General features: G+C 45.3%; 1 pseudogene; it reads left to right on the forward strand.

Moving 5' to 3' along the window:
* The first annotated feature begins 76874 nt into the window (after positions 1–76874).
* LOC140472262 (cyclic AMP-responsive element-binding protein 1 pseudogene) lies at positions 76875–77674 on the forward strand (annotated as a pseudogene).
* Positions 77675–144179: the final 66505 nt, after the last annotated feature.

Genomic DNA, 144179 nt, shown 5'->3' on the forward strand with positions numbered 1-144179 from the left:
CTTACACTCACTCTTTTACACTGACCCCCTCAAACTCAGTCCATCACCGTCAACCTGACCCCCTCACATTCACACCATCACCCTGTTTCCCTCACATTCACTCCATCATCGTCTACCAGACCCCCTCACACTGACTCCATCACCGTCACCCTGACCCCCCTCACTCACTCAATCAAACTCACCCCGGCTCCCTCACCCTCACACTATCACCATCACGCTGACCCCTCACATCACTCCTTGAACATCACCGTGACACATTACACTCACTCCATCACCATCACTCTAACCCCCTCACAATAACTCCATCATCTTCACCGTGACTCCCTCACAATCACTCCATCATCTTCACTCTGATCCCCTCTCACTCAACCCATCAAACTCACCCTAAACACAGCACACGCACTCCATCACCCTCATCCTGACCCCCTCACACTCACTTCATCACCATCACAGTGACACCTCACACTCACTCCATCAAACTCACCCTGACCACCACAAACTCACTCCATCACCATCATCCTGACCCCCTCACACTCACTCCATCACCATCATCCTGACCCCCTCACACTCACTCCATCACCATCACCATGACATCTCACACTCATTCCATTACTGTCAACCAGGCCCTCTCACACTCAAACCATCACCTTCACCGTGACCCACACGCAAACTCCATCACACTCACCCTGACCCCTTCACAGTCAATTAATCACTGTCACCCTGACACCCTCACACTCACTCCACCACCATCACACTGGACCCCTCACACTCATTCCAATTACCGTCACCCTCACCCCCTCACACTCACACCGTCACCATCACCATGACACATCACACTCAAGTCATCACTGTCACACTGACCCCGTCACACTCACTCCATTTCCGTCACACTGACCCCCTCACACTCACACCCCATCACTGTCAGCCACACCCCCTCACACTCATTCCATCATTGTCACCCTAACCCCCTCACACACACACTATGATTGTCACCCAGACACCCTCACACTCACTACATCACTGTCACCCTCACCCTCTCACACTCAATCCATCACCATCTCACTGACCCACTCACACTCACTCCATCACTGTCACCCTAAACCCCTCAAATACACACCATGATTGTCACCCTGACACCCTCACACTCACTACATCACTGTCACCCTCACCCTCTCACACTCACTCCATCACCATCACACTGACCTCCACACACTCACACCATTACGGTCACACTGACCCCCTCACATTCACTCCACCACTGTCATCCTCACCCCCTCACATTCACTCCATCACTGTCACACTGACCACTCACACTCACTCCATCACTGTCACACTGACCACTCACACTCACTCCATCACCACCAATCTGACCCCCTCATATTCACTCCATCACAGTCACCCTCACTCCTTCACACTCACTCCATTATTGACACCCTGACCCCCTCACACACTCCATTAACGTCAATCTGACCCCCTCAATTTCACTCCATCGACGACTCCCTGAACCCATCACACTCACTCCATCACCCTCATCCTGACCCCATCACATTCACTCCATCACCGTGACACCTCACACTCATTCCATCACTGTCAAGCTGGCCATCTCACACTCAAGCCATCAGCCTCACCATGACACTGACACACATTCCATCACACTCACCCTGACGCCTTCACAGTCACTCCATCATCGTCACACTGACGCCTTCACACACACACACACAATCTCCGTCACACTGACCCCCTCACAATCACTCCATCAGCGTCACACTGAACCCCACAATCACTCCATCACCGTCATCCTGAACCCCTCACACGCACTCCATCCCAGTCACCCTGACCCCCTCACACTCACACCATCACCATCACCATCAACTCCACAAAATCAGCCCATCATCGTCAACCTGACCCCCTGACACACACTCCTTCCCTGTCATCCTGACCCCCTCACACTCACTCCATCAACGTCACCCTGACCCCCTCACACACACTCCATTACCATCACACTGACCCCCTCACACTCACTCCATCACTGTCACACTCACCCCCTCACACTCACTACATCACTGTCACCCTGACCCCTCAGACACACTCCATGATTGTTACCCAGACAACCTCACACTCACTCCATCACTGTCACACTGACCACTCACACTCACTCCATCACTGTCACACTGGCCACACACACTCAGTCCATCACCGCCAATCTGATCCCATCATACTCACTCCAACACAGTCACCTCACCCCCTCACACTCACTCCAACACAGTCACCTCACCCCCTCACATTCACTCCATCACCATCACACTGGTCCCCTCACTCTCAGTCCATCACTGTCACCCTGACCCCCTCACACGCTCAATCAACGTCACGCTGACCCCCTCACTGGCACTTCATCACCGTCTCCCTGAAACCATCACACTCACTCCATCACCGTCACCCTAACCCCTTTACACTCACTCCATCACCCTCATCCTGACCCCATCACATTCACTCTGTCACCATCACCGTGACACCTCACACTCATTCCATCACTGTCAACCTGGCCCACTCACACTCAAGCCATCACCCTCACCGTTACACTCACACACACTCCATCACACTCACCCTGTCGCCTTCACAGTCACTCTATCACCGTCACACTGACCCCCTCCCATACACAAACTATCTCCCTCACACTGACCCCCTCACAATCACACCATCAATGTCACACTGACCCCCTCACACGCACACAATCTCCATCACACTGACCCCCTCACATTCACTCCATCAGCGTCAAACTGAACCCCTCACAATCACTCCATCACGGTCACCCTGACACACTCACACACATTCCATCATCGTCATCCTGACCCCCTCACACTCACTCCATCAATGTCACCCTCACTCCCTCACACTCACTCCATCACTGTCACCCTGACCCCCTCACACACACTCCATGATTGTCACCCTGACACCCTCACATTTACTACATCACTGTCACACTGACCCTCTGACACTCACTCCATCATTATCACACTGACCCCCTCACACTCACTCCATCACCATCACACTGACCCCATCACACTCACTCCATCACTGTCACCCTGACCCCCTCACACACACACCTCGATTGTCATCCTGAAACACTCACACTCACTACATCACTGTCACCCTCACCCTTTCACACTCACTCCATCACCATCACACTGACTTCCACACACTCACATCATTACGGTCACACTGACCCGCTCACATTCACTCCACCACTGTCATCCTCGCTCCATCACTGTCACACTGACCACTCACACTCACTCCATCACCACCAATCTGACCCCCTCATACACATTCCATCACCGTCACACTGGCCCCCTCACACTCACTCCATCACTGTCACCCTGACCCGCTCACACATACTCCTTCAATGTCATCCTGACCCCCTCACTCTCACTCCATCACTATCACCCTGACCCCCTCACACACTCCGTCAACATCAATCTGACCCCCTCATGGTCACTCCATCACTGTCACCCTGAACCTCTCACACTCACTCCATCACCATCACCCTAACCCCTTCACACTCACTCCATCACCCTCATTCTGAACCCATCACAATTACTCCATCACCATCACCGTGACTCCTCACGCTCATTCCATCACTGTCAAGCTGGCCATCTCACACTCAAGCCATCAGCCTCACCGTGACACTCACACACACTCCATCACACACACCGTGACGCCTTCACAGTCACTCCAAAATCGTCACATTGATCCCTCACATACACACACAATCCCCGTCACACTGTCCCCCTCACAATCAAACCATTAATGTCATACTGACCCCCTCACACACACACAAGCTCCGTCATAGTAACCCCCTCACAATCGCTCCATCAGCGTTGCACTGAACGCTCCACAATCACTCCATCACCGTCACCCTGACACCCTCACACACATTCCATCACTGTCATCCTGACCCCCTCACACACACTCCATCCCAGTCACCCTGACCTCCTCACACTCACTCCATCACCATCACCCACAACTCCTCACAATCACTCCATCACCGTCAACCTGACCCCCTCACACTCACTCCATCACCGTCACACTGACCCTCTCACACTCAATCCATCACCGTCACACTCGCCCCCTCATACTCACTCCATCACAGTCACCCTGACCCGCTCACACTCAATCCATCACCGTCACTCTCACCCCCTCACACTCACTCCATCAATGTCACACTGACCCCCTCACACTCACTCCATCAACGTCACACTGACCCCCACACACTCACTCCATCACCCTCATCCTGACCCCATCTCATTCACTCCTTCAACATCACCATGACACCTCACACACATTCCATCACTGTCAACCTGTCCTCTCACACTGAAACCATCACGCTCGCTGTGACACTCACACAGACACGGTCACTCTCACCCCCTCACACTCACTCCATCACCGTCAACCTGACCCCGTCACACAAAATCCATCACTGTCATCCTGACTCCTTCACACGCACTCCATTCATGTCACTCTGACCCACTCACACTCACTCCATCAAAGCTAGCCTGACCCCCTCACAATCACTCCATCACCGTCACACTGACCCCCTCACAATCACTCCATCACCGTCACACTCACCCCCCTCACAATCACTCCATCACGGTCACACTGACCCCTCACACTCACTCCATCACCGTCACCCTGACCTCCTCATTCTCACTCCATAACTGTCACTCGGATGGTCTCACACTCACTCCATCACGTTCACCTTGACCCCCCATACACTCACAACATCACTGTAACCCAGACCACCTCACACTAAAAATATCACCGTCACCCTGACCACCTAAAACTCACTCTATCTCCGTCACCCTGACACCGTCACACACACTCCATCACCATCACCCCGACCCCCTCACACACATTCCATCTCCATCACTCGGACCCTCTCACATTCACTCCATCACCAACACCCTCACCCCACTTACACTTACTCTATTGCTGCCAACCTGAACCACTCACAGTCATTCCATCACCGTCACTCTGACCCCCTCACACTCACTCCATCAGCGTCACCCTCACCACGTCACAATCACTACATCACTGTCACACTGACCCCTCACTCTCACTCCATCACGGTCACACTGACCCCCCCACACTCACTCCATCGTCGACACCCTGACCAGCTCACACTTACTCCATCACTGTCAACCTGATCATCTCACACACACTCCATCACTGTCATTCTGACCCCCTCACACGCACTCCATTCATGTCACCCTGACCCCCTCACACTCACTCCATCACCGTCACCCTCACCCCCTCACACTCACTCCATCACCGTCACTCTGACCCCCTCACACTCACTCCATCACCGTCACCCTGATCACCTTTCAATCACTACATCACCGTCACTCTCACCCCCTCACACTCACTCCATCACTGTCATACTGACCCCCCTCACACTCAATCCATCACCGTCAATCTGACCCACCCACACACACTCATCACTGTAACCCTGATACCCTCACACTTATTCCATCACTATCACACTGACCCCCTCACAATCCCTCCATCAGCGTCACCTTGACCAACTCACACACACTCCAGACCGTCACTCTCAACCCCTCACACTCACACCATCACTGTCACCCTGACCCCCCCAACAATCTCAACATCACTGTCATCCTGACCCCCTCACACGCAATCCATTCATGTCACCCTGACCTCCTCACTCTCATTCCATACCGTCACCCTTACCCTCTCACAATCTCTCCATCAACATCACCCTGACCCCCTCACAATCACTCTATCACTGTCACACTGACCCCCTCACACTCACTCCATCACCGTCACACTGACCCCCTCATACTCACTCCATCACCGACACCCTGACCCCCTCACACTCACTATATCAGCTTCAACCTGCCTCGCTCACACTCACTCCATCCCTGTCACCCTGACCCCCTCACACACACTCCATCACCTTTACCATCACCACCTCACACTCACAACATCACCGTCAATCTTACACCCTCACACTCACTCCATCACTGTCACACTGACCCCTTCACACTCACACCATCACTGTAACCCTGAACCCTCATACTCACTCCATCGCCGTCACACTGACACCTCCCTCACTCTCAATCCATGACCGTCACACTGGCCCCCTTACAATCACTCCATCATGGTCACACTGACCACCTCACACTCACTCCATCACCACCACTCTCACCCCTTCACACTCACTCCATCACCCTCATCCTGACCCCATCTCATTCACTCCTTCAACATCACCATGACACCTCACACACATTCCATCACTGCCACTTCCTCTCACACTCAATCCATCACGCTCACTGTGACACTCACACAGACACCATCACTCTCACCTCCTCACACTCACTCCATCAACGTCACACTGACCCCCTCACACTCATTCCATCACCGTCACCTTAAACTCTTCACACTCACTCCATCACCCTCATCCTGACCCCATCTCATTCACTCCATCACCGTCACCCTGTCCCCCTCACACTCACTCCATCACCGTCAACCTGACTACCTCACACTCACTCCATCACTGTCACACTGACCCCCTCACACTCACACCATCACTGAAACCCTGACCAACTCAGAGCACACCATCGCCGTCACCCTGAAATCCTTACACTCACTCCATCACAGTCACACTTGCCCCCTCACAATCACTCCATCACGGTCACAATGCCCCCCTCACACTCACTCCATCACCGCCATACTGACCCACTCACAGTCACTCCATCAGCGTGACCCTGACCAATTTGCAATCACTCCAGCACCATCACTCTCACCCCCTCACACTCACTCCATCAACGTCACACTGACACCCTCACACTCACTCCATCACCGTCACCTTAACCCCTTCACACTCACTCCATTACCCTCATCCTGACCCCATCTCATTCACTCCTTCAACATCACCATGACACCTCACACACATTCCATCATTGTCAACCTGTCCTCTCACACTCAAACCATCACGCTCGCTGTGACACTCACACAGACACCATCACACTCACCCTGACCCCCTCACACTTACTTCATCACCGTCACACTGACCCCCTCACACTCACTCTATCACCGTCAACCTGACCCCGTCACACACAATCCATCACTGACGTCCTGACTCCATTACACGCACTCCATTCATGTCACCCTGAACCCACTCACACTCACTCCATCACCATCACCCTCACCCCTTACACTCACTCTGTCATCCTCACTCTGATTCCCTCACACTCACTTCATCAAAGCTACCCTGACTCCCTCACAATCACTCCATCACCGTCACACTGACCCCCTCACAATCACTCTATCACCATCACCCTCAGCCCCTCACCATCACTCCATCACCGTCACACTCACCCCCCTCACAATCACTCCATCACTGTCACACTGACCCCTCACACTCACTCCATCACCGTCACCCTGACCTCCTCATTTTCACTCCATCACCGTCACCCTGACCCCCTCTCCCTCACTCCATAACTGTCACTCTGATGGTCTCACACTCACTCCATCACGTTCACCTTGACCCCCAACACACTCACACCATCACTGTAACCCAGACCACCTCACACTAACAATATCACCGTCACCCTGACCACCTAAAACTCACTCCATCTCCGTCACCCTGATCCCCTCACACACACTCCATCACCGTCACCCTGACCACTTCACACTCACTCCATCACCGTCAGGCTGACACGCTCACACACACTCCATCACCATCACCCCGACCCCCTCACACGCATTCTATCTCCATCACCCGGATCCTCTCACTTTCACTCCATCACCAACACCCTCACCCCACTTACACTCAAACTATCGCCATCAACCTGAACCACTCACAGTCACTCCATCACTGTCACCCTGGCCCACTCACACTCACTCCATCATCGTCACACTGACCCCCTCACAGTCACTCTATCACCGTCATTCTGACCCCCTCACATTCACTCCATCAGCGTCATCCTCTCCACCTCACAATCACTACATCACCGGCACTCTCACCCCCTCACACTCACTCCATTGTGGTCACACTGACCCCCCCCCCACACTCACTCCATCACCGACACCCTGACCACCTCACACTTACTCCATCACTGTTAACCTGACCATCTCACACACACTCGTTCCAATACCATCACCCTGTCCCCCTCACACTCACTCCATCACCGTCAACCTGACTACCTCACACTCACTCCATCACCGTCACACTGACCCCCCACACTCACACGATCACTGTAACCCTGACTCATACCATCACCACACCGTGACCCCCACACACTTCGTCCATCACTGTTACCTTGACCCCCTCACACACACTTCATCACTGTCACCTTGATCCACTCATACTCACTCCATCACTGTCACTCTGACCAAGTCATACTCACTACATCACCGTCTCCCTGACCACCTCACAATCACTCTATCACCATCAACCTCACCCCCTCGCACTCACTCCATCACATTCACACTGGCCCACCTCACAATCACTCCATCACGGACACACTGACCCCCTCACACTCGTTCCAATACCGTCACCCTGTCCCCCTCACACTCACTCCATCACCGTCAACCTGACTACCTCACACTCACTCCATCACCGTCACACTGACCCCCCCCACACTCACACCATCACTGTGACCCTGACTCATACCATCACCATCACCCTGACACCCTCACACTCACTCCATCACCGTCAAACTGACCCCCTCACAATCACTCCATCTGCGTGACCATGACCAACTCCCAATCACTCCATCACCGTCACTCTCACCCCCTCACATTCACTACATCAATGTCACACTGACCCTCTCACACTCACTCCATCAATGTCAACCTGATGCCCTCACACTCACTCCATAATTGTCATCCTGACCACCTCACATGCACTCCATTCTTGTCACTCTGACCCCCTCACACTCACTCCATCACCGTCACCCTGACCCCCTCACACTCACTACATCACCGTCACACTGACCCCACTCACAATCACTCCATCACCGTCACACTGACCCTCTCACAATCACTCCATCTGCGTGACCATGACCAACTCCCAATCCCTCCATCACCGTCACTCTCACCCCCTCACACTCACTACATCAATGTCACACTGACCCCGTCACACTCACTCCATCACTGTCACCCTGACGCTCTCACACTCACTCCATAACTGTCATCCTGACCCCCTCACACTCACTACATCACCGTCACACTGACCCCCCTCACAATCACTCCATCACCATCACACTGACCCCGTCACACTCACTCCATCACCGTCAACCTGACCCCCTCACACTCACTCCATCGCCTTCAACCTGGCCCCCTCACACTCAATCCATCACCATCACACTGACCCCCCTCACAATCACTCATTCACCATCACACTGGCCCCGTCACACTCACTCCATCACCGTCAACCTGACCCATTCGCACTCACTCCATCGCCATCAACCTGCCCCCCTCACACTTACTCCATCACCGTCACCCTGACCCCCTCACAATCTCCTCATCACCGTCACCCTGTCCCCCTCACAATCACTCTTTCACTGTCACCCTCACCCCCTCACACTCACTCCATCACCGTCACACTGACCCCCTCACACACACTCCATCACCTTCACCCTCACCCCCTCACACTCAGACCATCACCGTCACACTGACCCCCCCACACTCACACCATCACTGTAACCCTGACCCCCTCAGACTCACACCATCGCCGTCACCCTGAAACCCTCACAATCACTCCATTACCGTCACTCTCACCCCCTCACACTCACTAGATTAACATCACACTGACCCCCTCACATTCACTCCATCACCATCACCCTGACCCTCTCACATTCACTCCATCACTGTCATCCTGACCACCTCACAGGCACTCCATTCATGTCACCCTGACCCCCTCACACTCACTCCATCACCGTCAACCTCACCCCCTCACACTCACACCATCACCGTCACTCTGACCCCTTCACAATCACTCCATCACCGTCTCCCTGACCCCCACACATTCACTCCATCACTGTAAACCTAACCCCTCACACTCACAGCATCACCGTCACCCTGACGCCCTCACACTCACTCCATCACCGGTACACTGAAACCCTCACACTCATTCCATGACCGACACCGTCACCCCCTCACACTCACACCGACACCATCATAATAACACATCACACTCACTTCATCGTTGTCACTCTGACCTCCCTCACACTCACTCCATCACCGTCACACTGAACCCCTCACACTCAGTCCATCAACGACACCCTGACTCCCTCACACTCATGATATCACCGTGAATCTGCCCCCTCACACTCACTCCATCACTGTCTCCCTGATCCCCTCACAATCACTCTAACACCGTCACCCTCACCCCCTCGCACTCACTCCATCACCGTCACACTGAACCCCCTCACAATCACTTCAGCAACGTCACACTGACCCCCCCACACTCACTCCATCACCGTCACCCTCAGCCCCTCACACTCACTCCATCACCATCACTCTAACCCCCTCACAATCTCTCCATCACCATCACCCTGACTCCCTCACAATCACTCCATCACCTTCATCCTCACGCCCTCACACTCACACAATCACCGTCACTCTTACATCCTCACAATAACTCCATCACCGTCACACTGACCCCTCACACTGACAACATCACTGTAACACTGACCCCCTCAGACACACACCATTGTCGTCACCCTGAAACACTCAACACTCACTCCATCACTGTCACACTGACACCCTCACTCTCACTCCATCACCGTCACACTGGCCCCTCTCACACTCACTCCATAAACATCAACCTGACCCCCTCACACTCATTCCATCACTGTCACTCTCACCCCCTCACACTCACTCCATCACCGTCACACTGACCCCCCTCACACTCACTCCATCACCGTCACCCTGACCCCCTTACAATCTCTTCATCACCGTCACCCTGACCCCCTCACAATCACTCTTTCACTCTCACCCTCAGCCCCTCACACTCACTCCATCACCATCACTCTGACCCCCTCACACACACTCCATCACTGTCATCCTGACTCCTTCACACGCACTCCATTCATGTCACCCTGATCCCCTCACACTCACTCCATCACCGTCACCCTCACACCCTCACACTCACTCCATTAACGTCACCCTGACCCCCTCACTGTCACTCCATCACCGTCTCCCTGACCCCCTCACATTTACTCCATCACCGTCTGCCTGATCCTCTCATACTCACTCCATCACTGTCACCCTGAAACCCTCAGACTCACTCCATCACCGTCTCCCTAACCCCTTCACTGTCACTCCATCACCGTCACCCTGCCCGCCTCACACACACTCCATCAATGTCACCTTGACACCCTCACAGTCATGCCCGAAACGTCGGTTCTCCTGTTCCTTGGATGCTGTCTGAACTGCTGCGCTTTTCCATCAATACATTTTGAGTTCTGATCTCCAGCATCTGCAGTCCTCACTTTCTCCCCTCACAGTCACTCCATCACCGTCACCCTGACCCCCTCACCCTCACTCCATCACTGTCACGCTGTGCCTCACACTCACTCCATCACTGTCAGCCTGAAACCTTCACACTCACTCCATCACTGTCAGCCTGAAACCTTCACACTCTCACCATCGCTGTCACACTGACCCCCTCACATTTACTCCATCACCGTCTGCCTGATCCTCTCATACTCACTCCATCACTGTCACCCTGACCCCCTAAAACACACACCATCACCGTCACCTGGACCCCCTCACTCTCACTCCATCACCGTCACACTGACCACCCCACACTCACTCAATCACCGTCACTCTGACCCTCTCACACTCACTCAATAAACGTCAACCTGACCCCCTCACACTCACTCCATCACCGTCACCCTGACCCCCTCACACTCACTCCATCACCGTCACACTGACCCCCTCACACTCACTCCATCACAGTCACACTGACCCCTCACACTCACTCCATCACCATTACCCTCACCCACTCACACTCACTCCATCACAGTCACACTGGCCCCCTCACACTCTCTCCATCACCGTCACCCGGACCCCTTCACTCTCACTCTATCACCGATACACTCACAACCTTACAATAACTCTATCACCGCCAACCTGACCCCATCACACTCACTCCATGGAAGTCACACTGGCACACTCACAGTCACTCCATCACCGTCACCCTGGCCCCCTCACACTCACTCAATCAACGTCTTACTGATCCTCTCACACTCACTCCATCAGCTTCACCCTCACCACGTCACAAAAACTACATCCCCGTCACTCTCACCTCCTCACACATACTCCATCACCGTCACACTGAACCTCCTCACACTCACTCCATCACTGTCAGCCTGACCCCCTCACACACACTGCATCACTGTCATTTTGACCACCTAACACGCTCTCCATTCATGACAAGCTGACCCCCTCACACTCACTCCATCGCTGTCACGCTGCCCCTCACGCTCACTCCATCACTGTCAGCCTGACATCCTCACACTCACTCTGTAACTGTGACACTGAGCCCTCACACACACTCCATCACCATCACCCCGACCCCCTCAAACACCCTCCAAAACCGTCACCCGGACCCCCTCACTCTCACTCCATTACCATCACACTGACCACCCCACACTCACTCAATCGCCATCACACTGACCACGTCACACTCACTCCATCACCATCACTCTGACCCTCTCACACTCACTTCATAAATGTCATCCTGACCCCCTCACACTCACTCCATCACCGTCACACTGACCCCCTCACACTCACTCCATCACAGTCACACTGACCCCCTCACACTCACTCCATCACCATCACCCTCACCCCCATCGCACTCACTCCATCACAGTCACACTGACCCCCTCACAATCACTCCATCACCGTCACACTGACCCCCTCACACTCTCTCCATCACCATCACCCGGACCCCTTCACTCTCACTCCATCACCAATACCCTCACCCCCTTACAATCACTCTATCACCGCCAACCTGACCCCATCACACTCACTCCATGGAAGTCACACTGGCGCACTCACAGTCACTCCATCACCGTCTCCCTGGCCCCCTCACACTCACTCAATCAAAGTCACCCTGATCCCCTCACACTCACTCCATCAGCTTCACCCTCACCACGTCACAATCACTACATCACCGTCACTCTCACCTCCTCACACATACTCCATCACCATCACACTGACCCTCCTCACACTCACTCCATCACTGTCAACCTGACCCCCTCACTCACACTGCATCACTGTCATTTTGACCACCTAACTCTTACTCCATTCATGTCAAGCTGACCCCCTCACACTCACTCCATCACCGACACCCTGACCCCCTCTCAATCACTCCATCACTGTCACCCTGACCCCCTCACACTCACTCCGTCACCGTCAGCCTGACACCCTCACACTCACTCCATCACTGTCACCCTGACCCCCTCACATTCAATCCATCACCGTCAGCCTCACACCCACACACACACTCCCACCATCACCAAAACATTGACCACGTCACACTCACTCCATCACCATCACTCTGACCCTCTCACACTCACTCAATAAAGGTCATCCTGACCCCCTCACACACACTCCATAACTGTCATCCTGACCACCTCACACGCACTCCATTCATGTCACACTGATCCTTCACACTCACTCCATCACGGTGTCCCTGACCCCCCCTCAATCAATCTATCACCGTCACCCTCACCCCCTCACACTCACTCCATCACAGTCAGACTGACCCCCTCACAATCACTCCATCACGGTCACACTGACCCCCTCACACTCACTCCATCACCCTCAACCTGACCCCCTCACACTCACTCCATCACTGTCACACTGACCCCCTCACAATCACTCCATCACCGTCACACTGACCCCCTCACACTCACTCCATCACCGTCAACCTGACCACCTCACACTCACTCCATCACTGTCACACTGACTCCCTCACACTCACACCATCATTGTAACCCTGATACACTCACACTCACACCATCACTGTCACGCTGACAGCATCACACTCACTCCATCAATGTCGAAGTGAACCCCTCACACTCACTCCATTACCGTCACCCTCATCCCCTCACACTCACACCTTCAGCATCACCATGACACATCACACCCACTTCATTGCTGTCACACTCACCCCCTCACACTCACTCCATCACCAACACCCTGGCACCCTCAAAATCACTCCATCACCATCACTCTGGCCCCCTCACACTCACTCCATCACCGTCGCACTGACCCCCTCACACTCACTCCATCACCATCACACTGACCCGTTCATACTCACAGCATCACTGTCTCCCTGACCGCCTCACACTCACTCCATCAACAACAGCCTGACATCCTCACACACGCTCCATCAACTTCACCTAGACCCCCTCACACTCACTCTATCATCGTCACCCTGACCCCCTCACACTCACTCCGTCACCGTCATCCTAATCCCCTCACACTCACTCCATCACTGTCACACTCACCCGCTCACACTCACTCCATCACCACAACCCTGACCCCCTCACACTCACACCATCAACGTCACCCTGACCCCCTCACACTCAACTCCATCACTGTCACCCAGACCCCTCACATTCACTCCATCATCGTCACCCTGACCCCCTGACACAAACTCCATCACTGTCAACCTGACCAACTCAAACTTCATCCATTACTGTAACCTTGACCCCCTCACAATCACTCCATAACCGTCACCCTTAACCCTTCACATACACTCTTTCACTGTCATCCTGTCTCCCTCACACTCACGCCATCACTGACTCCATCACATACACTCCATCACCGTTACCCTGACCCCCTAACAGTCACTCCATGACTGTAACCCTGATCAGGCCCTGATCATCTCACAATCACTCCATCACCGTAACCCTGACCCCCACACAGTTACTCCATCACTGTCACCCTCACCCCCTCACACTCACTCCATCAATGGCACACAGACCCCTCTCTCACTCACTCCATCACCGTCACCCTCACCCCCTCACACTCACTCCAACACCGTCACACTGACCTCTTCACACTCACATCATCACTATAATCCTGACCCACTCACACTCACTCCATCACCATCAACCTGATCCCCTCACTCTCACTCCATCACCGTCAACCTTACCCCCTCACACACACTCCGTCACTGTCATCCTGACTCCTTCACACGCACTCCATTCACGTCACCCTGACCCCCCACACTCACTACATCACCGTCACCCTCATCCCCTCACACTCACTCTATCACCATCGCTCTGACCCACTCACACTCACTCCATCAACGCCACCCTGACCACTTCACAATCACTCCATCACCGGCACTCTGATCCCCGCACAATCACTCTATCACCTTCACGCACACCCCCTCACACTCACTCCATCACTGTCACACTGACCCCACTCACAATCACTCCAATCCCGTCACACTGAACCGCTCAAACTCACTCCATCACCATCACCCTCACCCCCTCACTCTCACTCCATCACCGTCACCCTTCCCCCCTTACACTCACTCCATCACTGTCACTCTGACGCCCTCACACTCACTCCATCACCTTCACCTTGACCCACTCACACTCACATCATCACTGTAAAACTGACCCCGTCACACTCACAACATCACCATCACCCTGACCAGCTAAAACTCTCTCCATCACCATCACCCTGACCCCTCACACACACTCGTTCACTTTCATCCTGACTCCCTCACACTCACTCCATCAACGTCACCCAGACCCCCTCAAACACACTCCATCACCGTCACCCTGACCCCCTCACACTCAATCCATCATTGTCACTCTCACCCCCTCATAATCACTCCATTAACGTCACCCTGACCCCCTCACACACACTCCATCACCGTCACCCGGACCCCCTCACTCTCACTCCATCACCGATATCCTTACCCCCTTACAATAACTCTATCACCGCCAACCTGACCCCATCACACTCACTCCATGAACGTCACACTGGCACACTCACAGTCACTCCATCACCGTCACCCTGACCCCCTCACACTCACTCCATCACCGTCACCCTGACCCCCTCACACTCACTCCATCAGCTTCACCCTCACCACGTCACAATAACTACATCACCGTCACTCTCACCTCCTCAGACATACTCCATCACCATCACACTGACCCTCCTCACACTCACTCCATCACTGTCAACCTGACCCCCTCACACACACTGCATCACTGTCACACTGACCCCCTCTCAATCACTCCATCACTGTCACCCTGACCCCCTCACACTCACTCCGTCACTGTCAGCCTGACCCCCTCACACTCTCTCCGTCACCGTCATCCTGACCCCCTCTCAATCACTCCATCACTGTCACCCTGACCCCTTCACACTCACTCCGTCACCGTCAGCCTGACACCCTCACACTCACTCCATCACTGTCACACTGACTACTCACACACACTCCACCACCGTCACCCGGACCCCCTCACTCTCACTCCATCACCGATATCCTTACCCCCTTACAATAACTCTATCACCGCCAACCTGACCCCATCACACTCACTCCATGAACGTCACACTGGCACACTCACAGTCACTCCATCACCGTCACCCTGACCCCCTCACACTCACTCCATCACCGTCACCCTGACCCCCTCACACTCACTCCATCAGCTTCACCCTCACCACGTCACAATAACTACATCACCGTCACTCTCACCTCCTCAGACATACTCCATCACCATCACACTGACCCTCCTCACACTCACTCCATCACTGTCAACCTGACCCCCTCACACACACTGCATCACTGTCACACTGACCCCCTCTCAATCACTCCATCACTGTCACCCTGACCCCCTCACACTCACTCCGTCACTGTCAGCCTGACCCCCTCACACTCTCTCCGTCACCGTCATCCTGACCCCCTCTCAATCACTCCATCACTGTCACCCTGACCCCTTCACACTCACTCCGTCACCGTCAGCCTGACACCCTCACACTCACTCCATCACTGTCACACTGACTACTCACACACACTCCATCACCATCACCTGGACCCCCTCACTCTCACTCCATCACTGACAACCTCACACCTTTACACTGAAACTATCGCCGCCAACCTGACCCCACTCACACTCACTCCATCACCGTCACTCTGACCCACTCACACTCACTCCATCACCATCACCCTGGCACCCTCACACTCACTGCATCACTGTCATTCTGACCCCCTCATGCGCAATCCATTCATGTCACCCTGACCCCCTCACACACACTCCATCACCGTCACCCTCACCTGCTCACACTCACTCCATCACTTTCACCATGACCCCCACACACTCACTCCATCAGCGTCAATCTCACCACCTCACAATCACTACATCACCGTCAGTCTCACCCCCTCACACGCACTCCATCACCATCACACTGACCCCCCCCACACTCACTCCATTACCATCACCCTGACCCCCTCACACTCACTGAATCACTGTCATTCTGACTCCCTCATGCGCAATCCATTCATGTCACCCTCACCCCCTCACACACACTCCAACACCGTCACCCTCACCCACTCACACTCACTCCATCACTGTCACCATGACCCCCACACACTCACTCCATCACCGTCACCCTAACCCCCTCACACTCACTCCATCACCGTCAGACTGTCACCCTCACAGTCATTCCATCACCTTCACACTGACCCCCTCACAAACACACCAACACAATCACCCCGACTCCCTCACACTCAATCCATCACTTTCACCCTGATCCCCTCAATTTCACTCCATCACCTTCACACTGATCCGCTCACACTCACTCCATCACTGCACCCTGACACCCACACACTCCCTCCCTCACCCTCACACTGACAACCTCACACTCGTTAAATCACAGTCACACTGACCCCTTCACAATCACTTCATCACCGTCACACTGACCCCCTCACACTCACTTCATCACCGTCAACCTGAACCCCTCACACTCACTCCATCACCGTCAAACTGACCCCCTCACAATCACTCCATCACCGTCACACTGACCCCCTCACACTCACTCCATCACCATCAACCTGATCCCTCACTCTCACTCCATCACCGTCAACCTCACCCCCTCACATACACTCCATCACTGTCATCCTGACTCCTTCACACGCACTCCATTCAAATCACCCTGACCCCCCACACTCACTACATCACCGTCACCCTCATCCCCTCACACTCACTCTATCACCATCGCTCTGACCCATGCACACTCACTCCATCAACGCCACCTTGACCCCTTCACAATCACTCCATCACCGGCACTCTGACCCCCGCACAATCACTCTATCACCTTCACGCACACCCCCTCACACTCACTCCATCACTGTCACACTGACCCCACTCACAATCACTCTAATCCCGTCACACTGAACCCCTCAAACTCACTCCATCACCATCACCCTCACCCCCTCACTCTCACTCCATCACCGTCACCCTTCCCCCCTTACACTCACTCCATCACTGTCACTCTGACGCCCTCACACTCACTCCATCATCTTCACCTTGACCCACTCACACTCACATCATCACTGAAAAACTGACCCCGTCACACTCACAACATCACCATCACCCTGACCAGCTAAAACTCTCACCATCACCATCACCCTGACCCCTCACACACACTCGTTCACTTTCATCCTGACTCCCTCACACTCACTCCATCAACGTCACCCAGACCCCCTCAAACACACTCCATCACCGTCATCCTTTCCCCCTCACACTCACTCCATCATTGTCACTCTCACCCCCTCATAATCACTCCATTAACGTCACCCTGACCCCCTCACACACACTCCATCACCGTCACCCGGACCCCCTCACTCTCACTCCATCCCCGATATCCTTACCCCCTTACAATAACTCTATCACCGCCAACCTGACCCCATCACACTCACTCCATGAACGTCACACTGGCACACTCACAGTCACTCCATCACCGTCAACCTGGCCCCCTCACACTCACTCAATCAGCTTCACCCTCACCACGTCACAAAAACTACATCACCGTCACTCTCACCTCCTCACACATACTCCATCACCATCACACTGACCCTCCTCACACTCACTCCATCACTGTCATCCTGACACCCTCTCAATCACTCCATCACTGTCACCCTGACCCCCTCACACTCACTCCGTCACCGTCATCCTGACACCCTCTCAATCACTCCATCACTGTCACCCTGACCCCCTCACACTCACTCCGTCACCGTCAGCCTGACACCCTCACACTCACTCCATCACTGTCACACTGACCCCCCCACACTCACTCCATCACCATCACCCTGACCCCCTCACACTCACTGCATCACTGTCATTCTGACACCCTCATGTGCAATCCATTCATGTCACCCTGACCCCCTCACACACACTCCATCACCGTCACCCTCACCCCCTCACACTCACTCCATCACTGTCACCATGACCCCCACACACTCACTCCATCACTGTCACCCTAACCCACTCACACTCACTCCATCACCGTCAGACTGTCACCCTCCCAGTCATTCCATCACCTTCACACTGACCCCCTCACAAACACACCAACACAATCACCCTGACTCCCTCACACTCACTCCATCACTTTCACCCGATCCCCTCAATCTCACTCCATCACCTTCACACTGATCCGCTCACTCTCACTCCATCACTGCACCCTGACACCCACACACTCCCTCCCTCACCCTCACACTGACAACCTCACACTCGTTAAATCACAGTCACACTGACCCCCTCACATTCAATCCATCACCGTCACACTGACCCCCTCACACTCACTCCATCACCGACAACCTGACCTCCTCACACTCACTCCATCACCGTCAACCTGACCCCCTCACAATCACTCCATCACCGTCACACTGACCCCCTCACACTCACTCCATCACCATCAACCTGATCCCCTCACTCTCACTCCATCACCGTCAACCTCACCCCCTCACACAAACTCCATCACTGTCATCCTGACTCCTTCACACGCACTCCATTCAAATCACCCTGACCCCCCACACTCACTACATCGCCGTCACCCTCATCCCCTCACACTCACTCTATCACCATCGCTCTGACCCACTCACACTCACTCCATCAACGCCACCTTGACCCCTTCACAATCACTCCATCACCGGCACTCTGACCCCCGCATAATCACTCTATCACCTTCACCCACACCCCCTCACACTCACTCCATCACTGTCACACTGACACCACTCACAATCACTCCAATCCCGTCACACTGAACCGCTCAAACTCACTCCATCACCATCACCCTCACCCCCTCACTCTCACTCCATCACCGTCACCCTTCCCCCCTTACACTCACTCCATCACTGTCACTCTGACGCCCTCACACTCACTCCATCACCTTCACCTTGACCCACTCACACTCACATCATCACTGTAAAACTGACCTCGTCACACTCACAACATCAACATCACCCTGACCAGCTAAAACTCTCTCCATCACCATCACCCTGACCCCTCACACACACTCGTTCACTTTCATCCTGACTCCCTCACACTCACTCCATCAACGTCACCCTGACCCCCTCAAGCACACTCCATCACCGTCACCCTGACCCCCTCACACTCAATCCATCATTGTCACTCTCACCCCCTCATAATCACTCCATTAACGTCACCCTGACCCCCTCACACACACTCCATCTCCGTCACCCGGACCCCCTCACTCTCACTCCATCACCGATATCCTTACCCACTTACAATAACTCTATCACCACCAACCTGACCCCATCACACTCACTCCATGAACGTCACACTGGCACACTCACAGTCACTCCATCACTGTCACCCTGGCCCCCTCACACTCACTCAATCAACGTCACACTGATCCCCTCACACTCACTCCATCAGCTTCACCCTCACCACGTCACAATAACTACATCACCGTCTCTCTCACCTCCTCACACATACTCCATCACCATCACACTGACCCCCCTCACACTCACTCCATCACTGTCAACCTGACCCCCTCAAACACAATGCATCACTGTCACACTGACCCCCTCTCAATCACTCCATCACTGTCACCCTGACCCCCTCACACTCACTCCGTCACCGTCAGCCTGACACCCTCACACTCACTCCATCACTGTCACACTGACTACTCACACACACTCCATCACCATCACCTGGACACACACTCTCACTCCATCACTGACAACCTCACACCCTTACACTGAAACTGTCGCCGCCAACCTGACCCCCCTCACACTCACTCCATCACCGTCACTCTGACCCACTCACACTCATTCCATCACCGTCACTCTCAATACCTCACAATCACTACATCACCGTCAGTCTCACCCCCTCACACGCACTCCATCACCGTCACACTGACCCCCCACACTCACTCCATCACCATCACCCTGACCCCCTCACACTCACTGCATCACTGTCATTCTGAACCCCTCATGCGCAATCCATTCATGTCACCCTGACCCCCTCACACACACTCCATCACCGTCACCCTCACCCCCTCACACTCACTCCATCACTGTCACCATGACCCCCACACACTCACTCCATCACTGTCACCCTAACCCCCTCACACTCACTCCATCACCGTCAGACTGTCACCCTCACAGTCATTCCATCACTTTCACACTGACTCCCTCACAAACACACCAACACAATCACCCGGACTCCCTCACACTCACTCCATCACTTTCACCCTGATCCCCTCAATCTCACTCCATCACCTTCACACTGATCCCCTCAGACTCACTCCATCACCGTCAACCTGACCCCCTCACACTCACTCCATCACTGTCACACTGACCCCCTCACAATCACTCCATCACCGTCACACTGACCCCCTCACACTCACTCCATCACCGTCAACCTGACCACCTCACACTCACTCCATCGCTGTCACACTGACCCCCTCACACCCACACCATCATTGTAACCCTGATACCCTCACACTCACACCATCACTGTCACGCTGACAGCCTCACACTCACTCCATCAACGTCGAAGTGAACCCCTCACACTCACTCCATTACCATCACCCTCATCCCCTTACACTCACACCTTCAGCATCACCATGACACATCACAACCACTTCATTGCTGTCACACTCACCCCCTCACACTCACTCCATCACCAACACCCTGGCACCCTCAAAATCTGTCCATCACCATCACTCTGGCCCCCTCACACTCACTCCATCACCGTCACACTGACCCCCTCACACTCACTCCATCACCATCACACTGACCCGTTCATACTCACAGCATCACTATCTCCCTGACCGCCTCACACTCACTCCATCAACAACAGCCTGACATCCTCACACACGCTCCATCAACTTCACCTAGACCCCCTCACACTCACTCTATCACCGTCACCCTGACCCCCTCACACTCACTCCGTCACCATCATCCTAATCCCCTCACACTCACTCCATCACTGTCACACTCACCCGCTCACACTCACTCCATCACCACAACCCTCACCGCCTCACACTCACACCATCAACGTCACCCTGACCCCCTCACACTCAACTCCATCACTGTCACCCAGACCCCTCACATTCACTCCATCATCGTCACCCTGACCCCCTGACACAAACTCCATCACTGTCAACCTGACCAACTCAAACTTCATCCATAACTGTAACCTTGACCCCCTCACAATCACTCCATAACCGTCACCCTTAACCCTTCACATACACTCTTTCACTGTCATCCTGTCTCCCTCACACTCACGCCATCACTGACTCCATCACATACACTCCATCACCGTTACCCTGACCCCCTAACAGTCACTCCATGACTGTAACCCTGATCAGGCCCTGATCATCTCACAATCACTCCATCACCGTAACCCTGACCCCCACACAGTTACTCCATCACTGTCACCCTCACCCCCTCACACTCACTCCATCAATGGCACACAGACCCCTCTCTCACTCACTCCATCACCGTCACCCTCACCCCCTCACACTCACTCCAACACCGTCACACTGACCTCTTCACACTCACATCATCACTATAATCCTGACCCACTCACACTCACTCCATCACCATCAACCTGATCCCCTCACTCTCACTCCATCACCGTCAACCTTACCCCCTCACACACACTCCGTCACTGTCATCCTGACTCCTTCACACGCACTCCATTCACGTCACCCTGACCCCCCACACTCACTACATCACCGTCACCCTCATCCCCTCACACTCACTCTATCACCATCGCTCTGACCCACTCACACTCACTCCATCAACGCCACCCTGACCCCTTCACAATCACTCCATCACCGGCACTCTGATCCCCGCACAATCACTCTATCACCTTCACGCACACCCCCTCACACTCACTCCATCACTGTCACACTGACCCCACTCACAATCACTCCAATCCCGTCACACTGAACCGCTCAAACTCACTCCATCACCATCACCCTCACCCCCTCACTCTCACTCCATCACCGTCACCCTTCCCCCCTTACACTCACTCCATCACTGTCACTCTGACGCCCTCACACTCACTCCATCACCTTCACCTTGACCCACTCACACTCACATCATCACTGTAAAACTGACCCCGTCACACTCACAACATCACCATCACCCTGACCAGCTAAAACTCTCTCCATCACCATCACCCTGACCCCTCACACACACTCGTTCACTTTCATCCTGACTCCCTCACACTCACTCCATCAACGTCACCCAGACCCCCTCAAACACACTCCATCACCGTCACCCTGACCCCCTCACACTCAATCCATCATTGTCACTCTCACCCCCTCATAATCACTCCATTAACGTCACCCTGACCCCCTCACACACACTCCATCACCGTCACCCGGACCCCCTCACTCTCACTCCATCACCGATATCCTTACCCCCTTACAATAACTCTATCACCGCCAACCTGACCCCATCACACTCACTCCATGAACGTCACACTGGCACACTCACAGTCACTCCATCACTGTCACCCTGACCCCCTCACACTCACTCCATCACCGTCACCCTGACCCCCTCACACTCACTCCATCAGCTTCACCCTCACCACGTCACAATAACTACATCACCGTCACTCTCACCTCCTCAGACATACTCCATCACCATCACACTGACCCTCCTCACACTCACTCCATCACTGTCAACCTGACCCCCTCACACACACTGCATCACTGTCACACTGACCACCTCTCAATCACTCCATCACTGTCACCCGGACCCCCTCACACTCACTCCGTCACTGTCAGCCTGACCCCCTCACACTCTCTCCGTCACCGTCATCCTGACCCCCTCTCAATCACTCCATCACTGTCACCCTGACCCCTTCACACTCACTCCGTCACCGTCAGCCTGACACCCTCACACTCACTCCATCACTGTCACACTGACTACTCACACACACTCCATCACCATCACCTGGACCCCCTCACTCTCACTCCATCACTGACAACCTCACACCCTTACACTGAAACTATCGCCGCCAACCTGACCCCCCTCACACTCACTCCATCAGCGTCACTCTCACCACCTCACAATCACTACATCACCGTCAGTCTCACCCCCTTCACACGCACTCCATCACCGTCACACTGACCCCCCCACACTCACTCCATCACCATCACCCTGACCCCCTCACACTCACTGCATCACTGTCATTCTGACCCCCTCATGCGCAATCCATTCATGTCACCCAGACCCCCTCACACACACTCCATCACCGTCACCCTCACCCCCTCACACACACTCCATCACCGTCACCCTCACCCCCTCACAATCACTCCATCACCGTCACCCTGACCCCCTCACACACACTCCATCACCGTCCCCCTCACCCCCTCACACTCACTCCATCACTGTCACCATGACCCCCACACACTCACTCAATCACTGTCACCCTAACCCCCTCACACTCACTCCATCACCGTCAGACTGTCACCCTCACAGTCATTCCATCACCTTCACACTGACCCCCTCACAAACACACCAACACATTCACCCCGACTCCCTCACACTCACTCCATCACCATCACACTGACCCGTTCATACTCACAGCATCACTGTCTCCCTGACCGCCTCACACTCACTCCATCAACAACAGCCTGACATCCTCACACACGCTCCATCAACTTCACCTAGACCCCCTCACACTCACTCTATCACCGTCACCATGACCCCCTCACACTCACTCCATCACTGTCATCCTAATCCCCTCACACTCACTCCATCACTGTCACACTCACCCGCTCACACTCACTCCATCACCACAACCCTCACCCCCTCACACTCACACCATCAACGTCACCCTGACCCCCTCACACTCAACTCCATCACTGTCACCCAGACCCCTCACATTCACTCCATCATCGTCACCCTGACCCCCTGACACAAGCTCCATCACTGTCAACCTGACCAACTCAAACGTCATCCATTACTGTAACCTTGACCCCCTCACAATCACTCCATAACCGTCACCCTTAACCCTTCACATACACTCTTTCAATGTCATCCTATCTCCCTCACACTCACGCCATCACTGACTCCATCATATACACTCCATCACCGTTACCCTGACCCCCTAACAGTCACTCCATGACTGTAACCCTGATCATCTCACAATCACTCCATCACCGTAACCCTGACCCCCACACAATTACTCCATCACTGTCACCCTCACCCCCTCACACTCACTCCATCAATGGCACACAGACCCCCCTCTCACTCACTCCATCACCGTCACCCTCACCCCCTCACACTCACTCCAACACCGTCACACTGACCTCTTCACACTCACATCATCACTATAATCCTGACCCACTCACACTCACTCCATCACCATCAACCTGATCCCCTCACTCTCACTCCATCACCGTCAACCTCACCCCCTCACACACACTCCGTCACTGTCATCCTGACTCCTTCACACACACTCCATTCATGTCACCCTGACCCCCCACACTCACTACATCACCGTCACCCTCATCCCCTCACACTCACTCTATCACCATCGCTCTGACCCACTCACACTCACTCCATCAACGCCACCCTGACCCCTTCACAATCACTCCATCACCGTCACTCTGACCCACTCACACTCACTCCATCAGCGTCACTCTCACCACCTCACAATCACTACATCACCGTCAGTCTCACCCCCTCATACGCACTCCATCACCGTCACACTAACCCCCCCACACTCACTCCATCACCATCACCCTGACCCCCTCACACTCACTGCATCACTGTCATTCTGACCCCTTCATGCGCACTCCATTCATGTCACCCTGACCCCCTCACACACACTCCATCACCGTCACCCTCACCCCCTCACACTCACTCCATCACTGTCACCATGACCCCCACACACTCACTCAATCACCGTCACCCTAACCCCCTCACACTCACTCCATCACCGTCAGACTGTCACCCTCACAGTCATTCCATCACCTTCACGCTGACCCCCTCACAAACACACCAACACAATCACCCCGACCCCCTCACACTCACTCCCTCACATTCACCCTGATCCCCTCAATCTCACTCCATCACCGTCACACTGATCCCCTCACACTCAATCCATCACTGTCACCCTGACACCCTCACACTCACTCCATCACCGCCCCCTGACACCCACACACTCCCTCCCTCACCCTCACACTGACAACCTCACACTCGTTAAATCACAGTCACCCTGAACACGTCACACTCACTCCATCTCCGTCACCCTGACCACCTCACAGTCACTCCATCACAGACAAACTGACACCCTCACACTCACTCCATCACCATCACCCTGAACCACTCACACTCACTCCATCACCCTCTCCGTGAACCCCTCACACTCACTCCCTCGCAGTCACACTGATCCATTCACACTCCCTCCATCACTGTCATCCTGACTCCCTCACACTCACTCCATCACAGTCACAGTGACTCCCTCTCACTCACTCCATCACAGTCACATTGACCCATTCACACTCACACCAACCCCATCAATGAATCCTTCACACTCACTCAATCACATTCACCCTGAACCCCCACACTCACCCCATCACCGTCCTCCTGACACCCTCACACTCACTCCATCACCCTCACCCTGAACGCCTCACACTCGCTCAATCACATTCACCCTGAACCCCTCACTCACACTCTATTACCGTCATCCTGATCCCCTCTCACTCACTCCTTCACTATCACACTGACCCCCTCACACTCCCTTCATCACCGTCACCCTGACCCCCTCACATTCACTCCATCACTCTCACCCTGAGCAACTCACGCTCATTCCATCATCTTCACCCTGACCCCCTCACACCTACTCCAACACCGTCATTGTGTTTCTGCTTTCACCAGAATTATAATAACAACAAATACCAATAAATAGCCATGTTCACAGTAGGAATAGCTGTCATTGATACATTCTGAGTCAGAACTATGTCAGAGTGAAACGTAGAAAATGTAGAAACCTACATTTGACTCATAATTTCTTCAGTCACTTTCTCTCTCACGTGAAGAAGCAGCCATAGAGGGGGGCAATAAAGGTAATGTTGTGGCTCAATGGACTTTCTGATATGGCTGACCCTGAATTAAATTAGATCGCAAGAAACACTGTTTTGTTTGTTTAATTTTAAATTTGCTGCAACCTCACAATGTTCATTGTAATAATCGGAAGTGAATTAGATTTATCTCATTGGAATGATAAACGTTGTATTCAAATTTGCTCTGACTTCATTTCAGCTTAAGGAAAATACTGCTTAGAAAAACAGAGGGTTCAATTGCAGAAGAAAACCCACCAGTTTGGTGCTCGTTGCTTTGCCAGATTTCACCAAGTATTAAATAGGACAAACACCATAATGTTTGGTCCATCCTTAACGCATATGATTAAAGCAGGAAGTAGATCTCCAAGCAACTGATCATTTCCTATTCATTATGTAATATCTTCCCTTCTCAATAAGAAAAATCCACTCAGTTACATTTACAATGGTTTCAGTGGAATATTATGCCAAATCTTCCAAAATCCAGAGTTTTTGTAACCGCATCATATTCAGCTGCACGCGTTCATGAAATGTCATTACATTTTAAGTCAACCAACTTAGGCATTGTTTCCCTGCAACTTCCGACCGGCTACATCCCACCCCAACACCTTTATCTAGCCACACGCTGTCTCTCTCCTTGTGAAATTTATTCCTTGTATGTCACCAAATGTGACTTTCCAAATATTTTGAAAAACAGATTATTGGATTGACAGCGATTCTGCTCTCATCATTTCCTTGTCCTTCAAAGGTTTTATCAAATGCTTTGAATGCCTGACATCGAGATATTTATTTACTTGAAAGAGGGAATTTTCCACCTATCTACTCTGTCCAAACATTTCATAACCTGAAAAAGCCCCATTAAATCTTCCTTAATACAGGGATAACTGTTGTAAATTTTCCAAGGCAACAAGTGAATAAAATGTCATCCGCAGTTCACCCCGTCAGCATCGTCTCTAATGGCTTTACCCCCCAGTAATCACCGCCATTACCCTCTCCGATAGAATCACAGTATCCTAAAGTGCAGAAAGGTCATTTTAGCCAATTGAGCCGGTGTCGACTTTTGAAAGAGCATCTCACCAAGACCTTGTTCTCCTCCCTATTCCCGCATATTTCACCTGAAAGAAGGGGCAGCCCTCCCCCTTACGATTTCAAATAAACCTGAAGGTCTATAACCTGGCATTCTCTGACTTCTGACCTTGTCCCCACGTAACCCATGGTTAATTCACTCTTAATGTGCTTCATTCACTCCCTGGACATGAGATGGCAATTTAACTTTGCCAATCACCCTAACCCTTTGACCGAACTGCAGTGCGAATTACTGAGTCAATGTTCTGTCATAGTGAGCAAATGCTGTCTCATTTTATTAATGGCTTTATACCCTGGTAACTCAGCCTCATCAATGCAAATCAACCGAAATTCAATGTATCGAAACACTGCCCTCTACTGTACGATTTCATTCATGTTGAGGGAAGTGTTTCTGCACTCATATTTGAATGCTTTTACCCTGTTTATTCCGCACCTTCGTGCTTCCGGTAAACACTTCAATCTGGAGCAAGTCTGTCAAATGTTTATCATTCCAACACAGTCACAAAATGCAGCTTACAGAAGTCACATGTTTGCACGTTCACTGACGCTCTGCATCCCTGAGAGCTGTAGCCCTTCCTCACCTTGATCCAGGCAGCAATGTCCTTCCTGCGACATGTCCCATCGAGAATGGAAGGACAAATATCAATACCCGCACTTGGGAATGGAGCGACAGTTTTAAAACGTTTACACTGTCCCCAGCGGCGAATTGAGCCCTGGGACAGATGGGGACACTAACCATTATACTACCGAGGACAAGACTGTCAAAGGAGGCCCTTCAGCTAATTGTGGCCACAGTTGTCAAAAACAACTGCTTAATGAACTGAATCCTATTTCACTATGTTTATCGCACAGCCTTATATGTTTTGGCATCACAAATTCACATCTTAATATTTATTCATGTCAATAGGGTTTCTGCCTTACTGAACAATACAGACAACATATTCCAAATTCCAACCGCCCCACCCCCCACCCCCTGCGCTGGCTGATAAATCTTTTCTACACATCTTCTCAAACTATTCAGCCTTTCTCCTTAAATCTCTGCCCTCTGCATATCGATCCCTCCATCAATGGGAAACTCGTTCAGTCAACCCTGTCCATACCCGAACTCATTCATGTCTTCTCTACATCTCCTTTGCTCTGCGACAAACACTCCACTCCGTCCTGTCTTTCTTCCTAACTGAAACTCCTCCGCCCAAACAATATCGCAGTAAATATCTCCTGCAATTTTCTCAGTGTGATCACATCCCTGCTGTAATGTGACTTGCAAAACTGCACACAACGCTCTTGCTTGAGCCTAATGAGTGATTGTTTTAAAATTTCTGGATCAGTATGAGGGCGATCCTGGTTAAGCAGAATTTCTTACCCATTCCTAATTGCCCAGAGGGCAGTTGAGCCTCAACCATATTGCTATGAGACTGAAGTCACATGCAACCCAGACCAAGTAAAGATAGCAAATTCCATCCCGAAATGACATCAGTGAAACAGATTTATTTTCAACAATTGTCAATGGATATATAGTAGTCATTCGATTCTTCCTTGCAGATATTTATTGAATCCAAATTTGACGATCATGGTACGGTGGGACTCCAAGCCCGAGTACCCAGACTATTACCTCGGTCTCTGGATTATCAATCCTATGAAATTATCACAAGACCAACGCAGAATGCCACAAAGCTGATCTTTTCCAATAAAATGTATTTTCACCGAAACTGCCCTGGGTCTTTTCCATGAGCCTGACGCTCCAATTGTCTCTGGCCTATGTCAGTAAAAGCCGCTGCATGGGGATTGATTTCACAACCGCGGTATCCAAATGGATCAATTTGTTTGGAGGTCCCGATGGTGGGATTGGGGCACGTTCACCCAACAACAGTCACCGCAGCAGCAGCACAGACAGAACAGTATGAATGTGAAAGAGAGTGATAGATTGGGCATTGCCTCAGAGAAATGGGGGAGGGACGGAAAGGAGGTTTAATGATCGTGGGAAGGAGAGAAATCTCCGACAACGGCTGTGTTTGAATCCTGATATATGAAACGCAGAGATGTGAGAGAGCGGAATTTGAAGGTAAAACAATTAATTTCTCAGCATGTCTCACAAAAAGGACAACGGAGAGAACACTTAGTGCCGTGATTTGGTTTCAAATCGAGGTTGCTGTGCTCACAATGCAAAATAACGACAACCACGATCACAGCAATCACGGAACAGGATGCTGGCAAGCAGCAATAAATAAACTCGCAGAGGAAATGTTCGGAAGAACAGCAAATGTATAATATCAGTACCCAGCGAACAGTGACAGATATGTGGGAACTGAGAATGAGCTGAATCTTTCAGTTCGATGTCCTCAGAAGCTGTGGAGATCCCTTGAATAAGAATGTTCAAAACTGAGATTGATAGATTTTGACAAAACATCAAAGATTCGGGAGACAGTACAGGATATTGTTGAGATGTATGCTCTAATAGCATTTTAGCTTAACATCGGTGACTTCACCAGCTTCCTCAAGTTGTAACCAGTGTTGCAGGTAATCACACATAATCCCAGTTCCCATTTTCGGAAGCAGAGAAACTGCAGCACAGCCGCCCAGATCCAAACGGAAATGTGGATGGGAATGAGTCGCGGAGTTACTCTCTGGCTGCAGTGATGCAACAGTTGAGTGTGCAGTCGTTTTATGATGGTACAGAGACGCAAGAAATTCCTAGGTTGTGTGTGGTCCTGTTCAAGGGAATGGTTGACCCCGTTTATACTCTCATAGCGATCTACAGTGCATCTTGCTAAGACAGTCGAGTGGCACAACTGGAGCGTGTTGAGCACTTAACTTTGCAGTGGTGGGTTTCAAAGATGATTTTGCTATTTGGATCTGTGTTACCGACACTGGCGGTGGCAGCTACATTTGCTTGCATCAGCTCAGTATCAGTTTCTTCCATACAGTCAACACTTCAACCTGGAAAAGGTGGTGTTAGGGTGATATTTTAAACTTGTCATCTTTGGCGACTGGGACACAGAAACGGTGATGTTTAAGTTCGACGAATAAAACCTGGAATGCAAGCCTGACCTCAGGAACAGAGATAATAACTTTAATTTCCTGCAATCCCATTCATTCATATCCCTTATGCAGGGGAGTCTACAATCTTCACCCAGTCCTGCCTAGGAGACACTCCAGGACCAGAAAAACATCAGCTGACCCTTAATTCAGGAATCTCCACCGTGTGGGAAAGCAGTCTGGTCAGCCCGTCCAGTCCACACAGTCCATCCAAAGCGCATCCCAACAGTCCCCACGGTATTCCCTGTCCCATAAGCCTGCATTTCCCATTGTTCATCCCTGTAACTGGCACATCTTTGGTCAGAGGGAGAAATAAAAACGCAAACACACAGAAAATGTGCAGACTGCCCACAGACAGACACCCGAGGCTGGGATCGTACCCGAGTGTGTGGTGCAGCCAGACAGCAATGAACAAGGGGCAAAAAATAAATTTGTCCTGACCAGTGATACTCACACCCTGTGGGTGAATGAGAAACAAAGAAAACACATTCACAACATGGAAAACGGAATTTGTATCTGTGTGGACACAATTTGAAAGGATCGTTCACCCTGGGTTGTAAAAACGACACCGATACGACAGAGAAAGCAGGGCAATGTGGGAACTGCAGGAAGAGATTCAATTAACCACAGATATGGAAACGTTTTAAATCAGTAACACTGGGGAGAGACCGTTCACCAGTCCCGTGTGTGGGAAGGGATCACTGAGCAAAACAACCTCCGGAGACTCCAGCAGGATTACATATCCCATCAGGTGTTCGGTTATGCTGTCAATGCGGTTGTTAATCCCAACCAGCTGCCTGCTCCATCGCGTCAATCATAGATTCATACAGCATGAAAACAGGCCCGTCAGTCCAACCAATCCCACTTTCCCATTCATGTTTGGAATCAATTGTCCATTAAATGTGGCAAACGTACCCTCATCAATCACTTCCTCAGCAAGTTAATTGCACACGTAAAATACCTTCCCTAAAAAAATGCCTCACATGACTTTTTTTTAAAAACAATCTCTCTCTTTTCATCTTAAACATATCCCTTATCGCCTTGAAATCCCCATCCTGGGAAAAGGCAGCTATCGTTAACTAACTTGCCTCTCAATAATTCATAAACTTCTGTCAGGTCGCCGCTCAAACCCGTAACCTAGAGGGAAAACAGTCTCAACTAGAAGAAAGTGAGAACTGCAGATGAGAGATCAGAGTCGAGAGTGTTGTGCTGGGAAAGCACAGCAGGTCAGGCAGCATCTGAAGAGCAGGAGAATCGACGTTTCGGGGAAGAGCCTGATGAACGACACTTGCACGAAAAAATAATGAATCTCCCGCTCCTCGGATTCTGTGTTACCTGATGTGGTTTTCCAGCACCCCAATCTCGAATCTGAAAATAGTCTCAGCCTATCCAGCCTTTCATTGTAACTCAAACCTTCAACACACAACAACATGTGTGTGTACCTTTTCTGAACCTGCTCCAGCTGAATAATATCATTCCTTCAACTGGGTGACCAGAACTGGACATAATATTCCAGAAGAGGCCTCATCAATGTCCTGCAAAGCTTCAACATAACGTCCCAACTACTTTCCACAAAGGACTGAGCAATGAAGGGAAGTATGTTAAATGCCTTTGAACCATCTTGTCTGTAGGTAATGCAAATTACAAGGAATTTTGTACCTGCACACCGAGCTTCCCTGTTCTCCAATATACGCAAAGCCATACTCTTTTTATTGTACCAAAATGCAATACCTGCCATTTATCCAGATTGAACTCCATGTTACGTTTTTAAGTCCAACGACTCATTGGATGAAGATTCTTTTGAATCTTAGATATTCTTCCTCACTGTCTACAATTCTGGCGTCGCCTGCAAACCTACGCAGCACGGCTGCTGTGAGTACCACTGTTTTCTGATATAGATCAATGATTCATATCTACTTGTAGTGGCCGTGATTTAGCAGTGTGCAGATCATACAACAGTTAGTCGTGCAATTAACCATGAGAAATAAAGCCGCAGACCACAGGGAGATATTAAACAATTGGAAATAAAAATGGTGAAAGCAATTCATTCCAGGGAACTGGGTGATAGTGAAGCAAAATTAAAACTCAAACCAGCTGCTCACGCTCCAGTTGTGGCACTCAGCTGTCTCAGCAAGATACACTGTAGCTTGCTGTTATTATAAACGGGAACACATATTCTCTGCTGCCCCGCCTTTGACGAGAAGCACTCCCAACCTCGGAATTGCTTGCGCCTCTAAACCATCATAGAAATACCGTGCATTCTCCGGTTGTGTCACTTGAGCCATCGAGTATCTCTGCAACCTCATTCCCATCTCAATTTCAAGTTGCATCTTCGCGACTGCGCCACTCAGTTCCTCTGATTCTGGGGCTAGGAACTGGGGCTATGTGGCAGCAGTGGTTACTGCCTTGTGTGGGGAAACTCTTGAAGTAGCCGATGTTAAACTGCATTGCTATTGAAGCATACATTTCAATAAAAGCTTGGTAAAAACAATGACTGCAGATGCTGGAAACTTGATTCTGGATTAGTGGTACTGGAAGAGCACAACAGTTTCAGACAGCATCCGAGGAGCAGTAAAATCGACGTTTCGGGCAAAGTCCCTTCATCAGGAATACAGCCTGAAGGGTGGAGAGATAAGTGAGAGGAGGGTGGGAGTGGGGGAAAAGTAGCATAGAGTACAATAGGTGAGTGGGGGGGGGGAGGGGATCGAGGGAATTGTGGAGTGGATTGGTGGAAAAGAAGATAGGCAGGTAGGACAAGTCAGGGCAAGTCATGGGGACATTGCTGAGCTGGAAGTTTGGAACTGGGGTGGGGTGGGGGAAGGGGAAATGAGGAAACTATTGAAGTCCACATTGATGCCCTGGGGTTGAAGCGTTCCAAGGTGGAAGATGAGGCGTTCTTCCTCCAGACGTCTGGTGGTGAGGGGGCGGCGGTGAAGGAGGCCAAGGACCTCCTTGTCTTCGGCAGAGTTGGAAGGGGAGTTGAAATGTTGGGCTACAGGGCGGTGTGGTTGATTGGTGCGGGTGTCCTGGAGATTTTCCCTAAAGTGCTCTGCTAGGAGGTGTGCAGTCTCCTCAGTGTAGAGGAGACCGCACCGGGAGCAACGGATACCATAAATGATATTGGTGGATGTGCAGGTAACAAAAGCTGCACTTTCCCCGGAGTCTTTGATGTTTTGGAGAAATCTATTTATCTCAGCCTTCAGCACATTAATGATGGAATCACCACAGCCTCTGAGGGCACCGATGTTAAATGGTCAGCCCATTCTGAGTTCCTACATATCTGCCACTGTTCGCTAAGCACTGAATTGTGCACTTGGTGCTCTTTCTAACATTTCTGTCGGCTAGTGTGTCGCCTGGTCGGGTGTCGTGATCGTATAGTGGTTAGTAATCTGCGTTGTAGCCACAGTAACCTCAGTTCGAATGCGAGTCACGGCAGTTGTTGCTCTATGTGTCCCGGTCTTTTGTGAAACACAAAGGAATCAGTTGCTTTAATGTGGTGATTTTATCTAAGGTGATTTTTTTTCCCTTCAAGCTCTGCTCGCTCACATCGCTGTGCTTCATATGTCAGAATTCAAATCCACCCGTTCTCAGAGATGTCTTCCCTCCTACGATCACTAAGCGAACTTTCCATCCCATACCCCGATTTCATTAATTTGGAGATGCTGGCGTTGGACTATGGAGTACAAAGTTAAATATCACCCAACACCAGGTTATGGTCTTACAGGATTAATTGAAGCACTAGCTTTCGGGGCGCTGCTCCTTCATATGTGTTTGTGGAGTCATTTTCTATTTCACTAAGGCACTGCAGAATCTAATACAGACTCTCACATTGATACTGATCAGTCTGTGCTGCTGCAGTCACTGTTGCAGGGTGAATGTGCCCCAATCCCACCATCGAGACCTACAGAGCATTTGATCAATTTGGTTACCACTGTTGTGAGATCAATCCTCATGTAGCAGCTTTTACCGACATGGACCAGAGATTATTGGGGGCGGGGGGTGGGGGGGGGGGGGGGGTTGTGGTCAAGTTCAGGAAAATGGCACAGGACAGAATCGGGGAAAAGCGACTTCATTGGATAAGATCAGTTTCACTGCATTTCTGCAACGGTCGAGCACTATTACCACTAACCACTGAGCTGTTAATTCAGACACTAGGGACCCGTGTTTGACTCCGACCATGCTAGGTGGTAGAATTAGGATTCAATAAATATCTGGAATTACGAATCTAATAACTCCTATATATCCTTGTTCAATTGTTGAAAATACAAAACCATTTGACGTCGTTTAGGGAATGGAACTGCCATTCTTACCTGCTCGGGCCTCCATGTGACTCCAGACTCACTACAATATGGTTGAGTCTCAACTACCCGCTGTGCAATTAAGGACAGCAATAAATACTGCCGAACCAGCGACGCCCTCATACTGTAACAGAATAGGAAAAAAAGTTCATTCGGCTCTAGCTACATTCCTGTGTGCAATTCACAGTATAGCATGGATGTGATCGCAATGGGAACGTTACAGTAGAGATTCACTGGGATACTGTCTGGGCTGAAGAGTTTCAGTTATGAGGAGAGATTGGACAGACTGGGGTAGTTTGTCACCGAGCAGAGGAGATTGGAGAAGACATGACTGAGATGTACAAAATGCTGAGGGATATGGATAGGATAGACTGAAAGAAGCGTTTCTTATTGATGGAGAGATCGAACACTGGGGCCAAGATATTTCGGAAAAAGGCAGAAAGGTTTGAGGAGATGTGCAGAAAGGGTCAGAGAGGCGGGAATCGTTCTAACCTTTAAAAAATTGAGATGTTAAATTGTGATGCCAAAACATACAAGACTATGGGCTAAACAATGGGAAACTCGATTCAGGTCGTTAAGCAGTTGTGTTGGACAAGTGCAGCCACAACAGGCTGAAGGTCCTCCTTCGATGTTGTTGTCCTCCACAGTATCGTGGTTCGTGTCCCGCCTGTCACAGGGCTGAATTCTCCGCTGAGGGCATCGTAAAGGTTTTAAACCTGTCGCGCTGTTACCCAGTGAAGGTTATTAATGCCTGGCCTTCCATTCTCGATTGGATATTTCACAGAAGGACAGTGCTATCTCAATCGGCATGGAGAAGGACTGCAGCTTAGGTGAGACAGAGTGCCAGTGAAAATGCAAACATGTAACTTCTGCAAACTGCACATTGCGTTTGTGTTGCAATGAAAACCATTATATAGAGTTGTTCCTGACTGATATGTTTATTTAAAGCAGGAATCTGAGGAAGAAACCAGAGTAAACCCATTCAGATCTGAGTGCAGAAACATTTCCAGCAGCTTTGTGTATAATGAGGTTGTACAGCGTAGAACCGCGTTTGGATGCATTGAATTCGGGTTGGTGGGCGCGGCTTGCTTTCACTCGGCGGAGTTACCAGTGTGTAAAGCCATTACACATGATACAGATAGTGTTCAATGTGATGGTACATTTGCTCAGTGGTTCGCACTGCTGCTAAGTCTGTAGGTTAGGTGGATTAGCCATGTTAAATTGCGCTGATGTGTCCATGGAGTGAATTCAGTAAATTAAGTGAATTAGCCATGGGTAACGCAGTGATAAGGTCAGCAGTCACAGGATGCCAGGTTTTATTCCAAAAGGTTTATTTGAAATCACAAGCCAGAGGCCTGCGGGGATAGAGAAGGGAGCTCGGTCTGGTTGAGACGCTGTCCCTACAGACTCGATTGGCTGAACTGTACTTTCTGCATTGTAGGGAAACTGTGATTCTCTCAGAGAGGACACTGCTGGCGTTTACTGGGGTGCTAAGACATTAGAGACGATGCTGACGGCGTTTAGTGGGGATGGAATTTTATTTATTTGTGTGTTGCAAAATTTGACACTGAACCAAGTAAAACCGAATGGACGTTTTCCGCAGGATTTGAGGTTTGGTGAGAGTAAATAAGTGGTAAATTTACTCATTCAAGTTCGCATATTTCTGAACGTCAGGTTTTCAAAACCATCGATGTAGGACAAAGAAATGATGGGAGCAGAATTTCTGTCACTCAGAGAATCCGTTTCCAAAATATTTGGAAAGGCACATTTAGAGACAAACAAGCAGTGAATTTCACCACGAGAGAGACAGCCTGTGGCCAGGTAAAAGTGTCAAAATGGTGTGTGTTGGGGGCGGGGGGAGTTAGAAAGTGCGAGGAAACAATGTCTAATTTGGATGTCTTCAGATGCAAAGAAATATCGGAAACGTATGCAGCTGAGTAAGATTCAGCAAAACAACCTCAGAGTTTTGAAAGATTTCTATTAATATTCCACATGAGCAGATTTTGTATATTGTCAAGAAAAGCTTGACAGGAAGTGACCTGTCTCTTAGAGATCGAATCCTGCTTTAATCCCATGGTTTAAAGATGGGAGGACAATCGCCATGATGTTGGGTTCATTTGATACCCAATGAAATCAGCCAAAGTAACTGAGCATCAAAACTGGCATCTTGTTTTGTAGTTCAACCTTCTGTTTTTCTCATCGGTATTTTCTTTAAGCTGAAGTAAATTCGGATCAAAATTGAATGCAACATTAAACGTTCCAATCACATAAATCCAATTCACTTTCGATCATTGCAATGAACAGATTGAAGTTGCAGCAAAATTATAAAATGAAACGAACAACACTGCATTTATGGGAATTTTATCCACTTCAGGTTCAGCCATATGAGAAAGCCCATTGAGCTAAACCATCACCTTCACTTCTCTCTCCGTATATACTTCTTCATGTGAGAGAGAAACTGTCTGAAGAAATTATGCGTCAGGACTAAATGTGCGTGTGAATGTGACGGGAATTTCATGTTTGCTGGTTCATTCTGAGACAGTTCTGACTCGGAATAAATCAAGGACAAGGTATTCCTTCCAAGGACGTGGACAAGTCCTTGGATTTTGCTGGTCTTATTATTCCGCTGAAAGCAGAAACATAATGGTGTGGATTCGATTCTGCTCAGGGAATTTCATATCCCCTCGGTGCCCCGTATGTAATCTTGATGTGGTCACATATGAGCCCCATTGCCATGGGCTGAAGTGGCTGAGAGGTGAAGGCGATGGGTTGCTCTTCCATTGCGCATGTGTGGATTTGAATCCTACTCTGGCTGTTACTTCCATCATAAGCATCTGTGGTTTCCCTTTGCGCCTCGCATCTTTAATGTACATTGGATGGAGAATCTTGCTCTTGTCCTTCATTGAACCGGAGATCTGTGATAAATCGATACCACATCAAAGTCGAAATAAAGCAATTTGATTCTGTTGTAAGTTACATTGGGATAATGAAAAGGAGTGGAACGTTTCTTTCCTCCTTTCATTCCATCTTGACTTTCTATGAATTTACATCGAATGACAGTGACACAAATAAGGAGAGATCGGGTGCAATAGTTTATCCAGTGGGATTGTGAATTTTAATGTAATACTCCACACAAAGTTCTGATCAGTATTTTAAACAGTCAATTGAATTGGAACTGCAGAAAACTTTTCAAATGAAACGAATCATTCATTCTTTCACAACCTTTTGCTGTGTGAATCATACCACGATCCATCATCCAGCGTGATCACCAAGTTGGCAAAAATATAAGATCCACCAATTTTCTTTAGTACTCACATCGTCTGCACATAGCCATCTGTGGTGTGCCCAGTGCCATTTATGACTCCAAGCCACAGCACATTTCTTGTTCATCAGTTTATGAGCCTAGTTCCTGATCTGTCTGATCAGTTTGAGAAACCTTCTCTATCACTTCAACCCATCCACTCAGAATTCTAAACTTATCAATAAAATAAGGCGTTACATCAAATGATATAGAATTGGGAGTCGGCGATTCAGCCCATTGAGTCTTCTCCGCCATTCAACGAACTCATGGCTGATCTGATAATCTTCACCGCCATTCTCCTGCCTAACCTCGATAATGCTTCATCGACTTTCTGGTTAAATATCTGTCTGGCACAGTTTGAAAATACACAACAAATCAGCCTCAACAACAGTTTCAGGAAAGAGTTCCACAGAATCACTGGGCCCTGAGCAAAGAAATTCCTCCTCATTTCTGAATTAAATAGGCAGTATCTAATTCTGAGTTCATGTCCTCTGATGCTCTCCTCATACCAGAGAGCAAACCGTCTGCCTGTATCTACCCTGTCAAGATCCCACGATATTGAATGTTTATAATTGTTATTATGTGATGATAGAGCTCCATTTTATACAGGGAAAAACGGATTGAGAGCGGCGATATAAACACTTTCACAACAAAAACATGTCAGTTGGTAGACAGTTTTGGATTGCAAACTCAACTTATTGCTCCGTGAATCCTACATCGTTTGCAAGGTACAAATGAGATGTGGAACAGAACTCTCTCCATTTTCCGAGATGGGTGTGACTTCAACAACACTTAAGGAGCTGGACACCATCCACGACAATGCAGTCACTTGATTGTACCTGATTCAATACCTGAATATTTATTCCCTTCACCGTTAAGGCACAATAGCAGCAGAGTGCATCAACTACAGGGGCACTGGAGTAGGTCACCCGAGAATTTTTGACCGAACCTTAAAATCTGAACAGCTGAACTGACTAACAGGACAAGGTTGGAACATGCAACGAAACGCCACCATTTGCAAGTTCCCCTCCAAGGCCAATAGCAGCCTGACTTTGAAAGGAATCAATTATAAACTCATTGAGCGGTGAATCCGTTTTAATAGTCAATGTTGCATCCTGCAGCCCTTTATCTTTAATCTAAAAACTTTATAAATGTTGATTAATGTAGTGACCAGATTTGTGCTCAGACCTTTAGCTATTCCCTTAACTGGTGTTTGCTAAAGTTCTACTAGCCGCAACAGTCTGTGGTCAACAACAGAAAAATCCAAAATCCCGCTCAATCAACTTATTCCCCTCAAGTTGAAAGTGGTGCTGGAGAAGCACAGCATGTCCGTCAGCATCTGAGAAAAAATCAGCGTTTCGGGCAAAAGCCCTTCATCAGGAATCATACAGGCAGCCTATGGGGTGGAGCGATAAATGGGAGGTCGTGTGTTTGGGGAGTAGGTCGCTGAGAGTGCAGTAGGTGGATAGAGGTGGGGGTTGACGGTGATATGTCAGAGAGGAAGGTGGAATGGAAAGGTGGGAATGAAAATACACAGGTGGGACAGGTCAGGAGGACGGTGCTGAGCTGGAAGGTTAGAACTGGGGTAAGATGAGGGAGTGGGAATGAGGAAACTGATGAAGTCCACATTGATGCCATGGGGTTCAAGGGTCCCAGGGAAGAAGATGAGGCATTGGGTAGTGAGGGAGTGGCGATGGGGGTGGATCAGGACCTGCATATCTTCAGGAGAGTGCGGGGCGAAGTTGAAATGTTTGGCCATAAGGCAGTGGAGTTGATTCTTGAAGGTATCCTGGAGATGATCTCTGAAGTGCTCTGTCAGAAGATATCCGGTCGACCCAATTTAGAGGTGACCGCATCTGGAACAGCAGATACAACAAATGACATCTGTGGAAGTGTAGGTGAACCTTTGATGGATGTAGAAGGCTCCACTTGAGCCTTGGACAGTAGTGAGGGATACGATGTGGGTTCAGGTTTTGCAATTCCTTCGGTGGCAGAGGAAGGTGCTAGGAGGGAATGGTGGGTCACTTGAGGGCATGGACGTGACTAGGTAGACGCGGAGGAAAAGGTCTTTGAGGAAACTTAATGGGTTTGGGAAGGGAAATATATCCCTGGTTGTCGGGTCAAATTAGAGGTAGTGAAAATGTCAGCTGATGATGTGATTTTTGCGGAGATGGGTGGGATGGAAGTTGAGGACCTTCCTCGTGTCCTTGATCTGTCCTTGTTGTGTTTGGAGATAAGGGGTTCATGGATCGACGTGCAGGACATGGATGAGATGCGTTAGAGGGCATCTTAAACCACATGGTATGGAAAGTTCCGTTCTTTAAAGAATAAGGCCACCTGCTGTGTTCTGTTGTGGAACAGGTCCTCTTGGAGCAGACGTGGCAGAGGCGGAGGAGTTGGGAACACAGGGTAACATTGATGCAGGAGGTGCGGTGGGAGGAGTTGAAATCCAAATAACTGTGAGAGACATGGGTTTCTAAACAATATCAGTAACACTGACCTCCAGGGATATTTTTCACTCCCTACCTCTATCCACTCTCCGCAAAGACCATTCCCTCCATGACTACCTAGTCAAGTCAACACCCTCCAATGACCCATGCTCCCCTCCCAGCACCTTCCTCTGTCACCACAAGAATTGTAAAACCTGCGACCACACACCCCCACCTCCACCCACTGCTCCAAAGAAGCCTTCAACATCAATCAAAGATTCACCTGCACTTCCACACTTGCCATTTATTGTATCCGCTGCTCCGAATGCAGTTTGCTCTACAGTGGGGCCACCGGACACCTTCCCGCAGACCGCTTCAGAGAACATCTCCAGGACACTGGCAACAATCAACCCCAACGCCCAGTGACCGAACACTTCAACTCCCCCCAACACCGTCCCGAGGACATGCAGGTCTTGGGCCTCCTCCACCGCCATTCCCCACCACCCGACGCCCAGAGGAAGAAGGTCTCATCTTCTGCCTCATGACACTTAATCCCATGGCATCAATGTGGATTTCACCAGTTTCCTCATTTCCCCTCACCTCCCACCTTATCCTAGTTCCAAAATTCCAGGTTGGGACCATCCTACTGACCTGTCCCACCTGTCTATCTTCCTTCCCACCTATCCACTCCAACCTCTTCTCCGAACTAACACTCTTATCCCCACCTCCATCCACCTATTGCTGTCTCAGCTAAATTCTCCCAAACCACACCCCCTCCCATTTATCTCCCCAAACTCAAGGCTCCAAGCCTGATTCCTGATGAAAGCTTTTTGCCCAAAACGTCATTTTTTTCTGCAACTCGGCTGCTGCCTGACCTGCTGTGCTTCTTCAGCACCACTCTAATCTTGACTCTGATCTCCAGCATCGACAGTACGCACGTCCGTCCAACTGATTCCCCTGTCCATTGATCTTCAGCGATCATGAATGTCCACTCCAAGATCTCTTTGTTAGTCTACAGCACACAGAATACTCATTGCTATTGTTTCTTCTCCCCAATTAACAGTCCTTGGTCTGAATTCAAACAATGCACCATTTTTCTTTTCCATCTTATCGTTACATCCCTGCAGTCTCTGATATTCTTCGTCATGGTCAACTACACGACAAATTGTTGAATCATCAGCAAATCTCTGAATCATAGCTCCTACAACTAAGTCTAAATCATTGGTCGACATCAAAAAACAGTGGAACTCCACTGGAAACACGCATACACACATGGTTCATTGCTGATTGGGGTTAACAGCTGCGATAACAGCAGAATCGACCTCCTGCTGTTATTTGTCAACTTACTGTTCACTCTGTCAGTTGTTCTCTGGAGTGATCACTTCTCACATATGGGTGTGGTGAGTGACCTGTGCGCATTGTGACTACGCAAGTGAGTTTACACCTCAGCGGGTAATTGAATCCCTTCCTGCAGTCACTCCATGGCCCTGACATCTTGGCGTTGCGAGTATCCTTTTGTCTATTTAGTTTGATAAACAGTTGAATTCTAGTCCACACAGACACGATTCCCATGTCCCCAGTTGTCCATATATTTTTATGCTTCCTTATTCTCCCACGAAAAGGTGTTTTAATTGGTCTGAAGACCATTAGTTCTTCATTCTTAATTCGCCTTGAACTGAGTCAGAGGATATTTTATGGGTGAACCACATTGCTGTGGGTCTGGAGTCACACGTTGACAGGACTCGTTATTGTCGGCAGATTTCCCTTTCGAAGGAACATGAATGAATGAGTTTTCAGCATATTAAAGTCATTGTCTCTGTTCCTGAGATTGGGTTCATTTTCCAGATTTTATTCATCGAATTTAAATAATTTAAATAACAGCAGCAGCCCAATATATCACCTCTGCACGAACATCTCCCTGCTGCATTTCTCCATTCAAAGAATGACATTGTCAATTTAGAATATCCCAGACTGAGAGAGAATACTACGCGTTCCTGTGTTAGAATGGAAGCAATGTACAAAGGATTGGAGTGGTTACTGGAGCAAGAGACTGATGTGAAGACGATGTGAGCAAAATCAGTTCTTACTGTCAAAGTGACAAAATACCACTTTGTTAAGGAAAATCTATTAGAATGCTTTCAATACATCGGCCTCTCACTTAAGGCTCCAGCAAGCTTCCTCTGAGCCAATCCTCAATGCTAGTTAATGCTGCTGCTGAATCTTAATAATATAATAAATTGAGACCAAGATGCCCTTCCACCTCACCTTTGACCAGAAGCACTCCCATTCTCAGCATTTCACACGCTTGAATAAATAGACAATGTGTTTCACTGGTGGCAGAACTAGAGGGCATAGATTTAGGTTGTGAAGAGAAAGATATAAAAGAGACCTAAGAGGTAACTTTTTCATACAGAGGCTGGTGCGTGTATGGAATAAGCTGCTAGAGGAAGTGGTGGAGGCTGGTACAATTGCAACATTTGAAAGGCATTTGGATCAGTATAGGAATAGGAAGGATTTGTTGGGATATCGGCAGGGTGCTGGCAGGTGGGACTAGATTGGGTTGGGATATTTGTTCGGCATGGACGGGTTAGACCAAAGAGTCTGTTTCCATGCTGTACATCTCTATGACTCAATGACCGCACCTTTACCAATCATGTCACTGGTGCCACAGAATAGCTTCACGTGCTCATTTCCGCCCCCACCTCCGGTTTGATATTAGCGGCTGAGACACAAAGTTTGCCTGATTCTGAAACTCGGAACAGGGTTTATGTTACTGACTGCAGCAATGGGTACCTCCTTGTGTGGGTAAGTTAATGAAGCAAAAGTTTTAAAACTCATTGTTATTGAAACATACATTGCACCAATATCTCGCACTATCCCCTGAAACTTTCTGTTTCTCGAAATCCATCAAAATCAGTCTTCAACATGCAGTCCGATGGAACCACCACAGAGTCTGAGGATAACCAATTTAAAATTCAGCCAATTCTGAATTCCCACATGTCTGCTATCCCTCGCCTAATATTCCTGTTTTGCATCTGCTCCTCTTCTTAATATATCTTCTGTCACTGTAATTATTGTTGTTTTTAAACGCGTGTCTCTGCATGACTCAGTAATGGTTTCAATGATAAAATATTCTGCATTACGGCCGCAGTAAGCTCGTACGAATCCGAGTCACTGCATTTTATTCCTTATGACTCATGCAGAGGAAACACAGAAAGAAATTGGTTGATTTTACATGAAAACATTCTCAGAGATTATGATTACTTTGCCACCAAACCCCACTCTCTCACATACATCTCTGCGAGTCATATCAGGATTCAGACTCACCCCTTCTCGGAGTCTTCCCTCCCTCCTGCACACACATACCTCCTTTTAGTTCTCCCTCCCATTTCCCTTACAATCACTTTCACATTGACCCCGTTCAGTTGGTGTTGCTGCGTGACCATGCCCAAGTCTCACTATCGGGACCTTCAAACCAGTTGATCCATTTGGATACCGCGGTTGTGAGATCAATCCTCATGTCGCAGCTTTTACTGAAATGGACCAGCGATTATTGAAACATCAGGCTCAGGAAAAGGGCACAGGGCAACATTGAGGAAAAGAAACTTTATTCAAAAAGAACACAATTTTTTTGTCGAATTGCGCATCATTTATTTTATTTGTTCATTCGGCTCAAGCGAGACCAATGTGTGCAGTTATGCAATTTACATTATAGAAGGGATGTGATAGCACTGGAGATTTGATAAATTATTGTCTGGACTGAAGAAGTGAGATTGGACAAACTAGAGTTGTTTTTCTTTGAGCAGAGGAGATTGAAGGGGGCATGATTAAGATGTAAAAAGTACTGAGGCATATGGATAGAGTAGATTGAAGTACATGTTATACTTTGATGGAGACTTCGATAACGGTTGGCCATCGATTTAAGGTCAGAGGTGGAAAGATTACAATGAATGCGTGGAAAGGCGTTTTCAAACAGTGGGTGGTTGAAATGTGGAATACAGTGTATCCAAGGATCGAGGAGGCAAAAATCCTCATAACTTTCCGAAATATTCAGATTTGAATTTGTGATGCCAAGACATACAAGACTATGGGTCAAGTTATTTTAAATGGAGTTCGGATAGTTAAATGATTGTTATTGAGCAATACAGATACTCCATTCCAAGGACGGGTTATTAACACCTGTCCTTCCATTCTCGAAGGGACATGTCACAGGAAGAACTGTTCTCTCTGAATCAACGTGGGGGAGTACTGCTGTTCTCGTGGAGACAGAGTGACACTGATAGTGCAAACACGTGACTTCTGCAAGCTGTACCTCGTGTCAGTGTTGGAATGAAAATCATTAAGTACTTTTGCTCCGTCGTGAGCTGTTTATTTATAGCGGGTAGCGCAGAAAGATATACATTCTGCCCTTTCTCCACTAGCCCCTATCACTGAATACTTGCACTCTGCACGAAACTTTCTCTCTGTACGCCATCGTCCAATCCTCCTTGACCTCCTGCACTTCCCCATGTGGCACCATTCAACTGAAATCCAAGTAGGTGTAATGCTGATCCTTTATGATGTCTCTCTTCACTGTGTAAAGTTCAGTGATTTTTCTGCCCATCACTCAATTTAGCAAACTGTATTTTCTGGTCACAATGCGATCTCGTCTAGACTGGGGAGAGAAAAACAGAGTGGGTGACAAACGTGTGTGCACCTTCGTTCTGTCTGCAAGCAAAATAAGACCGTGAGCTTCCAGGTCCCTGTCACTGCAACATCCCACTGTGTTCCCATGCTTCCATTTCAGTTTGGTCTGCTGCAGATCTCCCGCATAGCACAGCGCGATTTGGAAGAGCGGCACGTCATTTCCTGCTGAGACACCGTGCAACCTTCAATACCCAGTATCCAGTTCAATCATTTTACACCCTGTCCACCTTCTTTCACATTCCTGCCCCACCTGCACATACCATTCGTTCCAAAATCGGATCGTTTGGCTCGAAAATCTCTCCTCAGATGCACGAGACCAGCTAATTTTGTTCCGTTATTTCTGCTTTTCTTTTGATAACTTTATTCTGTTCTGATCGCCAGCCTTCAGGAAGCGTGTGTTTGCACTGGAGGGTGGTCAGAGGAGATTTACCAATGTGGTGCCTGAGCTCGACCATTCCCCCTGCGAAGATAAGCGAAAGTGAGGGCTGCAGATGCTGGAGCTCAGACTCAAGAGTGTCGAGCTGGAAAAGCACAGCACCTTAGACAGCATCTGAGGAGAAGAGAATCGATGCTTCGGGCACAAGCCACCGCCATTCCATTACCAGCCGATGCCTGGAGGAGGAAAGTCTCATATTCCACCTTATGACCCTGCAACTACACGGGAAAAATGTGTATTTTAATAACTTCCTCATTTCACCACCACCCACATTATTCCAGTGCAAAGCCTCCAACTAGGCACTGCTCTCTGTACCCGGCCATCAATCCCCCCTCTGAACTACCACCATCTCCCTCACCTTCATCCACCTATCACTTTCCCAGTTACCTGACCACCAACCCCATTCCCCTCCCTCAACCCCGACTCAAAAGTTTCATTCCTGATGAAGGGCTTATGCCCGACACACCGATTCTCCTGCTCCTCGGGTGCTGCCTGATCTGCTGTGCTTTTAAAGCACTATACTCTCGCCACTACAAAGATAGATGAACTGGACTGGGGATCTTTATCTGAGGGCGGAGAAAGCTGAGAGAGAAATTGACTAATGTGCACGGAAAGGGAATAGATATGTGTGACATTAATGAACTTCTGATGGAAAGAGTTAATAACCAGGGATATAGAAGAAAAGCTAGAGAGAGAATGTTCAGAGAAAATTTAGGAAGAATGTTTACACCCTGAGAGTGTTGTTTGTTTGGAACTCATGGTTTGAACATGTGGTAAAGCTGAGAGTCATCAAAACACTTCAGGAGTATTTAGCCGAACACTTGAGGAGCTAGAGCATGCACGGATAAGCAAGAGGTACTCGAAAGTGGAGCGAGGATAAACAGAAGTTTGATGAAAGACTTGAACACTGTAACTTTGGGTGCAGTATAAATCGAGGTTAGCACAGCTCTGCAGCACAATGAAAGATGTGTTCGTCATCTACTGCATTGTTAAGATTGCGATTCAAAGTTTGTGGGTTGAGTCCCACCAGAATCGGAGTGTAGTTCAGATTTCAGCTGAATCAATGATCGTTCTGCTGACTCATCATCAGTTCCCATCAGTTCTCGTCCCCGCTACTGACCAGAGAAGACTGCTCACCTTCTTGCTGGTGAGTTTTGAGGGAATCGTATCATTTGAAACATGATCAGCCAAGAATCGGCTGCTCATTCACAAATCCCATTGCATAAGCTCACTGTCTCTAAACACATTTCCCTCCAAAAGGTGCACAGATCTTTTCGGTTAATTCAGTGTCTTTTTCCCTTTGGGCGACAGGTTAATGTGGATGGGCTGATGCTCGAATAGTCACAGGTCTATATCAGTTCCTCCTCCTCTGCCTTAGCTTTAATTTCAGAACCACAGCAAAAGTAGAGCAGGTGGGTGGAAGGTCCCAGACGGACCAGTAGTGCAGGTTATAGGCTTGCTGCCGGTGGCTCCAGTGGAGCAACTTATTAGCGCTTGGTACTTAAGAGCGTGTAAAAATGCCGCTGTTGTAATTTCAATCCTTATCTGAAGCTGGTTTTAATGACGTTGATCAGGAATTATTGGAGCATCAGACTGAAGCGTAGTTGAAGAATAATGTCTAATAAAGCTGCATCTATTCTAAAACTCCAGTTTCTGATTTGTGGGATTGTTCTGTCTTTGGGAAAGGTATCAATTATTAAATATAAAACTGCACATATTCCCCAGGTAACTATCCATCTGTGGATCGAGAAACAGAGGTGATATTATGGCTTGATGACCTTTTTCAAATCTCTGACACTGCACTGAATAGACACATTCTTGAATAGGCTGTTAAACTCGTTTCATATCATCCTGCTTGCTGCAAACTCACACAGCTCAATTAACCGTTCGAAAGAAATTAGATTTATATCTGGTAAAGTTATGACAAGTAGTTTTGCTGCTGTGCAGAACAGAGTATTCCAGCAGGAATAAAGACGAATCTTGTCGCTGGATTTTTCGGGAGGAGGTCAGTGAGTATTAAATGGACTCAGTCCTGTTCCTTGTCATTGTGAACAAATGTTCAAGGCAACAGATGGCAAAGGTAATGATGCTTGACATCGACAGGTCCATTCCTACTCACTAGAGTCACAATTGCATTACAGATCACGTGAGCAGTGCAGATGATGATCCTTATAGCAACTGAGACAGTGCAGCAATTAATCCCACATTGTTAGTCTCACTCTGTACAATAAACCAGTTAGCCAGCGGACTGAGCTAACTGGCTTCTATTTAATGCAAAGCTAAAACAAACAGCTCAGTACATTAACAATTTGTAGTAGTTCACGTCGAACCAGCTGCTACACTTTTCAACACTATCAGCTCTTCTTCCACTTCACATGTTCAGTTGCAGATGTTATGCAATTCCTTTCTGATGAACGCTGAACAATTCGTGAGTGTGTCACCTTTATCTCCCCATCCAGGCAGCCCAGAATCCCTGTCCGTGTTAAATTCGCTCCTTGTGTGTCTGCACACGGTCTTTCAAATATGCTGGAATCATCTTCTAAACTGCTTTTTTTTCTGAAAATTCATCTCCGATTTCAAAACCTCAGAGTAAAATATACCTGCTGCAAACTTCTTTGTCGTTTCTCGCTCGTTTTGAAGCTCTAACCTCTAGTTATATACTAACCTGAACGAGATAATTTCCCTCTTACTTACCCTTACGAACCTCACATCTGCTGGAAAACCTCCATTAGGACACAACTCAGTCATTGCTGATTTGTGTCGCGTGATCTTCATCTATTCCACCATCTCATTATATCCCTTATTTTCTTTTCGTTCCTTCTTTTCTTTTCTCCCAGGAAATCTCATTTCCGTCGTCTCTAACGAGTTTGTATCAAGAGAACTCTGACCATATCCTTCCTCTTCATATTCCAACCCCCAACCCCATGTATTTCATCATGTCTTTATATCCCAGTAAATGTCGTCCTGAGAAATTATGCTGGGTCTAATTCAACTCATGGAAACTTACCACGATGCTATGCCATCTCATTACTGGTACAGGAAAGATGAGGGCTATTTCACTTACAGCTGAATCGGTTGGCTGCAGCAACATTGGGTCAAATCGCAGTCACATGGGTGACTGTTCTCATTTTTATTTCTTCTCAATGTGTGCTCAAGTATCACAGTAAGTCATCAATTAATATTGTAAGACATGCATAATGGGGCGTGTTCAATCTGAGGTTATGAGAATAGGGCAGTTTTGATTAACATAGACCAGAGGTTGTTCAAATCTCAGGCACATGAGATTGACAGAGAGCGATGTTGAGCGAAATATACTGTCTTGGCAAATGCCAGTCTTACGAAGTTGTGGGTGTAATGTATTTTTGATGGTGCTGAAATGTCTGGCTAGCACAAGGAGTCCAGAACAAGGTAACAACATAACATTTGGCCGAAACAACTAAGAACTGTGTTACATGGATACAAAAACAACTTCGAATTCGGCCAATCAGTTTCAATTATGTCCCAATCAAGTTTGAATTTGGTATTTTTACAATGTTAAAACCAATGAAACGATCTAACGTTTTGTGGGACAAATATCAGATATTTTGAACAGTTACCCAGAGCTGCAATCAGCAGCAAAGAGAGCAGATGAAAGACCAACAGATGTAGGATGTTTGCAAAATCTCCAAGAGGTGCCTATCTGGAGAAATAGATTGCATAGAAAAAAAGCATTAACACCGACCTGGAGAAAAATATCTACAGTGGAAGATACAACTAGCTGGTTTTTAAATTTGATTTTTTTTATGTTAATGGGGTCGGGGTGAGGGAAAGTTGTAGAGCAGAAAGTTTAGAGAAAGGAGTTGTAAGTAGTTGTAAGTTGATTATTCTCTGTCAAATGTTAAAAATTATAATAAAATTGTTAATTTTAACTTTAAGTAGTGATGTTTGGGATAGTTCTATGCCTGTTGAATTTTAACAGAATACAGTACGGGGTGAATCCTTTCTGTTTTGTCGGTTTACATTAGCAGAGGGGTTTACCCCGTCACGTCACACCAGTTTCTGCTGTTTCTTTGTTGTTTCACTCATTTGTGCATTTGCCTCATTAACGATTTTGAAGTTGTCCCGTCTACACAAAAGATCCGTGGTTTTGCACCATTGTACAAAAGGTGCAGTGTGTCTAAGCGACAGGGCTCTCCACAATAACATTCAACGCTGATTAAATCTATCTATCCTGTTATTGACCCATGGAAGCAGCACTGCGCACTATCCTCCAGTCTGGAAAACTATCCCTTCACAGATATTGTTACATACCGCTCTCAAGGGGCTTTTCATTCCATCGCTTTTAATTCCTCACAGAATCCGTTACAACAGGGTTCGTCAGTGAGTCATTTATTTGTGTTCAATTCCTGTGAGCAGAGGGTCACAGTTGGAGCGTACTGAGCCCATAACTCAGAGGTCAGACCATACTCTGTGTACTGTAGTCTGCTGTTCATCATTTCACTAACAGCGGGTAGATGTATCTATGCTCTGCAAATTTTCACGCCTGATTTAAGAAGCAAGATAAACAGTTCCTGGTTCCTGCATTTGTTGTCACACAGACCAAGATTGTAAATGCTGCGAACATGCACTGGTCGTGACTGTTTACTCTCCCACATCCATTTTCTCCCCAGCAGGTGGTAAGACGATGGTCTGAATCGCTTTCTTCTGTTATCTGTCACTCTGGGATGATATGAGCTGTGAAATATACTCTCTGAGCTGGGGGTAATGTGATAAAGCTTATACACACCAGGTGCAATGTGCCTGAGTGACAGGACACACTGCACTAACATCCCATGTTGATTCAGACAGCAGACCCCTCGCTGTGACTTCGAGAAGGACACAGACACAAATGACTGGGAGAGATTCTCTCTTTCCCTGCAGTTCTGCACATTTATATCAGTCCCAGGTGGCATTATTTGCACAGGGTTCCCAAAAGAATATTTGGTCCTAGATTAGATTACTTACACTGTGGAAACAGGCCCTTCGGCCCAACAAGTCCACACCGCCCCGCCGAAGCGTAACCCACCCATACCCCTACATCTACCCCTTACCTAACGCTACGGACAATTTAGCATGGCCAGTTCACCTGCCCTGCACATCTTTGGAGTGTGGGAGGAAACCGGAGCACCCGGAGGAAACCCACGCAGACACGGGGAGAATGTGCAAACTCCACACAGTCAGTCGCCTGAGGCGGGAATTGAACCCAGATCTCTGGCGCTGTGAGGCAGCAGTGCTAATCACTGTGCCACCGTGCCGCCCTGTGGTCCTCTGCATGCGCGATCTCTCTTTTCCACAGCTTTCCAGATTTTCCATAACTCCTACTACCTCTAATGCCCTCCCGCGCTCCACAGCCCCGTGTTTGATAGTGGGCTGAAAAGCGCGTTCATGTTTCTCTCCCACAACACTAATTCCCAATTGAAGATGGGTTCGTCCAGCTGCCAATAATGGGAGCCCGCTCGCAAAAGAAGTGGCTAGCACAGCCTCTGGGGAACCGGAAGTCAGAATGGAAAGGAGCTGTTATTAAAACTCAGTGTGACCTTCACTCCGAAACAACAGAAAAACCCTCTTTTTAAACAAGGAAAATCACCTGATTTCTGGATCATGCTTCTGTTGCGGTTCTGGCTTGTTGGTCTTAGGTGTGATATCGCCTCGGGTGGGTGATGTACGTGTGAGAAGTCACACTTGAGCACTGGAGCTTTGCATTTGTTTCTATTTTTGACTCAGAATGTATAATTTTGATGAGATCGAGTTCAGATCAAGGTTCTGAAGCTTAAAGATACACAACAGCAACTTCTTGGAGGTCGTTACTAGTCTGAGAAATGGACTCCTCAACTTCAAATGATGCTGATCCTGTTAATGTGGATTTTGCCGAGTGCACGTCCTGTGCGGAGTAACCTGAAAGCCGTAATCTGTCCAAAATTTTGTTTTACTCATACTATGATCTGCGTGTCCTTGATTCGTATGATCTGCCTTAAGCAATCGCAAACAAAAGTTTTAACTGTACTCAGGTTCACGTGACAATCAATCAGTCAAATAAAGTCAATCCATCGACCAACATAGACATTTCCTTAATGTCTGCATAGCCTTACTTTGCACTGTGAGATATTTTGTGATTCTGAGTGAAATCACAGTTAAACCAACAGAATGTGGCAAGATACTCACAGGTTATATTGACACAGCCGGGACACATCTGTGCCACAGAGTGTCACACAATAATAGTGAAGACCTTTAGAAATCATCCTCTGAGGTACATGCGACAAGCCAGACGAAATGCTGAACACTGTGTGAAACTGCTATGGTCAGCGCGAACAGAGCGGCCCAGCAGGAGCGTATTGGACTCAAAACCATGAAATTAATGGATTGAAAACATCCTCTATTCGTTGACAATTCCATGTTTCAGTGGCGGTACTGCCCCCTCCAGTGTTTCTCTATAATACATCTCCATTCTACGCATTAAATGTTGTTTCACTTTCTGCTTCCTTTCATTCAATGTTATCTGAAATGAATATTTCATACTGATACACGCGGGAAGTTTACACAAATGAGGAAACACACTTGTGAAGTTCTGAAAGCTCTTTACCTGTTCTCTGTCGGTGTGCTCTGATCTGATTCGCAAAATCTCTTGCCAGAGCTAAGAATAAACTGGTGAAGGTGAGACACATCAGTTGTAGAGTGCTCTATGCGCATTCCGCCCTGCAGTTATTCCCCACGCCGTATCACACAGCGGTGTTCTCCCTGTGAAATGAAAATCTGTGAATTACAATTGGATCAATTTGTTGGAGAAGGAATTGCGATACAGGGACAGCTCCGCATGATTAGGACATACATCATCAACTATGAATAAGCACAGGAATACACAAGCGTCAAGAGAGTCGCTATGGACTCGATGGGCTGAACAGCTTCTGTCGGCGCGTGAATGACGCCACACATTGATGCTGTCCCTCTTCCTGTCTCTGGGACAGAGTGGCTGATGGTGAAACAAAGTCTCATTGTTCACCCTATCTTCTGCGTTAACCTGCCTGCAGCCCCGCAGCTCAGGGACGTGGGGATGGCTCTCAGTGAGTGAGACTTTCACTCGGATTGTCTTTATCTGGGAAAGTTGGGGCTCAGATGTGAACTGCTGCCCGATTGCAGCAAAGAAGCTGATGTTAGTATTACAAAAGCCTTTCTGCAGGATTGCTGTGTGAAGATGGATTCTGAACAGCAAACAGGCTGCACAAAAATCCCCTCACATGACTTTACCTGAGGGTAGAGAGTCCGGAGTAGACGTGTGTCTGACCCATCAGCTCAACATCTTTATCGCTTCTCAGATAAATGATATTTGCAGGAAGCTCCCAATCAAACTTGCTGATTCCCAGCATTTGAGGGAACTGGCTGTGCCGATGACAGCGAGGTTTTGAGTGTGTCCGCGCTTGCCTCCACTCACACAGCTTTGCGGTGGAGGGAAATAGCTGAATACTGTGCCAATGGAGACAACTTAATGGAAACGGAAGGGCTAAACAGCACTGTCCCGTGAACAAGGAGATAGAATAAAAGGCGATATTCTTAAAACACTTTGATGCTTAGAAATCTGAGAACAAATTGTGATGTAGTTGGACCTGACCGAATCTCAGCTGGTTTGGTATTGGCAATGTAAGAGTGTCTAGGGCATAATCTTCACTTAGCAGCTTGTATTAATATTGGCATGGGAGAATGTCTGACTTCAAGTCGCCATCGAGCCTTGGTTGTTTGATTTCACGTTTGCTCGGTCGTCCTATCAACTGTTTGATAAAAGGATGTAAATCATTAAGTTGCACCCTTTGAAATTCCTTTGAGTTTTGGGGTCAGAAGAGTCATTATAGTGGGTATGGCACAGTACCACATGTGGTGAAACTGAAACAAGTGTTAGAGGATTTTCATCCACAGAGTCCCACACTGAGTAAATCCACCATCTGGATATTCGCACAGTTCTGGGTGTGAAACATGAGGAAGTGGGGACGTGAAATGATTGAAAACAGCGCTGAACAGGTTGATGGGAATGGTGTGGTATATGAGGAATGTCAACAATAAATGTCATTTGGAAAGTTGGGACAGGTCTCCTTGGATTAGAGAAAGGGAATAAGGAAGAGGGAATGCTCCATACGCCTGAAAGGATCGAGAACGATTCGGCAGAGTTTTAAAGACATCAGTAAAAGAAGAAAAATATACATGAGGAGAAATGTTTTCAAATAAGGAGTGGTTAGGGTCTGACATTGACAATGCCGCATTTTCAATCGAGTTGTTGAAAAACTAATTCAATGTTCATGTTGAAAGTGAAAATGTGTGGAGTTACACGCAGAAGGCAAGATAATGATACGAAAAGAGATCAACATTTATCTCTGTAGAGAGCCAGCACAGCTAAGGTGTTTTGTTACACGTTTGTGATTCTGACTGGAATCACAGTTCGACCAACAGGATGTAGGGAGTTAGACAACGGTGATATTGGCAAAGCCGGGACACATGACACAACAGAATGTTATGCAGCACGTACATGTCACAGGGAGGATGGCGCTGTCTTAAATTCCTGCAGGATGTCCTGCGGATCAGACACAGCAAATTTCACTACTCGAACCGAATCAGCCCTATGATGGGGAGCCAAGGAGCCGGAGGCTCCTGCTTCAGAACTCAGTTATTAAAGAAGCTTAGGCCTGAGTCCCCCCAACTGAAATTTCTGTGGCTGCGGCGTGTTCAAATAAAATGCAGAACCGGGAGTTGCTTTGTGGAGACAGGGGTCAGTGTCCATCTTGTCATGATTATGGTCGCCTCCCACATGGTAAATCGCGGGCTCAAGCTGCTTCACATTCCAGGCAAGTTGAGGATTAAACAAATTGGGTACGAAATCCTGGGTACGTCCCATCCTATTCCACCTCGCCCTACGGTCAAAATATTGACGACATCCTTGTCTATATTTTGTCATCAATTTCACGTGTCATTTCTTTTACGTTTTCAAGGTGTTAATTACGCTGGACAACAACGAGCTATTGAAAACAGGAAGGTGAAATGTAGAATCGCTTCAACTTTCATTGCGGAAAGTCAGTGAGCTGCAGGGGCAGCGCCACAGGCTTGTTTCTCTAGTGTAGTGGTCATCACGTTCGCCTAACACACAAAAAGTCCCCGGTTCGAAACTGGGTCGAAACTGCTTTGCTCTTCAACTGCAGCCTTTTACATGGACAAGAACGGAGCTTTCTTGCTTGCTTTCCCATCTGCAAACCTGTCTTCGAATTTGCTTGAACAAATCTGTTCTCGTAGTGAAATGTAATGCAATTCCATTTAATTACTGTGCAAAGCATTAAAAAGTTTTTCTCCAACCTGGTCCTGATCATATGCCATTGAGAGTGTTTGAGAGTGGAGTTACCGCATTCTGATCCTTCCAAGAAAAACGGAACGGCATTTGCATTCCTTGCGCAGGCGGCTCGGTTCAAAAAAAGGGAAGAAGCTGATGCGCTGGTGTCACAGCGCACCACGGATTCCTGAACTTGTCTGTCTGTCAAATGTACCCCAAGTCGTGTCTGAAAGGCCTCATTTTGCAGCTGGCTGTCGTTGTGCAACGTGCGAGAATTGGCACCAGAGGTCCTGAATCATGTTTTGGCGCAGTTCGCACATTAGTGGCTCATTCAATCAGCAACAGCAAAGAAAGAAATTACACTCTCAGAGGAACCTTTGGACTTGTGCTTTCATAGCGTCGCTAGCATTAAGGTGCGCCCCGAAATCTTAGCCACGTTGGAACTGAAACGGAGGAATCGGCAGAGAGGCTACCGAATGACATCGCATCCATTTGGTTTTCTTGAAATCACTGACGAGCAGCAAAATGTAAACGGGGAGTGCGAGTGGGGAATTGAGGCAGTTGCAGCTCTGGTGAAACTCCTTCTTTGTGATTCACTCAGCAACCAGAGACGTGAAGGTGATTCAGGCGTGAGAGCTCTTCACATCGAAAACAAAAAGCACTCAAGTGCAATTAGCACCTCTTCTGGAGTGGGGGTGGGGTGAGGTAATTACCTTTTGATTTCTGTTACTATGTTCAGAAACTGCCTTTTAGATTGATGTGAACAGAAACTGCATTTCTAATAAGCACCATGGAATTTAGCAAAATTTATTGAGTCGCTTCTCGTCGATTCCCACACAGGTTTCCAACTCAATGGGTATCCATGTGGCTGATGTCCAGGAGTGAACATCTCTGCATCAAATTGCACGGTTAAGGTAAAAGGCACGGAAAGTGTCATCTCGAACTGGCTCCGAGGTCAGAGCATCCTCACATTGTGATCTATCGTTCTCGGATTTGAATGCGACCTCCGGTTTTAGGGTAGAGAACTTTCTTTGGGACCCTTATTCTGCAAAACAGACACAGTGACTGAATAAATGCTGCATGGTATGATTTGGAACACGGTCTGCTCAGCTTTGTGCATTTTCCCTGTAGTCCGGTGTGTTTCGTGTTCCGTGTAAACGTGAAAGTCGTCCTGTTTCGAGCAATGGGTGAAATCATTCAGCAAAGCAAGAATCGAAATTGCAGTAATGTCAAGCAGCTCATGGCTATTTGACCAAATCATAAGCGAACATATATTGTCACGCACTCACAGATACATTTGTAGCTGACAAGAGTCTGAGAAGATAGACTCAGCTTACCATTGATTTTTGTTTTGGATTGATGGGCTCTCATTATCTGCTGCGAAATTGACATTGTAGACGGGCACATCCCAGCAGCTGTGCGAGTCGGAGAGGTGTCATGGAACCCTTTTCATGTGACTTTGCACCTGTTCACTTTTTATGGCCCGTTCTTATTATGTTCTTTCTTTCTCTCTTTTCAGCATTGTCTGGGAAGTGGTGCTGCTCGAAGGCTGCAGTCTGTTTGAAAGAGTAGTTTGGAATTGCCCTGTTGTTAGTTGTGAGATTATTTTATAACTCATGCCCTCGGATTGTCTCACACTTAGCATTCATGCTTCGTTGTGTCTGAAAATGCATTAGGTTTGCCAGTTTTGTTTGTGTTCCATGTTAAATGCTTTCTTTTTTGTGATTCGCTCAACACATTACGAATTAACAGGGTTTCTGGGGTAACTTCCAACAGCAAAAATCCTCAACTGAGAATCTGGGAAAATTTCACGGAGTATGATCAGAGATAGAGTGAGTATGAGGTGGCCAGAGTGAGGGTGATGGAGCGAGTGTGAGGGCGTCCAGGAGACAGTGATGGAGCGTGTGAGATGGGGGTCAGGGTGACGGTGATGGAGAGAGTGTGAGGGGATTAGGATTATGGTGATGGAGTGAGTGTGAGAGGTTCAGATTAACCAGGTTGGAATGATAGCGAGGGGGTCAGGGTGACAGTGATGGAGTGAGTGAGTGTTCGAGGGTTGGGGTGACGGTGATGGAGTGAGTGTGAGGGGGTCAGGGTGACAGGGCGGAAGTCAGTTTGAGCGGTCAGAGTGAGTGTGATAGGGTCAGGGTGATGGTGATAGATTGAGTGTGAGGGGTCCAGGGCAACTGCGATTGAGCGTGTATGAGGGGGCCAGCATGGCAGTGATGGAGTGAGTGTGAGGTGACCAAGGTGACAGTGATGGAGTTAGTGTGAGTGGTTCAGAGTGACACTGATGGAGTGAGTGTGAGGGGGTCAGAGTGACAGTGATGGAGTTAGTTTGAGGGGATAAGGATGACAGTGATGGAGTGAGTATGAGGTGGTCAGAATGAGGGTGATGGAGTGAGTCTGGGGGGTCAAGGTGACGGTGATGGAGTGAGTATGATGGGGTCTGGGAGAGGGGGATGGAGTAAGTTTGAGAGGGTCAGGGTGACGGTGATACAGTGAGTATGAGGGAGCCAGATTGAGGGTGAGGGAGTGAGCGTGAGATTGTCAGTGCGACTGATGGAGTGAGTGTGAGGGGATCATGGTGACTGTGGTGGAGTGAGTGCGAGGGGGTCAGGGTGACAGTGATAGAGTGAGTATAAGGTGGCCAGGGTGAGGGTGAGAGAGTGAGTGTGAGGTGGCAAGGGTAAGGGTGAAGGAGCGAGTGTGAGTGGGTCAGGGTGACAATGATGGAGCGAGTGAGAGGGGTTCAGGGTGACAGTGATGGAGTGAGTGTGAGGGGTTGAGGGTGACGGTGATGGAATGAGTGTGAGATCATCAGTCTCATGGTGATGGAGTGAGTGTGAGGGCCTCTGGGTAATGGTGATTGTGTCAGTGGGAGGGGGTCAGGATGATGGTGATGTAGTGAGTATGAGCGGGTCAGGGTGACAGTGATGGAGTGAGTGTGACAGGGTGACGGTGATGGAGTGAGCGTGAAGAGGTCAGGGTAACAGTGATGGAGTGAGCGTGAGGCGGTCAATGTGAGTGTGATGGAGTGAGCGTGAAGAGGTCAGGGTAACAGTGATGGAGTGAGCGTGAGGCGGTCAATGTGAGTGTGATGGAGTGAGTGAGAGGGTGTCAGGGTGAGGCTGATGGAGTGAGTGTGAGGTGAATAGGGTGATGGGGATGGAGTCAGTGTGAGGGGGTCAGGATGACAGGATGGAGTGAGTGTGAGTGGATCATGGTAACGGTGATGGAGTGAGTGTGAGGGAGTCAGTGTGACTATGATGGAGTGGGTGTCAGGGGTCAGGGTGACACTGACCGAGTATGAGAGGGTCAGGGCAACACTGATGGAGTGACTGTGAGGGTTTCAGTGTGAAGGTGATGGAGTGAGTGTGAGTCGGTCAGTTTGTCCGTGATGGAGTGAGTGTAAGGAGGTTAGGGTGACGGTGATGGAGTGAGTGTGAGGCGGTCAGTGTGAGTGCAATGGAGTGAGTGTGAGGGGGTCAGAGTGACAGTGATGGAGTAAGTGTGAGTGAAACAGGGTGATGGTGATGGAGTGAGTGTGAAAGGGTTCGGGTGATGGTGATGGAGTGAGTGTGAGTGGTTCAGGGTGACAGTGAGGAAATCAGTTTGAGGCGTCAGGGTGAAGGCGATGGAGTGAGTGTGAGGGTGTCGGGATGATGGTGATGGAGTGAGTTGATTGGGTCTGTTTGTTGGTGATGGAGTGAGTGTGAGGGGGTTAGGGTGACGGTGATGGACTGAGTGTGTGGGGGTCAGGATAACGGTGATGGAGTGAGCATGAGGGTCAGGGTGACGGTGATGGAGTGAGTGTTATGAGTTCAGTGTCAGTATGATGGAGTGAGTGTGAGTGGGACAGTACAACGGTGAAGGAGTGTGGGTGTGGGGGTCAGGGTGACGGTGATGGAGTGAATGTGAGAGGGTCAGGGTGACGGTGATGGAGTGATTGTGAGGGTGTCAGGGGGTCGGAGATGGAGTGAGTGTGAGGGGGTCAAGGTGACAGTGATGGAGTGAGTGTGAGGGTGTAAGTGTGACGGTGATGAAGTGAATGTGAGGGGTTCAGGGTGACAGTGATGGAGTGAGTGTGACGGTGATGGAGTGAATGTGAGGGGTTCACTGTGACAGAGATACACTCACACAGCCTGGGACTGACTCACACACACACAGCCTGGGACACTCACTCACACACACACGCACACACAGTCTGGGACTGACTCACTCACTCTCTCTCACACACACACTCAAACACACAGCCTGGGACTGACTCACTCACTCAAATGCTCACAGCCTGGGACTAACTCACTCACTCACAGCCTGGTGTACACACACACACACACACACACACACACACACACACACAGCCTGGGACTGACTCACTCTCACACACACTTTGGGTTTCCCTTAAACACTCTGGGACATTCTGTGATTCTCTCTTACACTCGGGGATTCCCTTACACATAGGACTGTGGGATTCTCTCTCACACACTCTGGGCACTCTCACACACTCCAGGACACTGTGATTCTCTCTCACACTCTGGGATTCCATTACACACTCCGGGACACTATGGGATTCTCTGACACACTCTGGGACTCTCTCAGACAACCTGGGACACTGAGACCTTCTCCCACTCTCTGTGGGACCCACTCCCACACACTCTGGTACACTGTTATTCTCTTACGCACACTGGGATTATCTCGCACACTCGGGGGATCTCTCACACACTCTGGGATTATCTCACACATTCGGGGACTCCCTCATACACACTCTGGGATTCTCTCACACACTCTAGGAATCGTTTACACACTTTGGGACACTCCAGGATTCCCTTACGTAATCTGGGACGCTAGGACCCTCGCCCACCCACTCTGGGATTCCCTCACACACACTCTGGGACACAATGGGATTCTCTCATACATTCTGGGACTCTCTTACACACTCTGGGACACTGTGATTCTCTTACACTCACTGGGATTTTCTCGCAAACTCTGGCACTCTCGGGAAATCTCTCTAACATTCGGGGATTCCCTTACACACCATGAGTTTCTGGGACTCTCTCTCTCTCACACACTGTGGGATTCTGTTACACACTCTGGGACCCTCTCTCACACACTCTAGGATACTATGGGATTCTCTCACACATTCTGGGACTCTCTCACACAACCTGGGACATTGGGATGCTCTCCCACTCACTCTGGGAGACTGTGATTCTCTGACACTCACTGGGACTCTCTCGCACACTCTGACACACTCGGGGAATCTCTCTAACATTCGGGGATTCCCTGACACACTATGGGACTCTGAGACTCTCTCACTCACTCTGGGACTCTCTCTTCCTCACTGTGGGATTCCGTTACACACTCTGGGATTCCTTTACACACTCAGGGACACTATGAGATCCTCTCACACACTCTGGGACACTCTGAGATTCTCTCACATACTCTAGGAATCCCTAACACACTCTGGGATTCCCTTATGCAATCTGGGAAACTGGGACTCTCTCACACACCCTAAGACTCCCTTACACACCCTGGGTCACTGGGAACCTCGCCCACACACTCTGGGATTCCCTTACACACTCTTGGACACTCTGGGATTCTCTCACACGCACCCTGGGATTCTCTCACACACACCATGGGACACTCGGATTCTCTTACACAAACTCTGGGATTCCGTTACACACTCCGGGACTCTCACACACACTGGGACACTCGGGGATTCTCTCACACACTGGGATTCCCTCACACACCCTGGGACTCTCTGGGATTCCCTCTCACACACTCTGGGATTCTCTCTGGCACATCCTGGGACTCTCTCACACTCTGGTACACCCTGGGACTCTCTCACACACACCCTGGGATTCTGTTACACACTCTCGGACAAAATCAACTCAAAGGGGCGGCAGTTGGCTATGAAGAGATCGAGGGACGGTAAGAGGCCAGTATGGGGTGTCCTCTTGGACACTCTGGGATTCCCATACACACTCTGGGACACTCTGTGATTCTCTCTTACACTCGGGGATTCCCTTACACACCATGGGACTCTTGGACTCTCTCACATACCCCTGGGACTCTTTCACTCACTCTGTGATTCCGTTACAAACTCTGGGACACTGGGAATCTCTCACACACTCTGGGACACTCGGGGTGTCTCTCTTACACTCGGGGATTCCATTACACACCATGGGACTCTCTCTCACTCACTGTGGGATTCCATTTCACACTCTGGGATTCTCTCTCACACTCTGGGACTCTCTGCGATTCTCTCACACATTCTAGGACTCCGTAACACACTCTGGGACACTGTGGGATTCCCTTACACAATCTGGGACACTGGGACCCTCTCCCACACACTCTGGATACACACTCTGGGATTCCCTCACATACTCTGGGAAACTCTGGAATTCTTTCACATACTCTAAGAATCCCTAACACACTCTGGGACACTCTGGGACTACCTTACCTAATCTGGGACACTGGGACACTCGCCCACACACTCTGGGACACTCCGAGATTCTCTCACACACTCTGGGACAGTCTGATTCCCTTACATGCTCTGGGACTCGCAAACACACTCTGCGACACCCTCACACACTCCGGGATACCCTTACATACTCTGGGACACTGGGACCCTCTCCCACACACTCTGGGTACACACTCTGAGACACTGTCTCACGTGCACATGCATCCCTGGGATGCCCTGTCGCGTGCGTGCGCCACCCCCCCCACCCAGAGACACTCTCTCTCACGTGTGAAACCACGCCCTCCACCACAAGGGATGCTCTCGCACGCAAATCCCCCCCCCCCCCACACACACCCCAGGACATTCTCTCACGCACACACACTCTGGGACATTCTGTGATTCTCTCTTACACTTGGGGATTCCCTTACACACCATGAGACTCTCTCACACAATCTGGAACTCCCTCGGACCCTCCCTGTCACACTCTGGGGACTCCCTCACACACTCTGAGGATACCCTTAGACACTCTGGGATTGGTGGCAACAGTGTTGTGGCAACGGGTTTGGGGCAAAGGGGTTGGATGGGGTTGGGAGGAACGGCGATGGACGGCGTTGGGGGGAACAGTGTTGGTCAGGGTTGGGGGGTAACGGCGTTGCATGGGATTGGGGGAAACAGCGTTGCACGGGGTTGGGGGGACGGGGTTGGGGAGAATGGCATTGCACGGAGTTGGGGCAACGGCGTTGCATGAGGTTGGGGGAACGGCGTTGCACGGGTTTGGGAGGTCCGGTGTCGGTCGGGGTGGGGGGGGGCTTACGGTGTCAGTCGGGGTGGGAGGGGGACGGTTTCGGACGGGGTTGTTGGGACTGGGTTTTGACGGTGTTCGGGGTGGGTGAGTGGACGGGTGAGGGGACGGGACCCCCCTGTAAATAGACCTATATTCGCCCCCAGCGCCTCGGAGACCCCTGTAAACACTGACACATTCCCCCTGCCCACCCCTATCGGAGCCCCCTTTAAAATACTGACACATTCCCCATGCCAACCCCTCTCGGAGACCCCTGTAAACACTGACACATTCCCCACACCCCCCTCGTAGCCCCCTGTAAACACTGACACATTTCCCCCCCACACCCCCTTGGAGCCCCCTGTAAACACTGACACATTCCCCCTGTCCATCCCCCTCAGAGCCCCCTGTAAACACGGATGCATTTCCCCTGCCCACCCCTCTCGGAGCCCCCTGTAAACACTGACACATTCCCCCTGCCCATCCCCCTCAGAGCCCCCTGTAAACACTGACGCATTTCCCCTGCCCACCCCTCTCGGAGCCCCCTATAAACACTGACACATTCCTCTGGTGTATTAAACCTTTCCTGAAAGTTTATATAAACATCCCCACAACCACAATAAATCAGCTTCTCTCAAGCTCCCACTCACAATGAAAGCTATAGCCCCCTCTACAAATGGGAGAAATGAACAATCCAAATGATACCTTTCCATTTCCCACATCAAAGCAGTGACTACTCTTCAAGCTGACAATCTGGGCCTCCAGTGAATCTCTCTGTCCTAGCAATTAACTGAGTAAATATTAAAGAAATATCTGTTCTGATCCTGACCGACAACGTTTCAGGGACTCCCCCTGAGGGAAAATGTGGATATTGGGTTTCTCTTGGATTGTCCCATCTGTTGGAAGGGTTTCTCCATCAAGATCCTCTGATTCAGAGTCCAGAATCCAGGATGTGTGGAAGGACAGACTGTGTCAGCTACTGTATACCACATCTGACTGTGTCAGTCACAAAAATAAATCTCTCGGTTTGTGTCCTGTCATGGACAGTGAGAATCAGTAATGGACATCTGAGTCCCTGTCTGGGAGAAAATCTTCCTGTTTTGAAAGATCAACATTTTAAATTGAATATTCCCATCAGAGAATATTCCCTACAGAGTCAGCGATGAACAACGGACCCTAATTTACACCCAGACATCAATGAGACCCAGAAAGAGTCCTTGCTGTTTCAATAGCGCAATCACAGTGCCACAGTCAAGCAAATGAGGGCATTGTTTCTCCAAAAAAAACTTCAACCACACGGACAGAATGATACCATTTAGCCCCAGCAGTCTGACCACAGCTTAATAACATTCTTTGTTCCGCTTAAAAGTTACATCAAATGCAAAACATTAAGTCTGCTTCTCTCTCTCTACAGTTGCGGCCAGCCTGTTTCAAATTTCCAGCAGCCACAACATTTGTGTTCATTTTAGTAACATCATCGTTTCTTTTCAGAACTCACCCAGTTTCTGCAACATCTTTTGATCCACTTTGTATCGCAAACATTGCAAATTATTCTCTGGAATGTAGTCAGTGATTCTGTTCTTGAGGTGGAAATGATCACAGATTCCCAGGTGTTTGAGTGAAGTCATTTCTCCTTATCTCAGTCACTCAGGCTGCTCTCCAGTCCTGAGACTGTGACCCATTGTAGATTCCTATTAGCAGAGACAGCTGCCAACATCAACCCTGCCAATCTCTTTGGTCATAATATCCAGTTAAATGAAAACACTTCTTATTCACATGCAGTACTCACCCACTTAATCCCAGGAATGAGTCAGTGCCCTTCTGTTACAAACACTCTGATGGCAGCGTGTGCTTCCTTCAGGGAAGAAAACAAATTTGCACCTATCTGTGTCCATCTGTCTGCCTGATGTTCCACTAAGTGCATCAATGGAAATCACACTGTAAAACCAAACCCCTTTCCAGGTGTTTAAATCCCTTCATGCAGAATTTACCAAGGAAATCTGCATTATCGGGAGCATAATCTTATTAGTGACAGTCTGTTTCACACAGCAACATGATCCTCTCACAAACACAAGCCAGTGTTTTATGTTTAAATTGAAATATTAAGCCAAAAAGGTTATGTAAACAATCTGCTGCTTGTCACTTTAATAAATGAACTTGCTGATACGATAATGCTCAAAGTGTTATAAAGGTGAGAGAGAGAAAGAGAAAGAGAAAGAGAGAGAGAGAACGCTCTTCTGAAATGAGAGCTTACAATTACCTGTGTATATGACTGGCCAGCAATCCCAGAGTGTACTGGGAAAGCAAACAAGTGTAACATTTGACTGTGAAATATAGACCTAAGTTGGTTGCTGTTTTGATAATAATTCAAATTTAACCTATCAGTTTAAATTATACCCCAAGATTCCAAAACCCAATCGTGTTTGAATTTATTGTTTTGCCAGCATCAAGTCAATGAGATGATCTAATGGGGGCAATTAAAATGCAGACATTTTAAAAACTGGTCAAAGAGTAACTGCTCTCTGGGAGAGTTAACATCTTGCTCGCCAATAAATTAGGAAAGTCTCTCAATCAAAGGGTACCTTTTCAAATGAAACATACTCAGAGTAAATGAAGACAACGACAACCCAGGGAGATTCTTCTGCCAGAAGCAGAAAGACACAAAAGACACGAGTCACTGTGTGGGTTTGAAATTAAATTGATGTAATTTTAATAAGTGTCTTATTGAAAGAATGTATAGTTATAGAGCTGGAGGCAGATAATAAGCAGTGAAGAGAAAGGGAGAGCTTAGATTTATGAATAGTTGTTTAATATTCACATTTCAAGTTAAAAATAAATTGATGCTATTTTCTTTAAATACTGGAATTTGTGAGTTTTCTGTCACTCAGACTTTAACATATTATGTGGTGAGATGAACTTTTCTTGGTGTTTGGTTTAATTAACAGAGGGGTTCACCATCATGTTGTAACAAAAGAAACACAACAAAGAACAGTACAGCACAGGAATGGGCCCTTCAGCCCATAATGTTGTGCTGAATGTGACACCAAATTAAACTCATCCTTACTGCCTATCTTTGTTCCATATCCTTGCATATTCACATGCTTATCCAAAAATCCCTTAAACACCCCTCTCATATCTGCCTCCTATACCATCCCTGGCAGCATGTTCCAGATTCTGACCACTCTCTGTGGAAAACATATTACCCCTCACATTTGGTTTGAGCTCTCCCCCTCTCACCTTAATGCACATTCTCTAGTAATGATCTTTCAACTCTGGGTAAAACATTATGACCGTCAACCCTGTGCATCTCACGATGCTGCGCTGACTGTCCCTAATTAGTTCATTCTTTACCAAATGCGCATAAATCATATCCATAAGAATTCTGTCCAAAGCTTCCCAACCACTGAGGTGAGACTCACCAGGCTATAATTTCCTGGATTGTCTCTGTTTCCCTTCTTGAAGAGAGGAAAACCATAAGCTACTCACAAGTCCTCTGTGACCTTTCCAGTGGCTAGCGAGGATTCAAAAATCATGGCCAAGACCCCAAACATCTCCTGTCTTGCCTTTCTCAAATAACCTGAGGTAGCTACCATCGGGTCCTCGGGATTAATCCACTTTAATGCTCTTCAAGAAATCTAATGCTTCTTTCTCGACCACAAAAATGCCCGAGCACATTAGCATGCTCCACACAAATCTCATTATCCTCTATATCCTTTTCCTGGGTGAATGCTGATGCAAAGTAATTATTTAGGATCTCGTCCACTTCCACTGACTTCAAGCACAAGTTCCTTCCTTTAGTCTTGACTGGCCCGACCTCTTCCCTAGTTATGTGTAAGTTGTGGAAAGGGTTCAGAGGAGATTTACTGGGATATTGCCTGGTATGAAAGGAAGGTCTTACAAGGAAAGGCTGAGGGAATGGAAGCTGTTTTAGATGGAGAGAAGAAGGTCGAGAGGTGACTTAATTGCTGGCAACAGTAGTAGAATCGCTGAGGCAAAGGGCATTTAAATGGGCATTGGACACATATGGGTAATATTGGAAAGATGTAGGTTAGATCAGCATCAGATTTTTTCAAAGGTCGGTGCAACATTGAGGGCCAAAAGGCCTGTACTGTGCTGTAATGATCCACGTTCATATCCTCTTGTGGATAATTATCTCCAGAACGATTTGGGATTCACTTTAACTCTACTTGTGAAGGGCATGCCCCTCCTTGCTCTGCTCATTCCATGTTCAGGTTCCTTCCAGCTTTGGTTTTTTTTTGCATTCCTCACATGCCATGTCCAATTATAGCTTCCCAAACCTTGCATAGGCTTGTTTTTTTCCTAATACTTAATCATTTGCAATCCCACAATTTAGAAACATCCCATTTATTCGTAGCTGCCTTAAAAAATAAACTTTAGTTGTGATCACTGTTTCCAAAATGGTCTCCCACTGAAAGGTCAGTCACCTGGCCAGGCTCATTCAGCAATATAAGGTCCACTATGGCCCCACCCCCTCCTTTACATTACTATTTCAAAAAACCCTCTTGGATACACTTAACAAACTCTGCACCGTCTCAGCCTCTTGCTCTAAAGTAGTGCCAGCAAATGGTGGGGAAGATAAAGTCACTTTGAGAACTCTGTTGTTATTGACTCTTTCCATAATCTGCCGAGATATTTGTATCTCGAGGTATCATTGGCAGATTGAGGGTCCTATAGTATAGTCCCATCAACTGCATCCTTCTTATCCACGTTGCCTCAGTGGACGAGCCCCTCCAGTATGTCCTGAGTGCAGACGTAACATTCACCCGATTGGTAATGCAACTCCTCCACCTCTTTTACCCTCCTTTCCATCTTGTCTGAAACAATGAAACTCTGGCATCTTGAGCAGCCAGTCCTGTCCTTCTCTGAACCAAATCTCTGGAATGCCCACAATATCGGATCTGAGCTTATCTACCTTAGTTATCTTGCGCCTTGTGTTGAAATTAACACAATCAGCCCATTCGTACTGTGGTGTTCATTTCTCTGTATTTCCTTTCTGATTGACTCGTTTACATCTTCCGACCTTCCTTCCCCCCACGTGCTGCCCTGCTGATGTGATTCCCAGGACCTTGCCATTCTCTGCTAAACCCTTCCCTTGGAGCAGGAGCAATCCTCCCTGTGAGGATATCAGTTCCCCTCTTGTTCAGGTCACCCCTGCTCCAGAAGAGGTCCCAATGATTCAAGATCCTGAAACTCTCCCCCTGTACCAGCTCTTCAGCCATTCATTCATCTCTGCTATCTTTCAATTCCTTGTCTCACAAGCACATGGGACTGGTGGTAATGCAGTGATTACTATCCTCAAGGTCCTGCTTTTCAGTCACCCTACTTCCTGTGCTTACTCCTCAGGATCTCGCCTCTCTTTCTACCCGTGTCTTTGTTAGCAATGTGCACCATGACCTCTGGCCTTCCATTCTCCCAGTTCAGAATTTCAACCAAATGCCCTGAGATATCCTTGACCCAGGCACCAGGGATACAACATCCCATCCTGGAGTCTCAGACGCAGCCACAGTAACACCTGTCTATGCACCCAACTTGTGGTTCTCCTCCTATTTTTGCTCTCTTGGATTTTGCCCGACCCTGTTCTACAGCAGAGTCAGTTATAGAGTCATAGAGTCCTACAGCTCAGAGAGAGGCCCTAGGGGCCAGACTGATCCCTGGCAACCATAATGTCCATCCATAGCAACCCCATTTCCCTGCCCATGCCCCATATCCTTCTAATCCTTTCCTATCCATGTATTTGTCCAAATGCCTTTTAAATGTTGTTAATGTACCTGCCTCAGCTCATTCCGTATGAGAATCAGCATCTGTGTAAAAAAGTTGCTGCTAATGTTCCCTTTTATTCTTTCCCCTCTAACCTTAAACTGATGCTCTCCAGTCCTCAATTCTTCAACCCTGGGAAAAAGACTGAATGCATTCACCCTATCCATGCCTCTCATGATCATATACATTTCTATAAGATCTCCCTGATGTCTCCTATGCTCTGAAGAAAAATGTCCCAGCTTGTCCAACCTCTCCCGCTAACTCAGGCCATTGAGTTGTGGTGCTTTAGACCTGGCTACCGCTGTGCTACTCCCCTGAGAAGCTATCCCCAACAATACACGAGTTCTCTCTCCTTCAACATTCCACATCCAAACCCATCTTTGTCCCCTGTACGATCCTCAGTGTGTCCTGCTGTTGCTCCAACCCAATCATGCGGACACCCACCTACCTGATGGAACCTGGATGTTTGGACAGGACAAGATCATGGGTGTATTTAAACGCAATGAATGGAATTCTGAAATTACATTTGTAATGTAATGTAATGTAGAGCAGTGTGAAATGGAGGTGGATGACGTACGTGACTTGCTGTAAGGATACTGACAGTAGAATCTGAGGTGATCATGAGTATATGGAGGTAGAATGTGGGAGACAAGCTGGGACTGTATTGGGTAGTCATGGTCAGAGGGAACAAATGCTGGATGGAAAATTTCGGCAGCTGATGGACTGACACTGAGGTGAGCCATCGGAAACTGAGCAAGTGGCCACCATCGAATAGGACAGAGAAACTGATCCATCAGCCTGAAACTGACTGACCACGTGGCTGTCAGTGACTCCAACACAAGTGAATGGAAACATTGCTCAGAGCCTGTTTCTGTAACATTCAACACAACCAGGAAATGGAAAGTGAATAATTAGATGAAAACAAGGCCATTACTCTGTTAGAGTCAAAATCATTCAATGTCCAGTTCTTGAATATTCTAACCTGCCGAAAGGATTCTTCCAGAATCACAGCAGAAGGAGAAAACAAGCTTAGCAGAGACAGAATGAAGCCACCGCCTGCATCACAACAGCTCAGAACAAAGAGGCTAAACTCTCAACCAACTGACAAGCAACACAGATACTGTCAGAGTTACAGATCGAGTTCAGAATTCTTCAGAAAAAAAGACTTAAGAGATACACTGGTCGGTGGTGTGTGCCAAAAATCCATGAAGTAGCCTTGTGATGTGCCATTTTTTTTAATTGAGAAATGATTCTTTGTTTTTGCTAAGAAGAGCAGATGCATAGTTCACTGATCACTAGATTTACAGACAAAGGAAACCTGATCAAGGACTCACAGGTCAATTACACTGTTAGTGACAGTCCATTGCACACATCGTTACACAGAGAAAAGAACAGATTTTAGTTTAACAGAGACACTCTCACAATGAACATCTGCTGCTTTAATAAAAATGTTACCTGTTTGAAGAAAAAGAATATATTACCAATACAGCGAAACTTTTAAACTGCCCAATGTAACTGCAGAGTTTTTAACCAATTCAGCGATCACTGTTTCTATGTATTTTGAAGCTATTTTGAGCAGGGTATGTATCGTGGGTCAGTGTGGACTTGCTGGACCAAGGGCCTGTTTCCACACTGGAGGGATTCTATTCAATAAAATTGTCAACCTGTCCCACAGCAGGATGGGTAATGCCCGGGAGGACTCTGTACTGGGCAGGGGTTGAGTCCCACAGCAGGATGGGTAAGGCCCAAGGGGACTCTGTACTGGGGAGGGGATGTGTCCACAGCAGGATGGGTTAGGCCAGAGGGGAGTCTGTACCAGGGAGGGGTTATGTCCCACAGCAGGATGTGGAAGGCCTGAGAGGAGTCTGTACCGGGGAGAGTATGCGTTCCAAAGTAGGATGGGTAGGGCTCAAGAATAGACTGCACCGGGGAGGAGTTCGGTCCCACAGCAAGATGGGCAAGGCCTGAGGACAGTCTGTATTGGGGATGGAATGTGTTCCACAGCAGGATGGGTAAGGCCAGAGGGAAAACTGTACCCAAGTGGGGTTGTGTCCAACTGCAGGGTGGACAAGGCTCAAGATTAGACTTTACCAGGGAGGAGTTCAGTCCCACAGCAGGATGGGTAAAGCCTAAGGGGAGTCTGTATCAGGGAGGTGTTGTGTCCCACAGCAGAATGGGTAAGGCCCGAGGGCCATCTGTACCAGTGAGGGATTGTGTCCCACTTCAGGATGGTTAAGGCCTAAAGGGCAGTCTGCACCAAGGAGGGGTTGTGTCCCAAAGCAGGATGGGTATGTCCCAAGGAGAGTCTGCACCGGGAAGGTGTTGTGTCCCACTTCAGGATGGGTAAGGCCCAAAAGATTCATTACTGGAGCGGTATTGTTTCCCACAGCAGGATAGGTAAGCCCAAGGGAAATCTGTACCGGGGAGGGGTTGTGTACCACAGCAGAATGGGTAAGGCATGAGGCGTGATCGAGAGCAAAGATTGACTTAGGGAGCTGAGGGGCAACATTTTCCACAGAGGACGGTTCATATCGGGAATGGACTGCCAGGGGCACATGGGAGAAACAAGAACAATTACGACATGGAAAAGACATTTGGGCAGGAACATGGAGGGGAGAAGGTTTGAAGGGCCATGGTCCAAATGCAGGGAAATGCAACACACTCAATTCACGAAACCTGGTCAGCATTGATGACTTCAGCCAGAGAGTCATGCAGCACAGAAACAGACCCTAAGTCTTGGGTTATTGGGGGAGTGGACTATCGTGACAAAGCATGTTGTCGAGACTGTAGTAAGTTAGAGAGATATGGATGGTAGTCTGGACTGGAGCAGGTTTCAAATGTGTGAAGTGATTGGTAAGAAGGGAGGAAAATACAGAGATAGGAATGTTTTTGGCGTTAGAATGATTGAAGACACTGATCCACAAGACAAGCCATAGATACAGTGTGGGAGAGGGAACATTCCCACCCTCTCATGGAAGGTCTGCTTTCCCCACTTTTGTACTGATGCTAACTAAGACAGCACAGGCTTGGATTGATAACTGTGATACTCGCGATGTTGTCTTAGTACAAGAAAACTTGCAGTAAAGGCGGTGACTGAACCTGGGGTGTGTCTGTACTGTTCTCCCCCTCCAACACTATAGCTATGACATGTCCTGTTAGCTGATGTTTGGAGTCCTCTCATTGCTCTCTGCTCTGTGCACATCTTACCTCACTGCAGGATTTATTGAAGGCTCCAGATCTCCCTGCCCTGTCTCTCTGGCTGACAAACCATCTTCAATGAGGGATGGATGAAACACCCAGCAGCTGGGAAGTCTATTAGATCAGGACCTTCCTGAGTACCTACTGACAGATAAACAGAATGGGAAATTAGACTGATGCAGTGAGGGCTACACATGTCAAATGGCACTGAGTCCCACAGAAATCTGGAACATCCCAGTCTCCATCGTCTATCTGGAGTGGAGAATTCTGTTTGCTCAGGATCTGGAGTAGCTGCAAGAGCGAGGGACATTGACAGAGGCAGCGATTCGACCCACACAGTGAGGGATACCACATGGAGAGATACTAAGTGATATCACCAGAGTGCAAGATCAAATAATTGTGCAGGAAGAAAGGGTTTTGATTCATGTTGCACTGTGAGCAGGCGAAGAGATAGCCTAGGGGCATTATTGTGAGACAATTTATCCAGAAACTCAGCAAATGTGCGTTGGACACAGGTTCAAATCCCGCCATTGCAAATGATTGATGTGAATTAAATACTTCAAAAAAGATTTAATTAAAAACCTGTAAATGAGTATTAAACAATTGCTGATATTTAGAAAAATCCACCGGATGCATTGCTGTCTTTAGTGAAGTAATCTAAGGTGGGTCTTTCCTCCGATTGTCCTGGACCCCGATAGCCCCGCCCTCCTGCGCATTGACCTTCTCAACATGGCGGCTCTGAGGCCCTCGCTCCCTCTTCCCTCAAACAAATGGCGGCCGTGACCCTGGGCCGCTTTCCCGACGGAGACCACCATCTCCTTAGCCGGGCCTGGATGGATGAGACACCCAGCAGCTGGGTGTTTTCACCTATATCCGCGTCTTATGAATTATTTCCGCTCCTTTCTCCCAGTGAGTCTCCCACACGCCGCTCTCTGAAGCCGATCGTAGTCACATCCGTACACATCTATGTCTCGCCATGTCCTGGTTAATGTGACACTGCGCATGCTCTGCATAGAAGCCAAACTGCGCGTGCGTCGGAGGTTATCAGTGATTTTATAGAGAATGTCCATAACTGCACAGAATCATGGGGGAAATCTTACACATTAATAATGACTCTGTCGAATTACAGTCATTGAGATGGTTAATATGCAAATAGATTTTTCGGTCCAATTTAACCATACCGGTCAGATATGTAAATTACCAAAGGTTCCGGGTGTTTGATAATAAGTTTGTTACTCGAGTTATGTAAATCGATTGGAAATATGTACATTGTCAGATTTACATCTAAACGATTTCTTTAAAATCTCACATTGTTTTATGAGAGGAGTTTCATGCTCCACTATGTCGTGATCTGTATCCATGAACACCAACTAGCCACGAAACGACATGACCAGCTATCCTTAGTAGCCACATACACAGACGACAAGCAACATGAATTCGACTGGGACAACACTACCATTATAGGGCAAGCCAAACAGAGAACAGCCAGGGAATTCTTTGAGGCATGGCACTCATCCACAGACTCTATCAATAAACACATCGACCTGGACCAATATACCGGCCACTACAGCAGAGAGCTGGAACTGACAACCGGAAGCGGCAGACAGTTCACTATAAAAGGAGGAAACATCACTGAAGCGCTTCACAGGAGGCTCCCAAGCACTGAGGATGTCACCTAGACAGGGGACGAAACGTTTGCAAGACAAATTCCCAGCTCGGTGAACAGAACCACAACAACGAGCACCCGAGCTACAAATCTTCTCCCAAACTTTGAACACCTGCAAAACAGTTTACTTTCTGACCAATCCTGAAGTGTTCACTCCCGAGAATGCATTGGCCCCGCTCCTCACTCACTCTGGTTGGAGGATAGGACGCTGCTCTGTCCTCTAGTTCCGCCCCTTCCTCCCAATTGCAGTGTTGATTGAGGCGCGATTCAGCAGCTAAGCAACAGAAACATGAAGGGACAAGGGAAGTTGGAGTCGATGGCTTGTGATGCGGTGAAAATATCCCGAATCATGGACCGAGAGTCTGGCGTTCAATTCACAGATGATGCAGGTGTGTGTAAAAATAACTTTGAACAGGTTCATGAGGGAAAACAAGGGAAGTCAGGAACCGAGTAAAAACAATAGAAAACGCATACAATGTGGTGGGGCTCTCAATACTCACATGATTTTAGTCTTTACCAAGTGTTTCAGGGTCCCAATACGGTCTGTTCCACTCTTCCTTGTGCACAGCCATTTACCACGATTGCGGGGTAAAGTGTTTTGGTGGGATATAAAGATGCTTTTCTGGAAATGCCTCAGTTTTGGAGGTGAAAATAAGTGAGAAGGAGTGGGGTTTTGTATGGAGTTACCTGTTCCACTCCTGTTGCAGCATCTTATTATTGCCCTGACTCTACCTCGTACATGTTTGGTAGAGATCAGTGACGTTTCATAAGCCCACAATATAAGATCCGTCACTCTGTTTAACACAGCAGAAATCTCTTTTAGCACTATAGTCATGACATGCATAAATCTGTTGCAGTGCTTCAAAGTCCTTGAGGCAGCCGTACTCTCTATGATAGACAGACTGAGTTTGGAACCTCCTCTGTCCTTAAGACTTTGTGCACTGCTTGCGCTCTTCCATTTTCTTTTTGCACGTTCCCTTTCCAACCCACCCCACCTGCATCACTCCACAGTTGGAGCTGTCAAGGGCAGAAGTCTGTGGAATACCCTCCCTAACCTTCTCTATCCTCCTTTTAAGATGTACTATAAAATATTCTCTTTAATCAAAGTTTTGATCATCCATGAAGCACCTTAGGAGATTTGCCGTTGTGAAAGTTCCATACAATGCAAGTAGTTGTTGTTCTTGCCATACATTAGGAGAATCAGGAATGCTGCAGTAAAAAGTCTAACAAGAAAGTCACTGATAGGCGTAGTGTATAGGCCACCAAATAATTACATCACATTGGCATGGGCAATAAACAAATAAATAACTAATGCCTGTAAAAATGGTACAGCTGTTATCCTGGGTGATTTTAATCTACATGTAGATTGGTCAAACCAGCTCAGTCAAGGTAGCCTTGAGGAGTTCACTAAGTGTATCCATGATCGTTTTCTTGAACAGTATGAAATGGAACTGACAAGGGAGCAAGCTATCCAAGATCTGGCCCTGTGCAATGAGGCAGGAATAATTAATGATTTCAAAGTTAGGGATCCCCTGGGAAGAAGCGATCACCATATGGTTGAATTAGAATACATATGGAGAGTGTGAAGATAAAATCTAATAACTGGGTCCTGTGCTTGAACACTGGGAACTACAATAGAATGAGAGAGAATATGGATAAAGTAGACTGGAAACAAAAATTTTATGATGGGAAGTTGATGAGCAGTGGAAGATTTTCAAAGACATTTTACAAAGGTCTATTCCAGTGAAAAGGAAGGACTGTATGAAAAGACATACTCAGCAATGGGTATCTGAGAAAAGTGATCAATTTAGACCATAAGATCATAATACATAGGAGTGGAAGTAAGGCCATTCATCCCATCGAGTCCACTCCGCCATTTAATCATGGCTGATGGGCATTTCAACTTCACTTACCCGCATTCTCCCCGTAGCCCAAAATTCCTTGTCACATCAAGAATTTATCAATCTCTGCCCTGAAGACATTTAGCGTCCCAGACTCCACTGCACTCCGTGGCAATGAATTCCACAGGCCCCACTCTCTGGCTGAAGAAATGTTTCCGCATTTCTGTTTTGAATTGATCCCCTCTAATTCTAAGGCTGTGCCCACTGGTCCTAGTCTCCTCACCTAATGGAAACAATTTCCTAGAGTCCACCCTTTCCAAGCCATGTATTACCTTGTAAGTTTCTATTAGATCTCCCTTAACCTTCTAAACTCCAATGAATACAATCCAAGGATCCTCAGCCAATCCTCGTATGTTAGACCTACCATCCGTGTGAATCTCCGCTGGACACACTCCGGTGCCAGTATGCCCTTCCTGAGGTGTGGGGATCAAAACTGGACACAGTACTCCAAATGGGGCCTAACCAGAGTTTTCTTAAGTCTCAGTAGCACATCGCTGCTTTTATATTCCAACCCTCTTGAGATAAATGACAACATCACATTCGCTTTCTTAATCACGGATTCAACCTGCATGTTTACCTTTAGAGACTCCTCGACTAGCACTCCCAGACCCCTTTGTACTTTGGCTTTATGAATTTTCTCACCGTTTAGAAAGTAATCCATGCTTGTATTCATTTTTCCAAAGTGCAAGACCTCGCGTTTCATCACATTGAATTCCATCAGCCATTTCCTGGACCACTCTCCCAAACTGTCTTGATCCTTCTGCAGCCACCGTACTTTCTCAGTACTACTTGCCTGTCCACCGAACTTCGTATCATCAGCAAACTTCATTGGAATGCCCCCAGTCCCTTCATCCAGATCATTAATATATAATGTGACCATGCAGGTAACCATGCCTGGGTTCCAATCAACAACATGTCCAGCAGTACCTTTAGTGCAATTGCCGAATGGGCAGACTGTTCAAGTCCAAGCAGCTCAGTCCTCAGTCACGCAGTCCCTTCAAGTTCAGACTGTTCAGACTAATCTTGAAAATAAGGACTCCCAGGAATCTGTCTCTCAGATAGAATGACTGACTCTCAGAAATGTAGAGAAATTCTATCGAGATGGCCTTCATACAGGAAAATCCTGAATGAACTTTCTTCTGATCCCCCCCCCCCCCCCCCCAGTGTGCCAAGAAATCGATGAGGAGAAATCAGAAGCAGAGACTGTCTCAACCATTACTACAACGACGATGCAGACACCGATCTATCAGACTAGCAGCGGACAATACATTGCTATTACACAGGGGGGAGCAATTCAGCTGGGCAACAATGGTACAGATGAAGTGCAAGGACTCCAGACACTAACAATGACCAACGTAGCTGCAGCCAAGGTTGGAGCAGCCATTATACAGTGTGCACAGAGCCCTGATGGACCGTAAATCATTGTGCCGGGCAGCCAAGTGGTTGTACAAGGTGCTGCTGGAGATGTCCAAACCTATCAGATCCTAACTCCACTGCTGACCAGGGAATGGTTATGGCATCTTCACCAGTCCTGCAAAACCAGCCCCAGAATGCTGACAAAACCACTTGTAAATGTGAGATCTGCTTCATGAAAAACAGCTCGAGAGTGCCGTCGCAAGATGAAAGAGTATGTGAAATGCTTGGAGAATTGGGTTGCTATTCTGGAAAATCAAATTGAAAAAGAAGGTGCACAAAGTGGCAAAAACAGCATGAAATTAGAACTGGGAAAAAGTTAAAGGTTAACCGAAAGCCACAAAAAAAGCTGTAAAGAAAAGTAATATAGAATATGAGAAAAATAAACTAGCACAGACTATAAAGACAGAGAGCAAAAGTTTGTATAAATATATATAATGAGAAAAGAATGGCTATAGTAAATGTTGGTCCTTTGGAAATTAAGAAGAAGTATTTAGTAATGGGATATCACAGTGGAGGATACTAATATCTTTCCAGTAACTAGCAAAGAGACAAAGGTAGGTGTGGATTTGGAAACTATCATTATTACGGAACAGCTAGTTTTAGACTGTTTGGAGGTAATTGAGCTAATGATAGAAAAGTCTCCTGACCCTGATGGAATGCATCCCAGGGTACTAAAAGAGATGCCAGGAAAAACAGCAAATACACTGGCAGTAATTTTCCAAAATTCACTGGACTCTGTGCCAGTCCCAGCAGATTGGAAAACAGCAAAGGTGATGCCACTGTTTTAAAAAGGAGGTGGACAAAAAGTGGGGAATTATATACCAATTAGTTTATTCTCTGTAGTGTGAAAGATGCTTGGGCCTATTGTCAAGGAAGAAATAGCAGGGAATCTCAATAGAAATTGTCCCATTGTACAGACACAGCATGTGTTCATGAAGGGCAGGTCATGCTTGACCAATCTTTTGTAATTCTATGAAGACATTTCAAGAAAGGTGGACAACGGGGACCCTGTGGATGTGGTGTATCTGGATTTCCAAAAGACCATCAACAAGATGCTGTGCAAAACGCTGTTGCATAATATAAGGGTACATGGTGTAAGGGGTAGAAGATTGGTTGACTAATAGGAAGCAAAGTGTGGGGATAAATAAGTATTATTCTGGCTGGCAATCATTGATAAGTAGTGTGCCTCTGGCATCGATATTGGGACTGCAATTATTTACAATTAATACAGATGATTTGGAGTTGGAACCAAATGTAGGGTGTCAAAGTTTGCATGTGACACTAAGATGATTAGTGGAACAATGTAAGCGGAGGACTGTGAAACTTTGCAGAGGAACATAGATAAATTGAGTGAGTGGGTAATGGTCTTTCAAATGAAATAGAATGTTTGTAAATATCAAGTTTATACTCTTTGGTTGTACTAATGTTTAAAAAAAAACTTGAATGTTAAAAAGTTGAATCATTTGCTCTGCAGAGGGACTTGAACATCCTTCTGCATGAAGGTTGGTCAACAGGTACAACAATCAGTTCAGAAAGCAAATGGAATTTTGTCCTTCATTGCTGAAGGGATTGTGTTTAAAACCAGACTTAATGTTCCAGCTGTATTTGGGTGTTGGTGAGGCCACACCTGGAGTACTACATGTAGTTTTTATCTCCTTAGTTGAGAAAGGATGTACTGGCACGAGAGGGGGTACAGAGGAGGTTAACTAGGTTGATTCCAGAGTTGAGGGGGTTAGCTTAACAGAGACTGAGTAGATTGGGATTATATTCATTGGAAATCAGAAGAATGAAAACATATAAAGTAATAAATGGAATGGACAAAATAGAAGTAGAGAAGGTGTTTCCACTGGCAGGTGAAACTAGGACAAGAGGGCATCACCACAAGGCTAGAGGCAGCAAATTTCAGACTGAATTGAGAAGGATCTTCTTGACTTCTATGGAATTCATTTCCCAGGGAAGTAGTTGATGCTAGTTCAGAAAACGTTTTTAAAGCTAGGTTAGAATTTTAAAATCGTAATTAATTAATGGATTCCGTGAGAACGTGGGTAAATGGTTGTGTCCACGAAATGATCAGCCATGATCTTACTGAATGGCAGAACAGGCTCGAAGGGTAGGACGGTCTTCTACTGTTCCAAGTTCTTATGTTATACATCCTTCCCTCATTCGTGACTTGGAGGTGTTGGTGTTGGATTGGGATGGACAAAAGTAAAATTCACAGAACACCAGATTATTGGTCAACAGGATTAATTGGAAGCACTAGTTTTGCTGCTTCTTCATCAGGTGGTTTTGAGATGGTGTCATTTTTAACTCTTGTAACTCATGAACAGCAACATGCCACGAAGCAATCCGCGACTCCAGCCAATAATAAGCCCCGGGTGATTGATGTCAGCGGCGGACCAATGGAAAGGCAGGGACAGAGCTGAAGGACCTGGCGGGGCAGTTGGTCCTCCGACCAATCAGGGCGAAAGAGGGGCGGGACTAGATTATACCACGTGATTATCCTCACAATCGTTTCGGGATGTGCGAACGGAGAGCTGTTGGTGAGGATAGAAATAAACAGCAGGAAGCGGGAGGGAAATGGTGTTGGTATGGGTTGAGAGGGTTTATAGACATTTGTTGCACATCTGAAAATACAAATTTGAAACTTAGTCCCGTTTTTGCAGTAAACGGGAAAATGCCTCATCCAGCGATTGACTCGAGTAAGCACCACCATCTTTATTCGGGGCAACGATTCACTGGAAACGTGCAGCCACCAACTTTGTAGGGGGCAAAGTTCAGTGGGACGCATGTGCAGCCTTCTCTAGTAGAGCGTCATGGGGCAGGATTTACACAGAGCATATTCACACCCAGAGAAATCGATTTTTTTTCTCTGGATTTGTTTTGTCATTCATTTTAAATGATTTGGATGTGAATAGAGGCGGTACAATTAGTAAGTTTGCAGGTGATACCAAAATTGGAGGTATTGTGGACAGTGATAAAGGGTATCTCAGAGTACAATGGGATATTGATCGGATGGAACAATGGGCTGGGGAGTGGCAGATAGGTTTTAATTTAGATAAATGTGAGGTGCTGCATTTTAGAAAAGCAAATCAGAGCAGGACTCACTCACTGAATTGTAAGGTCTTGGAGAGTCTTTCTGAACAAAGAGACCTTGGAATGCAGGTTCATAGTTCCTTGAAAGTAGAGTCGCAGGTCGATAGGACAGTGAAAAAGGCATTTCGTATGCTTCCTTTTATTGGTCAGAGTTAAAAATCACACAACACCAGGTTATAGTCCAACAGGTTTAATTGGAAGCACACTAGCTTTCGGAGTGACGCTCCTTTATTGGTCAGAGCATTGAGTAAAGGAGCTGGACAGGGATTTGGTTAGGTCACTTTTGGAATATTATGTGCAGGTCTGGTCTCCCTCCTATCAGAAGGAGGCACTGAAACTTGAAAGGTTTGAGAATTGATTTTCAAGGATGTTGCCAGCGTTGGAGGATTTGAGTTGCAAGGAGAGGCATAATAGGCTGGGTCATTTTCCCTGGAGTGTCATAGGCTGAGGCTTATAAAATCATGAGGGACATGGATAGCGTAAATAGACAAGGGTTGGTGGAGCCCAGAACTAGAGGATATAGGTTTAGGGTGGGGTGTGTGGGGGAATTCAAAAGGAGCCTAAAGGGCAACTAAAATTATAACATTTCAAAGGCATTTGAATAGGATGGATGTTGGACAGTGCTGGCAAATGGGAATAGATTAAGGTAGAATATCTGGTTGGCATAGATGGGTTGGACCGAAGAGTCTGTTTCTGTGCTAGACATCTCTGACTGTGGGATAATAAAAGTGAACATTGCTCTGATTCATCTCTGGGCTCCTTGATGTCCGCTTGTTTGTTATCTAGCTTCCTCAGTCTCTCGTGTGTATTTTTGCTCGGTGTAGTATTTTACTATTACGTTCACAGACCTCTTTGTAAATGAATTGTCCACTGCTGCCTGGCTCCTGACCATATGCTCCATTATCAGGTTATTTTTTCCACAATATCTTTGACAGTCAAGAGTTCTTTTTTCCCAATAAGTGAGTGGATTATCCTTCCATTTCTGACAGTCAAATTCTGCAGCATTTTCAATCCCTATAAATCATATTGCACTCCCTGAAACATGATGTGTATTTCTCCTTCCACAGATACCAGTGATTAAGGCCAAAGCTCTGTTGCCTGTTGAGAAGGTGATGTTTGACTTCCTTGTACTGTTGCAGTTGGTATGGTGAAGGTGGTCCCACAACGTGGCTGGGTAGGAGACATTACAGATTATTTACTCAGAGATAGTGAAGAGTAGAAGATATATCTGTACAAATTAACACATTTTTAATTTCACAAAAATATTGAGAACTTTTGACATAAGGCCACAGATGGAGAATATTATGTCCGTTGACCAAACCTTTGTGAAATAAGCAATTTTTCAGGAATGACTTAAAGGAAGAAAGCAGATCTTAGAGGGTGGGAATTCCAGACCGTGTTGCCTTGGAATATATAGAAACAGTCACACAGCTGAACTCAAAAATAAACACATCATTGGGAGTCTAAACTAAAATGAGTTATTGATATGCGAAAGGGTGTCTGGTGCATGGAGATAGGAATGATTACAGCCAGGAATTAAGTCAAGGGTGTGAAAGTAAATTGCTGTTACTTATAAATGGGAGCCTTTTGATGGATCAGCAAGTTCTGGTACAAGTGAACACTTGGGTGGTAGAGTTTTCAATATTCTGGAGATTATAGGGAGGGTGATTGTGGGATGTTGGCCAGGAGTGGGTTTAGATAATGAAATCTAGAGTTAACAAAATGAATGAGAGTTTCAGTAAATGAGCTGAGACTGTGGTGAGGTCAGGTGATATCACTGAAGTCGAAGTAGTGGTCTTGGAGTGGGACTGGACTATCACCCTCACCTCACCTCTGAAATTCAGCTGTTTATCAGTTTGTGAATCAAGTCTGTAACAAGATCAGGAACGGAGTGGTCCTGGCAGAACCCAAACTGGGTGTCACAGAAGGTTATTGCTGAGCAGCTGCATGACAGCACTGTTGATGACACCTTCCATCACTTCACTGCTGAGTGAGTGTCGACTGATGGAGGGAAATTGGCTGGGTTGGCTCTGTCCTGCTTTTTTGTGTTGAACATCCTTGAGAAATGTTCCACAATGTCAGTAGGTGCCAGTGCTGGACTTGTCTTGGTGGGCAGCAATTTCTGGAGCACAACCATCAGTATTGCCACAATTTTGGTAGGGCCGACAGCCTTTACACTACTTCTCCATTTCTTGATCTGATTTGAAATAAGTTTTCAACTAATTCGATTCACATCTCTGATGTCAGGGACCAATGTAGAAGTCTCATCCACTTGGCATTGCTGGCTGAAGATTGCTGCAAATGCTGTTGCCTTGTCTGTTGCATGGATGTGTGAGGCCCCTCCATCAGTAAGGGTGGGGATATCTGTGATGCTTCCTGCAGTGAGTTGTTTAATTGTCCATCACCATTCCTGACTAGGTGTGGCAGAACTGCAGAGCTCAGATCTGATCCATTGATTGTTGGATCACATAGTTCTATTTGGTGTTGCTTGCACTGTTTGGCATGCAGGTTGGGTAGCTTCACCAGGTTAGCATCACATTTTTATGTATGCCTGGTATTGCTCCTGGCATGCCTTGCGGAACTCTGCATTGAAGTAGGGTTTATCTCCTGGCTTGATGTTAATGGTTGAGTGGGGGATATACCAGGCCATGAGATTTCAGATTGGGCTGGAGTCCAGTTCTGCTGCTGTTGTTGGCCCACAGTGAGGCAGAAGTTGCAGGGTCAAGAGGGCTGATTGTGTGGTTGTATTTTCCAGTTCATTGGTAGATGTAATGTGGTCCATCCAGTTTCATTCCTTTGTTGAGCCTGTGCAGTGATTAATACAATGTGTGATTTGGTGGGCCACTGTCAAGAATGCAACTTTTAAAAGCAGGTTTTGTGATTTACACATGAAATAAATGAAACTATCATGGTATTCAAACAGATGAAAGACTGAACAGACAATCAAGGTATTTTTCAATGGATAATTTCAGTTACATCACACTGTAAATTTTTGCCATAAATTCTGTGCCTTCGAATTGTGCCCTCCACAATCACCTGATGACGGAGCAGTGCTCCGAAGGCTAGTGTGCTTCCAAATAAACCTGGTGGACTATAACCTGTTGTGTGATTCTTAACTTAGAATATTACAGCACGACTAACAGGACTGCATGTAAACAGGCTCAGTCCAGTTAATCAATACATTCGGAAGGATTTCCTCCAAGTTTGATGACACAATATTAGTCAAAACAGTCGACTTCAACCTGCAATGTTGCTCTTAACAAAAACTTCAGGCTGACACAAAGCTCCCCACCCCACTGCAATGTGGTAACTGGGCCCTGCCCAGGAATTGGAAGTGGGACATTTGTGGACTGTGATCTCAAAGGAAGCAAGCAAACACAATTCTGACAGATTAGTCCTCAAAGATGAGTAGCAAGTTTGAGACAAGGCAGGTGGTATGCCATTTTGCACTTAGCTTAACTGCATTTCTTATTTACACTAGTGTTTTGCAAAGTATAAAGTACTGTGTTTTTTTTCTTGGTTGGGGAGTTATATACTCGTTGATCACAGTTGCTGCCTCTCGCTCCTCAAGTCAAATCATAGGATCTGTAACAAAACAATAAACTGCAGGTGCTGGAGATCTCAATCCCAGAAACAAAGTGCTGGAGAAACTCAGCAGTTCTGAGGGCATCGGTGAAGTGAAAAACATGTCACATTTCAAGTTCATTGACTCTTCGTCTGATCGGACAAAAGGTCATGAGACTTTGAACTTACAATGTTTTATTCCCCTCAGAGATGCTGCTGGACCTGCGGTTCTACGACGTTGTGCTTTTTATTTTGAACTTTTTTTATAAAACAGATTGGAAAATACTAATCTGCAAAATGCATTGTAAACATTAGCATGGTGTCCACACTTGAGTTACAGAAGCACGCCTCAGTTTAAAAACTTGATTTAACTCAAAGTAACATTCCATCTCAAAATTAGCTGAGTTACACCAGTAATAAAGCTCATCCACCGAATTTGGCACTTCAGCGCAACATCCTGCAGTGTTGTACACAGCCACCTTTACCAAAGAATAATCACATGTCTCTTTAAAGGAACTGAAGTCAAACTCTCAATTTTTTTGGAAGGATTTTTATTAAACCTGATTGAACATTTAAATCTCAGAGCATAATCTTTGCTTTTTAAACAAAGTTTGTGGGAAAGATCCCACATCTTGCTAAAGGTTCATTTCAGTCTGATACATAGAGCCAAAGGTCAACCAAACATCACACTTTCCATTCACTTCGACAAATTGTTTGTAAAATCATGTCACGTTAAAGAACTGGACAATAAATGCCACTGTATGCAACACGAGTGAAGCCTGTGACAGCAGATTTAGCTTTGGAGGGCAGTGTGTGTGCTTTCTAAATTCTGGGAGCACTTTGGGAGACTGCTCCCAGATGGTGATAGTGAGCATATCTGGAATGCACTGTTTAGATTTGGGAATCCTTGGGAGACAATCTGTGGTTTCAATAGTACTTGGCTTGTGTTGGTGTCCAGTAAGCAATTCATAAAGTTACTTATGTATTGTTGTTGACTACCCAAATGGTATTCAAATCTGCCAGGTTGCCTTCAATAGTGTGAATGCATCTATTGTAAATATTTGGAATATTCCAGAACTTCCCAGTGCTTGGCAAATTCCGCGGGGACAAAAAAAAAATCGCATTTGAGTAATTTGAAATTAAGAATCCAAAACGACGTAACCACTGAAGTATTCAATTCAATTAGTTACATGGAGTGCTCACATTTAAAATACCTGTTATCCATAGGAATGGATGGACTGACAGAATTGGGACCAAATTCCTGGCTGGGGAGTGTGAAATGTGCTTTGATAAAGTCACCTGCATTTACCAACAATAATTTGGCAAGCTCAGAAATTTAAAAAACAATATGAGCTTCATTGTTGCTCCAGTCGGGTCCCAAGCTCTGTGAAAAAAAAAATAACAATGGTCAGGTTTATTGCATACACTCTGATACACGTGTTCCTTCTACAGTTCCTGCAAGTTTCCCCAATGAGCATAGTCCATCCAAATGATGTTGCTAACTTTGGCCAACTAATTTCTTTCCAAGCCTCAAAAGCCTGAAGAGTGATCAGAAGCAATTACTCCACATATGTGGGAACATTACCGACGAGGATTTTTTCCGTCAGCATTGACTTCCATATATTCAGTGCCCAGAACAGATAAAAAGCTTGTTACCTTTTATAGAGCAATGATTCAGTGGGAGTAAAACGCTAACCTTTTATTGCTTAATAATCAAGCTGCCTAAATTTTAAAAATGAACTCTTCTTAATAGTTCACTAGATCCTAACAAAATATTTTGTGTGAAACAAATCACATGATACATAGTTATTAAGATAACAAAACAAGTTTGTTCATTGAAGAACCCAGAGGAAAATGTCATGAAATAATGTGAGTTTGATATACCTCAATCATCATTTAAAGTGCATTCTCAGCATAAATTCTCCTTTTCCTCCTCGAAGTATTCAACTTCTTGAATAATTGAGAGAATGAAGTCACAGTTGTACAACACAACATCAGACCCTTCAGTCCAACTTGCCCATGCTGACCAGATATCCAAAATTAATCTGGTCCCATTTGCTAGCATTTGCTCCATATCCATCTTAAACCCTTTCTACTGATTATCAGTTTATTTTACTTTATCAGCACTTGAAATACTGACATATTTTCTCTCCCAACATTGGTTAAAGAAATCATTCATCCAAGTTAGTTTTGTAATCTTTCACAAAGAAACAAGTGAGAACAACATATAGCTGAGTGCAAAACAAAATACTGCAGTTACACGATATCTGGAAACACTCTAAAGGTGAGGCACTGATACTGCACAAGTTTGTCAACACGGTTTCAATTACTGACAATAATTTAGTAATGTCTTAGCCTTCACAGAGTTAAGGTAAATGTGAGATATCTGAATTTCATGAATTGGTTCCTATTGTACTTTGATCAACAAAAAATATTCTTGGTTTAATCTACTCAAAGGAGAAAGTGACGACCAAAGAAGCTGGACATCAGAGTCGAAAAGTGTCATGCTGGAAAAGCACAGCAAGTCAGGCAGCATCCGAGAAGCAGGAGAGTTGATGTTTCAGGCATAAGCCCTTCATCAGGAATCACAGTCTTCAGAAAAATAACTGGCGTAGACTTATACCAATACATAGGTAGAAGGGTCAGAGCATGTTACTATCAGATTAGGGACTAATTTCAGATTTGGTACCATTCAGTGCAACATTTCAATATGATATTTACATATGTACCGAAAAGAGAAGTTGTCTAAAATTACAAACTCTTGAATGATTATAGGATTAAACCTGGAAATAAAGCTGGTGACCCAGAATGGCAAAGTGAAGTCCCATCAGTATCGCCTTGAGGAGTGTCAAGTAAGAATTTGAGAGCAGAGTTGCCACTTTGGTGTAATCTTCAGTCTGGCCAAATTGCAGCAAAAAGCTGTTCAATTTTCTCTGCAAATTATTGAATGCAAAATCCTCCTTGCACAATAATGAGGCAGCATTTTGAGTTGTCATTTTTAAAATATATTATTTTCAAAGCTACTCACAATTAAGAGTGATCAGTTGGTGCTGTCTGCATAACGAAGTACGAAAAGGAATTAACAAAAAAAAATAACCCAAATTCAGAGTCACAAATTCATTGATTATTGCATGGGTCCAGCATTTATAAGTAATCGATTTTTAAAAATAAATACAGATACATTTACTAACTATGTTGGAGTAAAATCAAGTTTCTTACTGAACAGTGACAGGATTGGACAGAGTCTGCATGGATTTAAGAGAGGGGAATCATACTTAGCAAATCTACTGAAAGAACCTACAGAGTCGAATATTAAAGTAAGAAATTGCAGGACATTTAAAAAAGCTTATCATTAAACATGGTAGACTGGGTTTTGTGAAAGAGAAACTATATTTGACAAATTTGCAACAGTTCATTGAGGAGATAACAAGCAGGGCTGATCATGGGCAATCCAATGATGTTCTGTGTTTGGATTTTAAAAATGCAAATGATTTGGTGCTACATAAAAGTTAATTGCACAATTTAGGAGCTCATGGTATCGGGGTAATGTATTAGCATAGACTGAGGATTGGTTAACCACACTGGCTGTTGCTGAGTCCTCACTTGCAGTGCTGTATACAATGATAGCTCCCATATTTAATAATGGATAAACCAACATTGGAGACCATTCAAAAAAGATTCACTTAGCTGCTTTGAGGAAAAAAGGGTTGATTTATCAAGAATAGATAAGCAGGGGTGATCTTATGGAAACAAGATTCTGAGGAGCTTGACAGGGTGGATGTTGACGAGATCTTCTAGCACCAGTGAAGTCTCAAACCAGGGGACATTACATAAGGGAACATTCATTTTAGAAAAAGTAAAGATTTTTTTCTCTGTGAATGGCTAGAATTTTCTCACCCAAACTTTTGTGAAAGTTAAATGTGGGAGGGCAATGGTTGGGTTACTCTTCGGAGTAACATGGTTGTTCTGGCTTGGTGGGCTGAAGGGCCTGTTTCTACATAGTAGGGAATCTGTGATTCTATCTCAAATTATTTTAAAAGAGGGCAGATCAATTTTTGAAATATTGAGTAGTTGAAGGCTATGCAGATAAGTATAAAAGAGGTGTTGAGGTCTGGGTTGGCCTAGCCATGATCTTATAGAATGGGGGAACAAGCTGAAGGAAATGAATGCCCTACGCCTGCTTCGATTCCTTGAGGCTCCATTTCATGTTTTTTTTTATTTCCAAAGAAGAGCGTGATACATGTGCAAAAGATCTCAGATGTGAGAATAAGTACTAGTTCAGATGGCATTGATTCATCAATCATAGCAATACAGTCATGAGTAGGAATGCAATTCCCTCCATGAATAAAGGAAATCTACTGCAGAGCTCACACGCAGGAAATTCTTATCTTCAGTCAACTCTCCCATCACATCGGTAAAAACAATGACTGCAGATGCTTGGAAACCAGATTCTGGATTAGTGGTTCTGGAAGAGCACAGCAGTTCAGGCAGCATCTAAGTAGCTTCGAAATCGACGTTTCGGGCAAAAGCCCTTCATCAGGAATGCTGCCGAAACTGCTGTGCTCTTCCAGCACCACTAATCCGGAAACTCCCATCACATTACTAAACATATCAGCTAAGGCAGGACGCACTGCGCATGCTCTAGCTAACAAAGCGACCCCGGGAGATTGATATCAACACCGGACCAATGAAAGGACGGTGGGCGGAGCTGGATGACCTAGCCGGTGGTTGGTCCTCCAACCAATTAAAGTGAATGAAGGGCGGAGCTAGCTAAACCATGTGATCACCCTCGCGCGTGGAGTCGAGTCGCTGTAATGAATGCTCGGGAAGTTATGGAGAGAAAGGATACGGTAAGGAAATAAATATACAGGGAAACGGGAGAAAAAACTGTGTTGCTCTGAGCGGAGAGGTTTTACAAACAAATTGTGCACGTCGGAAAACACAAATGTGAACGTCCCAGTCCCGTGTTTGCAGTAAACGGGGAATTGCCTTAGCGCGGCTGCAGGATTGAGTGAGCGCCGCCATCTTTATTCGGGACAACGATTCACCGCCGCCATCTTTGTAGGGGGCAAGGTGCAGCCAGGCGCATGTGCAGCCTTTCTCTAGTAGAGAGTCTTTGGGATCATCGAAGCCAATTCACCTCTGGGCTCCCTCATGAACACTTTGTCAATACCTAGCTTCCTTCGTCTCGAACCATGGGTGTATTTTCGGTCTGTTTATTACTTTTATAGACACTTTGCAAATGAGTTTTTCACTGCGGCCCAGCCCCTGACCATGTACTGCTCTATTATCAGATTACTTTTTCTTGAATATTTTTGATTGTCAAGAATAATTTTTTCCAATAAGCAAGTGCATTTTCCTTCCATTTCTAACTATCAAATTCAGCACCATTTTCATTCCCTGTAATCCGTTTTGCACTCCCTGAAACCATCAACTGTGTTTCTCCTTCCACAGATACCAGTGATTAATGCCAAAGCCCTGTTGTCTGTGGAGAGGGTGATGTTTCACTTTCTTGTACAGCTGCAGTTTGTGTGGTGAAGGTGCTCCCACAATGTCGTTAGGTAAGAGACCTTACAGAGTATTCATTACAGCAACAGTGATGATTTGAATAGCATGTCCAAATCACGAACAGTTTGTAGTTTTATTATTCTGCTTATAATTTCACAAAAATATTATTGGGAACTTGAGACATAAGGCCAGAGAAGGATGATATTAGGTCAGGTGACCAAAACCATTGCCAAATAAGCAGGTTTTGAGAAATGTCTTAAAGGGAGAATACGGACCTGTGAGGTTTTAGCCGCAAATTTCAGACCTTGTTTCTTTGGCAACTGTAAAAGCAGTCACACAGGTGAAGTAATGAATTAACAGGTCATTGGGAGTCTTGAACAGAATGGGTTGTTGAGGTCTCAAAGGGTGTGCGATGCAGCGAGCTAGGGATAATCACAACCAGGAGTTAAATCAAGAGTGAGAATTTTAAATTGAGGGATGTGGACGGATGCAGGAAGGTGAGACTAGATTGGGTTGGGATATCTGGTCGGCATGGACGGGTTGGATTGAAGGGTCTGTTTCGATGCTGTACATCTCTGTGGCTCTGTTGTTGATTATGAATAGCAGCCTTTTGATGGATCAACAAGTTTTGGTAGAGGGAGTACTTGGGGCAGCAGAGATTTAGTTTTTCTTGAGATTACAGGTTGAATGTGGGAAGCCGGCCAGGAGTATGTATGGATAATGAAGTCTGGAGATAACACAAGATGGATGAGAGTATATGAGCTGAGACAAGGGTGGAATCAGCTAGAATTAGTGGTCTTGGAGTGGGACTGGGCTCTCACCCTCACCTTCCCTCTGGGATTCAGCTTGTTGTCAGGTTGTGAATCAGGGCGGTAACAGAATCGGGAACTGACTGGCACTGGTGGAGCCGAAAATGAGTGTCGCTCAGCTGGCTGTTGCTGAGCAGCTGCTGCTTGGTAGCCCTGTTGATGACATTTTCCATCACTTTACTGCTGACCGAGTGTGGACTGACAGAGGGAAATTGGCTGGGTTGGATTGCTCTGTGTTTTTGTGTTGAACATCCCTGGGCAATGTTTCACATTGTCAGTCGATGCCAGTGCTGGAGCAGTACTGGCTTGGTGGGTGGCAAGTTCTGGAGCACAAGCCGTCAGTTTTATTGCCAGAATGTTGGCAGAGCCCATAGCCTTTGCACTACTTAACCGTTTCTTGATGTTATTCAAACTGAATCGAACTGGCTTAAAACTCGCATCTGTGATGTTGGAAACCACTGGAGAAGGCTTGAGATGGATCATCCCACTTTGCACTTCTGGCTGAAGATTACAGAACATGCTGTCATCTTATCTGGTGCATGGGTGTGTGAGGCCCCTCCATCAGTAAGGGTGGGGATATCCGTGATACTTCCTCCAGTGAGTTGTTTAATTGTCCATCACCGTTCACAACTGGGTGTGGCAGAACTGCAGAGCTCCGATCTGTTCCATTGGTTGTGGGATCATTTAGCTTTGTTGCTTGCTGCTGATGCTGTTTGATATGCAGGTAGTTCTGTTTGATAGCTTTACCAGGTTTGAACATCATTTTTAAGTCTGCCTGGTGCTGCTCATGGCATGCCCTCCTTTCCTGCCCATTGTGATGGGTGAGAGTAGGATTTACAAACCCAAGAGATTACAGATTGTGCTGGAGTACAGTTCTGTTGCTGTTGATGTCCCACAGTGCCTCAGAGATACCCAGTTTGAGATCCTACATCTCTTCAAAGTCTGTCCCAATTAGAACGGTGATAGTGTCACTCAACACAATGGAGGTTCTTTTCAACTTTAAGCCAAGCCTTGAGTCTCCAAAAGGAATGTGTGATGGTCGCTCTTACTGATATTGTCATGGCCAGATGTATCTGCAGCTAATCAATTCATAACAATGAGATCAAGAATGTTTTACACACTTGTTGGTTCCCTCGCCACCCGCTGCAGACTCAGTTGAGCAGCTATATCCTTTAGGACCTGGCCAGCTCAGTCAGTAAATCTGTTGCAGAGCTAGTCTCGATTGTGGACATTGAAATCCTGTACCCAGAGTACGTTTGACACCATTTTATTGCCTCAGTGCTTCCTCCAAATGTTGTTCAACATGAAGGAGAAGTGATTCATCAGCCAAGGGAGGACGGGACGTGGTTATCAGCAGGAGCCATGAGACTTCCTGGTGTCAGGAGCCAGTGCTGTGTACTCCCAGGGCAAATCCTCCCTGTCTGTACATCACTGTGTCACACCTCTGCCTGGTCTGTACTGCCAGTGGGACGGGACATATCCCGAGATTTCAGGAGAAAGTGAAGACTGCAGATGCTGGAGATCAGAGTGAAGAGTCTGGTGCTGGAAGGTGATGAAGGGCTTAGGCTCGAAACTTCGATTCTCCTGCTCCTCGGATGCTGCCTGACCTGTTGTGCTTTTCCATCACCACAATCTCAATATCTTGGGATGGTGATGGTGGTGTCTGGTCATTGTCTGTAAGGGTTGATTTCATGTGTATGAGTATGTCAGGCTGGTCCTTGATTGGTCTGTGAGACAGCTCTGCACATCTTGGCACCAAAATCCAGATGTTCGTGAGGAGGACATTGCACCATCGAGAGGGCTGATTCTGAGGTTGTATTTCCTAATGCCTTCTTAAATGCCGAGTGGTCCATCCAGTTTCATTCCTTTGTTGAAACTTTGCAGTGATTAATACAGTGAGTAGCTGGCTGGGTCACTGTCAGGTTGGCAGGAGTTTCTGCGCCATTGACAATGGTTTCATGGAGATCAGGATATTCCTAATTCCAGTTACTTTTTCTGAATTCAGATTCCACCATCTGCCAAGATGGGATTCGAACCAGGACTTCAGTCGTTTGTTTTAATATTTTGGATAAAAGTTAAATACATTGGGTTTGTTCAATCGCTTGAAATATCACTTACCCAGGTTTTGTTTCTTTGTAAAGCACTGTCCATCATCCTGTCTCCTCGATCCTTCTCTCCAGCAACCAGAGTTTGGAGCACATGGAGGTTCTCTGTTACTAAGACTGAGATAATCCGATCTGTAGCTTCCTTCCCTCCCTCCCACTAGCCCGCCGAGCCAAACTGCCTCATGTGGTGTTCCTGGTTTTGTCCTAAACGTACATCTTCCTCCAGTCTCTTGTTAAGCCTTATCAGAGCTCATCTTGACCCTTTCCTCTAATTTCACTAAACTGTAGACTTTCCAACTCTCTTTCCTCCCCCTCCTCATCAGTCCCCCTCACCGATTCACAGATATTGTTCCTGTTCTGTCTTTTCTGGTTATGTCCTTCTCTCCCAAAATCCTGCTCCATCTCCACTCTCCCTTTCCTTTCTGAATTCCTTACATTTGGTTTCCTTGGTCCCTTCTGTATCTCACGTACATACTGCCAGGAGGTGACATTGTACAAAAGCACTGTGTTGGGTTTCACATGTACACTGATGATGCCCAGCTCTCCATCCCCATCATCCCTCTCCATTACTCCACTGTTACTCAGATATCAAACTGCTTACCACATTCGATTAGGTGCCGTTTCCTCCAATGAAACATTGTAGTGGGTAAATCCATTGCCTCACAAATTCCTTTCCCTTACTGCTGAGCCTCTCCCTCTCGCTGGGAACTATGCAGCAGTACGACACTCTTCACAATATTGCAGTTATATCTGATACGAAGCTGACTTTCTGATCAGACATCGACACAATCCCAAACACCAGGAATTCCAATCTCTTAAACGTCGCTTGTCTCCTCCTCACCCCAGCTCCATTGCTACTGAAACCCCTTACCCGTGTCTGTGTTGCCTTAAACTTGACAAATCCGAAACAGAACCCTTGATTCTGTGACTGACTCAGAATCTGGTTTCAAACTCCCCCCTCAGACCAATCAGTATTTATTCTGTCAAACCCCTTAAGAACCTGACGGTGCGGTCTGATTGTAGCTGGTGGAAATGACAGAGGATGATGTGTTGTATCTGGGTGGAAGGTAAGGACTTAGGGGTGTGTTCTATCCTTGTTGAAGTTGGAGGTGTGGGTTTCAAAGGCGGAGGTGCAGGAAGTGGAGGAGATATAGTGGATTGTATTGACCACATGGGAGGGGACATTGCAGTCCTTGAAATACGGGGCCATTTGGTATGTTCTGGCCTTACTGGAACACAGCAGTCAGCAGGAGACAGAGATGTTGGCCAGGGAACAGGCTCGTGTGTTAAAGTGGCAGGCAGCTGGAAGCTCGGGTCTATTTTTGCAGCAGAACGTAGATCATCAGTCACCATTTCCGCCACCTCCACTGAGATTCTGCCAGACACAGGTTCCTGTACCCTCCATTAACAGCTATGCGCCCCGCCCCAGCTATGTTCCCAGATGCTGCCAGACCTGCTGAGCTTTCCCAGCACCTTCTGCTTGTTGTTCCTGATTGACCCCATCCACACACTTTCTGGGTTTGATTCAGACAGGCGGAGGATCGCACCACTGACCTCACAATGGGGTCCAGCTGATTGGTGGAAGCTTCGGACCAATAAGAAAAGGTGGTGGGACTGGTGGACGAAGTGGAACCAGCTGGTCATCTAAACAATGGGAGTGAATGAGGGGCGTGGCCAGTGGGATGACACATCACCAGTAACTCAGCCGATGCAGTGCCACGTGACTCGGCCTTTGGTGAATGTGGGAGGCAGAAACAGGGAAGGGGAGAGTGGCATCGGAGGCAGGGAGATAATGAGTCACTTTAGACTGGGAAGTTTTAGTTACACTCTGTGCGGTTCGTAAGTCTGAATGAGAAACTCTTAATCCCGCGTTTGCAGCAGATAGGAAAATGGCTGCGGCCCTCAGGCGATGATAAGTCCTGGGATATGGCTGCCATCTTTATTAGGGGCAAGGTGCAGTGAGGCACATGTGCATGTCCCCTTCATAGGATGTGGGTGGGGCTGGGGGTGGGGCGGCGGCTGTGCAACTTGATGAAAAGCATTTACATATCAAGCACATACTTTTTTCTTGGTATGTCTTTATATTCTTCCTGCACTGACTGTGAGTTTTGTTTTGTGAATTCATTTAATAGGATATTAAACCAGAATAATTGAGGCTGGGATCTCACACGCAAGTTTTTACAGTCAATGGAGCCATCAGGATCTGAATATCATTGGCACTTAACTGTGGAAGGAGAAAGGTTTGTCTGATCTGTTTGTGTGAAAATATCTCCAATATTTCTGTTAAGCAGAAAGATGTACAAATTCGTGGTTTGATCACCCTTTGGGTGTGTGCTGTTCTGGGCCCTGCAGCTGAGGAAGGAGATATTGGCCTGAGAGGGAGCCCAGATTTATCCAAATTACACCTCGTCTCTTTCTCAGAACTCTCAGATTTAGACCCAATCACCCACTTCATGATGTTAACCTGCAAACTTCCCATTAAAAGTCCTTTTGGACTCAAATTCCAGTACCTTTTCAAGTGGAATGTTCCAGCTTCTGACAACTGTCTGTTCATTCAGAAACTGCTGAAGTCCTTGTTGACTCTGGGGTTACAAAGGGCTGAATTGAAAGGTGAGGTGCTGTCCCTGAGCTCCCATTGAGATGCATTGGAACAGTACAGGAGACTGAGGGCAGTGTAGGTATGAGCAGACAATGAAAATGACAGGGCTGCACTGTGAGGGCTGTTTGGCTCAATGAGAGTGTTCTGGAGTTGGGTGTAAACAGATTGATGTGAGACAGGGAGAAGGTGAAGCTGAAAGTCCGTTTTAGTTCAGGCCGTTCAGAAATTCACATGGTCCCAATGGGAACAGTCAGTTTTTAAGTGATACCTGCAGAGTATTTGTTGACAATTTTTAAACTATTTTTCCTGAGGTCAGTTGAGAGTTAACCACATTGCTGTGGGTCTGGAGTCACATGTAGGCCAGACCAGGTGAGGATGACCGTTTCCTCCCCTACAGGACATTAGCGCAATAGATGGGTTTCTAACAATCGACAATAGTTTCATGGTCTTCATTCGCCTTTTCATTCTCGATTGTATTGAATTCCGATGCTGCCATCCGCCATGTTGGGATTCTAACCCTAATCCTCGGAACACTGCACATGTAACTCATCTGGCAGGAATACCATTAAGCCATTGCCTCCCTTTTTAGCAATGATTAAAAGAAAGTTCCATCATTCTACGTGTACAATGTGAGATAAAATACTGCAACGTCCATGTGTCAGCCTCTCCAAAAGGTCAATCAACAGAAATTTGTTTGGGAGCGAAATATTTCACTTTTCATTTGGAGGGGGGAGGGGTAATTAAACAAAAATGAATCCAAATAAAAATCTTATGCCACGGTCATGTAATTTCTGAAGCCGGAGGGGGATTGCAGAGACAGGGAGGGTTGTGGGGCCAGAGGGGGATTGTTGTCCAAACTTCACTGTGGTGTACATGGACTGCAGCATTTCAGGGAGGCGGTTAACCACCACTTTCTCCAAGACAAGTAAAGGTGGCCAATCAATACTGGTCTGGGCAGCAAAGGCAGCCCCCAGTGAATAAAACCAAGCAGTGACCTCTCTGAGCTGACTTGCTGTGAAGTTAAAAACCTCCCTGGAAATGGAGTGGGCAGAGAAGAGAAACAGAGACATTTCACAGCTGCCCTCAGAGAGACCTCAACCTTGGAAGTACTCAGAGCCGGGGATCAGCTCAGTGAGTTTCAGTCTCTCCAAATATCAATCTTAGTCGGTTTTATTTTATTATATCTACAATACTGAGTCAGGTGAGGATTTCTTTTTAATGTATTACGGTCTCTTGATTAAATGTTTAAGATATGAACCATAAGCATTAGGTTATTCTCGGGCAGTATTTTATGAGCAGTAAAATTGTGCCTTTGTCTTGGTCTGTAGATTGTTAAGGCGGAGAGATGGCCTGTTGTAGAGTGGCGTGCTGTTCCTGTCGGATGTGGGAGATTAGGGAGAGTTTCAATGATCCTGATGATTATGTCTGCAGCAAGTGTGATTGCAAATCCTGTTGGATCGCATGGATTGGTGGAGGAGTGATTAAAGGCAGTGAGGAATTGACAGGAGCCGGGGGGGTGTGATAGGTGGCAGTCTCAGGAATGCAGGATACTGCAGATACGGTCAGGTAGATGGGTTACTGCCAGGAAAGCTAGAAGGGGTAGGTCGGTACTGCAGGAGTATCCTGTGGCTATCCCCATCTCAGACAAGTATACTGTTTTGAAAAATGTAGGTGGCAATAGACTTTCAGGGGAATGTAGCACTGACAGCCAAGTTACTGGTACTGAGACTGGCTTCGAACATAATGTGAGGTATATCCAGTTCCACACGATCGATGGTGATAGGGGACTCTCTAGTCAGGGGCACAGTCTGCTGTTTCTGCAGCTGACAGTGAGAGATCAGAATGGGGTGTTGCTGCCCTGGTGCCAGTGTCAAGGATGTCTCACAGAGGGAGCAGAATATTCTCAAAAGGGAAAATAACCAGTGGGAGGACATTGTACATTGGTACCAATGGCATAGGAAGGGGAAAGCATGGGGTCCTGACGAGCAGGGAGATTTGCTAGTGCTACTGGGGAGGCATTAAACCAGTGAGGGAGTCGGGGTAATCCTAAAGAGATAGTGAGAAAAGAGGTGAGTCTGAGGCTGGTACTGTTCACCAGTCAGACTGTCAAGACAGGCAAGAGCACGTCACAGAATGAGGTGTGACGGACCAGTTACACTGCATTTATTTCAGTGCAAGAGACCTAGTCGGTCAGGCAGGTGGGCTCAGGGTATGGTTTTGAACATGGCACTGGGATATTACAGCAATTACAGAGGCATCACTCAGGGATGGATAGGACTAGCAGCTTTATGTTCCAGGATATAGATGCTATAGCAAGGATAGAAAGGGGCCAACAGAGCAGGGAGAGAGGTGTTTTTGATTAGGGATAACATTATGGCTGGGCTTCGGGAGGATATTCCTGGGAGTACCTCCAGGCAAGTTTTGTGTGGTACTGACAAATAAGAAAAGGATGACCATTTTACTGGGATTGTATTATAGACTCTCTCCCAATAGTCAGCGGGGAATTGAGACACAATTTTACCAGGAGACCTCCATTATCTGTAAGAATAATATGGATGCAATGATAAGTGGTTTTAACTTTACCAACACAGCCTATGAGTGCTGTAGTGTTAAGGGCTTGGATGGAAAGCTATTTGTTTAGTGTGTACGAGAACATTTCAGAATCAGTTTGTAAGATGCACCTATTAGAGAAGGAACAAAACCTGACCTGTTTTCTTTATTCATTCACAGGATGAGGCTGTCACTGGCTCGGCCAGCATTTATTGCTGTGTTTACCCAGAGGGCAGATAACAGTGAACCGCATTGCTATAGATCTGGAGTCATATGCAGACCAGACCGGGTAAGGATGGCATTTTCCTTCCCTAAAGGTCATTAGTGTACCCTATTGGTTTTTCCAACAATTGACAATGGATTCCTTGTCGTCACTAGATTATTTTTTTCCAGATAGTTATTGAATTCACGTTCCAAAAATCTGTCGTGATGGGATTCAAACCCAGGACCCCAGAACGTTATCTGGGTCTCTGGATTAACTGTCTAGCGATAATTTCACTCCGTCATTACTGCCACTTAGGAAATGAGGCAGGGTGAGTGAGCGAGGTATCAGTGGGGCAGCACAAAAGCACCAAAGATCCCACAGTATTGTGGCTCAGTGGTTAGCGCTGCTGCCTCAGCACCAAGGACCTGGGTTTGATTCCAGCCCCGGGTGACTGCCTGTGTTCAAGTTGGCACATTCTCCCCAGTGTCTGTGAGGGTTTCCTTCAGGTGTTCCAGTTTCCTCCCACAGTCCAAAGATGTGTAAATTAGTTGGATGAACCACATTAAATTTCCCATAGTGTCCAGATGCAGTATATGAGGTTTTGGGATGTGCAGCCAAATCTCTGCCTCATGTGAAAAGATCCTTTTGTGGTCTTGGACAGAGGTCAGAGAGAGGCGTGGCCGCACGTTTTACATTTCCCATGGCGGCAAGGGAGGGTCAAGGGTGTGGAGCATGGGTTGGTGGGTGGGTGTGGACCGAACATGGGAGGTGCAGAGGGAATGGTCTCTGCGGAACACAGATAGGGTTGAGGGAGGGAAATATGTCTCTGCTGGTGGGGTCTGACTTTAGGTAGCAGAAATAACAGAGGTTAATGTGCTGTATCTGGAGATTAGTGGGGTGGAAGGTGAAGACCGCAGGGTTATATTCTTTATTGTGGCTGGATGGGTGGGGTAAAGGCGGAGGTGTTGGAAGTGGAGGGTATGTGTTGGAGGTCATTGTTGATCAAGTCAGAGGAAAATTACGGTCCTTGAAGTAGGCCTTTTATGGGATGTCCTGGAGTAGGATCCAAAGAGATTAAACAAATATATCACAGACAAAAGATTAACTGGATCAGAGAATAGGACCCCTTAAAGATCAACAAGGCTGTCAATGGAACCACAGGGGGTGCGAAAGATATGCAAATATTTCACGTCATTTTTACTGGCGAAGTATATGGAAGCTCGAGAGTTTGGAGAAATAAACAGTGATAACTTGAAAAGTGTCCATGTTACAGAGGTGGTGGGACTGGATGTCTTAAATCGCATCAAGGTGGATAAAGCCCTGGAACCTGATCAGGTGTATCCTGGAACTTTCTGAAAATCTAGGGATGTGATTGTTGGGCCTCTCCTGAGGTATTTGTATCATTGATAGCGACAGGTGAGGTACTATTATTTTTAAAATATGGTAAAGAGAGGCCATGGAACAAGAAAACAGTGAGCCTGAAGTAGTGGCAGGCAAGTTGTTGGAAGGGATTCTGAGGGACAGGATATCCATCTATTTGGAAAGGTAAGGAATAACAGGGAGAGTCAATGTGGCTTTGTACATGCACAATTGTGTCTCACTAACTTGAGTGAGTGTTTTGAAGTGACAAAGAAAATTGATTAAGCCAGGTGGTGAATGTTGTTTATATGGACATTCAACAAGGTTCCACAAAGCAGACTGGTTCGCAGGGTTAGATAACATGGAATGAAGGGAGACCAAGCCATTACAAAACTGCCTTGAAGGTGGGAGACAGAGGATGATGGAGGGTTGCTTTGTGGACCGGAGGCCTGTGAGCAGCAATGTGCTGCAAGGATGGATATTGGGCCCTTAAATAAATGACTTGCATGTGAATATATGAGGTATGGTCAGTAGGTTTACAGAAGACACCAAAATTGGAGATGTAGTGGATAGTGAAGAAGGTTAGTTCAGAATACAACAGGATCTTGATCAGATGGGCCATTGGAGCAAGGAATGGCAGATGGAGTTCAATTTAGATAAATGTGAGCTGTTGTATTTTGGAAAGGCAAATCAGGGCAGGACTTAATACACTTAATGGTCATGTCCTGGGGAACATTGCTGAACAGAGACCTTGGAGTTCAGGTTCATAGTTCCTTGAAAGTAGAGTCACAGGTAGGCAGGGGAGTGAATGCAGCATTTGGTACGCACCCCGTTATTGGTCAATGCATTGAATGCAGCTGTTGCAACGTCATATTGTGGCTGGACAGGGTGCTGATTATAGCTCTTCTGGAATTCTGTTTTCAGTTCCAATCTCCCTGTTCTTGGAATAATGTTGAGAAACTTGAAAGGGTTCAGAAAACATTTGCAAGGATTTTGCCAGGGTTGGACGGTTTGAGCTCTTGGGAAAGGCTGAATAGGCTGGGAATATTTTCCCTGGAGGGTTGGAGACTGAGAAGAGATCTTATAAAATCATGAAGAGCATGGATAAGGTGAGCAGTCAGGGACTTTTTCCCAAGTTCGGTGGGTCCAGAGCTAGAGGGTACAGGCTTAAGGTGAGAGGGAAAAGATTTAAAAGGGATCTAAGGGGCATCTTATTCATGTTGAGGGCATTGCAAGTATGGAATGAACTGCCAGAGGAAGGGGTGGAGGCTAGTACAATTGCAGCATTTAAAAGGTATCTGATTGGGTACATGAAGAAGAAGGTTTTAGAGGGATAAGGGTGAACCGCTGGTCAATGGGACTTCATTAACGCTCTGTTATTGGTCAATGCATTGAATACAGAAGCTGGGGCGCCATATTGTGGCTGGACAGGATGTTGATTACGCCACTTCTGGAATTCTGTTTTCAGTTTGAATTACTCTGTTCTGGGAAGGATGTTGTGAAACTTGAAAAGGTGTGGACAAGACTTACAAAAACGTGGCCAGGATTGGAGGACTTGGGCTACAGGGAGAGGCTGAATAGGCTGGGGCTATTTTCTCTGGTGAGTCAAAGACTGAGAGGTGACTTCATGGAGATTTATAAAATCACGAGGGGCGTGGATAAGGTGAGCAGCTGGTGTCCTTTTTCCTCAGATTAGGTGGGTCCAAAACTAGAGCACCTGGGTTTAAGTTGAGAGGGGAATAATTTAAAAGGGATCTAAATGACAGCGTTTTCAAGCTGAGTGTGGTGTGTGTATGGGAGGGACTACCAGATGAAGTAGTGGAGGCTGATAAAATCACAACATTTAAAAGGCTTCCAATAGGAAGGGTTTTGATGGATACAGGCCAATAGATGGTAAATGGGAATCCATTAGTTTAGGATTCCTTGTTGGCACGGACGAATTGGACCGAAGGTCTGTTTCTTTGATCTTAATAAATTAAGATGCATTCCTCTATTTTGTGGAGAGCTAGCTGAAGCACAGATAATTATCCTTGGAGCTGAGAAGGTGAAGCAGTGATTTCGATCTGGTGCAGATTTGGTTCCAAGGTCTTGAATTTGCAGAGAGAGAGAGAGAGAGGAATTGTTAACACTGTCACAATTTTTAGTAACTACTTTCATGTAATTGGCAAATAATACAAGGTGAAAATGTGAACACTATTTTACTCAGTAGGTTCTGAGCATCTAGAACAGTCTGAACGACACAGATTCAGCAGGTATTCTGAAACAGACTTAGTATTTTACTTTTTAAGGAAAGATTTGGGGGGGCTATGGGCACATGGGAGGGGACTTGGGACAGATTTGCAGCATCTCCAGAGGGAGAGAGTACAGCCCCAATGGGCTGAATAGCCCCCAGGCCCTGTGCTCTGTGATACTGCCCCATTCACTGTGAATGATGAAGCTCATCCCAGGGCAGAGAGAGGGATTCGCCCTCCACTCTCATCACAATGGGGCCTGGCTGATTGACGGCAGCTCCAGACCAATAGGAGGAGAGGCTGTGTGGTCCTGCAGCCAATGGGAGTGAATGAGGGGTGTGGCCAGCAAGACAACACCTGTCCATGAGCTGTGCAGGTGCAGTGTCACTGTTTGGGGTTGGGAGAGACAGCAGAGACTGGGACAGAGGCTGTTGGACCTGAATTACAAACTCCCGGGAAATTAAAACCAAAAGAACTGCGGAAGATGTAAATCAGAAACAACAACCAGGAGGTTCTGGAAAAGCTCAGCAGGTCTGGCAGCATCTGTGAAGAGAAATCAGAGTTAAAGTTTCAGACCCAGTGTCCCTTCCTCAGGACAGATGTTACTGAGAAAAAAAGTCAGTTTTAGTGCAGAAGTTAGTGTGGGGGAGGGGAGGATAAAAGGAGTAAAGGATAAGTGGGGATAGAGTGAGAAGAACGGTTTGGTAAAGGAGTGGATAATGATCTGACTGGGGGAGGGTGATTAGCTGTTAATGGAGACTGTTATTGGCTAACCATAGGTAGTGTGTAATGGCAGGCTGTGAGAACAAGGCCTGGTGTGTGGGGTGGGGGCTTCGACATGAGGTTGTTAACTTATAGTTAGCCACTAACTGTCTCCATTGTAAGCTGTTGCCCACCTATATCACTCCACGATTGGAGCTGCCAAGGACACAAACCTTTGGAATATCCTCCCTCACTCCCTCTCTCCGCCTTAAAGATGTATCTAAAAATCGTTCTCTTTAATCAACGTTTCCATCATTCGTGAAGCATTTTAGGAGATTTGTCAATGTGAAAGGCTCCATACAATGCAGGTAGTTGTTGTTATTGTCTGACATCAGGAGAAACAGGGATGAGCCCTCGCTCTCTCTGACCTGATGAACAACAGCAAAATCAGGAAGCACTGAGCATGCTCCAGCCCACAATGGGCCTCGGATTATTGATGTCAGCGCAGGACCAATAAGAGTGGGAGAACAGGGTCTTAGAGGTGCTAGTTGGTCCTTCAACCAATCGGAGTGAATGAGGGGCGGGACAATACTCAACCACGTGACAGCACAGTGTTGTTGTGGCCAAGGCATTGGAAATGTGTGAAGGTGCAGGGCACGGGGAAGGAAAGCCATATTGACCAGGAAGAGGAGGAAATTTTCATGGTATGGGATGAGAGGTTTTACAGAACATAGTGCACATTGTAAAACACAAATTTGAAAATCCCAAATTCTGCACCATTTTCCCTCCCTATAATGCATTTTGCACTCCCTGAAATATCATCAGTGTTTCTCCCTCCACAGATACCAGTGATCAGTGCCAAAGCCCCATTGCCTATGGAGAAGGTGATGTTTGACTTCCTTGTACTGCTGCAGTTCGTGTGGTGAAGGTGCTCCCACAATGTGTTTGGGTAAGAGCTGTTATAGATTATTCACTCAGCGACAGTGAAGAGTTGACAATATGTGTGCAAATCAACAACAGTTTGTTTTTTTTGTCATGGTTATAATTCCACAGAAATACTATTGAGAACTTCTGACATAAGACCACAGATGGGGATATTATGTCAGGTGATCAAAAGAATTGCCAAATAAGCAGGTTTTCAGGAATACCTTAAAGGAGGAAAGCAGGTCTGAGGGGGTTAGGGTGGGAATTCCAGACCGTGTTGCCTTGGCAACAGTAGAAACAGCCAGACAGGTGAAGCAATGAATAAACTCATCGTTGGGAGTCTGAAAGAAAAGGAGTTGTCGGGGTCTCACAGATTGTGTGGTGCAGGGAGACCGGGATGTTCACAGCCAGGAATTACATCAAGGGAGAGAATTTTAAATTGTTGCTTGTTAATAGGAGCCTTTTGATGGATCAACAAGTTTTGGTCCAAGTGAGCACTTGGGCAGTAGGGTTTTAGATACTCTTAAGATTACATGGAAGTTGAATGTGGGAGGCTGGCCAGGAGTGTGTCTGGATAATAAAGTCTGGAGATAACACAGGGATGGACGAGTGTTTCAGTAAATGAGCTGAGACGAGGGTGGAGTTGGGTGATGTCACTGATGTAGAAATAGTGCTTTTGGAGTTGGGCTGCCCCTCCTCCTCATCACTCCCCCTCCCCAATTCACAGATATTGTTCCTTGTTCTACCTGTCTCTCTTTTCTGGTTATGTCCTTCTCTCCCATTCTACTACAAACTAATATTTGACCCCACTGTTGTTGGAAAAACCTGCTCCATCCCGACTCTCCCTTTCCTTTCTGAATTCCTTGTATTTGGTGTCCCTTAAGGATCTCTCCTTGGTCCCTCCTGTTTCTCACCTACATACTGCCAGGAGGTGACATTGTCCAAAAGCACCGTGTCAGGTTTCACATGTACACAGACAATGCCCAGCTCTCCCTCCCCATCATCCCTCTCCATTACTCAGTTATCAAACTGCTCATCACACTCCCACTACGCGATTGGCTGCAATTTCCTGCAACGGAACATTGCAATGGTTAAATCCATTGCCTTCAGTTGCTATTACAAATTACGTTCCCTTACTGCTGAGCCCCTCTCTCTCCCTGGGAACTGTCTGAGGCAGAACCACACTCTTCACAATATTGCTGTCATATCTGACCCCAAGGTGACCTTCTGATCAGACATCTACACAATCACAAACACCAGGAATTCCAATCTTTTAAATGTTGCTTGTCTCCACCTCACCCCAGCTCCATTGCTACTGAAACCCCTGACCCGTGTCGGTGTTGCCTTAAACTTGACGAATCCAAAACAGAACCCGTGATTCCGTGACTGACCCAGAATCTGGTTCCAGACTCCCTCATGATGGGAAACATCCTCTCAGTATTTACCCTGTCAAACTCCTTAAGAATCCTACATGTTACAATGAGATCCTCTCTCATTCTTCCCAAATCCAGTGAGTAGAGTCCCAACCTCTTCAGTCTTTTCTTAAAAGATAATCCCTGCAAACCAGGGTTCATCCCAGTCAATCTTCTGTGAAATGCCTCTGATTGAATGATGTATTTCCTTAAATAAAGGGACCAAACCTTCTGTCATTACTCCAGATGTGGTCTCACTCGCACTTTATAGAGTTCCTCTCAGGTATATACTCCAAACAACTCCCTTTAAACTTGCACAGATGTTGTTGGAAATGCTCAGCAGGTCATGCAGCATCTGTAAGAAAAAATCAGTTAAAGTTTCGGGTCAGGTCACCCTTCCTCAGATACGTTAACTCTAATTTCTTTTCACAGATGCTGCTAGACCTGCTGAGCTTTTTCAGAAACCTCTGTTTCTCTTCCTGGTTTACAGCATCTTCAGTTTCGGTTTTCGTATCCTTTAAACTTGCCATCTCTCTTCTAGAATTTGTCATTTCCACTTTTGGAAAAAAGATTCATATTTGTTTGGATTCCCCTACACTGGGGAAAAAAGAAACCATGACTAGTCACCCTATCATTGCTCCTCATAATTTTATAAAGTTCAATAAAGCCACCTAAAGTGTCCAGTGCTGCATGGAAATAGCCTCAGCCTATTCAGCCTCTCCCTATGGTTCAAATGTTCCAATACTGGCAAGACCCTGGAAAAACTTTTCTGAACTCTTGCAAGTTTCCCAACATCTTTCCTACAGCAGGGAGACTGGAATTGAAAGCAGTCTGGGGATTCCAAAAGTGGCCGAGCCAATAAACTGTACAACCGAAACATGATCTCCCAACTCCTATCCTCAATGCACTGCCCAATAACAGCTAGCATACCGCACACCACCTTCACCGACCTGTCTACCTTCAACCACACTTTCAAGGAACTAACAACCCACACTGCACGATCTGTTTGTCTGTCAACACTTCCCAGGAACTTGTCATTCAGAGGTTGAGTCCTATTCTGGTAACATCTTTCTGAAATCAGGGAGACCACAATTGAATACATTATTCTAAAACTGGCCTCCCCAATGCCCGACTCAGCCACAACGTGCCCTCCTAATCCCTATACTCAGTGACAGAATCCCTACAGTGTGGAAGCAGGCCTTTCGGCCCATGAGACCATCCCAACCATCGGAACAGCATTCCACCCTAACTCTGTAACCTACCATTACCCAAAGCTCATCCAGCTAACCTGCATGGCTTTGGATTTGTGGGAGGAAATTAAGAGCACCCAGAGGAAGCCCACACAGAGACACAGGGAGAATGTGTAAACACCACACAGACAGTGGAATCGAATCGAATCAGCACATTCCATTCAATGTTAGTGTCCCAAATGCCACGTTCAGCACCTGATCTCCATGAAACTCTACTTTCCAAGAACTATACAGTTATTCTGAGCCCTTCAGAGGGAAGTAAGGTGAGGAGAAAACAGGAACAGGGTTGAGTTTTAGATCTATAAAATAACTCTCCATCTTCCCCTCTGTTCCCCCTGTCTCCCCCCACTCTGTGCCCCCCCACTCTGTCGGCCTGTTCCCCCTGACCCCTCTTATTCCACCCCCCCCCCCTTTGTTGGTCAGCTCCCCCCCCCTCCCCGCCCGTCTGTTCCCCCTTTCTGTCAGCCGCCTGCCCCCCCCTTCATTACCCCTGTCTGTTCCCCTCCTCTCTAATCCTCCTTTCTGTCCCCACCCATCTCTGCCACCCCTCTCTGTCCCCCCCCCCCCCCTCACTCCCCACCCATTTCGGTTCCACCCCTTGTCTGCCTATCCTCCGTCCCAATCCCCTCGTTCTGTACTCCCCCACTGCAGGGCAAATATCTTGTCTATTTACCGTATCCATGCCCAGCATGATTTAAAAATCTCTTTCAGGTCACCATTCAGCCTCTGCCGCTCCAGGGAAAACAGCCTATCCAACCCTGGCAACATGCTATAATTGTTTTCTGATCTCTTTAAAGTTTAAGAACATCCATCTGATAGGAAGGAGAACAGAATTATATGGAATATTGATTCGGCAACTTTTACAATGTCCTGTACAGCCGCAATATGACCTCCCAACCCCTATACTCAGTGCTCTGACCAGTAAAGCCAAGCAGACCAACTGCCGCCTTCACTATCCTATCTACTTGCTACAATACTGTCAAGGAACTATGAACCTGCACTCCAAAAACTCCCTTTGTTTAGCAGCACTCCCCAGGAACTTACTATTAACTGTATAAGTCCTGCTAAAGTTTGGTTTTCCAAAATGCAGCAGCTCGCATTTTTCTAAACTGAACTCCTCAGCCCATCACCCATCTGATCCAGATCCTCTTGTACTCTGAGGTAATCTTTTTCACTGTCTACTACATCTCCCATTTTGGTGTCATCTGCAAACTTACTTACAATACCTCTTAAGTTCACATCCAAATCATGGATATAAATGACGAAAAGTAGTGGATCCAGCACCGATCCTTGTGAGACTCCACTGGTCACAGGCCTCCAGCCTGAAAAGCACCCTCTGCCTTCTACCTTCGGGCCAGTTCTGTACTCCATGTGATCTAACCTTGCTGACCAGTCTCCCATGAGGAACCTTGTCAAACACGTTACTGAAGTCCATGTAGATCATGTCCATGCTCTGACCTCAGCAATCCTCTTTGTTACTTCTTCAAAAAAAAGAAGTCAAATTCATGAGATATGATTTCCCATACACAAAGCTGTTATTAGTATCCAGGATTTAGCTCTGTACATTGGGGTCTGCGTTGCCCAGTTATAGGTGTTAATATTCTGGATGAAGTTCAAGTACCCCAGCATTTTGTCAGTGAGTCTGTATTGAGTCCTGTTAATGTCACCAACACAGGTGAGTTCCTTTTGAAAGGCAGTCCCTGTATCCCTTGCCCCCCAGGAAATAGTGTAAATGTCCTTACCTCTGGACCAGGAGGATCAGGCTCAGAGTTGAGTAACAGCATCTTTGAAGAGGCTGATTAGTAAACCTGCCCAAGCCACCAGGCCATACTGTCTCCCAGCTGTCCCTGCCTGAGCCTCCAAACAGAACCTTCCTGTAGTTTCTCTTCTGTCAGACTCTCCCATTGCTCAGTTTGTCCAGGATCCCCTCCTGCTGCTGCACTGTTCCTGTCCCTCACTGACCTGTCCATCCCCCAGTGTCCTCCACATTCATTCATTGTTTACAATCTCGTTATCCCAGTCCTCCAGCTCCACCCCCTCCCGTCAATAGAGACGGCTCAGTGGTTGGCACTGCTGCCTCACAGCACCAGGTACCCGGGTTCGATTCCGGCCACGGGCGACTGTGTGGGGTTTGCGCATTCGCCCAGTGTCTGAGGGGGTTTCCTCCGGGTGCTCCGATTTCCTCCCACAATCCAAAGATGTGCAGGGCAGGTGAATTGGCTATTCTAAATTGCCCATAGTATTAGTTACATGAGTTAGGGGGAATGGGTCTGTGTAAATTACTGTTTGGAGGGTCAGTATGGACTTGTTTGGCCGAAGGACCTGTTTCCATACTGTAGGGGTTCTGATATATTGGGCAGCAGCTGCTGCCCATCACCCGGACTCCTGTATGATCTGGAGCACGTGCTGTAGGAGGGGAGACAAGTGCACAGGTGCAGTGCTGGCCAATTGTGGGAGTATGCACAGTATAGGTCAGTGCCTGGGAAGGAGGCTGTGGGTGTGAGGGATTAATCTATCATTAGCAGCTTCATCCCTCTGGGAGCAGGACACAGGGAAATGACCCTTCTCTTGCTATCCTGACATGTGATCAGACTGTCAGTGGTGCAGCGTTTTGCAGAAAGTTATCAGAACTCTTTTGTGAAGATTCAGGGTTGTTATGGAAAGGGACAAGGATGGGCCTGCAATTAGAGTTCTAATTTGTCTCATTTTAGTAAGATGGGTCTTGGCCAGAGTGTGCAGGAAGCAGTGTATGCAGGATGGTTCTCATCAGGAGCTAGGAAACAGAATTCGAAGAGAGAGTGTGTGAGAACTGGGTGTGGAGGAAAGGAGTGGGGGGATTGGTTTGGATTTCAGTTCACAAAAGAGAGAAATTGTGAGACTGAGGTTTAAAGCTTTGGGGGAACAAGGAAACTACAGTTTAATACTAAATTGTCTTATGAATTTCCATCCTGTATTAACAGTGGTAACTTGTGTGCTCTGTTGTATGGTACTGAAAGGGTGGATTTGCGGATGAGAAATTCAAATTGAACTTCATGTTCCGATCTGATAGTTACATGATCCGTGCCGATCTGAATATCATTGGCCTTTGCATCTGGAAGGAAAGTTGTGCATTCTGTCCGTGGGCGAATATTTCAAATCTCAGTGTGACTGCAAAAGTACTGAGACACAGCCAAGTCGATGTCAGCGTGGTGAGTGTGGAGAGAGATTTCATTTGCTTTTGAAAGTCTGAAAAATCATGGCACATTTCCCAGGAACAATTAAGCCACAACTTTGCTTTGTAGAAGGACAAGTCTTTAATTAATCATACAACCAGAAAGGTACCAGGATACCTGCACCATGGGGAACACTATGAAAACGGGATTGTTGTAAAGGAGTTCATTCTCGATCATGGATTGTAATCCATTGGCATTGTCCCGTCGGTTCCAGCGCCGCGGGGAAATACTGGAAATATGATGAATGTAATGTAGGTTTCAGTTATTAAACTGTAAAAAGTGCAGAACAATCTACAAGGATGTTGCCAGGGCTCAGGGGTCTGAGTTATAGGGAGAGGTTGGACAAGTGAGGATTTTATGTTTAGAGCAGAGGAAACAGAGGGGGTTCTTTTCTAGAAGTAGAGAAGACCATGAGAGGCATGGATAAGGTGAATGCAATCAGTCTTTTTCCCAGGAACTCAAGGATTGGACGGCTTGATTGGATCAGTTTAAGGTTAGAGGAGAAAAAATAAAAGGGAAGCTGAGGGGCAACTGTTTTACACAGAGGGTGGTATGTATATGGAATGAGCTGCCAGTGGAAGTGGTTCAGGCAGGAACACTCACAACAGGTAAAAGACATTTGGACAAATACATGGATAGGAAAGGGTCAGAAGCAAATGGGCCAAGTGCAGGGAAATGGGGTTAGCGTGGATGGACATTCTGGTCGGCATGGGCCAGTTTGGGCCAAAGGACCTGTCTCTGCTGTCGGATTCTATGACTCTAAGTGCATTTGCTATTTCTCCCCCCTAACTCTGTTGGTATCCTGGGATGTATTCCATCAGGGCAAGGAGACTTGTCTACCTTTAGCTCCATTAGCTTGCCCAGTTCTAACACTTTCATGATAATGGTTGTTTCTTGGTCCTCACCTTCCTCAGTCTCCTTATCAATTACTGGCATGTTCTTCGTGTCTGGATTAGTGGTGCTGGAAGAGCACAGCAGTTCAGGCAGCATCCAAGTAGCTTCAAAATCGACGTTTCGGGCAAAGGCCATTCATCAGGATGTTCTTCGTGTCCTCCACTGTGAAGACTGACTGCTGTGTGCTCATATTCCTGAACTCTGCTGGATAGGAATAACTAGGCACAGAACTCTGAGAGGTCTTCTTTGAGTCTTTATTGATGAGACACGGCAGCTACCTGGATAGTGTGCATGCAGAACGCCTTCAGGCAGCATCAGGTAACTCCCCACCTGTCCGATGTACAGCTCCCATTCTTATACCTTTTTTGGTTTGGGGCTTTGAATAGAGACTGTCTCTCAGTATTATCTCCATGGCGACGGCAGTTAGACAGTCTAGATCAGTTCAGCACTTTGTAGTTAAACCACACACCCCTCCCCCACGCCCCTGTGGCTCCCTCAAGTATGTGACAGGACCTTCAGTTTCAGTGGGGCTGTCTATCAGGATTCTGATGTGGAGGAGCCGGGGTTGGGGTGGGGTGGACAAAGTTTAAAAACCACACATCACCAGGTTATAGTCCAACAGGTTTATTTGGAAGTACAAGCTTTTGGAGTGTGCTGTGATTTTTAACTTGATCAGGATTATCTCTATGGTAACAGTTACGTGCTTCAACAATTACAGAGGCCATATGTTCCCCAAACAATAGCAGGGTAAACTGCTATTCTGTCCCTGGGGATAGCTACTCATCACTTCTCCCCCAATCCCATCTAGCTTTCTGTTGATCTTTGAAGTTTTTCTAATCTCCATGGTCTTTGCCAATTCGTATGCCTTCTATTTCAGTTTGATAGACTCCCTTATTTCCTGAGCCACCCACGACAGATTATTCCTTTTCCTACAGTCCTTCCTTTTCCCTGATATATACTTTTGCTGAGCGCTTCGAAAAATTGCTTTGATATTCCCCCAATGTCCGTCAACTGTCCCGCCCTAAAGTCTTTGTTTCCAGTCTACATTAGCCAACTCCTGCCTCATCCTATTGTAGTCTCCTTTTATTTAAACACAGGATCTTGGGAGTGGATCTAATCTTCCTGCTTTTCATCTGTGTTCTAAATTCAACCAGACTTAGCAGAAGCCTTTTATCCGATTACAAGGGAAGGCGATGTTTCCTGGGTGTTTTGGTTTTCATTGTCAGTGACCTTGGCTTTGTAATAAAGTACAGGATAGATATTCACAACAGAGTATTCTAGACGGTGTGAATGTACGACACAATCTAAAACCATAAATCACTGTCTTCCCTAAGTTTAAATTGCAAAATCATTATCTCCTACATGCTTCCTCACTACCTAAGTTTGAAACGCTAATCCACCTGACTATCTGTCATTTTCCGAAAATCTTCTTTGGTGAAGGTGGTGAGTTTTGGATTCAGCTTTCCAGTTATTACCGTAAGAAGATAAGCACTGGGCACAGGAGAGGCAATGCAGCCCTTCGAACCAGCTCCACCATTTAATACGGTGATGATTGAGCTCACCTCAGTCTCAACTGGATTTTCCTGCCTGCTCTCTCTCACCCTTCATCTCATTGCAAATTCAACAGCAGTGGTTAGCACTGCTGCCTCACAGCGCCAGAGACCCGGGTTCAATTCCCAACTCAGGCGACTGACTGTGTGGAGTTTGCACATTCTCCCCGTGTCTGCGTGGGTTTCCTCCGGGTGCTCCGGTTTCCTCCCACAGTCCAAAGATGTGCAGGTTAGGTGAATTGGCCATGCTAAACTGCCCGTAGTGTTAGGTAAAAGGGGTTAATGTAGGGGAATGGGTGGGTTGCGCTTCGGCGGGTCGGTGTGGACTTGTTGGGCCGAATGGGTCACATCCTTCTTTGTTTCTCATTGGTCGATTCCAGTGTTATGACAAGTTGGGAATGTAACTTGGTCCCAGTGGGTGTGGTGACACTTTGACCCTCTAACAGATAAATACTACAAGCAAATCCGTTCCTCCTCCAGACAATCACAGTGTGAAATACTTTCCACTAGTTTCCACTGTAAGTAATCTAATCTAATCTAATCTGAATCTCTTCATTAAATTGGCTCATTGTCCCGGCATCCACCGCATTTTGAATAGGGAATTCCACAGATTCACAACACATTGAGACAAGTACATTCTTCCTCATGAGAATAGAATAGAATCCCTATAGTGCAGAAACAGGGTGTTCATCCATCGATTCCACACCAACCCGATGATGAGCATCCCATTCAGACCCGCTCATTCCCTGTAACATTGCATTTCCCATGGCTAATTGTCTCACCGGCACATGCTTTCACATATCAGCAATTTGGCATGAACAGTCCATCTAACCTGCACATCTTTGGACTGTGTGAGGAAACTGGAGAACTGCACGAAACCATGCAAACATGGGGAGAATGTGTAAACTCCACACAGTCGCCTAAGGTCCCTGACGCTGTGAGGCAGCAGTGCTCGCCACTGAGCCACCTCTGCTTAAAACCTGCTGCCCCTTATTAACCTCCCTATGCCCCAATTGGCTGAATCTATGTTCCTTACGTCAGAAATCAGGTTGTCTAAGCAGATGTCTCAGTAAATCCCAGTGACAGCCCACATGTCCCGTGTGTCTGAATGGGGATCTGATACACAACATCCTCCATCCCACACTTTTCATTCACGTTCCAGAGTCAGTGCTCCAGTGGCTGAATGAGGACTGGAACTCCCAAATTCCGAGGCAGGGACCTTACGTCTGTGGGGAAACCTGGCACTGCACAAGTACAGAATGTGGGTGGGTTTTGGAGCATGTGCTTTGGGGTAACTAGTGGAAAGTATTTCACACAGTGATTGTCTGGACGAGGAACGTATTTGCTTGTAGTATTGATATGTTGGAGTGTCAAAGTGTCACCACACCCACATGGGACCAAGTTAAATTCCCAACTTGTCATAACACTGGAATCGACCAATGGGAAACAAAGAAGAATCTGACCCATTCTCCCAGACTGAAGGTTCCTCTTCTGTCCAGGATCTGCCTCCTCCCTTTCTGTTTCCTTTAGTTTCATTCTGCTGTTGCATCATTGACTCGCAGCAACTGAAGGGAAAGAAAGTGAACCCAGAAAGGGCACAGAGTCTAACCAGGGACGGGAAGTGGTGGCATGGATCTGTTTATCAACAACTCGATGAGAATGGGGAGGGTGTACATTAGGGGGTAGTAGAGTCAGAACGGTGGGAGAGAGTAAGTGGGCTGGAGGGTTACAGCTTTGGGGGAAGAAAGGGGGGAAAAAATATTCCAGAGAAACTAGAATTGTCTGTTCTGAATTTCTAATCTGTACATATTCCTTTATACAGGGTGCTAGATGGTGAAGATTTGCAGACTGAACTCTCAACATCATTTGCCGATCGTGATAAAGTTAATCAGAATTTGAAGAACCAAAGATGGAGAATCATTCGGCCAAAATCCGGCAACACTCTCTCTCCCAGCATTGTCGGTCTATCTGCACCAAATGGACTGTGAATGGTACAAGACAGCAGCTCACTACCATCTTCTCAAGGGTAACGAGAGATGGGGAATAAATGCTGGCTGAGCCAGTGATGCCCATATCCTGGAAACAGTTTCTATCTGGAGTTGCTGAAACCCAGTTGATGTTACTGCAGGATGAAGAGGGAGGCTGTGTGCATCCACCAGGAGGCAGCACCATCACATTACCCCTGCCTACACCCACACAGTAACACCGCAACGCCACTGGAACAAAAGGCAGTGAAACCAAAGGAGGACTTAGATATAGTTCTTCGAGATAACGTCATGAAAGGGGATTGGAACACAGCAGGAACAGGAGACTGAGCTGGATGGTCAGCTGTTTACCATTGAATGGTGGAGCAGGATTGAAAGGCTGAATAGACTCCTGCTGCTATCTCCCAGGTATGTATATAGCCATGGAGCCCGGGTAGGAAGAAGTAGGCAGGGATTCTCCAGGAGATTGCACTTCCACAACAGTTTTCAGTGAGGGATGGTTTGATGGATTTTATTTAACATTTGTCTTTTACACAAGGTTTGTGAATTTGGTTTTAAAATATTGTAGCTATTTATTCCACAATAAATAAAACTAAAAGAAATGAAACTAACAGTTTTTAAAAATTTCAAACGCCCTGTAAAACAAAATCCTGTCTATTCCGGACACCATCCCTTTCCAGTTACTCAAGCTTCAGGGAAATATTCCCTCCCTGTCTGAACCTGTTGGTTTGATTTAACTGCTTTTCAGTTCTCGTTCTGTGAGCTGTGAAGTGTTCTTTTTCCCCCCATTTCTCCTACCCAGACATGTTATCACACACAGCTGAGCAACCTTCCCACGTTCATCATTACACCATTTTGGCTTTTGTTAATATATAATCACCAGCAGTAAACCACCCGTGTAACCAATTGAATATTTACAAACAAAGCCCATTACGGGCAAAGCAAACCCTTACAAATGACAGAGTGGGAAGGGACCAAATCAAAGTAGAGTTAGGGGTGAGGGGGCAGCAGTGGAGGTAAAGCACTGTATCCCCTGCGATGCCCACCTCTACCTAAAGGCATCAAGAGCATTGATACATACCACATGCTCCTTCTCCAAGGACACCCTGCTTTATCCTCAATCATAGAATAGCCTTTATCCTCAATCATAGAATAGAATCCCAACTGTGTGGCAGGAGAGTATTGGCCCATCAAACCCCACCAACCATCCAAAGAGCATCTCACCTGGAGCACTCTTACCCTTGTAACACTGCATTTCTCATGGCTGATCCACTGAATCTGCACAATTATGGAGACTGGACAAGTCCACACCGACCCGCCGAAGTGCAACCCACCCATACCCCTACATTTACCCCTTACCTAACACTACGGGCACCCACAGAAACACAAAAGGCAGCATGTGTACCTGAGTTGACTGAACCTGGACATAGGAAAATGTGACAACAATCACAACTAGTTAGAATTACAGAATCCCTTAGGCGCACAAAGAGACTATTCGGTCCATCGAGTCTGCAATGATCTGCTGTCCCACCCTACCTCCATAACCCCACATTTAGCATGGCTAACCCAACCCACGAACCTACACACTACAGGCCCTGTGAGTACGGCCAATTCATCAAACTGGCACATCTGTGGGAGGGTCACATATTATGTCTAAGTGCTTCGGATTGTGGATGAAGGCTCACAAATACTTGACTCTGACGCAATCCTCTTTTTTTTTCAAAATAAAATCTGGGGGAAACTGCAGACAGAAAGATTTCCGATTATCTCATGCAGAAGAGAATTCAAAACTCGTGCCCCTGACCCAGGGGGCGCAGTGAAGTCAGAGGTCTAGGGACCATCAGAAATGTAACAGTTGTGAGCAAGGTGGGAGTGAGACAAGGACAAAAAGGGGAAGGCAGGAGAGATTAAATTGCAGAAATGGTAGTCCCTCAAGGCCATGGGGAATGGAGTTAGGGCTGGGAAAGAAACCAGGAAACAAGGTGAGCAGCTGTCAAAGAAATACATTGGAAAAAACAGATTATAACAACATAGAGGGCAGAGTACACAGTCTGAAATTGTTGCTCTCGTTGGTGAGTACAGAACGCTGTAAAGCCTGGGTCATTCTATTACAGCCAACACATGCAGGATGGGCCAAGTGGCCTCGATCTGTGCTGTAACTTTCTGATAATTTTTTTCTGACATTTGGAATTCAGGTCGGATGATGTTCATAAATTCTCAAATTAGACTTGAGTTTAATATTCTGGATAAATGTTAAATAAATCACAATGATCCCATTCTGCAGACTTTAGTCTGCAGCCCTGCATGTTCCAGCATCTCAGTTACATCCATGTCCTTTTATTCTAATGTGATGCTGGTTACTGTCTCTGCCAGTCCATCAATGAGTTCCTGCTCCCCACCATCTCTGAGTGAAATGAATTTTCCCCTCCCCTTCTTTCTGGGAATTAGTTTCAATCTAAATCCTCCAGTTTCTGACCTCTCAGTTAATGAATAGCTCCTTCCTATCCACTCGATCTGGATTCCTCAGCATTTTATCACTTCAATTAAATCTCAGCTCATCCTCCTTGGAAATCATCCCCAGCCTATCCAACCTTTCCCCAGAGCAGAAATTCTCCAATTGTAGAAACATTCTGATCAATCTCCTCTGTACCCTCTCTGGTGTGATCACATCAACCCTGGAATAAGGGGATCAGAAGTGTGTGCAGTACTTTAACCGCAGTCAAACGAGTGTTCCTGACATTTCCTGTGTCACCTCAGTTTTCTTGTGGTTGTCGCTCACACATGAGTGTCCTGGTTTTCCACATGGAACTGGATGTGCACTCTATGGGGCTTGGATTCCCTACCATGTGTTTATTTGTTAACTAATCCTAAATTAATTTCAGATTAAAACAAGATTAGCAGCTACCCACCAATCAACTTCTTCCGTTACACCCAAGTCACCTTACTTTTTAAAAATCTCTTTAAAAATATTACTATCTAAACACAACAGGCTTTAATTTGCTGATCAAGTATTCAGATGTCTCCACTGTTATAATCACTTGAAGATTATCTTTACCTTCAGCTACATTTGGTGAATTGAAAACTGATTGTAAATATATGAATATCAAACGGACTTGAGTTTTATGATGATTAATCCAGTCTGACATTCTTGTTGGTTAATATCTTGAAAAGAACTGTCCTCAGAACTCCAGCTGTGCTCTGACTTCATTCACAACTGGATTTAGTTGGACTGCAGATCTTAGATCTGTTCCATTGTTTCCCGGATTGCTTCACTCTGTCTATCACTTGCTGCTTATGCTGTTAGGCACGCAAGTAGTCCTCTTTGGGAACTTCATCAGGTTAACACCTCATTTTTAGGTATTCATGCTGCTGTTACTGGCATGCCCTCCTGAATTCTCTCAGTTGAATGAGGATTGATCCTCTGGTTTGATGGTAAGAGGCAAGTTGGGGAATATGCTGGGCCGTGATTCTGTAAGTTTTGTTGGAGTACAATTCTACTGCTGTTGGTGGAAGGAAAGAGCTAAACTCTTGCACTGTAAACCGTATATACAAGAAGCGACATGCAGTATCATGAACACTGATAGGCCAAGAAATGAAATGAGAGCATCACTGTACAATGATGCAGGATCACAACTGTAGCAAGGGGAGTTTTAGATCCAACTTGACATAGGAGTAGGGAATGAAGCAGCTGATCAGATTGTCTCATTCATAGTCACAAAGAGACTCTGAGATTATTGTACTGTTGGAGGTGAGGATGGAGGAGGTCGGGGAGATGGAGAGTCCTTCTACAGAAACTAATCTGCCTGAGAGTTATGGGATTGACTTGATTGCCATGCATTTAATAGAAAGCTAATTGAAACTGTTTTTATCCCCAAAGGATAACAAGGCAATAGAAACAAACTCCAGAACACATGGTTCAGAGATGGGTGTCAATAGCCCATCAACATCCAACTCCTGCAATTATTCAGCAAACGTATGTGTGATTACCCTGTCCTGATGAACCAGAAAACCGCTGTTCACTCTGTGCAGATGGACAATGATGTGGGGAAGGATTGGTCTAGTGGTATTGTCACTAGACAGTTAATCCAAAGCCCCAGATAACGTTCTGAAGATCTGGGTTCAAAGCCTGCTGCAGCACTTGGGGTAATTTAAATTAAAAAAAAATAAGCTCTGGAATTTAAGAATCTAATGATGACCATTAATCGATTGTCAGAAAAACCCATCTGTTTCAGTAATGCCCTTTCAGGAAGGAAGCTGCCATCCTTACCTGGTCTGGCCCACATTGTGACTTCAGACCCACAGCAATGTGGTTGACTCTTACCTGCCCCCTGGGTAATTAGGGATGGGCAGTAAATGCTGCCGGGCCAGCGACCCCCTCATCCTGTGAATGAATAAAGGAAAATAAAAGTCTCTACCCAGTGTGAATCTGTACATGTTCAACAATGTTGTGAATATTTCCAAAGCTACGTTCTCTATGTGCAAAACTTTATGAACAATGGTTTTGGCCGTTCATTACTTGGTGTGAACAAGAGAAAAAAAAATCCTTCAACTTGTGTTTATGAGTAAATGCAGTGGTGTCTCAGCAGGATGGATGCCTGAGTGAATCCCTCCCCCGCACCCCCCCCCACACACACAGCAGGTGAACAGCTTCGTGAATCCCTCCCCCCCCCCCACACACACACACACAAACACACACACACACACACACACAGCAGGTGAACAGCTTCTGCCCAGTCTGACTGGTTTGGCCAGTATCCAGGTGGGATGGGTAAAGAATTCCCTTCTGGTATTCCTCACATTTCCAGGGTCTGTCCCTAGTCGAGCTGCACTGGTGTTTTGCCATTTCAGATAAATGCTGACAGACTGTTACACACACCGTTAGCAACCACCACCCCCCCCCACCCCCCCACCACCCCCAGAACCCAGTATAAAGCAGTAAACATTATCTCCTGCTGCAGAGGGACAGCCTGTATTGGTCTGAGTAGGAACACTGAGCAGACTTACCTCAATGACAATTTAATTGGTGACCAGAGCAAGTTAAGCAAGTCCAAATAAAATGCATTATAGCACAGAAAGAAGCCCATCAAATACAAGCTGGTTCCCTGTAACAGAATCCAACATTCTCATTCCCCATCCGTCCCCTAAACCCTGTGATTTTATTTCCCTCAGATCTGATATAATTTTTTTATCAATCATTCATCTTCTCTGCTTGCACCACCATAATAGACAGCATATTCTGCATATTTCCAGCCAATGCAGTCAGCAGAAACACTTACTCATCTCCCACTGTCTCAAAAACCTTACATCTCGTCTTAATTCTTGTGCCATCACCTATCAAATACAGATATTTTTGTCTGCTATATCTAGGTCTGTTATAATCTTATACAGCTTTATCACAACTATATATTTAATTTGTTTATTTCAAAGAAAATAGCAATCTTTTCAAATCAATTCGGTGACTACATTTTCTTCATCAGTGAACCACTCCAGTAAGTCTGTACTCCATACTCTGAAGATCACTTATATCCTTCCTTGTTAATGTCTGTTTTGTTCCACAAATCCAGACGACACAAGTTTTCTGTGCAACAGCAGTAGCTTTATTATCGGACAGCTGGCAAGAATTTCAAAGCATCTCTAAAGTAGCCGAGTGTCTACTTGTACAGACTCTTCTTCACGAAAATCTGCCTTACTCACAGAGACAGTATATTTAATAAGAATTAGACAAAGGCATATCAGTCACATGGGCGATTGTCATCACATAGTTTAAAGCTGGTAATTATGAATTTACAAAGTTGATGAATGCCAATGTCCTGTGATAATGTGTGATGGATTACAGAAACTGATTATCGTATTGTTCATGATTATGTGTTGACAGGAAGAGATTAAGGCAGAAGGGTTCCTCTTTCAGTAAATGGGGGATTCACTTCCCTACGCTAATATGGAGGGGAAGTAAGACAATGGGAGCAGGAGGCAGTTTAACAGGGTTGTGCCCAGGGCTCTCAGTCTTGTCTGGAAAGGGCAAATTGCTCTTTCTGGGGTTATGGTGGAATCCACATGTGTGGCTCCAAGAGGTTCTATTTCGAAGATACAGTCTGCCTCACCCCTACTGAGGTGTTCAGTCTGTATTGGAAGAGTACAGGCCTTGTACTCTTACAATACGGCAGGAAGACCTTTGGCAGGAGAATGTTTAACCCTTGAGTCGCCAATGCATCCTGAAAGAGAAGCAAAGTATGGCACAGGCCCCTCTGTGCTATTTTAACTTCCTCATCCTGACCAGGAATCTGTTGACCACAATTGGAAGCAATGATTGACTGTGACCTTACTAGAACTTTGTCAATGGTCAGCATCTTTTCCATGAGTATGTTATCATTCCCTCTATTAATGAAGCCCAGCATCCTATACGTTTACTCAAAACACTTTATGTTCTCTCTCCTTTAAGGATTTGTACACATTGTCCCCCATTCCTGCTGTCCTGCTCTCTATGTCTGTGCCATTCAAATATATATTCCCTTACTACATTGCTTCTCTCAAAATGGATCAACTTACTGTGTGTTCTAAAGAAGAGATATTATACACAAAATATTATCTCTCGCTCCACACATTCTTCCCCCCCCCCCCACCCCCCCGGAAAACAGAACAGTACAGCAACAGAATAATCGGCCTACCATGTCTGTGTGGATCACGATTCCATCTGCCTCTTCATGATCCATATCCCTGCCAACCCAGGCCTGCTTATCTGTCTGTCCAAATGCCTCTTCAACATTGTGATTGTTTCTGCTTTTACCATCTCTCAGGCAAGTACATTCTAGTCACTGACCACCTCCTGCAGAAGAAACTTGTCTGACACAACTCCCTTTTAACTTGCACAGATGTTGTTGAAAATGCTCAGCAGGTCATGAGGCATCCGTGAAGAAAAATCAGTTAATGTTTCGGGTCCGGTCCCCCTTCCTCAGAAATATTAACTAATTTCTCTTCACAGATGCTGCGAGAACTGCTGAGCTTTTTCAGAAACTTCTGTTTTTCTTTCTGGTTTACAATATCTGCTGTTCTTTCGGTTTTCATTTCCTTTAAACTTGCCCCCTCTCCCCTTAAATCTATGGCCTGTGAATTGGTACTTTCCACTTGGAAAACGATTCACATTATTCACTCTGTGACTCTCGGATCACTCCACAGCCACTGACTTTCCAAAGACAACAATCCAAGATTTTCCAACCTCTCCCAATCCAGGCAACATCCTGGTAAACCCATTTCCACCCTCTCCAAAGCCTCCACATCCTCCTTATAATGTGGTGCTCAAAACAGCCCACAATCCCCCAAAGGTGGCCTAATGACAGTTTTATATTCAGTCCCCTGACGGAAGAAGGCAAGCCTGCCATCCACCTCCTTCACCACATTCAGGGAGCTGTGAACTTGCACCTGAAGATCCCTTTGTATATCAATGCTGCTCAGGGCACTTCCTTTTAGTGTATACATTCCTCTTACAATGAGCCGCCCAAAACACATCATGTCACACTTGTCTGAATTGAAATCTATCTGCAATTTCTCCGCATAACCTTCCAACTGATCTCGTCCTTGATGTTTCCTTTGACAATATCCTTCACGATTCACAACTTCTTCACTTTGTGCCATCTACAAACTTTACATTTTCAGGCTAATCATTTATATGTATTAAAAACAACAGATGTCCCAGCTCTGACCTTTGTGGAACAGAGGCACTGGTCACAGACCTCCAGCCACCAACATACCCCTGCACAACTGTTACTGGGAGAAATATCAAAGAGGAGCCTTGAGTTCTGTGCTGAGCAGCACGACCAATGTTTATTCAGAGCTCCTTACTAATGCAGGGTGGAAGAGTTCCCTCTCTGGAATTCTGTGGATCCCCCAGCCAAGTCCAGCATTTGGATGTGTTTCTTTCATATGTTCCACTAATATTCCCCCCTGACCCGATCTCCTGGGTTCGGGATGTCAGCTCGGATGTTTATGAGCTCCCTTTCCCAGTCTCTGATTCTCTGTCCGTCTGCAACTTCCCCTCTCAGCTCATGCAGTTGCTTTGTCAGTTCTTTCACAAATTGTTTCACCCTGTCCTTGCCATTGTACATCTGCCCTCCCACTACCATGCCCTCTGACAGCTGCATTAGTCCATCCGGTCACTAATTCAAAGGGGGATTGCTCAGGTCCCTTTGCTGGGGTTGACGTCAGTTTCATTCGGATTGTGGGGAGTACACTAACCCATCCCGGCCTGTCTCTGTCAGGGCCTTAGTCAGACTAGCTTTCAGTGTCTGCTTCATTCCTTCTACTGTCCCTGAGCTCTGGGGGTGGGATGTGAGATGGGATTTCTGCTCAGTACCAAACAGGCCACAGAGCTGCTTAACTTCGTTTCCTGGAACATGTGTCCCTTGGTCAGAATCTGCAGGGGAATTCTTCCGCCCACTGAGAAAACCTGTTTATTAAGACCCAGCAGGATTTCCTTCCCTGGGATTGGGATGGGGGTGTATGTAAAATCCATCTGTAATTGTTCCCATGAGCCCCTGGGTCCCTGCGGCTGCCTCCATTTTATCCTGATTGTTTTCCCTGGCTCACACTGTGTACAGACTACACCCCTTCGACAAAATCTTCTTGTTCCAGAACACCCTTGTAGTTGATCATCCGATATTGTATTTTATCCTGCTCAATATGGGCCAGCCCATGATATGTTTTTCATAATTTTTGTCTTGTACAGTGGCACTGCTGGATCATCCTATGTCCTATTACTGCCCCACCCTTTTCCCATTCCTGTTTCTCCTGCTGTGGGACTGTTTCTGGAAATGTCTTTAAACTTTCCTTTCTCGCTTCTGTAGTTCCTGCCACTGCATCCTCCCCAAATGTCTGCACTGTTTCAGTAATTATGCTAGCCCATGCTCACCAACTACCCCATTGGTGTGGGGTTTCTCCTTTCCTGTGAGCTCTAATCTTCATTATTGCTGCTTCACTGGGAAAGTTAGCTGCTTCCACGAACTCTCTGACCTGTTCTTCATGCTCAATGTGGCCCCCAGACGGGGTGATATACCTTCACCGAGCCCAGTCATGAACTATACCAAAGGCATGCTGACTGTGTGCATTTTGCCTCCCTCACCCCTGGTTAATGTCCGCGCTTCTGCCAGGGCTCGTGATGGTTCTCTATTTCTGGATAATTCCTCACAAAATTCCCACAATAATTAAACAATCCTAAGGTTTGGCTGATCCCTTTATGGTGTGCGGGTGGATAGTTTTACAATCATAGTTTTTATTCCCGCTGGGTCTGTTCCCTCTCCCTCACTGATTTGATCTGCCCAATATGATGTCCCAGTTCCGTCTCTCCCTACCAATATCTCGATATGTTCTTTCTCACCGCTTGAGGTGATGAGGTGTTGGTAAGATCAGTGTGACTAAATCCATCAAGCACACATCGGTGGGATATACTGGAATATTGTGGGATCCCTGAGGTAATAGTATCCTGGTGGACTGTTCTCCTCGGTCAGTAAACACCACTCTCTTCTGCCATTCAATGTCCACAGGAATGGACCCAGACTATTTCCAGCTTCTGTCAATCAGTCACTGTCACAATTACTGCCTCTTCAGCCCCAGCTTTGATGAGATCCCGTTTGTGTGGGGAGTGAGAGGGCCCTCTACAGGGTCGATAGATAACAACCCACTTTCCTGTTTGAGTTCCGCACACCGCTGAGTGGGTCTAAGCTATAACCCACCAGATTCTCTGACTGTCCCATTCTCCCTGCACTGTAGCTACTCCGGAGAGGTTGCCTCCTTTTCTCTCTGTCCCAGTCCTGGCCGGAGCATCCCCATGTTTAAATTCGGGTGTTGGTGTCAATAGATGCCATTTTAGAATAAATAGGAGCAACTCCCAGAATGGTCCCTTCTTGAGTTTCACACCCCCATATCTGAATACATTTTGTCAAACTCCCGGTCGACATCGGGATAGGTTTGCTTCATCCAGCTATACCTACATGAACACAGGCCACTCACAATATGAACACCTATCTCCCTCTCTGTGCCTACATTCCTTGTCTATGTGCCTTTTCCTGCTTCCCTTGTAACATTGTGGGTCTGATTCCCCTCCCTGTACTGCAGCTATTCCCCAGTGTTTCTGTGTTTGCCTCAGCTCTCATGGCCCAATTCAGAATGTGGTTAGAATTATCTCCCACTGAGAGTCCCATGTTTATAATTACAGTTAAATAGGGTCCCATGTCATCTTTTAAATACATCAAACCGATTGCATCATCACAAGTTGGGGTTTGGTAATCCCACGTGGTCCGTACACACCTCAGGCTTCCTCTCTGTATGATCCTCGATATTACCCTTGGTTCCCTGAGTCACCAAGGTTATTTTAGCCCATTCAGCCTGTTCCCTCCCCAGTGTGTCCCTGCAATATCTGTAAATGCCTGGCGCCATGGATCAGCTGTACTCTGGATGGGCTCGCACCCCATCCTCTCATTGCAGGGACAGTTTCTGCTGTACACTCAGGGCATCTTGGGCCGAGGGAGGGTCCGTACATCATCTTCGGTGAGACTGTGTACCTCTACTAATTCATCCATATTTTCCCAATAAGGTCCATTATTACCATTTCCATATCAGGCTGGGTCTTCATTCACCAACATCTTTTATTTAGCGGGTGAACGGTTCAGGTTTGGTTTCTGTCAGTTCCCTTTGTTGCTCCCTACTGTCTGTCCAAGTTGAGCTTTGATGCCCAGCGATGCCATAGACAGGGCCTTCTGGACCTTACAGGGCGGTGGGTCATCTCACCCATTGTCGTCCCTCTGTCCATACGTGGGAGCTTTGTCATCTAACCCGTTCCAGTCAGTGTCACCATCCTCACTGCCTTCTGAGGAGAGCGGGGCACTAGGTACCTCCCCCCACTGTAACTAACTCCTGGCCCTTTGGCTTTAAGGCCTCACGTCTGAGAGCCACCACCTTCATTTGTTCCTGTTTCCCATAATAATGTAACACATCCTGTCATTCCTGGATTCAAACAGAACAAAATGTGAATTTGGTTTTACTTGAAATATTAATAATTTGACATTCACTTTACATATCTATAGAAGTGAAAATTCTACTGTGATTATTTAAGTGAATTTAACGTGATCATACAATGAAAATAACTGATAATCAACGACAATGAATGAACTGAATAAAATGTGATTATTTGTACAAGTTCTTGCAATGAAAATTCAATTTTATTTAATGTTTGTCACCCATTACACCATGGGCATTTTTATTAGGGAATAAAGTAATGGAAGGATATCAGAGAAATTAAATAGACTTTAATTTTAGCTTCACTGCAATAATGAACCAAAACAATATTTGGAAATATGGTTTGAACTACATAACAAAGTTTCCAGTGTCATTATTGACGTGAAAACTATTTTAGTTTGCAAGTTGTTTTGCACTGAGAATAATTGGAAATGAATTGTGATTTGGAATACACCATTTAAAATATATTTTGTAAAGAATAATCAGATACATGTTTTGGAGGAAATTAGGAATGGAAATAAATATATATTCATTGATATTAATAGTTTTAAAATTTTGAGAAGTTGACTGGGATTATTTGATTGAGAGAGGCTGCATGTTTATAAAGACCAGTTCGTCAGTTTCATTGCATTGTTGGTTTCAGTAGAATCTGTTGTGGTCTGAGCTCTTGTTGTGTGCAGTGGACTGTCACTAATAGCTGAATTAACTTTCGAGTCTCAGATCAGGTTTCCTTTGTCTGTAAGTGAGCAACACACCTCCTTTTGTGAGGGGAAACAAATTCTCTTCAAAGGAAATAAGTGGCAGATCACGCTGAGAATGGTTTCTAGCACACACCTTCTGCAGGAAAGGGTTTTTTTCTGAAGAATTCCAATCTCTATCTACAAATCTGATTTGTCAGTTTGTGGAGGATTCAGCCCCTTTGTTCTGAGCTGTTTTTATACAAGCAGTTGGTTCATTATGTCTTTGCCAAGAATGTTGTTTACTTTCCCTTTTTACTGTGATTCTGCAGGTTAGAATATTCTGTGAGTCAGTAATGTTCAGTAACTGAACATTGAATGATTTTGTCTCTAACACAGCAGTGGCCTGGTTTTTAGCTAATTATTCACTTTCCATTTCCTGGTTGTGTTGAATGTTCCAGAACCAGACTCTGAGCAATGTTTCCATTCACTTGTGTTGGATTCACTGACAGCCACATGGTCAGTCAGTTTCAGCAGTTTGAATTCAATAATCATCTAGAATTATGAGTCTATTGATGAAATTATTCTCGATTGTCAGGAAAAACCCATCTCGGTCACTGATGTCCTTTAGGGAAGGAAGCTGCCATCCTTACCTGATCTAGTCTACATGTGACCCTTGACCCACAGCAATGTGGTTGACTCTTACCTGCCCTCTGGGTAATCAATGCTGCCCATAGCCAGTGGCACCTACATCTAGTGAAGGAATTTTCAACAAAGCTCTCAGTCCTGTGTCATGTGAGAAAGAAGCAGAAGGTGAAGTTTCAGCCCCTCAAGTCCACTCCATCATTCAATAAGGCCAGGCCTGATCTGTTAGTGATTTGTATTCCATCTTCCCCCAAAGTCCCTAAACAAGAACCTATCAACCTGTGTCTTAAAAATATTCATTGAGCTCACCTTCTGGGGTAGAGAGTTCCAAAGTTGCACAGCCCTCTGAGAGGAAATAAATCTCCTCATCTCTGTCCTGAAAGGGTGAATCTAATTTTAAAGTAGTTCTCTTGAGTTCGCGTATGACCCACAAGAGGAAACATCCTTTCCACGTCCTCCTTAACAAACCATTCAGGATCTTAGACACTTCAGTCATGTCACCCCTCACTCTCCCAAACTCCGGCTGAAACAAATCCAGCCTGTCCAACCGATCCACATTTTATTACTGTCACGCCGGGTTGAAATGTTGTGTTGTGTTTATTATGCAGTGAATGTGTTGTTCCACTGTGTGGGGTCTAAGAGTCAACGTGAGACATACCAGCTTTCCTGTCTCACTGTGTTACATATATCTTTCATCACTGTGGTGATCCCACCCCTCCCTACCTCATATAACCAAAGAGAATGGCAGAGAGAGATCAAGAAAAGTTGAGAGAAAATTTGTTGTCGCCTAAAAGGTAATTGGTCTGTTTGTAAAGATTGCATTGTAACTGAAGTAACCAGTTAATGAAAAGTTACTGACAAAATATTTTAAGTGGAGTTGCTGCTGGTGATGGAAATGCTGCTGGTTGGTATAAGAGAGGGCTGGGGTGAATACTGTACTGAGGAGAAAGTTGAGCAAGGTAACCTTTTATCTTTGTCAATAAGAAGAGGCAGAGATTGCAGCTAGGACAGCGTTGGAGCTGTTTTGATCTTGCAGACATTATTTTAATATTTATTTGATGTGATTTGCTTGTCACTGGCTGGGCCCAGCATTTATTCCATTCCCGAGTTACCCTTGAGAAATTGGTGCTGAGCTGTCTTCTTGAACCGCTGCAGTCTACCTGCTGTGGGTTGACCCACGATGCCATTGGGGTGGGGATTTCCAGGACATTCACACACCGACAGCGAAGGAATGGTGATATATTCCCAAGTCAGGGTGGGTTAGTACCTTGGAGGGGAACTTGAAGGTCGTTGTATTTCCATCTAACTGCTGCCTTTGTTCTTCGAGGTGGAAGTGGCCATGGGTTCCTTGAGTGTTGTTAGGACGGCACTAATCCAGGCAAGTGGGGAGTATTCCATCACATTCCTGACTTGTGCCTGGTAGCTGTTGGGCAGGCTTTCAGGAGCCAGAAGTTGAATTACTCTTGTAGCCACTGTGTTTGTGTGGTGAGACTAATTCAGTTTCTGATCAATGATTATCCCCAGGATAATGTTGATAGTGGGTGTTCAGTGATGGTAACAGCATTGATTGTCAAGTGATGGTGGTTAGGTCATTTCTTATACATGATGGTCGCAGCCTGCATTTGTGTGGCATGTATGTTACTTGACCCTTGTCAGCCCAAACCTGGATATTGTTCAGATCTTGTTGTTCTTGGGGTTGGACTGCTTCAGTACCTGAGGAGTTAATTGTTTATCAATATTCAATAATTACAAAATTATGCAAATTCCTTTTTCTATCAAATGTCATGGACTGTATTTTGTGGTCACTCTGATATTCACTTTCATTATCTCCTTATTTTCTTCCTAATTCAGACACAAGTGTTTGAACATCGATCAGGTTAAAGTTAAATAAATTAAAAACATATGTTTCTACATGTATACTAATTGAATGAAGTACATTACTTCTGTATTGTCTGCATTTTGAGCAAAAGTCATGTCTTTTCAATACTTACTGAATTGTCCTCAATCCATCAATCCAGCTGTTTTACTTTAGTCTTCAGTTTACCGATCTTAATGATATCTAATCAACATCAGAGCAAAGTGCTTTTAAAATGTTGAGTCAACTTATTTGTTCAGATTACAACATTTATTATGAATTCATTATCCTTATAATAATTACAGAATAATTTGTTTGTCTTTCTAACGTGTATAGTTAGATCCATATTTTAATTTAATCCATTGTTTCATTTAATCCATTGTAACAATGCTATTGTTTTCAGGTCAACTATCCCACAGTGGAACCAATGATTTTGCATCCAAAATGCTTTGAAAACTGACTTTTGTTCATTTGAATAATCACAGTAATCTCAGCCTTATAAGTTCAGAGAACTGTAATTACTTTTCACTGCAATGATTGCTGTTCATGTCTACACATTGCACAGTCACATAGCAACATTAAATATCGTCTTCTTTGTAGTGCACTGATATATTTTCAAAAATCTATGTGTTGCTAATATGTAATTATTGTTCAGTTCAGTAAGAGGTATAAATGTGTAATACTAGCTCAGTACATGAACTGATGTGAATATATTGCAGTATTACAAACGCACAATCATTGTGAATATCAATTTTAATTTTAACCATAGAAACACAGTTGAATTAATTTAAATATATTGCACTTTATTGTTCGCATTCATTGTATTTCTAATCACAATAAGAGTGAACTATTTCATGTGACACAATTATTTAAAATTCATGTCACTTTTTCATGGACACAAAATAGAATTAACACCCATTTTTGCTTTCCTTTACCCATCACAGTCAAGTTTGAATTGTAGAAAGTTAGACTGATACAGCACGGAAACAGGCCATGCAACCCAATTTGGCATTCAGGCCAGGTTTCCGAAATTAAGCTATTCCCATTTTCCTGTGTTTGTCCCATATTCATCTGGATGTTTTCTATCCACGTAACTGTCCGAAAGTCTTTTAAGATGTTGTAATTGTACCAGCCGCTGCCTTTCCTCTCACAGCTCATCTCAATATGCCAAACACGCGTTGTGAAAAGAGTTGCCCCTCAGATCCTTTTTAAAACTTTCCCCCTCGCCTTAATAACATTCATACTTTAATCAGTGACCTGAAGCAAATAAATTCAAGATATTGTGATCATTACAATCAACAACAGACACAAGTTGAGAAAATGATGGATTGAAAAGTAATTCAATTGATACTTAGATATTTTCTAATCAACTCTGAGGTGCTTTGACAAATCTCTGTTTAAGGTAGGAATTGAACCCCTGCCTCATGGTCTATTAGTACAGACATTACCAGAGCCCTCCATAATGTTCCCATGCAGGAAGGGCAGGACTATAATCACATACTTATTGTGGTTACTCTCAGGGAAATCTGCTCAGATATTTATTGTGATAATTGGACTAGGATTGTATTAGACAGTTCCAGTGTGTAATGGATAAAAAGAATTAGAAATTTCTAATAATGATGGAACGAAGCGACAATGATCTTAAATAAATATAAGTCTCATGATAATCAAATAATTCAATATGTTTGAAGCAGTTATTCATATACATAAATTAAAATTAAACGTCTTTGTAAAGCACATGATTTGGAAATAAAGCATTTGTCATTCAATGTGACTACTCAGCGAAAGACAACTTCCCTCAGTTTCACAAAATTGTGATTTCAAAGAATTCAAGATTTATTGTAAAAGAATTGATCAAACATTTGTTAATTCTGGTTTGTGTACACAAGAAACACGTGAAATTTAAATAATGTTTAATGTGAAAAATAGTTAGCTCTTTTGTAATAATCAGAAATATAGAACTGTTAGCATTGAAGTGAAATACAATCAGTACAAAAACGCAAATAACTGTGGATGCTGGAACTCAGGAATTGCTGGAAACCAACTCAGCAGGTCTGGCAGCATCTGTGGGAAGCATTCAGTGTTAATACTTTGGGTCCAGTGACCCTTCCTCAGAATGTATTTTTGCTCACAGCCAATTCAATCCAACTAAGCTTCCACACTAAAAATTATTTTGCTCAGATTAAGAGATTGTAGAGTGCAATATTGTTTGTCAGTTGATGTATTGAGCCATTGTTCCACATCGACAGCTGGATATATTGCATTCAAACAATGATTACCAGTTAGACATTAGCAAGAATTAGTTTAAAAATGGCTGAAACCAAATTTAAGGTTGATAAGAAAATCCTTATTTCAATGTAATTGTGCAGTGTATCGGAAAAAACTGAAATATTGAAGTGAAAAATAATTAGCCATCTCTTAATTGATAAGGCTAATTAATAATCCTTCCATTAATATAAGAATTCAAATGTAAGAGAATGAGATAGTTACTATGAGTGTGGGGTGAGAAAACTTTGGTTGATTGCAGGTGTGTTGACCTGAAAAGAATGTTAATACTTCATTATGACATTGGCACTAAGAAATAATGGATTCAACTAAAATGTGAATCTCATGATGGTGTGAGAATTGAAATGACAATTAAAAAACAATTAGAACTCAACACTTAAAATGATTCAATATATTCAAAGCAGTTTGTACTGGATATTCATTAAATCAGTAAATTGAGAATTAAAATATTGGATTAATTTAAAACAAAAGTCACACCTTCAGAGATTATTCATCAGAATTGCTTTGTCATTGAAAAAAACCCCCATTTATTCAAGAATTCTGCATTTCCCTCATTTTCTGTCTTTTTTCCACAGGGATCTGTACTGGAACCCTTCTGGTTATGGGGGGGGGGGGGGTGCGGGTGGGGGGGGGGGGGGGGGGGGGGAGTTCAAGGGTCAGGTGAGGGGCAATTATTTTTTACACAGGGAGTGGTAGGTGTCTGGAATGAACTTCAAGGGTTGGTGGTGGAGGCAGATACATTTAGGCTATTTAATGTTCATTTAGATAATTTGGATGGATATGGACCAAGGGTCGGCAGAACGGATGAGTTTCTTTTGCATTATGTTCATCACAACGTTACGGGCCAAAGGACCCATTCCTGTGCTGCGCAGATCTTTGAGAGAAAACTAATATCTCACTCATATGACATTTAATCTAATCAATATTTAGCCAGTGGTGTCAGAAATAGGAAGAAAATAAGTAGAGAACGAACATGACTATAATCTAAAGATAGAGTCAATGATATTTACAGAGGTAATTTTTTGATTGTTTAAAAATTATAGTATTAATAACTTTAGAGATGTGTTGAAAACCTTTGCAGTTACTGATGTGCTGAGCCAAAATTACCCTTTTTAAACTGAAGATTGGACTAGAAACCTGTTAGAAAACTTGAAAATATTCAGTCATGTGTGATACACATCATAATTTAATCCATTGATTATTACTGCCAATACTACAATAAAAAAAAATCAGGTCTACACCAAAAAGCATCGATTTTCCATCCAATGCTCATTGGAAATATTGGAATACTACTCATTTCAACAATCAAAGTAATCACAGCCTCATCGAATAAGAGATATCTAATGACATTTCACCAATAATTACTGTTTATTTCGAACAAACAGCAATGGGAAGTTTCTCATTAACATGCAGTTCACTGACAGTATATTAATAATTTAGTTATTGCTAATATCTAACCATTGATCAATCCATAACGGGATAGAAAAGTGGAATTATGGCTCAGTACGTCAACTGATGGAAAAATATTGCAGTATTCACTCTCCCAAATATTGTGAATATCGATGTATATTTTGATTTGATTTGATTATATTTTTCTTCAACACAAAGATTTATTCTAATTCTGATCACAGTAAGATTTAAATATTTTAAAGGTAAAAAAATTTACATTTGTGACAATTTTTGTAAACAAAAAGATTGAATTTACAGGTGTTTGCTCTTTCCTTTATCAATCAGAATATATTTGGAATTGTTGCAAATTATACATTTGTGGAAGGAAGAGAAGATGTCTGCAGCTGAATAGTCACAGTGAATGATCTTTTCTTCTGATTCCGTCCGACTGCTAAACATTCTCATTATATTTTTCTTTATAAGAAAAACTGCTTTAACGTATTCAGCAGGTGTATTTTTTAATGAATTTACAATAAACTCATGATATGTCGATTTATCTTTCTTCCAATTATCCTGATATTAATTTGTAAGTAAGAGCATATGTGCTTAGTACCATTATTATAGTGAATTACTAGTTCATTCTGAGTACATTACACAGAAACAGTCTAATTAATTCCCAGCCCAATTATTGGAATGAACACTGGTTAGTTTTCATTTGAGTAATCCCAATTGATTATAATCCCAACCTTCCTTGTTGGGAAGTTAATGAAAGGCACTTGTGAATCTCTAGTAATGTCTCTCCTGAGAGACCAGATAACCAGATGCAGAGCCATAGCCTTGAAAGCTAGTGCTTCCAAATAAACATGTTGGACTATAACCTGGTGTCATGTGATTTTTAACTTTGTCCATCCTACTACAACAGGGAGAAAGCGAGGACTGCAGAGCTGAAAATGTGTTGCTGGAAAAGCGCAGCAGGTCAGGCAGCATCAAAGGAACAGGAAGAAGGGCTTATGCCCGAAACGTCGATTCTCCTGTTCCTTGGATGCACCTTAGTCCAACACTGACATCTCCAAATTATTGTTGTGCAAAGGAATTGTTGTAACTTTTAAAAGAAAATATGACTTTAATTAAGATCATGAACAAATGATTATTAATCCCTTCCTATATTAATACAATATAATTGTAATTGAAAACAAATGCTCACACAACCACACAACCACACAAATGTATTCCTGGTCATCTAATTACTGCTCAAGAGAAAAACCTGAGTAAATATTTTATTGTTTCTGAGAACAAGAATCACAGTAAACACTTGGTGAGCAGTTCCATCCAATAAATGCACTTGATTTCATAAATTTCAGTTCAATAATTGCACACGATGTATTTCGCTAAACCCAACAACAATGCTTTATTACAAATGAGCGAGGACGCTAACATCAGCATGCATAGATTTCCAATCCCCTTGAAGTATCGCAAACTAAAATAATGTATTTTGGCTTAGTACAACTGTACTTGAAAACATTTTGAGCTCGCACATTAAAAATCTTTATCTGCTTATTCAGACAAAATAGTGAAACTTGGCACTGTAAATTTATTTTGACTTTCACTCACGAAAATACTCATGTGAATCGTTTCTCATTATCTTCCTAGTTCTGATCCAAATGTCGAAATATTTACGATAATAAAACTTCAGGAATAATAAGTGTTCTTTCCAAGAACGACATGAAGATGTTCAAGGTCCTCGAATTACTGTTGAATAGAATACTCTTCATAAGGGCCTTATTGTCTCGAGCCGATGTTTTCTGTGACTGGTATTCTTTTTTAATAGTGACTGATGTGTTTTCAAATCATGTGCATTGCAGAAGGATTTTTTAAATTTTCAATTTGTTATGAGCAAAAAAACTGCTTTGAACACGCTGATTTACTTTTTTTAACTCCAAAGTTATTTATCAATGTACAATCATCACAAAATTATGGGAGTTCCCTGTATCTTACGTTCACTGTCATATGCACTTTCACTATCTACTTATTAACTTCCTACTTCTGACAGGAATGTCTAAACATTGGTCATGAACAAAAGTATATAAATTAAAAGCACGTCTCAAGAAGCAAACCAATGGATAGAAACAAGTCATTCTTATAATCCTGCATGTTTGACCCAAAAATAATTCTGCTGAATAATAACTGAATGGATCATTGTTGTGAATACATAAAGCTAGCCATTATATTGTATTCCTCAGTTTACCGATCTTAATGAATATCCAATAATCATCACAGCAAAGTGCTTTTAGAATATTAAATCAATTTATTTTTACGGATTATAATGTTATTTTTCCAGTCACTGCCATTACAATAAATGTACAGTGATTGGAGTTAGTCTTTCTAACAAATATAGTGAGAATCGCATTTCAATTGCATCAATTGTTTCTGAGCATGAACACTACAATATAAAAATCAATTTATTTCTCAGTTGAACGATCCCATAATGGAACCAATGACTTCTCATTCAATGCCTCATTGTAAATATTTGATGATTGCTCATTTGAATGATCACGGTAATCTCAGCCTGAAGTGTTCAGAGAACTGTATTTACTTTTCATTAGAATAATTCCTGGTCGTTTCTCCACATTGTGCAGTGAAATAATCAACCAGAATTTCTCAGTATTCTTAAATTAACTGATAGAATTTTGACAATCCAATTACTGAAATTATCTAATCATTGTTCAATATAGTTCAGGGTATATCTGTGGAATTATGGCTCATGCATGAAATAATGTAAAGATTTGCAGTGAGTATTGTAAATATCAATTTTTCTTTTAACCCTAGCAAAAGTTAAATTGATTTAATTATGTTTCACTTACATGTTAACATTTACTGTATTTATAAACACGGTACAAGTTAATCATTTTTCATGGAACAAAATCATTTAAAATTCTTGTGACGTTTTGAAGTACAACAAAAGGAACTAACATCTCTATTGTTTCATGAAATAGTCACAGTACATTTTGAACTTTGGGAAGTGAACATTTCTGGAAAGAAGGGAAGTTGTCTTCAGATGAATAGTCACATTGTGTAACTGATTCATTTATTTTCCTATTCATTTATGTTGCAAAAACATTTGAACTTTCCTTTTATTCAGTGAAAACTTGGTTTGAACATATGGACTTATTTTATTGGATTTTGTTCATCAGTGTACAATGATCAAATGATTAGGCATTTTTTCCTCTCATGGATCATCATGAGATTCATATTTAATTAAAGTCATTACTGCTTTGTTACATCATTACTGTAAATACTAATTCATTTTGTCAGTTCATTACACACAGAAAATATGTAATTAATTCCCATACAAATTATTACAATAAACATCTGATTAGTTTTCATTTGTGTTGCCACAGAAAGCATGTGACTATGGTCCTACCCTTCCGGGGTGGGAACATTATGAAGGGTCCTTGTGGAGCTCTGACAGTGTCTCTTCGACAAGATCAGGAGGAATGATTTCAATTCCCACCTTCAGCAGAGATGTGTCAGAGCAGCTCCAAATATTCATGAGACAATACCTGAGCATAGATTGAACTGCTCTTCAAAACAACATGAAATATACTTCAATCTGCTGTGCATTTCAATCATCACCATATCTATTACTTATTTTCTTCAGGTCACTAATAAAATGTATCATATCTGCGAGTTCAACATTCCTTGAAAAAGTAATTGAGAATGTTGCAATCTTAAATTTGGAATAGTAAGAAATGATACTGATTTTTTTCTCTGTTTGAAAGAACCTAGTTCAGACATTTCAAGCACATAAATCCTTATTCTCCAGTGTTATAAAGATGAAAAAATAAACAGTCAAAATTCCTCTTCAGCAAAATAACCAAATGCAACTTCATATTATTCATTGTTCAGTTGATCACCTACAATTGTAACTAAATATTGCAGTTCATCTAAATATTGTTATGTCCTTTGAACGAATTAAATTTCTTATAACTATTCATTCTTGAATTGGCAAGGATTTGTTTTTATTTTCCATCCACCTATTCATAATTCATAAGATTGATATGCTTTCAAAATATCGACGTGTTCATTTGAATATTTAATTTGTCTCTCTCTCTCTCTCACTTATCTCACTTCATGCATGATAGCTTCAATGCATTTTGCTAATTAACTCTACGAAACTTAAAAATGTTGTTGACTTTACTTCTTTTGTCCGCAAGAAACCAATGTAGGTACACCCATTTGTTCTTTAGCTCAAATAACACTAAATTTTAAATTATTGAAAAGACTACACTGGGGGAAAAAGAACGATTCTTCATCTCAAATATCACATTAAATGACACTTTTTCAAATCATGTGACCTCTAAAATGATTTGTATTTTAATTTCATTATAAGAAAAAAAAACTGCTTTGGAATGTTAGAATCTGTTTCTTTTACTTCCAGCACTAGTTGTCAATGAACAATAATCATGTATTATCAGTCATTTTGTGCAAAATAATTTTCTGTACCAAATGTAATTTATTCAACCTTTTGTTCACAATAGTACTCACTTTCCCAGTCTAATTATTTTCTTCCTTATTCTGATATAGATGTCTAAACATTTATCACGATAAAAATTAAATAAATAAACATGACTCAACGAAAAAAAACCCAATGTTGAACTGTGTCAATTGTTGCTGAGTATTTTTTAGAATTATTAAAGCGACTTTTTATAATTAATTTTCAGTTTATCAATCTTAATTATTACGTAATCGACGTCAGAGCAAAGTGCTTTCAAAATATTAAGTTAATTTATCTATCAATATTCTAGAAACAATGAGCAATTACAATAATTACACAGGACTTTGTGCTTGTTACGAAGTCTAAGTTAATGTGTTTTTAATATTTTTCATATTTCTTATTGTGAATGCTACAATATAAAAACCTGTTTGGTCGGGCCAATACACCCGGGAAGATGACCGGGAAGACATTTGTGTGGTTGTGTGGTTGTGTGAGCATTTGTTTTCAATTACAATTATATTGTATTAATATAGGAAGGGATTAATAATCATTTGTTCATGATCTTAATTAAAGTCATATTTTCTTTTAAAAGTTACAATAATTCTTTTGCACAACAATAATTTGGAGATGTCAGTGTTGGACTAAGGTGCATCCAAGGAACAGGAGAATCGACGTTTCGGGCATAAGCCCTTCTTCCTGTTCCTTTGATGCTGCCTGACCTGCTGCGCTTTTCCAGCAACACATTTTCAGCTCTGCAGTCCTCACTTTCTCCCTGTTGGAGTAGGATGGACAAAGTTAAAAATCACATGACACCAGGTTATAGTCCAACATGTTTATTTGGAAGCACTAGCTTTCAAGGCTATGGCTCTGCATCTGGTTATCTGGTCTCACAGGAGAGACATTACTAGAGATTCACAAGTGCCTTTCATTAACTTCCCAACAAGGAAGGTTGGGATTATAATCAATTGGGATTACTCAAATGAAAACTAACCAGTGTTCATTCCAATAATTGGGCTGGGAATTAATTAGACTGTTTCTGTGTAATGGACTCAGAATGAACTAGTAATTCACTATTATAATGGTACTAAGCACATATGCTCTTACTTACAAATTAATATCAGGATAATTGGAAGAAAGATAAATCGACATATCATGAGCTTATTGTAAATTCATTAAAAAATACAACTGCTGAATACGTTAAAGCAGTTTTTCTTATAAAGAAAAATATAATGAGAATGTTTAGCAGTCGGACGGAATCAGAAGAAAAGGTCATTCACTGTGACTATTCAGCTGCAGACATCTTCTCTTCCTTCCACAAATGTATAATTTGCAACAATTCCAAATATATTCTGATTGATAAAGGAAAGAGCAAACACCTGTAAATTCTATCTTTTTGTTTACAAAAATTGTCACAAATTTAAATTTTTTTACCTTTAAAATATTTAAATCTTACTGTGATCAGAATTAGAATAAATCTTTGTGTTGAAGAAAAATATAATCAAATCAAATCAAAATATACATCGATATTCACAATATTTGGGAGTGTGAACACTGCTAATATTTTTCCATCAGTTGATGTACCGAGCCATAATTCCACTTTTCTATCCCTTTATGGATTGATCAATGGGTAGATATTAGCAATAACTAAATTATTAATATACTGTCAGTGAACTGCATGTTAATGAGAAACTTCCCATTGTTGTTTGTTCGAAATAAACAGTAATTATTGGTGAAATGTTATTAGATATCTCTTAATCGATGAGGCTGTGATTACTTTGATTGTTGAAATGAGTAGTATTCCAATATTTCCAATAAGCATTGGATGGAAAATCGATGCTTTTTGGTGTAGACCTGATTTTTTTAAATTGTAGTATTGGCAGTATTAATCAATGGATTAAATTATGATGTGTATCACATATGACTGAATATTTTCAAGTTTTCTAACAGGTTTCTAGTCCAATCTTCAGTTTAAAAAGGGTAATTTTGGCTCAGCACATCAGTAACTGCAAAGTTTTCAACACATCTCTAAAGTTATTAATATTATAATTTAAAAAAAATCAAAAAATTACCTCTGTAAATGTCATTGACTCTATCTTTAGATTATAGTCATGTTCGTTCTCTACTTATTTTCTTCCTATTTCTGACACCAGTGGCTAAATATTGATTAGATTAAAGGTCATATGAGTGAGGTATTAGTTTTCTCTGAAAGATCTGTGCAGCACAGGAACGGGTTCTTTGGCCCGTAACGTTGTGATGAACATAATGCAAAAGAAACTCATCCCTTCTGCCGACCCTTGGTCCATATCCATCCAAATTATCTAAATGAACATTAAATAGCCTAAATGTATCTGCCTCCACCACCAACCCTTGAAGTTCATTCCAGACACCTACCACTCCCTGGGTAAAAAATAATTGCCCCTCACCTGCCCCTTGAACTCCCCCCCCCCCCCCCCCCATTCCTCCCCCCCCCCCCCCACCCAGCCTTAAATGCATGCCTCATAGTTTTGACGTTTCAACTCTGGGGAGAAACTTCCTGACTGACAACCCGACCTATGTATCACATGATTGTATAAACTTCAATCAATTCTTGCCACAGCCACCGCCACTCCAGAAAAAAGCAGCCTCTCCAAATCCAGGCAGCATCCTGGTAAATGCCCTCTGTACCCTCTCCAAATCCTCCATATCCTTCCTGTAATGTGGCAAACAGAAGTAAATACAATACTTTAAGTATGCCTTAAACAAAGAATTATGAAGTTGCAACATGATATCCTGACTCTTGTAACCAGTTCCCTGACTAATAAAGGCCAGCATGCCATTTGCCTTCCTTACCACCCTATCGACTTGCATGGACACTTTCAGGGAGCCATGGTCTTGAACGCCAAGATCCCTTTGAACAACAAAGCTGTTCAGGGTCCTGCCATTAACTATCTACTTTTCCGTAACATTTGAGCTCCCAAAGTGAGACACCTCACACTTGTATGGATTAAGCTTTACCTTTATTTCTCTGGCCATAGCTGCAGTTTATCTTTTTCCCTGCTGCATTCTTCGACAACCTTCTACATTGTTCGTAACTGCACTGAACTTTGTATCATCTGCCAGCTTATTAACTCACCCAATTAGATTTTAATTCATGTCACTTCTATATATTTGTATCATAACCAGAAGGGTTCCAGTACAGATCCCTGTGGAAAAAAGACAGAAAATGAGGGAAATGCAGAATTCTTGAATAAATGAGTTTTTTTTCAATGACAAAGCAATTCTGATGAATAATCTCTGAAGGTGTGACTTTTGTTTTAAATTAATCCAATATTTTATTTCTCAATTTACTGATCTTAATGAATATCCAGTACAAACTGCTTTGAATATATTGAATCATTTTAAGTGTTGAGTTCTAATTGTTTTTTAATTGTCATTTCAATTCTCACACCATCATGAGATTCACATTTTAGTTGAATCCATTATTTCTTAGTGCCAATGTCATAATGAAATATTAACATTCTTTTCAGGTCAACACACCTGCAATCAACCAAAGATTTCTCACCCCACACTCATAGTAACTATCTCATTCTCTTACATTTGAATTCTTATATTAATGGAAAGATTATTAATTAGCCTTATCAATTAAGAGATGGCTAATTATTTTTCACTTCAATATTTCAGTTTTTTCCAATATACTGCACAATTACATTGAAATAAGGATTTTCTTATCAACCTTAAATTTGGTTTCAGCCATTTTTAAACTAATTCTTGCTAATGTCTAACTGGTAATCATTGTTTGAATGCAATATATCCAGCTGTCGATGTGGAACAATGGCTCAATACATCAACTGACAAACAATATTGCACTCTACAATCTCTTAATCTGAGCAAAATAAATTTTAGTGTGGAAGCTTAGTTAGATTGAATTGGCTGTGAGCAAAAATACATTCTGAGGAAGGGTCACTGGACCCAAAGTATTAACACTGAATGCTTCCCACAGATGCTGCCAGACCTGCTGAGTTGGTTTCCAGCAATTCCTGATTTTGTTTCTGAGTTCCAGCATCCACAGTTATTTGCGTTTTTGTACTGATTGTATTTCACTTCAATGCTAACATTTCTATATTTCTGATTATTACAAAAGAGCTAACTATTTTTCACATTAAACATTATTTAAATTTCACATGTTTCTTGTGTACACAAACCAGAATTAACAAATGTTTGATCAATTCTTTTACAATAAATCTTGAATTCTTTGAAATCACAATTTTGTGAAACTGAGGGAAGTTGTCTTTCGCTGAGTAGTCACATTGAATGACAAATGCTTTATTTCCAAATCATGTGCTTTACAAAGACGTTTAATTTTAATTTATGTATATGAATAACTGCTTCAAACATATTGAATTATTTGATTATCATGAGACTTATATTTATTTAAGATCATTGTCGCTTCGTTCCATCATTATTAGAAATTTCTAATTCTTTTTATCCATTACACACTGGAACTGTCAAATACAATCCTAGTCAAATTATCACAATAAATATCTGAGCAGATTTCCCTGAGAGTAACCACAATAAGTATGTGATTATAGTCCTGCCCTTCCTGCATGGGAACATTATGGAGGGTTCTGGTAATGTCTGTACTAATAGACCATGAGGCAGGGGTTCAATTCCTACCTTAAACAGAGATTTGTCAAAGCACCTCAGAGTTGATTAGAAAATATCTAAGTATCAATTGAATTACTTTTCAATCCATCATTTTCTCAACTTGTGTCTGTTGTTGATTGTAATGATCACAATATCTTGAATTTATTTGCTTCAGGTCACTGATTAAAGTATGAATGTTATTAAGGCGAGGGGGAAAGTTTTAAAAAGGATCTGAGGGGCAACTCTTTTCACAACGCGTGTTTGGCATATTGAGATGAGCTGTGAGAGGAAAGGCAGCGGCTGGTACAATTACAACATCTTAAAAGACTTTCGGACAGTTACGTGGATAGAAAACATCCAGATGAATATGGGACAAACACAGGAAAATGGGAAGAGCTTAGTTTCGGAAACCTGGCCTGAATGCCAAATTGGGTTGCATGGCCTGTTTCCGTGCTGTATCAGTCTAACTTTCTACAATTCAAACTTGACTGTGATGGGTAAAGGAAAGCAAAAATGGGTGTTAATTCTATTTTGTGTCCATGAAAAAGTGACATGAATTTTAAATAATTGTGTCACATGAAATAGTTCACTCTTATTGTGATTAGAAATACAATGAATGCGAACAATAAAGTGCAATATATTTAAATTAATTCAACTGTGTTTCTATGGTTAAAATTAAAATTGATATTCACAATGATTGTGCGTTTGTAATACTGCAATATATTCACAGCAGTTCATGTACTGAGCTAGTATTACACATTTATACCTCTTACTGAACTGAACAATAATTACATATTAGCAACACATAGATTTTTGAAAATATATCAGTGCACTTCAAAGAAGGCGATATTTAATATTGCTATGTGACTGTGCAATGTGTAGACATGAACAGCAATCATTGCAGTGAAAAGTAATTACAGTTCTCTGAACTTATAAGGCTGAGATTACTGTGATTATTCAAATGGACAAAAGTCAGTTTTCAAAGCATGTTGGATGCAAAATCATTGGTTCCACTGTGGGATAGTTGACCTGAAAACAATAGCATTGTTACAATGGATTAAATGAAACAATGGATTAAATTAAAATATGGATCTGACTATACACGTTAGAAAGACAAACAAATTATTCTGTAATTATTATAAGGATAATGAATTCATAATAAATGTTGTAATCTGAACAAATAAGTTGACTCAACATTTTAAAAGCACTTTGCTCTGATGTTGATTAGATATCATTAAGATCGGTAAACAGAAGACTAAAGTAAAACAGCTGGATTGATGGATTGAGGACAATTCAGTAAGTATTGAAAAGACATGACTTTTGCTCAAAATGCAGACAATACAGAAGTAATGTACTTCATTCAATTAGTTTACATGTAGAAACATATGTTTTTAATTTATTTAATTCTATCCTGATCGATGTTCAAACACTTGTGTCTGAATTAGGAAGAAAATAAGGAGATAATGAAAGTGAATATCAGAGTGACCACAAGATACAGTCCATGACATTTGATAGAAAAAGGAATTTGCATAATTTTGTAATTATTGAATATTGATAAACAATTAACTCCTCAGGTACTGAAGCAGTCCAACCCCAAGAACAACAAGATCTGAACAATATCCAGGTTTGGGCTGACAAGGGTCGAGTAACATACATCCCACACAAATGCAGGCTGCGACCATCACGTATAAGAAATGACCTAACCACCATCACTTGACACTCAATGCTGTTACCATCACTGAACACCCACTATCAACATTATCCTGGGGATAATCATTGATCAGAAACTGAATTAGTCTCACCACACAAACACAGTGGCTACAAGAGTAATTCAACTTCTGGCTCCTGAAAGCCTGCCCAACAGCTACCAGGCACAAGTCAGGAGTGTGATGGAATACTCCCCACTTGCCTGGATTAGTGCCGTCCTAACAACACTCAAGGAACCTATGGCCACTTCCATCTCGAAAAACAAAGGCAGCAGTTAGATGGAAATACAACGAACTTCAAGTTCCCCTCCAAGGTACTAACCCACCCTGACTTGGGAATATATCACCATTCCTTCGCTGTCGGTGTGTGAATGTCCTGGAAATCCCCACCCCGATGGCATCGTGGGTCAACCCACAGCAGGTAGACTGCAGCGGTTCAAGAAGACAGCTCAGCACCAATTTCTCAAGGGTAACTAGGGACGGGCAATAAATGCTGGGCCCAGCCAGTGACAAGCAAATCACATCAAATAAATATTAAAATAATGTCTGCAAGATCAAAACAGCTCCAACGCTGTCCTAGCTGCAATCTCTGCCTCTTCTTATTGACAAAGATAAAAGGTTACCTTGCTCAACTTTCTCCTCAGTACAGTATTCACCCCAGCCCTCTCTTATACCAACCAGCAGCATTTCCATCACCAGCAGCAACTCCACTTAAAATATTTTGTCAGTAACTTTTCATTAACTGGTTACTTCAGTTACAATGCAATCTTTACAAACAGACCAATTACCTTTTAGGCGACAACAAATTTTCTCTCAACTTTTCTTGATCTCTCTCTGCCATTCTCTTTGGTTATATGAGGTAGGGAGGGGTGGGATCACCACAGTGATGAAAGATATATGTAACACAGTGAGACAGGAAAGCTGGTATGTCTCACGTTGACTCTTAGACCCCACACAGTGGAACAACACATTCACTGCATAATAAACACAACACAACATTTCAACCCGGCGTGACAGTAATAAAATGTGGATCGGTTGGACAGGCTGGATTTGTTTCAGCCGGAGTTTGGGAGAGTGAGGGGTGACATGACTGAAGTGTCTAAGATCCTGAATGGTTTGTTAAGGAGGACGTGGAAAGGATGTTTCCTCTTGTGGGTCATACGCGAACTCAAGAGAACTACTTTAAAATTAGATTCACCCTTTCAGGACAGAGATGAGGAGATTTATTTCCTCTCAGAGGGCTGTGCAACTTTGGAACTCTCTGCCCCAGAAAGTGAGCTCAATGAATATTTTTAAGACACAGGTTGATAGGTTCTTGTTTAGGGACTTTGGGGGAAGATGTAATACAAATCACTAACAGATCAGGCCTGGCCTTATTGAATGATGGAGTGGACTTGAGGGGCTGAAACTTCACCTTCTGCTTCTTTCTCACATGACACAGGACTGAGAGCTTTGTTGAAAATTCCTTCACTAGATGTAGGTGCCACTGGCTATGGGCAGCATTGATTACCCAGAGGGCAGGTAAGAGTCAACCACATTGCTGTGGGTCAAGGGTCACATGTAGACTAGATCAGGTAAGGATGGCAGCTTCCTTCCCTAAAGGACATCAGTGACCGAGATGGGTTTTTCCTGACAATCGAGAATAATTTCATCAATAGACTCATAATTCTAGATGATTATTGAATTCCAACTGCTGAAACTGACTGACCATGTGGCTGTCAGTGAATCCAACACAAGTGAATGGAAACATTGCTCAGAGTCTGGTTCTGGAACATTCAACGCAACGAGGAAATGGAAAGTGAATAATTAGCTAAAAACCAGGCCACTGCTGTGTTAGAGACAAAATCATTCAATGTTCAGTTACTGAACATTACTGACTCACAGAATATTCTAACCTGCAGAATCACAGTAAAAAGGGAAAGTAAACAACATTCTTGGCAAAGACATAATGAACCAACTGCTTGTATAAAAACAGCTCAGAACAAAGGGGCTGAATCCTCCACAAACTGACAAATCAGATTTGTAGATAGAGATTGGAATTCTTCAGAAAAAAACCCTTTCCTGCAGAAGGTGTGTGCTAGAAACCATTCTCAGCGTGATCTGCCACTTATTTCCTTTGAAGAGAATTTGTTTCC

Source organism: Chiloscyllium punctatum, unplaced genomic scaffold (assembly GCF_047496795.1).
Source record: "Chiloscyllium punctatum isolate Juve2018m unplaced genomic scaffold, sChiPun1.3 scaffold_286, whole genome shotgun sequence".
NCBI classification, from domain to species: Eukaryota; Metazoa; Chordata; class Chondrichthyes; order Orectolobiformes; family Hemiscylliidae; genus Chiloscyllium; species Chiloscyllium punctatum.